The sequence below is a fragment of the Cibotium barometz genome, chromosome 36, assembly GCF_041138505.1.
Source record: "Cibotium barometz isolate CiBa-2024 chromosome 36, ASM4113850v1, whole genome shotgun sequence".
Lineage (NCBI taxonomy): Eukaryota > Viridiplantae > Streptophyta > Polypodiopsida > Cyatheales > Cibotiaceae > Cibotium > Cibotium barometz.
The window spans coordinates 21,068,266-21,212,444 of record NC_141081.1 but is presented as its reverse complement, the minus strand read 5'-3'; the positions used below and the strand labels follow the sequence as shown (position 1 = coordinate 21,212,444).

Genomic DNA, 144,179 nt, shown 5'->3' with positions numbered 1-144,179 from the left:
TTAATATTGCACGCCGGTCACAAGAGGCGTGGACATACTACCCTACAAACCACCTATGCTGTCGTCTCTCCACTGGGTCAGGAAAATATAATTCCTCGAAATGGCTTGCGAGTCTTGCTCGGCTTGTTCGAGTTGAAGCAGAAGAGATGAGATGCTCGAAGGTGAATGCAGTCATATCTTGAGTCTGGGTGAGGTCGGGAATGCCGGATAAGTATGGAACTTCCATCTATAATTTCCAATTCAATTTATAAGTTTTCAATTTTTTTGAAGTTTATTCAACATAATATTAGCAAGCGAAAAACATTAATTCTCAAAATTTTAAGCAATTTCTGCTATTGCTACGTAAATTTTACAACAGTGCTCTGATACCAACTGTGAGATCCCTCTGCCCCCTTCGCGCACGGACTCCCGGTAGCTAACAGCAGAGCGGAAGCAGCCCCCTCATGCGTGGGGTAGGGTTTCTCACTCGAGGCCTCGCCCATGAATGTCCGAGCACGAGACTAGGCTGGTGGTCACTCCGAAAACCGAAACTGGGAAAATTTTCCATGCTCAGAAAGCGGGGACGATTCCACCTTTTTGAATTTTCTTAAAATGAATTTTTCTAACGTGATCAATTCTAAGCTATCCTTCACCTGAATAAACCAGATAGAAGGAAACTACCACTGATATAATTTGATCATTTGAGTAAATTCAACGCTTTTTTCCTGATCAAGATCAGGCAAAAACACAGCCGTTGATCCACTCATTTGAGAAATTTATCAGGGAATTGACTAGCTACTCGAATCCTAGCGTAATCCTAAGATTTTTCAGTTTGATTATTAAAACTCTACTGATTCCAGCCTAACCCCATCCGGCCCATGGGTTAGCCACCACCCTACCACTGGAATCGGTGGAACCAAACAAGTACTCACCCACCCATAATTGAAATGCATTTCTTAACTTTAGCTTTAGAAAACAGATACGCACACACTCCTCTTTAAAACTTTAATATAAAAATAATCCATTGACAAAACAGATATGATCACAGATTTCATAATTTAAAATTTCCATTCAATCCCTTGCTCGCAAAAAGAGTACCACTCTGGATTCTCCATTGGGACCAGCTGGTCAGCAAAAACGAGATCCAGTAAACAGATTACAATAATCACTTCGTCAACATACATATATATCTTCCTCGACATACGTATGGGTGTCCTAAGCACCGCGAGCCCGTGCATTGCCTGGTCAGAACCCTCTAACAGGATCCTCCTTAGGTATCCTGGCACTTCACTCAGGGATCGCTTCGTCAACCCTCGCCCATCGTACCGGAAGCGCACCATTTTTCACCATACCCAGGCTGGTCAAGACCTGGGCAGGTTTTTGCCGCGTGAGCTATCCCTTAAACACTCCCCACCAGCTGTAACCGAACTTCCCTTAGATAAACATATATACCAAATGCTCCCTCTAGCATTCTGGCATAAGACAGTCTTTTAAGAAAACAAGCTTTCTATGCAAGTTTTCAGTTTAGATTTTTTTTTTGAAAACCATGAATAATCTTAAATCCGTATCCCAATACTTCTAGATCCAGGTCTGAATTCCAAACAAAATTCCTCGAATTCTGTTAACTTGATCCTCAGATCAAATTCAAAAGTCTTAACTTAGTTTCAGATTCGGTGGGAGATTTGAGTACATTTTTTTTGATCTGGGCACATCGTCATTGATTGAAATTGACAAAGGAATTAGGTCTTGGTCAATAGTCTGAATCAGAGTTTGGGTCTGGAAAGGTTCCTCCTAAACTATCTTTCTCGAAAGGTACTATTTCACTTTCTCTTTTTATAAATTTTGTTCAACGAATATTTACTTACAGATTTCCTAAAACATGAATTTCTTATGAGGAATAAAATAATCATTTATCTCGATCTCCGACTTTGATAGTTTAATTGAACTTTCTCATTACCATCTTAGTGAATATGAAACGGTAGCATTTCTTCTCACATATTATCTACTTATTCATTTTTCTAATTTTTGTGAAAATTAAATAGAGGATTAAGGAGAATCCTTATTTAATTATAAAGATTCTATATGCATCTTATTATGCATAAAATCCAATTCTGATGAAAGTCACACTTTTATCATCATAAAAATCCAATTCTGATGAAAGTCACACTTTTATCATCATAAAAATCATTTATGTTGAAAATCACTCTTTTATCATGAAATAATTTCTTTTATGCATATGTTTATGCATAAAAATCATTTATGATGAAAATCACACTTTTAATATAAAAAATATATCTTTTATGCATAAAAATCAATAATGATAAAAGTAACACTTTTATAATAAAAAAATAATCTTTTATGCATGAAAATCAAATATGATAAAAGTAACACTTTTATAATAAAAATAAATTTCTTTTATGCATCCTCTTATGCATAAAAAACAATAATGATAAAAGTAACACTTTTATAAAAAATAATCTTTTATGCATACTTTTATGCATGAAAATCAAATATGATAAAAGTAACACTTTTATAATAAAAATAAATTTCTTTTATGCACAAAAATCCATTTTGATAAAAGTAACACTTTCATAATAAAAGAAAATTATTCCTTTATGCATAAAAATCTATTTTGATGAAAGTAACACTTTCATAATAAAAGAAAATTATTCCTTTATGCATAAAAATCTATTTTGATGAAAGTAACACTTTCATAGTAAAAGAAAATTATTCCTTTATGCATAAAAATCTATTTTGATGAAAGTAACACTTTCATATAGTAAAAGAAAATTATTCCTTTATGCATAAAAATCTATTTTGATGAAAGTAACACTTTCATAGTAAAAGAAAATTATTCCTTTATGCATAAAAATCTATTTTGCTGAAAGTAACACTTTCATAGTAAAAGAAAATTATTCTTTTATGCATAAAAATCTATTTTGATGAAAGTAACACTTTCATAATAAAACGATTATTCTTTTATGCATTAAAAAAAAATCAATATGCACCTTCTTCTATGCATGAAAATGACACTTTTAGAGTATAGAATTGATAGGGAATACTCTTTTAGCATAAAAAAAGATAATACTTATTTCAAAAAAAATTGCCATAACCTCCTTTGTATGGCTGACCATTTTTCAAATTTTTTTACTTAATTTGTCTTAAAAATTAACTCTAATTGATTTAAAGTAATCTAGACTAATCAAAATTCACTTATAAAAGAGAAAACATTATAAAAAGTTTCAATTATCACTTAACTAGGATAAAGAAGGGTTGATTCTAAGAAGAGAGAGGGGAAAAGCCTTTCGATCAAGGCATAGTGTCCATTCAAACAATCATAAAAATTAGGAAAGCATAAAAATCAATAAGAAAAATACAAGATCTCTACTTACATAATTTCTTGGAGATTTCCTTTGGCTTGATGGTTTGAGGGTTCTACTCTTGTTTGTAACAAGAGTGACCACCAATCTTTGGAAGAGGAAAATGTCAAAAACTAGTGAATTATTAATAAATTCACAGTTCTTGGCTTGGGAGGAGTAGAGTAACAGTGCATAAACACTGTTATTTTTCAACAAAGAGGGAGGCTTCTATTTATAGGAAAAATTGAGCTCCTAACCAAACAAACTGATTCTAGAATTTTCCAAATCATTTTGGTCAATTTTTGACCATTTTTAGGTCAGTTGAGCTAACTTTTTGGAACTAGACTTGAATTAGGAGAGAGGAGAGATGAAATATCTCAATTTTTTAAGATTTAAAACTCAATTGCAAATGTGAAGTAGGTGCCTCATTCATGAGGAGGGAATCCCCATTGTGAGGTGTCAAAAATCCATTTTTTTAGCTTTTCCTTTGGTCCTTAGTCCACTCTTCATCTTATGTGAGTATTTACTCATTTTTAGAGGTGATTTTCTTTATTTCTTCTATTTATCTTCTTCATACATTTGGATGAATTTGATTGGTCCTTCAAAACCTTAATTTGATTGGTCCTTCATACATTTGGATGAATTTGATTGGCCCTTCAAAACCTTAATTCGAAATTTTTCAAAAATCTAGACCCCTAGGATTAGGCCTCTTAAATAAATTATACTTAATTTCTAATGCACCTTCTAAAAATATTTTTGAACTTTTGTTTCGGGGAAACTTATTTTAATAAGAAGAGATATTTTTCTATCCAAAAATATTCAAAATCTGAATATTCTCTCTCTAGAATATTTTCTCTCTCTAGACAGGTAGAAACAAGATCTTTTATATTTCTGAAGAGAGAATTGATTACAGGGGAAGATGCTGGACATCTTGAGAGGATGGGGGGAATCTTACACCTGAGTATCTTGGTTAATTTGGGAAAAAGGAACTTAACAAGAACTTTCGTATTGATAGGATCATGGATCCAGGTCGTTGTGGTAGGAATGTTAACCCCCAACTCGATGAGGAAGAGCTCGACCCGGATGTTCGTAAAACTCTTCATAGATCACAGCCTGGACCTTTCAAGGGTGAAAGGGAAAACTTGGGTGAGGATGTGGAGAAGTGGATCAAAGCAATGGAAGAATACTTCGATGTCACTGGGTACAACGAGAAAAGTAAAATGGCTCTTGCAAGGCTAAAGATAGTAGAAACAGCCAGAGTGGCATGGAGAAACCACTGCGAGACAAACCGTCTAGATCGGAACACCCAGGTAATCATGTATAAGGTCATGAATATGAGCTATAACTATGTTTGGGCACTCATGGTGGTGTTAAGTGATTGTGAATATCTATGGCTTGGTTGTTGTTAGATATTTATGGTAGTACTATAGTGAGACCATGTACTGATGCCATGGGCGCTTTTGTCCTTGGGTTTTTTCCCATGGTCATGTAGGTGTGAATGAACACCTTAGGGTTAGCTAGTTTATAAGAAACCACATTAATTCTTTAGGGTTGTTGTTCATTTTATTCTTTCACTTTGTGTTCTTCTCATTAAGCCTTGTGTGTGTATGAGTTAGCTCTATTGTGAGCTAATAGTGGTATTAAAGCTTCCATATTGAAGTTTTCTTTAATGTGAGACCCCTTCCCTCTCCGCGCGGCCTTCTCCGGGGCGCTCGCAATGGAAGTAGCAACCTCTCATGCGCAGGGTAGGGATTCCCACTCGGGACCTCGCCCACGGATGTCCGGACAAGAGACTAATTCGTCGGCTCCTCCTGAAACTGAGACCGGAAAAACTTCTCTCACCCAAAAAGCACAGGCGATTCCTTCAGGAAAATTTTCTAACAAGAATCTTACCTAACGCGTCAAGGCCTTAACTACCCTTTCTATTCTGACCGAACCCATAGGTCACGTGGCCAGATCAAGGAAGGGACTTGCACTTGGTTCATAGAAATCATCGCTTTTTTCCCCTTAAGTGAGGCACAGTTCGTTGATTCTTTTCCATAGAACAAGAATCTTCTTGGGACTTATTCTAACTAACATAGCTTGAACGTATCTAACTGTATCGTAGGAATCCACCGATCCAGCCTAACCCCAACTGGCCCATGGGTTAGCCAACCGCCCAACCACTAAATTGGTGGGATCCCTTTTTATAAAAATTTGGTTGTGTTTTGTCCCAGATACCAAGGAAAAGAGTTCCCAGGCCCCCTAGCCGGCACTCAAGCAAAATAGAAAATAGACACACCACTTACACACCCAATATGAAACTGTCTTTTTTCACAGATTCAGCTATCTTTAAAACAGAATTGGAATGAAACCATAATGTTTTCAGCTGTCTTTAAAACAGAATTGGAATGAAACCATAATGTTTTCATCATAATCCTCAAAGTTCTAGTCCAATGTTTTACAATCAAAATGTCATCCGGACTCTCCATTGAAGACCACCTAGTCAACCAACGAGATTCAATTTCAAGTTCCAGTTCACATAGTTAATTCCTTGCCACTCCATCCATATCTTCCTCAACATACACATGGGTGTCCTAGCAGCCGCGAGCCCGTGCATCGCCTGGTCAGAACCCTCTAGGATCCTCCTTAGGTGTCCTAGCACTTCACTCTCAGGGACCGCTTCATCAGCCTTCGCCCATTGTACCTGAAGCACACCATTTTAACCATACCGAGGCTGGTCAAGACCTTGGCAGGCTTTGTCGGGGAGATGTCCTCCTTCGATGACTCCCTAGTTGTTGTATAACTCTCCTTAGATTAAACCATAAGCCAAATGCTTTCTCTAGCATTATGGCGTAAGACAGTCCTTTTTCAGAAATAGAGTTTCTATATGCAAGTAAGAATTTTCCCTTGAGTTCTATTCCACAAGACCCTTTTTCTCAATATCCAGACTCTCTTAATGAAAATCACAATTCTAGTATCTTGGTAACCCACCCATCAATTACAATGAATTTTTGACTTATTTCTCGATGTTTCTGGTCTAAGGAAAACTTCTCTAAATCACCAGTAATCCATTCTTCGTACTAAAGAAATGGGAATGTTCAAGGTTTTGCTTAATTTCTGATTCGAGAGATAGTTGCTTAATTTCTGATTCGAGAGATAGGTAAGCATCTTACTGGCCCACCATTCTCACGTGGTCTTGTCTAACCATAAATTACTCGGATTTAATCCTAGCTTTGATTCCTAAGGATTTTTCTTCTATTTATCTGATAAATTAACTGGGATTTCCAATCGTAGGGTAAAATCCAAAATTATTAAAATTTATTCTTTCCTAGCCACAATAGAATTATAAATAGTTCTATTCAAGAATAATGGAATTTTATAAAGATAACTCTTTTTCCAATAATCCATTTGTGAATATGCATACATCATTTTATTGATTTATTCGCATAGAAATATCTTAAAATATTATTTTCTCCATTTTGATCCTCAACATTAATATACCATGATTTTCTACATAAAATTATGGTGAAGCCTTCTCTTTTAACATTGAATTTAATTTATGCATTTTCTAATTAAAGTACGATAAAAATTTCTCTTTTAAATAAATAAAATACCCATGTTTTGAAATATGCCAAGAATTCCTCTTTTAATATTTAAATTATTTGTGTCTAGAATATCGTAGGAATTCCTCTTTTGCATCTTTTTTTTGCATGAAAAAATAAATATAACAAAAATTTCTCTTTTCTCTATTTAAACAATTATGCATAAATACTATAAAAGTATTTTCCATAAATATGACAAAAATCATTCTTTTAGCATAAAAATATATATGCCTAGAATATGATGGGAATTCCTCTTTTCTCTACTTAAACAAATATGCATAAATACTATAAAAATATTTTTTGTAAATATAACAAAAATCATTCTTTTAGCATAAAAATGTTTATGCCTAGAATACGATGGGAATTCCTCTTTGTATATTAACAAAATTATGCATAAAAGTAAATTTATTTTTTAAAAACTTTACCATAGTTTTGCTGTATTTTTTTAGAATTCTAAAAAATTTTACTTTTAAATAAATACCCATAATTATGAAATGTGATAGGAACTCCTCTTTTAAACTAAAATTTTATTATGCATACATAGCATAATTATAAACATAATTATATTTAAATCTTTTGATTATTCTTAAAGTATCCATTCATTATTACTATATGAAAATACATACAAAATATTAGCATAACTCTCTTTCAATCTTAAAATGAATTAATATGATTTTTCTTAATCATAAATAAGCTTAAAATAATTAATCATCATTTTTAACTAGATTAAAATCATAAAAATATTTATTCTTCTTCTCTAGCTTATCAAGCCTAGAGTTTTGATTAAGATAATGAGATTATCATTAAGATCCATCCTTCTAAAGGATCTAACCATAAAGATGATTAATCTTTCAAAAGGAGAGATTTACTAAAAAAATATTACAATTAAGCATAAAAGAATAGCATTAAACCATTTAAAAATTATGAATCATTAAAAATCTTGATTTCAAGAAAAAACCATTGAATAAAAAGCTTCCCAAGCATTAGAGAGGTTGGGAAGAAGATCACCATTGAGAAAGATAGAAAAACACCAAGGATTAAGGCTTACCCTTGTTTTTTGGCTTGATTCTTTTAAAAAGAAGTGAAGCCCACAAAGAAAGCTGCCACCAAGATGGGGAAGGTAATCTCCAAGAGAAGATGGAGAATTGTGAAGCTCCAAAGCTTCCCAAAGTAGAGGCAAAATAGAGGGATAATAAAATTACACTAAAATGAAGATAATACTGGCATGTAAATACACAAAGATGAAAATACAAAGGAATGAGGGTCAATTTAAAGATGAGGGAGGCCACTAACCAAGTCCAACCGGGATCTAGAGGCTTCCAGCTTCAGTTTGATCCATTTTGGATAAATTTTGGACAAGTTTGGCTCACTTTTTGATCCGTTTGAAGGAGGAGAGAGGAGAGATAAAATATCCTAATTTTTTTGAATTAAAAACACAAGGTAATGATGAAAAAAAGGTGCCTCCTTCATGAGCCCTCTCCCTCCTTACTGAGGTGTCAAAATTTGATTTTTTTACTAATAAACCTTAATTTTTAACTAATAAACCCAGTACTTGGTCAACTCTTCATCTTATGTGAGCATTTACTCATTTTTGGAGTATTTTCTTTTATTCTTTGTATTTTTGTTATCCTAACACTTGGATTAATCTTGTTGGCCCTTTAGAATCTTATTTGGACCTTAGTAAGTTTTTTTTTTGAAAATGTGGATCCTTAGGCTAAGGTCTTTAATACACATATTCAATTAATGTCTAATGCACATTGAAAAATTCTTTTTGAACTTCTGTTTTAGGGGAATTCATCTTAGATATTAGGAGAAACTTTGTATCTAAAAATATCTCAAAATTGAATTATCTCTCTCTAGAATATTTTCTCTCTCTAGGCCAAAAACAAGGAAAAACAATGTTTTCTTGGCATTCTGAAATAGGGGATGATTACAGGGGACTAAGAGGAGCACTTATACTAATTTTAGGGCTAAGGAGGAACCTTACATTTAATTTTAGGGAATCTTTTATTTTTTTTTATTTTGACTTTGAAGCCTCCACAAGTTTGGAGCTCTATATTGGAGCTCTATAACAAAAACTATAAAACCCCTTTTCTCCATTTAGAGCTAACAAGGAGAAAGAAAGAGGTAGCTCTACATGAGCCAATAGTAACTATGTAATAAAATGAAAACTTCTCCATTAAAGATATTTTCAACGTCTCCCTTTCTTAGGTTCAACATCAGCCAGTTATTATGGCCAGCAACAACAATGATTTGTTTGGTATTTTAAAAGAAGACAAGTTAGATGGGTTAAATTACTCTCTCTAGAGTTTCATGGTTAGAAATATCCTTATCGCCAAGGGTTTTTGGGGTCTTGTCAGTGTGATGACCCCCGCCTTGGCATAATCGCTCTCCTACCACTCCTCAATGGGTTCAGGGTCAATAAACCCAAGCACATTCCCCTCAAATTACTGCTAATCAAAGAAGATGGGATTATAATGATTCACAACCTTTGGCTTTAACGGGTTTGCATGTCAAAAGGCCAATTGTTTTGCACATTCATTCTTGTAAAACATCTAAACTTTCTTGGGACACCTTGAGACCATGTATCAGGCTAAAAATGATGCAAGTTTCTTTTCTCAAAAAGCAGCTTAATAATTAAAAAATGCAGGAGAAGGGGTCTATGAATGAACCAAGTTGCAGGACTTAAGAGAACAACTTTTCAACATTGATGAGATTATTTCTGATAAAGAAATGGTTAACATCACCCTTAACTATTTGCATGAATCTTAAAAATTATGCTCGAGTTTCTTTTCTCAAAAGGTAGCTTGATAATGAAAAAATGTAGGAGAAGGGGTCTATGAATGAAAACTTAACCACTTAAGAGAGTAACTTCTCAACATTGATGAGATCATTCTTGATAAAGAAATGGTTAATATCACCATTAAATATTTACATGAATCTTACCTTGGTTTCAATATTTCCCTCCCACTTTCTCTAGCCCCTCTCACCTACTAGGAGCTTGTTAGTTTATTATTTGTAGGAGGAGCAGTCTAGAAAGAATACATCTATTAGTTATAGCAGTGATCAGGCTCTTGACACCAAGGATAAAGGCAAGAGGTTCCTGGTAGAAAAATAATTCAAATAACTTTTTTGAGGCTAAGGATAATTTCGAGAAGCCAAAGAAAGTTACTTTCCAGTATTGCGAGAAGCCCAACCATTCTCTTAAACAATGCTATAGATTGTAGGCTAAAAAAAAGAAGAAAAAGGAATCTAACAAAGGTTCTACTAGTTTTGCCCCAGATAACTAGTGTGCCAAGAAAGAGGAATTTGCAAAATGTTATCCTTGAAGACTTCTCACTTATAGCTTTCATCCTGACTAGGATTCATGTCTTAGTACATTTGCTTCAGGCAATTGGTATCTTGATAGTAGTGCTTCCAAGCACATTACTTCTCAAAGAAGTTTGGTCAATAATATGGAACCTATGCAGGATGGTCACACTCTTATATGTGTCAACAATGGCTCCTATCCAGCCAAAAGTATTGGTGAGATTTACCTTACTACTGCTAGTGGTGAGGATCTTTGTCTTCAAAAAGTACTTTTTGTTCTAGGTATAAAGAGGAATCTACTTTCAGTGCCCACACTGGTAAGGGGGAGTCTAATATTTAATTTGCAGACGATAAATACATTATCCGTGATAGAGAACATGATAAACAAATTATGCTTACTAGAACTCTCAGCCATGGATTATATAAACTGGACATGTATGACAAGTATGATGATGCTTCTCTAGAAGACAGTCTTCAAATGTGATGAAAGACACCTAGTTGTGGCGTGCTAGCTTTGGACATATATCGATTGGTGGATTAATGCTAGGTCTGGCCATACATCAATTGGTGGATTAATTCTTTCACAAAAACATGAGATGTTAGAGGATGCACCTCAACTTGATCCCCCACCCAGATATGTTTGTGAAGGATGTATCCTTGGCAAGCTCTCTTGCTTCCTACTCATCGACACCTCGACCGTGTAAAGATGCGAGGATACGACTAATACGTAAGACCTAGTTCTATCCCGTAGGGGGATCGTGGTCTTCTAAATGACTCATAGCTAGATCCAAGCTCTCTTATTCCTTTGATTTATTATGTCGATGATCTAGAATTCGGCCTTCTAGTCTCTATAGACTGGGTAATCCTTTACGGGACCATATACCTCGTCGTTGGTAGCTCACCCAGGACTCAAGCCGGAATGTCACCCTCTCAAGCTCCATCGCCTTGATCCTCCCCCTCCTTAGAGAGATGTCTACATACTAGGGTGGGCTTATTCACCTCACTACCATGGGCTCGCAAAACTAGGCAACATTCATAATACTCACCTAAACCGACGAGTTTCATCTTCCCAATGGTAGGAGGGATACCTTGGGCTAATAACTCCGGGCCGCCTTGCTAACATCGTCGCCCGGCTACAAAAGCACAAGAACATGGTTAGCATCAAGACAGAGAGAAGATGTACCTGTACTTTAACTTAATCAAGATAACAACACAATTGCTTAACTAAACCAAAGGATATGAGAATCTACATCATCCTCTCAAGGAAGCAAAAAATTCACAATAATTTTGGTATTTTCAAAGCAAGGGAAAGTAGCACCTTCTTTCTTAATGCTAACATTAAAGGTCAATTAAGAAACCTATTTTTAAATGCGTATTAAGGTAACCTGGCCCATTGGTTCCTTGAGGGACCCCCAAGGGGAGAGTTGGGGTCGCATCCACCAGGGCATTCCCTCTAGGGTCGTCGTTATGCACGCTTCCCACGAGGTGATATTTTGATGTCTTTGAGGAGGAGCCATTCTTTCTACCTTGTCGTAGCCCACGTTGTCTTCTTGAACTCAATGCTTTAGTTGGATCGTGATTTAGAGTTCGTTTGGTCACCTTATGCATAAAACTCTCACGTGGGAACCACCTCTAAGAGCCAAAGTGTGATTACTTAAGTCACCAGGCAAATTGGGGGGGAGGGGGGAGGAGGGAGGGAAGGTGTCCTTAAGCTAGAATTTGAGGGCAAAAAGGTTGGACTTAGAGGGAGAGGGGCTATAGAGGGCTGTCAGATATAGGCTACCGGGTACGAGTTGTAGAGGACTGTCGGGTACGGGTTGTAGAGGGTTGTCAGGTACAAGCTGCTGGGTGTAGCCTCCGCTCAGAGCATCGGTATGGGATTTCGGGTATGGGTAGCATAGGGTGTTAAGGTATTGGCCATGGAATACTGGGGGGGTTTATATAGGGGGTGGTACGGGTACGAGTGCAGGGAAAGGAAGAGCAAAGCAAGGTGCAAAGGACAGTGTACGATGAAAGTACACCGATCTATGGCTGTATGAGTCTAAGGAAAGGGGGTGGTGTCTAAAAGGGGGTATGCATGTACCTTCTAAGCCACTGGTCACATGGGTGTCCACGTGGTGGCTAGTGGGGACCATACGCTAGGGTAGCCGGCCTTTGGTCGCCTTTGGTCCTGCCGTGCGCACCCATTTGTATGGGTGTCCTAGTATGTGTACATGTCTTTTTGGGGTGGGGACACCAGCCTTGATATGCGTGCCGGCGCGTCCAGTGGCTACAAAAATGTTTTTTGATGAAATTGTTCGGAGTGTCCGTTCATCAACTAGACACCCGGACATGCATTTATTAAGGTCAGAAATATACCGTACTTTACCTAAAAATTTACATAGAGGCTTATTACAGTGTCTGTATTAAGTGCTATAAAATCCTATATTAGGGTCAAATCATGCACAGATTCTAAATTTGGACTCAAATTTTTAAGATTCCAAGTGGAAAATAGCTCAATTATTAAAATTGATATTCTTTGACACTATAAAAAGACCATAAATTCATCTATTAAATGGACATATATTATTATTGAAGATGGGCATGTTACATCCTTCCCCCCTTAAAGAAATCGAGATGTCCTCATCTCATCATGAATTTGCGGTAATCTCTTAAGAGTGTAGCTTCATCTTCACAAGTTGAATCATCTTCAAGATAGTCTTTCCATTGCACTAGATGTTCTATAAGAGTTCAATTATAGAGTTGCCTTTCTCTAGAATCTATGATCCTACTAGGCTGCAACTCAAGGACTCCTTGAGTTGGGATTACAACTTGCTCATCAATCATCAAGAATATGATCTAGACTGGGTACATAAGGCTTTAACAAGCTTACATGAAATACATTATGGACCTTAATATGGGCTGGGAGCTATAGCTTATAGGCACTTTTTCTTAGACACTTGATGACTATATAGGGTCCACAATATCTTGGGTTGAGCTTCTTATATTTCCTAAGTGACAGAAAGCTACGCTTGGGTTGCACCTATAGAAGAACTTTGTCTCCTTCCTTGAAGATCCTTTCAGACCTCCTTGTGTCGGCATAATGCTTTTGCCGATCTTGAGCAACTTTAATATCTTTCTCGATAGCCTTGGTCTATTCTTCCATCTCCTCAAGCATTTTTTTGGATGCCTCAACTCTTAAGGTTGGATCAGAGAAATTTAGAGGAGATAAACATTCATGTTCATCGAGTGCTTTAAATGGTGACATCCCTATGCTCTGGTGATAAGATGTATTATAGGCAAATTCTACTAGAGGAAGGTATTGAATCCATCTTCTTGGCTCCCGGGCCGAATGTCTTCAATAACTTGGTTGACTCTCTCAATCTAGCCATCGGTCTCTGGATGATAAGCTATACTAAAGCAAAGTTGAGTACCCAATCCCTAAAATAAGGACTTCCAGAACATTGAAGTGAAGTCAGAGTCTCGGTCACTAACTTTCCTCTTTAGTAGACCATGAAGCTTGAAGACCTCCTTGATGAATAATAAGGCAACATCAGAAGCTTTGAAGGTTTTCTTTGCTGGTATGTTATGAGCTACTTTTGGTAAGCAAGTCCACCACCACAAAAATGGAATCATATCCTCCTTGTACAATGGGGAGACTTGTGACAAAATCCATACTAATGCATTCCCACTTCACTTGGGGGATATCCAAGGGTTAAAGTTTCCCAAGCATCTTGAATCTTTCAGCTTTGATCCTTTGACATGAGACACGTTGCTCTCAAGTATCAAAGGATATCATTTTTCAAGCCTGCCCAATGATAGCTCCTCCTTACAGCATTCAAGCTCTTTGCATAGATTGGGTGCCCTATAGTGGGGCTATCATGAGCTTCGTAGAGGATTAACTCCTTTAGGGAAGGATCCTTAGGAATACATAGCCTTTGATTGAAGTAGAGGCACCCATCATGGTGGAGTAACCCTTGATTAGATTTTTCTCCTTTTTTGAGGTTCCTCCTCCTTCGACTAGGTTCACCATCCTTTGGTAATCAAGATAATGAAATGACACTTCTTTTACCTTGACCACAATGGGATCATTTAGCATTGAAATTGTACTCAAGGAAGATTTGCGGGGGCGCGGCTAACTACGTCTGCTACCACATTATCCTTCCTAGGGCGGAATTTGATGTCGAAATCATATTCTTGTAGGATTTCAATCCATCTTCTCTGCCTCATGTTGAGGTTAAGCTGCTGGGTGAAGATCCACTTCAGACTCTTGTGGTCAGTTTTACAAGCTAGAACTTGCGCTCCAGGATATAATGTCTCCATAACTTGAGGCAATGAACAACAACTAAGAGTTCCAAATCATAGGTGGCATAATTAGCTTCATATTGTTTCATCTAAGCCACCAATCTTCCTTCTTGGCCTAAGACACCACCAAGTGCTAGACTATTGGCATCAGTGAAATCATGAAATTTCAGGACTGGTGCTGAGGTAATGATGGCTTTGAGTTGATCAAAGTTGTCTTGATGGATTGGAAACCACACTATTTTGCAATCCTTCTTAAGAAGATCTGTCAAGGGTGCAGCTACCAGGAAGTAATATTTGATGAAAATCTTGTACCATCCTGTGAAAGATTCACGTTACGTGAATCTTTCCCAGGCAAAAAGGAATCTTCTAGGTATCTATCTTGTCCTTCTCCGAACCCTATCGTGTTATATATCAATGGATAGCTTTTGATGACGAGTAGAATCTAAATATGTGAGGTCCGACAAATTTGGAGTTCGTTTGCAAAAATTTTATCCGGTGCCCCTTTTTGGAGGGAATATTCCGGTCAAACGTCCTTACAGGGCCCCAAAATGACCTCAAAAATTTCCTAATGATAATTTCACAAGAATTTTGCTATTTTCAAAGCAAGAAAAAGTAGCACCTTCTTTCTTACTTAATTAAAGGTCAATTAAAAAATCTATTTTTAAATGATTATTAAGCTAACCTGGCCATTGGTTCCTTGTGGGACCCCCAAGGGGAGAGTTGGGGCCGCATCTGGGGCATTCCCTCTAGGGTTGTTCGTTATGCATGCTTCTCGAGGTGGTATTTTGGCAATGGGGGGGGCAGTTTAGGACACCCTCTCCACAACACAAGGGTGGGATGTTGAAAAAAAATTTGCACAGCCTACTTCGAGATGGGCTGAAAAGGGCTAGCTAGGAGAGGGGCTATAGAGGGCTGTCAGGTACGAGCTACCGAGTACAGCCTCCACTCAGAGCATCGGTACAGGCTTTCAGGTACGTGTAGCATAGGGTGTCAAGGTATTGCCCATGGGGGATGGGGGTTTATATAGGGGGTGATACGGGTACAGGTGCAAGGAAAGGGAGAGCAAAGTGGGGTGCAAAGAACGGTGTACGATAAAAGTACACTGGTTTGTGGTTGTATGAGTTTGGGAAAAGGGGTGGTGTCTGTACGTGGGCCAAAGGTGGGGTATGCATGTACCTTTTCGGGCCACTGGTCGCATGGGTGTCCACGTGGCGACTAGTGGAGACCATACCCTAGTATGTGTATGGATCTTTTTGGAGCGGGGACCTGTTTTTTGGGGCGTTGGCCTTGATATGCGTGTCGACGTATCTGGCGACTGTAAAAAAAATTTTTTTGACGAAATTATCCAAGGTGTTTCCCTGGTCGTAGGGGTGTAGTCCATTTGTCAAGTGGACACCTGGACATGCATTTATTAAGGTCGGAAGTTTATTATTGTACTTTAACTAAAAATTTACATGAAGTCTTATTTCGATGTCCATTTTTGAATGTTATAAAATCCAATATTAGGGTAAAATCACGCACAGATTCCAAATTTGGACTCAAAATTTTAAGATTCCAAGTAGAAATAGCTCAATTATTGAAATTGATAATTTTTTACACTATAAAAAGACCACAAACTCATATATTAAATGGATATATATTATTATTGAAGATTGGCATGTTACAAGCCTTTGCAAGCTCTCCCACCAATCTTTCCCAAAGAATGGAGGTAAAGCAAACCACAAGTTATAGCTCATACATAGTGATGTGTGCGGTCCAATGTGGACTCCGTATTTGGGAGGGACTATTTACTTTGTGACCTTCATTAATTACAATAAATTTGGCTGTTCTTACCCCGTGAAAGAAAAATCAGAGGTATTTTCTCATTTTTTAAGAATTTCTTGCTTTGGTTAAGAATAAAGCTGGTTGAAAAGTCCAAACCCTTCATACCGGTATAGAGGGGAGAATGTTTGTCTAATGCTTTAGTTGAGAATAAAACTAGTTGAGAAGTCCAAACCCTACATACTGATAGAGAGGGGGGAATATTTGTCTAATGGTTTCAAAGACTTTTGGGCACAAAAAGGCATTAAGCATCAATGCATATCTCCTTATACACTATAGCAAACCTAAGGTTGAACACATGTAGGTTTTTTGGTTTTTTTGTTTTTTGGCATATGCTTATGTGCCAGTACAAAGTAGGACTAACCTTGATGATAATGCACTGAAATGCATTTTTATTAGCTATAGTTTAGAAAAACCAAAGGCTATCGCCTCTACAATCCTCCTAGCAAAAAAATCATTGTCAATAGTAGGGATGTTCTCTTTGCTAAGGATTATGTCTATCCTATCATCATGGAATCCAATAGACATACCTATGCCAATTCCCTAGAAATTTTTGATGGTTTGTTGTGCCCCAATGCCAATGTCGGGGTTGATACTTAGGATATTTTGCCCTGATCCTAGTTTTTTGCAAATATACCTATGCCAACTCCTCGAACATGTTTGATAGTTTGTTGCTAATGTTAGTGTCTCTTGATACTCACCTAATTTTACCTACTGATCCTCATTTGTTACAAACATACCTATGCCAATTCTTTGGACATGTTTGATGGTTTGTTGCCCAATGCTGCTAGTGTCTACAGATACTTAGCAATTTTTTCATACTGATCCTCATTTATTCACAAGGAGTGAATGCTCAAGAAACTGATGCACTAACTTTTGATTAACTGGAAGACGTAGTAAATTTTGAAAGATTAGCAATCAATGAGTTTAAGATTATGCCTAAATGGGTTAGATGCACCTTGTAGGATAGAAAATTGTATGCTGTAGAGTGGAACCAGATCCAATGCTAAAACCATCTATTATTACTAAGTTTTCATTTCTTAGTTCTCTACATGTGATGTAGATAAACCTGAGTCTTTTTTGGAGAGGCTCATATGAGTCAACTAGCTGAATTTGCCCAACCTGGTCACAAGAACACAAGGTATGCAAGCTTAAGAAAGATTTATACAGTTTGAAAGAAGCCCCAGGGCTTGGTACCAAAAGATTCATGCATATTTGACAAGATAAGGATTTCAAAATAGTCCTACATAAAGCACTTTATATGTTAAAAAGGACAAGCCCAATTTACTTGTTATCATTCTCTATGTTGATGACATGTTGTTGATAGGAAACTAATGAACATCTGATTACAACTTTCAAGGTTGACCTTGCCTCAAATTTTATGGAAATGAAAACCCTATATGCCATGTGTGAAATTGTGATTAGACCATAGGGGATAATTTAGTTACTTTCCTGATGGATTTCTCCATTTTATTCATCACTAGTGTCTTGCACACTATCACCCCCCAAAAAACACAACAAATAACTCACAAATGAACAACTTTTAACATATGCAACTTCCTAAAATTGTGAGTTTCTTCAAAACTTTGATGATGGCAGAACCTCTTAATGGTAGAAGCTACTCTATTGTGGTCCTCAATCCGTTGTTGGTAATGCATGGAGAAGAGGCTATGTGGGTACTTCTTCCCTTAACTCTACATCATCCTTGCTCACTCATGCCAATGAGAAAAAAAGAAGATGCACTCTATCATGGAAGGAAGCATGCAATTAATCCCTCTCTCAACTCATACACTACCATACTAGCAAGAGATGAATACAAGAGAATGCAAGAGAGAAGAGTAATCTCAAGTTTGCATAATGGGGTTGTGTCTTTTCTCATTACTAAAAATGCATTATATATACATGACCAATTTTCCACATGTGGCCATAGACTACGTATCTGGGTGCCCATAATCGTTATTGATACTTCTGACTTGATAGTGCTTTGGGCTCATGGATTTAACAATTAAAGACCGAATTCTCATTATCATTTTGACATCAAGCACTTAGCATCATAAAAATTACAAATGAAAGATCTTATAAAGGTGTGCCTCTGCACATTAAAAAAATTTAAGGGACCAAATGTGATTTTGATGGACATGTTAGTTAAGTGGTTAACACCATTACATATAAATGAATTGCATTCTTCAAGATCTTTTAGCATACTTATTTTTCTATGGGTAATAATCAATGTTTTAAAAAATGGTGGGATCATATATTTTGATGTCACCTTTTTTAAGAATGGGCACATAAGCCTAGAAGAGTCAAAATTTAGTTCAACTTTCTAAAAACTGCCTTATGTAGCTTCCAATGGATCTACTTGGGGTTAAGGTTACAATCCAAGTTAAAGAATTATTTTTGTAAACATTGCTTAAACTTTTAATTCATAGATACATCAAGGGCCTCATAAGAAAAATGCCAATATATGGGAAATATTACAACATATAACTGTAAAAATATTATATAAATGAACATTGGAATTAATCTTGTACTGATTATCTTATTCAAGAGAGTATGTGAAACTTTTTAAAATAGTTAGATTTGTCTTTTCCAAATATTCTGAACTACATAGATTTAAGTTTTCTTTGCCTTATTATTATATGTTGTTTATCTTGCATGCTAAGAGGAGCAATGTTTTTGAAAAGTGAAATATTTATTTAGTTGTATTAATGACTGTTTAAACTAAAGTTTGCAGTACAATACTATAGATATAGATATAGATAGGAGGAAATGCACGGGTAGTGTATTGTGCATAATATAAAACTAGCTAACAATACTTTATATGCATCCCAAAAAGTTGGTACCACCAAGTTTGATACTTGTATCTGGCCCTTTAAACTTTTTGACTTATTTTAACATTTATTGACAACATAAACAACATGCATATGCAAACCAACACATTAGACTGTACTAGAGGTTAAAATATAAATTTTCTCCACTAGGCATAATTTAAGTTTGAAGAATACTTTTTTGGCATTAGTGTGAAAGCATAGATATCTATTGGGGCTAGATGCCATAAGAAATGTGACAAAGAATGCAAAGAATTAGAGTGATGTGTGGAGAGCTAGAACTACAAGGAGAATGCTAGTGGATTGTGTTGTAGATTCACTTTTGTAATGTTGTTAAGAGTCATGGGATGGGTGTATCAAAAGCAAAGGACGTAGAGTTTGAAAATAAGATCCAAGGGTTCAGAAAATGGCCTTAGAGAGCATTCTAGGAGAAAAAGGAATACTTGGGAAAAGAAGTGTAGGAGAAAAGGGAGCCTTATATAAGAGAAGATACTCACTGGGGCCACAAGGGAGGGGATTAGGTTATGGCTTGCAAAGTGAAAAGATAGATAGAGATGGGTGTGGATGCTTGGATGTGAAATGGAAAGCAAAGGAAAGTAGAGTGGGAGGCAAGCTTGATTTTAGACGGACTGCCTTGCTCATCAAACATCAAAATTTTTAACAAAAGACATATAAAACATCATTTTAGAGTGTTTTTTGATGTTTGTTATTTAAAATTCTTTGCATGTCACAACCGTTTAAAATAGGAGGATAATGGTTGGAGTGGTTAAGGGGGCGTCCTTTCTCCTCCTGGACGCGGGTTTGCCACCCACAAATTTAGAGCCTACAAATGCACCTACAAAAGAAGGAGCCATCAAATGGAGAGCATGCAACCATATATCCGTAAAATGTGGAGGGTGAGAGAGTGTGTGTGTGTGTGTTGTTTCCCCTTCACAAAAAAGAGAGGGGCAAAATGTGGAGGGTAAGAAAGTGTGTGTGTTGCTCCTTTGAGAGAACAGAGAGGCAAAAACAAGTGAAACACAAGTCAAAAAATCAAGCCTAGTGGGAGATGTGAAATTGAGGTGGCCTCAAAACACAAGTCAAAAAATCACGTAGAGTAGGAGATGTGGAACTTAGGTGGGAGGCCAAAAAGTACCTAGCCTAGATGTGAAGGGCAAAGGTTTGGGCTAGTTGGTCCTTCTCAAAGCAATGATGGGAAGTTACAAAAAGGAACATGAGGCCATATTCATGAGGCTTTAGTGATGTTATAGTATTCTAGAAGAAGGAAGGGTTTAATTAAAAAACAAGAGGTGAGGTTTATTTACTTGAATAGAATTATACTTGTGTGTTTATTTGAGGTGGTGGTGTAAATGAGCCCTCTTTTTCACAGGGGCTCTGAAGCCTCTCCTGCTACCTAGTCCTTTCCTTCAACCCCCACCCATTTACCTCTCAAAAAGCCAGTAAAAGTCGAAGATTCAAGGAATTCGGTGGGGGAGAGAGAGAGAGAGAGAACATTTGTGGTAACATTAGGAGTGGGTGAGCTTTCATATCCTGCTTCTGCTTGTCTAGCCATGCTCTGAGACTTGAGTAGAGTAGTAATGGCCAACGACAAGAAGTCTGAAGGTGGAAAAGCTCCTGCAAAAGTAGAGGTAATGTGTTTGCTTGAAAGCTCCCCCTTGATCGTCCTCTTGCCCTTTGTGTGGTTCTCCTGGGTACCCATATCTTGTTTGCAGCTCTCAATCTCAGCATTTATCATCTGCTATTGTAACGCCCCACACCCCTCTCTTTGCTTGCCTTTTCCTGCTCTTTTTTGGTTCAAGTTTTGGCCCTCCTGTGTTTTATTTGCTTAAGAGCTTCTCCTTTGTTTTCCAGACCATCAATCTCAAAGTGTTCATACATTGTGAGGGGTGCAAGAAGAAGGTGAAAAAGATTTTGAACAGTGTTGAAGGTATGCAGTGGATTTTGATGCTTTTTTGGGCAGTGGGTTTATGAAGGGTTATGTATGATCAGCACAGAAGTGGTTGAGTTCTCAATTTCGGGCTCTCTTTTTGAAGGAGTATGATCAAAACAGCATAATGGGTTCCAGTTTTTGAAGTGTTTTTGCAGGACTCACTACATTGAGTTCTTGGTTTTTATACCCCTTAATCCCTCAATTTTTTCTGAAGGGATCATGAAACACCACAGTGGGTTCCAGGTTTTGGTTTTATGAGTGAAACACTTAGTGGGTTTGCAAGGGATATGCAGGTTAGGGTTTAGATAGCTATACAATTGAAAAACTCAAATAGGTTCTAGGGTTTGATATTTTAAGCTGATTGTTTCCAGTGCTGGGGCTCATTATTAAGTTCTATGTTTTAGGTTTTTGCAAAGGATATGAAGGAATCACTTGATTGTGTTCTTGATGTCTAGGGCTTAATGAAATGGGTTCTAGATTTTAAGTTTAATGTTTGGGTTTTTCTAAGGGGCTTCAAAGTCTAGGGTTTGATATATTTAGCTTGTGTTTTTAAGGTCTAAGGTTTTTCCCTTCTTGTTCAGGTGTGCACACAGTGGATGTAGATGGAAGCCTTGGGAAGGTGACTGTGACAGGGACAGTGGATGCCAAGGTGCTGATAAAGAAGCTAGAGAAGGCAGGAAAGGTAGCAGAGGTGCTGCCAAGTGGTGGCAAAGGGAAAGAACAACAAAAGGATCAACAGAAGGGGGAGAACAAAGAGGCCAAAGAAGAGAAATCAGGCGGGGGAGAAGGTGGTAAGAAAGGCAAAGGAGGAGGAGGTGGTGGTGGCGGTGGCGGTGGCGGTGGCGGCGGCGGCGGCGGCAGTGGTGGTGGTGATGGGGATGGGGATAAGAAAGGCAAAGGCAACAGTGGTGGTGGTGGTGGTGGCGGTGGCGGTGGCGGCGGCGACGGCGGCAGCAATAACAAGGGCAATAACAGTGGTGGCGGCGATGCAAACAATGGTGAAAGTGGGAAAAAGAAGAAAGGTGGAGGTGGAGACAGTAGCAATGGTGCTGATGGGCTTGATGAAGCTGGGCCTAGCAAGAACACAGCCAACAAGAACATTGCCCCTATCATGATTGAAACTGGCTACTCTTCCATAGAGTCTGCAGATTATGCCACCCATATGTTTAGTGATGAGAATGCCAACAATTGCCACATCATGTAGATGGGCCTTTGTTCAACTTTGCTGTTTGGTACCAGGACCTTAGCTTGATTAATCAACTAGTTATTATCAATGGCTGCCCACATTAATTAGCTAGGGTTTGCTACAATTTTTTGTAACCCAATTACTTAGTAGTATTAGTAGTGAGGCTATGTGGTTTGCCCAAGCACTAGTACATGTGACATGATCTTCATGGAGATGAAATAAAGTTGCCCTATGATACATAGCAACTGGAAGAGATCAGGAGGGTTTCTTGTTCATTGTAAACAAATCATATAGAGGAGTAATTACATTTATGAGAAGTATCTGGACCATGTATGCCTTGGTTGAAGAGGAATTTTGATGCAAACAATGCTAAGTGAGCTATTTAAGTGAAGTTTTATTGAGGATTATGGATAACTGTGCAGTTACATTATAGATTAGGGGATCTATTCAAGTACTAGATATGTTGTGGTTTTTAAGTAGTATGGTAGTGATTAACAATGTTGATTAAGGTGATAGTAGTGGTAATGTGTGTAGCTGAGCCATGTGATTGTGAGGTCTGTAAATTGTTAAGGTGAAAGTACTGGTAATATGTATCAAATCTAGCTGACCCATGTGAATGGATGAAGCTTTTTGCTATCCTTTCAGTACTCTTGCAACTGTTTGAACAAAGTTGAAGTGATGCTGAAGTGTAGTGATGTTTGAAGCTTGAGAGAGTAACTAAAATGAAGTGATGGGGAGGTTTAGTTCCTCAGGTATAAAAGGCACGGTGCTGCATTTAAGAAGCCAAGAGCATGGCATCGACGGCACGAAAGTCGGGCGTGCGAAACGAAACACAAGCAACCGTCCGATTTCCATGGGGTGAACTCGGGTGGTAGGGGTTGGGTTATAAGCAAGTCACATGCCCATGGACTTGCGAAACGTGTGTAGCGTTGCGGTAGAGCAGTCGCGCGGCTACATAGGGGCATGGGTTCGAAGGTGTGAACTCGGGCATGTCCGAATAAACTCGGGCCTATTTAAATCTCGGGTATTGAAAATGCCTCGAGATGGACTTCCGCGCCGTCGATACCATGTTCTTGGCTTGTTAAATGCACCGTGCCTTTTATAGTAGAGGGGTACAATTGCAAGTGTGGGGGGCTTTGAAGGATTTCTAGAAGCTATCAAAGTAGGTCATTTTGATACTTGCTGGGTCTTAAATAAGGTGGTATATTATATTATTTGTCAATTATTGTAAATGCAGCTGGTTAGCTTTATTATATAATAATTGGTTGATTTTTTTGAGTTATAAAACCGGCCTATAATAGGCATGTCGGAAATAGATATAAAGATTTTGTTATTTTGTCATTGCGTGTGTGGAGTTCTTTTGTCCATCGCAAGGCACGGCAGTCATGGGTACACACGTGCAAGCTGCTTGTTGGCACGGTAGTCATGGGTACGCACGTGCAAGCTGCTTGCTGGTCTTTCTGACTAGCGTCTCGTCCGCCCACCAGCTGTAGCACACACTTCTAGGGCACCCGGACCTCTTATAACACTCCTCATTGGTTGGAGGTTTCTTGCCCCAGGTAAAAAATGGCTGCCTTTTTACTTTTTAAAAAAATTTTATGGACACAAGGTTAGTTGCTTTTTGTTGGCGTTAGGGTTGTTTTTATTATTTTGGCAGTAAAATACTTGCAAATTCTTAAAAATCCTATAAACTTTTACATTAAATATTAAAAAACTTGTTATATTTCACCAAATCCGTCAATTTTGAAGGGCAAGGGTGCCTGTCAAAACTCAACCTTGGTGGCATCCAATTTAGCAAAAGTGAGTACAAGAGTTTGGATTTTGTGTAACGAAGAGAGTGCCCGCCATTCTTAACTGTACACTCATTGGCTATTCAAAGAGTGAAGAATGGACTTGCAATCTCTCTTAGTGAAGGAGGGCCTTAATCATAGGTTAGCCTTCCTGTATTGAAATTTAGGCCCCTTGTTATCCCCAAGAAATTAATGTTTATCTTTATAGATCAAGATGTAAATTACACCCAAACTACATGCATAATCGCTTGCTTGTGTGAACAAACAAGGCTTCAAGCATGCATAATCATTTTCTTGAGATAATGTGGAAAAATGAGAGCTTTGAGCATGCATAGACACTGCCATAGGAAAATCTGAACAAGCCAATGGGCTCTAGCTTGAGTGGTAACACCTTTATGCTTAATTTTTCAGGAGCGTCGTGCACGTTTTTGGGTATTTTGGACGTAAATAACCTACAACAATAATTCTCGGCCATCAAAAATTACATATAAACGGTGAAAAACTTGCAAGTTCCTGTCAAATTTGAATGCCTTACTTGCCAAAATGGATCTAGTGTTGAAACTTTGGCACATGTAACATATAATTCATCTCTCAAAGGAAAAAGAAAAAGGAAAAAGAAAAAGGGAAATCAATCTCTCACAAAAAAGGAGGAGGAAAATCGCTAAAGAGAATAGATGGTAATAAGGCCAAGATTACACACAATTCCTTAATTATTCGAAAACCATATGTAAGTTTATGCTTGTGCAACATCCTTGGAAAATAAAACTTTTTTTTTTCAACAAATCAAAAGAAAGATAATGCTTGAGAGTAATTTAGTACGAAAAGAATCGAGATTATAAAGGCATGCTTTTTTATTCCAATTTCAAATAACGGTGTGCTATTTGAGCATCGACTAGAAAATGAAGTAGTTTGCATGGCAATTTTAATGTGACAAGGATTAAAGTTTAATCTTAAGTTTATCCTTGAAAAATGGAAGTGCAAATTATGTACCTTCTAAGTATGATTGAAATCATTGCATTAATAGCTAGACTTGAAATGATGACAAGTACATCAGCTCTCAGATTGATATAAACTAAGAAAATGTATCAATAACGCATCTCCTTTTACTACTTAGCATGCATTCAATATATATATGAGTGTGATCATGTGATTTAACATTCACATCAATAACTACGCTCCCTCATCATCCAAAATTCCAATAGGATCATCTCTAATTACTCATTTGCATTTTCTCTCAATTTGGCATTTATTAAAGGCAACCAACTTATAAGTTATGCTTAGATCAAAATTTGGGCTTTCTTTTCTTATCTATATATATATTATATAAAGGAAGAGTTTCACAAAGCTACCACATGGCAAGAATTTGGAGGTTTGGGAAGAGGACGAGAAGGTTCGAGGAGGTCATGCGACCCCATGACTTTAATTACATTAATATGTTCTCCATTCCATGACATCGATATTTCATAAAGTTAAATCACATCTAGAGAGCAACAACCTTGGGGTGCATTGTTGGCTTGAGGTATACATTGATTTAAAATTAAGTTACATGATATAATGAGCACATGAATTGTGTTCTCTTCATAGTGTGATATATAGTTGATGAAAAGTAACTCATTCAAAGGTTGATGAAGTCTAGTTCTATGCAAAGGTCTAAAGTTCATTATACAAATAAAATAGAGTTAAATTTATAAATGTGGTTCTACTAGTTTTCATGCTGGCTCACACTATGGAAGAGGCCAACCACTCAATCGCCTCACCACTCATCTTTATTGTACGAAGAAAATGGAGTTAACGTCATCTATATGGTTATACTAGTTGCCCATGATGGCTCACATCATGGAAGAGGCCAACCACTGAATAACCTCCCCACCCCTTCCTATTCCACTCTGCCCAATCAAGCATCTCATATAGATGCATTATCTTTAATGTGCACATGAGGCCAACACATGGAATATGGGACCAAGGACCATGAGAAGTCTCATCATGAGTTGAAAAAAATAAAAGAAAGCCTAGAGGTCTAAGGGCTTCTAAGAGCAAGATGTATCCCATGAGGTTGAAGGTTTACTAACTTTGACACCTCTCTGATAAGGGCTTACCCCTTGTGAAGCACCTGCTATCATGGTGCTGCCCTCACCTTCTTGAGTTTTTCTCCTCTTTGTTTGAGTTGCTGTAAATATGTTGCTATGAGATCCAAATCATGGTACTCTTTGAACCAAAAAGGACATAATGAGTTGGCTCTCATATTAGAATTAATGTATCCACGGCATGGTACTCTTTGGAATCCTAGTGTTATGAACCAAAATGGTCATAATGAGTTATGAACATAATGAGTTGGCTCTCATATTAGAATTAATGTATCCACGGCATGGTACTCTTTGGAATCCTAGTGTTATGAACCAAAATGGTCATAATGAGTTGGCTTTATTATAGAAATAGGGGTTCTTTGTAATAAAAATAGGGTTCGTTGTAAGAATACACAATAGCAGACGTTGGATTAGCATAATACAAAGCACTGAATTGTAGAAAGAAGTGGAGAGTAAACAATATTAATGCTTGCAAACTTGATTATAAATTGGTTACTACCCGTGTGCTTTGGGTAGTAATCTTGATTACAAACTGATACTACCTGTGTGCTTTGGGTAGTAATCTTGATTACAAACTGATACTACCCATGTGCTTCAGGTAAGGAACTTTGATGGCGATCTAGACAGATTATGGACGAAGGATGTCTTGCGTACAATAGTGCTTACACAAATGAACTAAATGATAAACTAAGGCCCAAACTAGTATATATATAGTACTTAGGGTCGACATGGACGTAGATTGAACATGTCGTTTGACTCGGCTTGACCAACCAACCACATCATCCAACTAGAACCATATTACACTACAACACATCCCCGTAGGAATCACAACAGCTCCCATGACTGTGTGAGATTGTCTCGACCCTTAAACAGGTCCCATTACACGCGAGAATAGTGTATCATTGGTTTTTGTGTCCAACACTCACTAATGTGGCCACATAGCCTGCATAAGTATGCATCCTACTTGTTGGTAGAGTGCCAAGTCTACATAAGTCATCTCCTCTTAACCATCTAGGCACACTTGGTCCACCATCCAATGTCCAAACTAGGAACTGCCAAGGGTGCCTAGTTGTTCACCCCACAACGACTACTCCTCTTACAAAATAGAGCACATATGTCACTTGTAGCAAAAATAACAAGAGGGTGGAGCATTGAGCTAATGCTCCAACACACCCCCTCAATGTCCACCCTTTGGTGAACTAGCTCTTTGGTCCAATGCTAAGTCAATGAAGACGGTGCTCTAGCAAATCTCTCCCACTCCTAGGATCCTTCTTAACTAGACTACTTCACATGAAGCAAAGCATAGTGTCTTGTACTCAGCCTCCATAGAAGAAAGTGCCATTGTAGGAGGTTGCTTCTTGCTGATCTAGGATGTAATTCAAGACCTAATAAGAAAACAGTAACCAAAAATAGATTTCCTGCTATCACAATCTCCTACCCAATGTGAGTCACAAAATCCAAACAAGGAATTCTCTGATTTGTAAGTGATGCCATACCCAATGGTACCTTTGATGTATTGCAACACTTGCATCCATGCCTTTCAGTGGTTCTCTCATGATTAATTTGAGAACCTACTAAGGATAAAGGTGATGTTAGGCCATGCATTGCACAGAAAGATTAAACTCCGTACTCATTCATATCCACAAGTGGAGAATCATATTCCACAGATAGCTTCACATCAACCTTCTTGGGAGTAACCATTGACTTGCACTCAGCCATGCCAAATGCCCTTAGAACTTCTCATGCTTACTTTTGTTGAGAAATGAAGATTCCATCTCTCTTGCCATACCTCAATCCCCAAATAGAAATACGTAAGCCTATGGTCTATCATATCAAACTATCAACTCAACATCTCCTATGTCTCTTAGATATTCTATTCATGGTTCCCTGTCATGATGAGTTCATCCACAAATAAGACAATGATCATATACCTACCTTACTCAGACAAAATATATAAGTTTGCATCTGATAGGATTTTAGAAAGACCAATACTTACAAAGAAAGCATCTATCTGTGCATAAGTAGGCATGAGTAGGCATGAGTGGCCTACTTGCATAAGAAGTTAGAGTCTGGCAATATGAATAAGGGAGATTTAATGGATGAGTTCCTCACAAGGAGTAAAGACCTTAGGGAGCATCTTGTATGTATTTATGACGCCTATCTAGATAGTTCATTGGTGTCTACTATTCTCACAGCTTTACCTAATTCATACCAAGATTTTGCATCCACACTTTGACTCATGATGAAGGGTAACCCCAATGCCCTTACTTTTGATAAGTTGGTTGGAGTGATCTTAGAAGAAGACAAATCTGAGTAAAATTGAACAAGTATGTATCTGGGAGATCATGCATTTTCTACGAAACACAAGAAGTAAAGGCAAATTCTTTTCTCAAGGTGGCTATAAGCCAAAGGTAAAATCAGCATAATCTTCTAACAAAGGATGCTAAGAAGGGGCTCGGGGTGATAAACCTAAGAAGAAAGGAAAATGGAACTATTGCAGAAGCCACTGTGTTATATCAATGAATTCTTTTCTCAAGGTGGCTATAAGCCAAAGGTAAAATCAGCATAATCTTCTAACAAAGGATGCTAAGAAGGGGCCCGGGGTGATAAACCTAAGAAGAAAGGAAAATGGAACTATTGCAGAAGCCACTGTGTTATATCAATGAATTTCGAGAAAGGATGCATCACCAACAAGTGAGTCAGTAGACTATGCACATGATGATTGACATTCATCGTGTACTATAGTTATGATCCTTCTGTCCATGATGTATGCATGTTAGTGGGTGATAGATCATCATGTCTGGTATTTTCATAGTAGTGCTAGCAAGCACATTATTTCTCAGTGTGATTTACTTTCCTCCCTTGAGTCACAATCATGTATAAACAACTCCTCATATCCAGTGAAAGGAGTTGGTAAGATTGTGCTCCCTATTGCAAATGGTGGGAAAATCACTCTCTCAAAAGTTATATATATTCCAGGAATTAAAAATAACTTGTTATCACTCTCTACCATTGATAGGGCAGGTCTAGTGGTCAGACTTGTTGATGACAGGTATATAATTCATGACTAGAGTGATGGAGACATCACTGTGGTATTCGATACTCTAAGCCATCAGCTTTATAGGTTGGACATGTATGAGAGATTAGCACATAATGCTTGTGTAGTACTCTCATACATGTTGTACATGACATGCTGTACATGATATGAGTGATACTACGGAGCTATGCCATGTTTGCTTTGGTCACTTAAATATCAATGAATTTAGAGACAGCATAGGGAAGGGGAAAAAGAACGAGCATGGCTTTGGAACTGATGCATCACCAAGTGCTGAAAAGAAGGAGTCAGTAGACTATGCACATGATGGTGATTGGCATTCATCATGTACTATAGTTATGATCCTTATGTCCATGATGTATGCATGTTAGTGTGGTGATAGATCATCATGTCTGGTATTTTGATAGTAGTGATAGCAAGCACATTATTTCTTAGTGTGATTTACTTTCCTCCCTTGAGTCACAATCACGTGTAAACAACTCCTCATATCTAGTGAAAGGAGTTGAAGGTTGTGCTCATTGCTGCAAATGGTGGGAAAATCACTCTCTCAAAAGTTATATATATTCTAGGAATTAAAAATAACTTGCTATCACTCTCTACCATTTATAGGGCAGGCCTAGTGGTTAGACTTGTTGATGATAGGTATACAATTCATGACTATAGTGATGGAGACATCATTGTGGTATTCGATACTCTAAGCCATAGGCTTTATAGGTTGCACATGTATGAGAGATTAGCACATAATGCTTGTGTAGTACTGCCATACGGGCTATACATGCTATGAGTGATATGCTATGAGTGATGCGGAGCTATGGCATGTTTGCTTTGTTCACTTAAATTTTAGTAATTTGTTGTACCTGAGGAAAACCAAAGACCGCCAAGTGGTTGAAACCTAGCGAGAGAGAAAACCGAGCAACTCCCATTGAAAATGTAATTTTTGAACCAAGTAACTATTTTTGTACATGTGCCTTTAATAACCCTAAAAATATAAAATTGAATGATAATAAACTAATATTATATTAATAGTTTAATACTTTATAATTTAGTTTCAAATAATATATACTTTTTTAAATAAAAAACATGTGAGCTTGTGCAAGAAAGTAGCAGTATTCAAGCTATGTAATCTACTCACTAAACATGTCTTAATTTGCTTAAACATTTATTATAATGGTTCAACTTAATTCTTAGTATTCCATCTTTCAACAATGAAATAAATGATAAACCATAGTAACAACACATACACAGTGGGATCACTTCTACCAAATTTGCTCAAACATTTATTACAATGGTTCAACTTAATTCTTAGTATTCCCTCTTTCAACAATTAAATAGATGATAAACCATAGTAACAACACATACACAGTGGGATCACTTCTAGCCATAATAGCATTGGTCCTTTTTAGTACACATGTATTTCCTACAAAAGTAGCTCCCCAAATTAAAGTATCTCGATAGCAGATATCAATAGTTACAAAAAACGAAGCTACCACACATGTTAATGATAATAAAATTACTGCACCACCCAGCATGGAACTTGTAATTTTTTTCCTAACCCACCATAGTATGGTTCCTCCTACCACTCAAAGCCTGGAATAACTCAACTTTTGTTAGAGTTGCTTGGTGCATAAACTCATGTACCTTGTCACTCAAACCTAGGACCACAATGAACATAAAATAAATGTGCTTGCATGGCATATAGACTCCCTTTTTGGATGCTCTCTGACTGAAATCCAGACATGAGCATTGTAACAAAGTATGTTAATCCCTTCTCCAATGATCCTACAGTGCGTAATTGAAAGATGTGCACCTCATTGGGTTTCACAATATTCTCCCTAACAACCTCACCTTGCAATTCTTTAGATCTCTGAATCCTTTCTTGAAAATATTTGTTAAGTTTTGATTGCCATCTTACCAATTTTCCATCCCTTCTTATTACATGTCATTCATGGCTAGGTGTTGTTGTGTTACAAGCTCTCTGGCTTCGTGGCTCAAATGAACCTACGCTTGCATTACTCAAGACAAATCCGAAAGCCAAAAAGGTTGTGTGCTCTTCCTTTTTTATGGAGGTCCCTTCTGCAATCTTCCATGCTCCAAGTGCATCACCAAGAATACCAAGTATTGATCGATCATCAATATTCCAAGTGTGCGAGACAATGGTATTATAGAACCAAACAAATTGTTCACAAATCCCATTTGGGTGCTCCTCCTGCCTCTAAGGCATGGAGCTGGCACACCTTTTGTGGCACCCTTTCCTAACTAATTTATCAAAGTTCCATAACATGATCTTGTTAATGATATGAAACCAAAGCATGTCACCACACTGTGTGGTTCTATTCTCCTCATAGCCCAATTCACTACATGCACCTTGTACTCACGATAAATCACATTGTCATCATCTACCCTCGATTTTTTTTCTCATCTCTGTTATTTATCTGTGTAGTGGCTGCTACCTACTCTGACCTATGACTCTCATTGTCTAGAATAACACATGGATTCCCTGGACCTCTTTTTGTCTCACACTTCTCTGTTCTGTTGATGGCCCATTCATTTCACGTGATTGTATACCTACCCAATAACTATATGTGTCAAGTTAACTATATTCTTCTTCATTGTTTTTGTTGATTCTCGTGCAAGAATTCTCTCTCAAAGTTTGTCCAAGCTTGATGAAGCTAGGCCATCAAGCCATCTGATTTCCATGGGGTGAACTCGGGTGGTAAGGGCTGGGTTATAAGCAAGTTGTGTGCCCATGGACCTGTGAAATGTGTGTAGCGTGCGGTAGAGCATTCGTGTGGCTACACGGTGCTGGGTTAAACTCAGGCACCAGGTTGAAACCCGTTGTTGTTGAGTTTACTCAGGCACGCCCAAGTAAACTCGGACCTCTTTTAATCTCGGGCGTTAAAAATGTCTCAGGATGCATGCTTGACTTCCGCGCCATCGATGCCATGCTCTTAGCTTCTTAAATGCACCGTGCCTTTTATAGTCGAGGGTACAATTGCAACTATGTGGCGGCTTTGAAGGATTTCTAGAAGCTATCAAAGTGGGTCCTTTTGATACTTACTGGGCCTTCACTCTTAAATAAGGTGGTATATTTTGTCAATTATTGTAAATACAGTTGGTTGAAGTATTATATAATTGGTTGATTTATTTTAGTTATAAAACCGGCCTATAGTAGGGATTTTGGAAATAGATTTAAAGAGTTTTGGTTATTTTGATTGGTTGAAAAATATGTTCTTTTTGAGCATTGTGTGTGTGCAATTGTTCTTTTGTTTAGGCACGGTTGTCATGGGTACACACGTGCAAGTTGCTTGTTGGCATGGTAGTCATGGGTACACACGTGCAAGCTACTTTTTTGCACGGTAGTCATGGGTACACACGTCCAAGCTACTTGTTGGCACGGTAGTCATGGGTACATACGCACAAGCTACTTGCTGGCACGGTAGTCATGGGTACATACGCGCAAGCTACTTGCTAGTCTTTCTGACTAGCGTCTCGTGTGCACACCCCTGTTTTTTAATTTATGCACACAAGGTGGCATCCATAGTTGCTTTTTGAGAGGTCTTATGCCCAGTTTAAGAATTATGGCCATAAAATACTTGCAAATTCTTAAAATGCCCATAAACAATTATACTAAAATATGAAAAAACTTGCTATATTTCACCAAACCCATCAAAATTTTGAAGGGCAAGGGTGCCCGTCAAAAATCAAGCTTGGTGGCATCCAACTTAGCAAGTGAGTACAATAGTTTGGATTGTGTGTAACAGAGAGAGTGTCCGCCATTCTTAATTGTACATTCATTGGCTATTCAAAGAGTGAAGGATGGACATGCAGTCTCTCTCAGTGAAGGCCCTAATCATAGGTTGGCGTTCGTATATTAAAATCTAGGCCCCTTGATATCCCCAATAAATTAATGTTTATCTTCACAGCTCAAGATATAAATTACACCCAAACTACATACATAATCACTGCTTGTGTGGAAAAACAAGGCTTCAAGCATGCATAATCATTTTCTTGTGTGATAATGTAGAAAATGAGTGCTTTGAGCATGCATAGACATTGCCATAAGAAGATGTGAACAAGCCAATGGGATCTAGCTTGAGTGGTAACGCCTTTATGCTTAATTTTGAGGGTCATCATGCACGTTTTTGGGTATTTTGGACATCAATAACCTACCTATAAATGGTGAAAAACTTGGTTGCTGTCAAATTTGAATGCCTTGCTTGCCAAAAATGGATCTAGTGTTGAAACTTTGGCACATGTAACATATAATTCATCTATCAAAGAAAAAAGAAAAAGGAAAATCAATCTCTCACAAAAAAGGAGGAGAAAATAGCTAAAGAGAATAGAGGGTAATAAGGCTAAGATTACACACAATTCCTTAATTATTCCAAAACCATATGTAAGTTGATGCATGTGTAACAATGTTTATGGAAAATAAAACCTTTGTTTCTCAACAAATCAAAAGAAAGATAATGCTTGGGGGTAATTTAGTATGAAAGAAACGAGATCATAAAGAAATGCTTTTTTATTCCAACTTTAAATAACGGTGTGTTATTTGAGCATCGACTGTAGAAAATGAAGTAGTTTGTATGGCAATTTTAATGTGAAAAGGATTAAGGTTTAATCCTAAGTTTATCCTAGAAAATGAAAGTGTAAATTATGTACCTTCTAAGTATTATATGCTACAGTAAACTAATCAAAATAGCTTACTAGTAGTGGATACTAAATGTCCCTCTTTGCTTAATTGCTAAAATGATATTTAATGAAATATTTAACGCATTTACCTCACTACTATACTTGATCAAGTTTGGTGATTCAATATTAATGATAACTTGGTATAATCGTTAGCTTTCCTACTTTGATTTCAGCTTCTATTTATTCAACATTATTTTGGATTTACATTCATGTAATAGTGTTGGATACTTTTATGTGCTAGCCTATTAGCCTATGATATATTAAAATAATCAAAATAGATTACTAGTGCGCAGATAGTTTATGCCCCTCTTTGCTTAATTGGTAAAATGACATTTAATACCAGGTTTAATGCTTTTATTTCATTATTACACATGATCAGTCTACATAGACTTTCTAAAGGATGAACCCTTAATTTAACCCTAATTTACATGAAATGTTATATTTATAATTAATATTTGGTTATTGTGCTCCCTATTTTGTGCTTTGAAATTGGATTTACTACAAGATTTACTTTCTATGTGCTCCTTATTTTATGGTTTAAAATTGGCATTTCTATTAGGATCACCCATTTATGTGTGACCTCAATAATAAGAGGGGATGGTGTAGATAGGTATGTTGCCAACTTCACACTAATGTTCTTACTTTTTGTGTTTTTAGATGGTGGTTATGGCTCCTCACATAAATTTGGTGATTCAATAGCAATGATAACTTGGTGTAATCCTTAGCTTTCCTAGTTTGATTTCAGCTTTTATTTATTCAAGATTATTTTGGCTTTACATTCTTGCATTGAGTGTGGTTTCTCAGCTAGTGAATATTGACTCACTTGATTTTATCTTTTGATAATTCACATTATGTGATTTCACAATGTGAATTGTTGCTATTCTCTATCAGCTCATTTTTATTAATGAAAATATAGAGTTTGTTGTTGCTAGATTGTGAGCCAAATTTGTGGTCAACCCATGCCTCAAATTGATACAAAATGGCTTGTGCACACCATTGGTGCACCCACAAAGAAAATTCCATTAGAGTGTTTCCATTGCCAAGAAGAACCCAATCGAGTGTTCCTATAAAGAACTCTCTCGAAGAATTCACCATGACACCATCATGCCATTGTTATGGAGTATATCACTTCTACAATAATTATCCCTTTATGAATTACCTTCTCCATGATTAATGATTGATCCCCCTAATGCCACACATAAATTGGCAATAATGCACGGGTACCCTAAAGCTTGAAATCAAGGAGGTGACAATCCTCCTATGTGATGAAGAAGAGGCACCATCTCAAACTCTCACCACAAACTCGTTCACATCCATCTTCAACATCCACAATCCTACCACAAAAAGATGAAGCTTCCCATGAACTGAGCCAAGCCTCACCACAAAAAGCTTGAGCCTCATCACTACCCAGCTTCATACCACCACCCACACAACCAATGGTGGGTGTTCACAAGAACATACTCATTGCTCAAGGTTAGTGAATGGCTACACTAAATCAGGAATCCACAAAAGCCAAGAAGTCATCAAGGAAAGGTAAGAACCATTATAAATCAATCATTCATGGTTCTAGATTCATTGCTACAAGCATAAGGTACTTTGAGGGTAATACTCCCATATGGCTAGTGTTCCCATAAAGGCTACGCAAGCCTAAACTCAAGAAACTTCAAGCTTAAAGAAGTCAACATCATTCGTCCCTTCTAACCACTTATAGGTCAACATGGTTTCACATGCCCAACCTACTCTGCCATCTTACCCACTTGAACAGGCACTTATCTTTTGTAAGATAGTGCTAGAATAAATAAGGCTACCTTACCTTGTTCTTAATGTCAAATAGGGAAAGTCGAAGGACTTCGCATACATGCGTGCTTAAGAGTAGTAATAGAGGCCATACCATTTTTAAGTTTGGTCAGCCTAGTGTGAAAACTTCACTTGTATATAAGTCATTTTTGACAATAAGTAATACACAATCACTTGTGAGATCTCCTCTCTTCCCTCTTCTCTCTTGCATGTAGACAATCTGTAAGATAAGTCATCCACCCAAACCAAGAGATAGGAGACATATCAAATAAAGCATCAATGGATAAGGGTGCCCAACAAGCATAGCTAGAGTCCTAGTCAAGGACATGAGCATGGAAGAGTTGGCAGAAATTAACTTAACCTCTGGGCATCTTTTAGGATGCAAACATTTAGACCTTCGGCCTAAGCTTTCACCACACATTCATGGTGATGGATTTACAGAGACAAGGAAAAATCTCGCTAATAGGCACATGCCTAGTAGCGAAAAGCTCGCTACTAGGCAAGGGAAAATCTTGCTACTATTGGCTAGTAATGACACTTCTTGGTATGAATTTATAGAGAAAAGAGAAAAGCTTGCTACTAGGCACATGCCTATTGGCTAGCAATGACACTTCTTGGCATGAATAAATCACCCCTCTAGATTGATGGTTTATTAGTTCAAGTGAATTATGATTATTCATGCATTAGAACATGTAGATCATTAGGATCCCACCACTGATCATTAGGATCCCACCACTCCCCTCTGAATCCAATTTGCCACTTATTGGAAGACAGTTATCAAAATCGAGTGTTGCACTAATCACTTCAATCTTTTATCTACTATAAAAATTAGTCCCATACACCATCCTTCCTCATTAGATTTAAAGGATTCCGATCCTTCTTCACTACTTGTAGCGGCATTGTTAGCGGCATTGTCATTACCACTCAGGTGATTGACACTCTATTGGGACAATCCTTCAAAGCATGTTCGAGTCCACACTTGGAACATGTGCCTTTGTATATGGACATTGGGGTTTGGCATTGGATTTGGGGATAGAGTCAGAATACTTGGTGCAATACCTCTGAGGACACTCGGCAACATGGTGCGGGCCTTTGCAATGGAAACATTGAAGAGGTGGCCTGCATGACATGTTATTGAAGTCTCTTGCCCTTTGTTGCACCATAGCTTCGAACAAGGAGGCATAGTTAATAACTAGGGATTACTCTGGATATCCATATGAATCAGAATGTTCATATGATTCGTAGCTCTCTTGTTTTGGACTCTCAGAGTATGCTGGCAAAGTCATCGAATATTGTTCCCTTCTAGGAGGAACCAGTTGGGGGATAGTAATACGGAGGTACTATGGCATTGGTGACGGTCTGTAGATACCTCTCAGGATAGTAATACAAAGGTACTATGGCATTGGTGACGGTCTGTATATACCTCTCAGGATAGGGTTCTGATATAAATGGGTATTGGATTATGCACCAGTTGAGAAGCATTTGGTATGAACAGTAGGGCTAGTGGTTGCTCTTTGGCAGTGGAAGCGTATGTTGTGGTGACGGGTTTCCTTGGTACTTGAAAAGAGAATAGAGGGGAACATAGGAGACACACTAAACCATTCTTGCTCTCATTTCATCACAACACACACCAAGTAGAGAAGCTCCATAGCTTTCCTTCATTGCACTCTACAAAACACAACACCTTTCCTAATGATAAGTTCACACTGAAATAAACCTAAAGCTAATGTCCACACACTTAGCCAACTAGACACAGTCATTATTATCCATGCACACACTACTAGACTAGTGTCCACACGCTATCGCTATCCTCCACTTTTCGATGATTTTGCATTCCCCCTCAAGCTGACCATATCCATCTCATGCACTCCAAGCCTGTCTTTGAATACTCAAACTTATCTTTACCAAGTGGTTTGGTAAAGATAGCTGCAACCTGTCTTCACATATGTCAACTCTATCTGTCTATCCAACACTTTCTCCCTGATGAAATGATAGTGGACCTCTATGTGTTTAGTCCTCGCATGATAAACGGGATTGCTTTCCAACTGTATGCTGCTCATGTTGATAAACCGGATTGGTTTCCAACTGTATGCTGCTCATGTTGTCACAATATATGACAACTTGCCCATAACATTGTTGTCCCAAATCTTCAAGTAGCTTTTTTAGCCATACCACCTTACATGCAGCCGTAGTTGCACCTATATACACTGCCTCTGTGCTAGATAAAGCAACTGTGGGTTGTTTTTTGCTACTCCAACTTACCACTGCACTTCCCAATGTGAAAGGATAGCCACTAGATATTCTGTAATAAGAATTGCCTGTCCAATCTACGTCTATATATCCACGAACATCTATAGCTTGACCATACTCATAAAAGAGTTCATAATGTACTTTAGGTTTCACATATCTCAAGATTCTTCTAACTGCATCCAAATGTGGTTTCCTTGGGCTTTGCATAAACTGACACACAAGCCCAGCTACATACCATAAATCCAATCTAGTGATAGTCTTGTATATCAAACTACCAACCATCTTTCTATACATTGTTACATCCTCAATCTCTTCACCATAATCAGCCCTTAGCTTTACATTTTGCTCCAATGGTGTGCTCATTGGCTTACAACCTGCCATACCGTATTTTGCTAGCATATTCAATGCATACTACCTTTAAACCAACCAAATGTCTTTCTTTGTTTTTACCACTTCAATGCCAAGAAAGTATCTCAATCCTCCCAAGTCTTTCATGTCAAATTCACCACACAATGAAACTTTCACATCAACAATATCCTTGCTTGAATCACTTATCTCACAATCAAGTCATCTACATAGATGACAATCACCACAATGTTATTTGTTGTCTTCTTTGCATATAGTGATGAATCTGATGTTCCCACATGAAAACCAATGCTTATGAGATACCTGCTTATCTTGTCTGTCCAAGCACGTGGTTCTTGCTTTAGCCCATACAAAGCCTTCTTGAACTTACATGTGTGGAATATTTGAACTGCACATAACCTTCTGGTTGCTCCATGAACACCTCTTCTTGCAATTCACCATTCACAAATGCATTCTTTACATCCATTTGATGCATTTCCCACCATTTGATGCAGCCAATGCAATCACAAATCTCATTGTTCCCATCTTATCAAACGAGGCTAAATCATAATCCAAACCATGTGTATGTGTATATCCCTTTGCGAGGACCAGGCTTACTTTGCCTTTCTATTGATCCATCCAACTTAGATTTCACTTTATATACCCAATGACATTCTTTCAATTTGGTAATGCAACCAAATCCCATGTATCATTGTGTACCAAGGCATTCATTTCTTCGTCCATTGCTTTCTCCCATACATGATTTCCAATAGCTTCTCCAAAACATGATGGTTCTGCATGCTCCACCATTAATGTCATGTATGCATAATACACTGTATACCCATCATATGTCAATCTCTCCACTGGATATCTTATCCTTTGTAACCTTCTCAAAACCTATGGATCACTTCGTACACCCTGCACTCTAGCATGTGGAGGAACATATCTCTCTTGCCTTACACCTAGAGTACATAAGGTTGGGATGCCAAGTTCTTCATCTAGAAATTTTGAGCTAGATAACTCATAACGTATTATTCCTTAAACCTTTTTTTTTCCTTTGTCAACAACACTTCCACTTGTTCTCACACTACCATGTCTCAACCTTCCAGACCATGGACTTACATTATCACTTCCACTAGATGTTTCATCTGGCCTAGACAATGAAGTAGAACTCTCTTTTGGCAATTTCCCATGCACACCTACATCTATGTCATCAACATCATCTTTGTTTTTATACCAACTTGCCAACTTGTCAAACACCACATCTCTAGAAATAAGCACTTGTTTAGTTTTTGGATTGTAAAATTTATAAGCTTTTATGTCTTGCATAACCAATGAATATGCACTTCTCAGTATTTGGATCTAACTTTCATCTCTTCTGTATTTGGATCTAACTTCCAGCTCTTCTCATCTAGCATATGTACATAAGTAGTACATCCAAAAACCTTGAGATACCCAATGTTTGGCCTAAAACCTGTCATCCTTATCTCAAGAGTACTCTCATATATGACAGTTGTAGGTGTCTTATTCAAGATGTACACCACTGTAGCATATGGTTCTGCCCAATAATACAAAGGCATACTCTTCTCACTCATAATACTCTTGCCACTTCAACTATCACTCCATTCTTTCTCTTAGCAATCCCATTTTGATGAGGAGTATACATGCATGTAAGCTGTTGTCTAATACCACCGCCTCTCAAGAATGCATCAAATGCATATAAGATGTACTCACCACCACCATTTGTCCTCAAACATTTAATCCAATGACCATATAACTTTTCCACAAGTGCTTTGAGCTTACCCAATACTTCACTCTTCTCTTTAAAAAAGTAAATCCATGTCATCCTATTGAAATCATCAATAAATATGATGTAATACATGCTCCCATTTATCGATTGGATTTGAGTAGGACCCCAAATGTCACTATGCACAACTTCAAGTGGTCTTCTACTCATTTAACTATCCTTGGTAAATGGCAACCTTGCTTGTTTCTCAAATTGACATGCATCACAAACATGTGTATTCCCATCATATTTGAATTTAGGTAAACCACCAACAATGCCCTTTGCTTACATAGATTTCATCTTCTGTATGTTTACATGGCCAATATTTTTGTGCCAAATATCAATATCTAGCACTATCCCATGACTATGAGAAAACATGGCTGACTTCAATTTTGGAATGCTTGCATCTAGCTTGACACATATCCCTTCCTTTTGACCTTTGGCAATCAATTTGCAGCCATACTTTAAGTCCTCAACAAAAGAAACATGTTCATTAAATCTCACCTATAATCCTTGTTCCACTATTTATCCAACAGATGCCAAACTCTAGATGGCACATACAACACCTCAAACATAATTTTCATTCTGCCATTATGCATCCTCAACAATACACTCACTACCAGAGTGTTATCACCTATAGCAACATAAACTTGAGTTTGTGTAGGCATTATGTTATCAAACCACTCTCCATGACATGTCATACGGTTTGATGCACCTCAATCCATATACCATGTTTTATCACTCTCTTTTGCAAGACGTCATAGTGCCCATCACATACTTCATGGCAAATAAATTATCTGTATGTCCATTTCTAGATGATGCATAATTACCATGTTTCACTCTACCACCATGAACATCATTTTAATTTTTGTAGTAATCTCTAGCCATATGTCCAAGTTTACAACAATAATGATACTCAATGCCATGCATATTCTACTGTTGTGGTTGCTAACGATCTCTACCACGAGATCCAAACCTCCCTCTTCTAGTAGGACGATAAAAACCTCTACCACCACGTGCATCAAATGATGGCTATGAATCATGTTGTTGTGGTGGCCTATCATGCCAACCATGTCCACCTGTACGTCCTCTCGAACTAGATCTCCCCCTGCCTCTAGTACCTCTATAAGTGTAGAATATCTCGTCCCTTGCATGCCCACTGGTACTAGATGAATACCTAAACCAAGTTTCATCATATGAATACCTAAACCAAGTTTCATCTCCTCCTCCACAATAAGCAAAGAGACCAACTCATCAAAATCTCGAGATTCTCCACCTCTAACCTTGATAGAGGTTTCAAATGCCTTGTAATATTTTTCCAAACCATTCAATGTAATGGCAACCAAATCATCATCTTCCATAGGGACACCAATAGATGCAACATCCTTTCATCTCATACAGATAGTCATTGATGTTCCTATTGTTTCGAGTCACACTATGCATCTTTTGCTCTTTAACTTCATCTTTTTTGGTTGAGTAGTTGTATCATACAACTTCACTAATGTATCCCATGCATCCTTGGGATTATCTGTGTCCTCAATATGGCATAATATCCTATCTGCCACACAAATCGAGAAATAATTATGAACTTTGAATTCCCTCTCTGTCCATTTCCTGTGTTGTAAGTTGGGCGGGTGTTGTGTACACAGGTGGAACCCTTGGCTCCGTCTCCTCACCTGTCACCAAATTCCAAAGTCCTTTGCCTTTCAGAAAGTTCATCGTGCGATACTTCCAAATCCGGAAGTTGTTTCTATCAAGCTTTTTCCCAACAATCTTGTTTGGACCATTACTTATCTTGTTATGCACAATGTTCACTGAGTACAGCAACCAATCAACTCAAACATTCATACATACATGTGCTTGATCACCAATGCTGTCCACACATTCCATAATTTTTATTGCGATAGAATCCGGGACTCAAAACCATTGTTTACATAAGCTGAAAATCACTTGGCACCACTCTCACAAATTCTAAGAAACACATCCAAAACAGTCCTCCAGTTTTTGAAACACTCCAATGTACTCACACGAGCTCAATCTTAATGCTTTACATCCATTTGTTCACATACATTCACTATCCAATACAAACATTCCAATATAGCTTGCAATGTCACACAATATTAAGCTCTATAATGTACTAAATCTTTGAAAAATGATCCAATCAAGCATATACCTTGTACCTTTACATCCATACATGCTCCATATCGCATATAAGCATTATCCAAACACCAAGTGTCAATTACATGGCAAACATAGCTCTTTGTTTTGGTCGGAACTTATAAACAATCAAATATCGGCATTAATTTGCTTCCAATTCATTCAAATCGCATCTAAATCTGAGGCTCAAGCATTCATTGGCTTCATATCAAGTTGCTTTAGCTATGTATAAGCTCAAATGCACTAATTTCAACCAAATGAGTGAGTAACTAGATGATTAAGTGCCTCTATTTTGCTAATCACAATTAATAGCCCTATTAATCTTTCTTAATCCAACTTGTTTTTGCTTAGTGTGCATCCTAGCAGCTCCAAAGTCATCATTCACGTGTAGTACAAGGTTGGGATACTCAATTATGAGCTATTGTGATCATGTATGGCTTCATTTAATATCATTTATGGTATAGGGAAGCAAGTTTGATTTTTTTGTGTTGTTTTTCTAACTATCTAATGATTGTTTGCTTTGCTTGAGGTACCGAGTGTGTGTGCTAATGATTATACATCATCTGATCTCTCTAAAGATCACTTTGCTCAAGTGAATCCACCTCAAATGCATCATTTGGTTGTTCCTTGCTTCAATGACCAAATACATGCTCAAGAGAGCTCACATAGGAAAACCATAATGTTGATTTGCATTTGAATGCATCTTTTGCAACCTCTTCCACTTGCCAATACATCCCTAATGGCATATACTTGCCAATACATCCCTAATGGCATATACATCAAAACATTTCCAGATGTGCTAATACATGTACTATCTTTCTTCACAGCTTCTATGAAAAGCTTACAAAAACCTGTTTTTCGCTTGTTTTGGGCAACCCACTCTTTGCTCAAACTTTGTCAAATCACTTGCAATCCACTCAAGGGTGTTTAGCTATTCTTACCCGATAGGCCAAGCTCTTAGATTTGTTGATTTGGTGTGCTTCACAACTTCTTCTTTACTCCACAACTCTAATGGAAAGTTGCAAAAACTAGAATTTTCTCTCTTTCTTACTCAAGAAACCCTAATGAGAGCTACCCAGGCTCTGATACCATGAAAAGATAATAGAGAACACATGAGACACACCTAAACCATTTTGCTCTCATTTCATCAACCCACACCAAGCACAGAATGTTCATAGCTTTCCTTCATTACACTCTACAAAACACACCACTTTTCCTAATGATAAGTTCACACAGAAATAAACCTAAATCTAATGTCTACATACTTGGCCAGTTGGACACAACCATTATTATCCACACACACACACATTGCTAAACTGGTGTCAACACGCTACCATTGTCCTCCACTTCCCGATGAGCTTGCATTCTCAACTGTACCTACAATGGGTTGTATCGTTGTTCCCATGGTGCTAGCAATGAGCACAATAATCTTGTTGTCTAGGCCTCAGCATCAAACACTCCATACTTGTATGATTTCGGTGGCAAATTACACGACACTTCTTGGCAAGAATAAACCACTCTAGTTCAAGTGGATTATGGCTATTCATGCATTAGAACATGTGGATCATTATGATCTACCACTCACCTCGGAATCTAATTTTCCTCGTATTGAAACGTAGTCACTAAAATCAAGTGTTGCACTATTCACTTCAATCTTTTATCAAGCTATTACTAAAAAAAAGTAGTCACATCCACCATCTTGCTCGGTAGATTTAAAGGCTTTCGATCCTTCTTCACTACTTGTAGCAACATTGTCGTTGAGTTAGATCAATAGATGAAAGAATTTACAAGTCCTCGAAGGAGTTAGCTCTTAGTTAGGAGTGAGGGTGACAATTCGCTTGGGTACAACTCTTCCCAATGATGTCAAGTTCAATAATACGACCCAATTGTAGCATTGTGTAGCAATTCATAAGAAGAAGTTGATCTATTGGAGGTGTAAAATTATTCACAACGTAGCAAAATGAGTGAGTGCAGCCCCCATGGCAAGGTTCCATCGAACCATCTCTAAATGCTTCAAGGTCAAATGGTTTTGTAAAAGGCATTACTACTTAGTGTAATCTTAGTGAAATCACCTCAATTCTATGGGGCATCCCATTGATATAGGAAGGTTGGAAATATAGCCTAATGGCAAGCTGAAAATTGAGACGTGCTTTTGAGTGCACTGTATCAAGGCAAATAAAAATAAAAAAGAAAATAAAATGGGCAATGTGGTTTGTGTATTGAGATTACTAGAAGTAAATCGTTCATGCACAAGTGTGCGTGAGCTCTTTTTCAATTAAACAGCACAAAATTCCCCAATTCTTAGTGATTCCACTTTTTTAAATGCACCAAGGGCTCATTTGAACTGTCTTACGGCTATCAAGCTTCTACCTAGAGTGTCAAATAATTGTCTTTAACCATGATGCAATTAGAGAAGTAAAAGATGGGTCTGTCTTAAGGCTATCAAAGCTTTTACCTAGAGCATCAAATAATTGTCTTTAACCATGATGCAAGTAGAGAAACCATTTTGTAGTAAAAGATGGGTGTTTTGGCAATTATCTCTGCCACCAGTACATGTGTATTTGAACTGGCAAACCTTTTCTACACATGAATGCTATATGTAGCATATCAAGCTTATTACAAAAGAGAGTTACAAGTCGATGAAGAAGTGTACGGCGACCTACTCTCAGAACAAGTAAAATGCCTCTATCTACAAGAGGTGCAGACATAAAAATTGGGCCTAAGAGGAGAAAAAGAGGCCCCAAAAAAAAAAAAAAAACCATTTAGGAAGGCAATTGGACAACGGACATTTTTCATGTGCCTTTGGGGAAGCCAGTCAACCCTTGGCCTTCTCTCCTGGGAAGAAGAATGGACCACTCAGCAATCAGGTCCTCAGCTGATTTGCGACTGTCATCAGATAGCAACATGTTCTTATGAAATGTGTTCATCAATAATGAAAAACAATGTCAGCCTGAGCTCACAGTCACAACGCCTTGGATTGGAACCTTGCAAGCCTACATTCATACGTACGGATGGTCGTAGATTTTCAAAGACCAATTTCTTGTTTGGAAGAGCTTTCTCTAAGGTGACTGTCTCACGTGTACTGGAGTGTTCATAGATTGAAGCACGCACTCTAACCACAAGAAGGTAGAGCAGTACTCAAAACTGTGTGACCTCTGTATGTAATACACAGCAGGGCCTTACATTAGAGTGTACAATGCCCACTAAAACATAACTGAGCCTTAAAGAAAGTGGGGGGATAAAAATGGCACCTTGCTAGTCTCTCAAAAATAGCTGGGCAAAGATAACATCCAGTGAGTTTATGCAGCTGTGCCTGCTCCAGAGCATACCAGCTGAATGATTTTGTTAAGATTGGGGAGTGTGTGGCGAGGCCCAACACTCTCTGCTCCCAAGTAATTTAGCACCTGTTCAAGGTCCTATCATGGAGCCAAATGATTCATATTAGAATATAAAGCACTACTTTAAGCGATATAAATTACAGTACACATGTTAAAAGTAAGACTATCTGCAGTACACCATGAGGTAGAGATGGCATAAATTGTCAAGCAGTCTAGAATCTGATACCATTGGCAAAGCTAGTCCACAGGGATGGCTAACCAATCACCATCTAAATGATTCCATACCATAAAACATGCATTAAGAACTAATGACTACTCCATGGATTAAGACCCTATGGTTCCAGTCTCCATGCAGGAGGATGCTTAATCCAACACAATGGTAGTGAACGCTTTGCCATCTCCCCTTCAGACCTTCAGCATTGTCAATTGGCACCTTACCTCTTCTTGTTCCTAGCCGAGGTTATGCTATTTGTTTATCTTTCTGGTGCTGCAAAACAAATGTCTACAAAAATGAACATCAAGAACACCAATTCACTGCTGGACTTGGGGTTTGCTGATGATGAAAGGCTTATCTGGAAGGACATAAGTCTAAGGAATGCCAGGAGCTGTGGAATTGAGGTTCGCTGATGATAAAATGCTTGTCTGAAGAGACACAGATCAACAGAAATACCAATCCAGAGCCCCACAGAGCTGGACTTGGGGTTTGCTGACAAAAAAGGCTTATCTGGAGGGCGGAGAACCTCCAAGCTTTGCAGAGTATTAGAGACCTACTGCTTCAGGTTAAACCATAGGAGCCACCCAAGGAAATAGGTCTCCAATGAATCTGCAGAGCTTCTACGTCAGTTTTGGACACAAACGAAGTCTCAAAAAGTTTCTTTTTAGAAATTTCATTTATTAAATCATTAAAACCTCTTTATATCAACTCACATCGCCAAAAAGGGACCCTTAATGTTACGTCCAAATGTCAGGACCTGGAGGGTCACACGTGGACTAATGGTGCTAGCAGGATGAGGTCTAGATTGGCTAAGAGATTATAGTTTGTTGAGTATTTCAGAGCTCATATGTGTGTCCATCTTCTATATGTACCTGTGTTTGTGTACAAGCTTGTATTCGTGTGTGAGCTGCCCCCAAAAGGGCTATGTATATGTATGTGTATGTGACCTTGTTCATGTGTAAGTGTGTGTGAACGCCTGCCTAGGTGTGAACACGCCCTTATATCTGGATAAGATAAGTGTATGCCATGTCGCATTAGTGTATTGCAATGTGTAATTTGATTGAGTCAAAAGATAAGGTTCTAAACCTACAAAAGCATGTACTTGATTAATACAATACATCATTTTAAGTTGTGCAATATCATCTTTCTAGAGCATTGTTACTCTCTCTCTCTCTCTCTCTCTCTCTCTCTCTCTCTCTCCACATATGGCACACATGCACGATCCATGTACGAAGTAGCAAATCAGCCCCCCATCCCACCACCATCACATCCACATCCCACCACCATCACATCCACATCCCACCTTCTTCACACCCGCAATGGTAGCCCAAGCCATCCGGACACTCAAACAGTAGATGACAAGACCATGAGGGCCACTTGGCAGAGCACATCTCCCATGCGGGGGAGACTCTGGCACCCCTCCTAGCCCATATGTTCACCCGGGCTCTTTCAGAAGGCTTCCCACCCACTTGCACAGCCCATATCATCACACCCATCCATAAAGTCGGAGAACTTGTGGACCCCAACAATTACAAGACTATTATGATTGGCCACGCACTGGCAAAACGGGTCCATACTTGAGATGGAGATTAGCACACTCGCAAAGAGACATGGGCATAGAGCATCAGGGTAGGTAGGCTTCCATAGGTCATTCTCCACTTTGGATCACATCTTCACCCTCCGAGCCATCATAGAAGATGCCACCATCTGGTCCATCTCCATTTCTGGAGCCACTTCTATGGGACTATCACTCCATAGAGTGGCTAGATTTGTGCCATGTTCACATGGGGCCAGGCCAGTGCCCCATGTGAAAGGGCCAGTCTTTTGGTGTCACATGGATGGGAGCCAGATTCTGCCACCCATGTGTGACCACAGTACAGCATCACATGGACGGGAACTAGTTTTGTGCCACCCGTGTGTGACCTGCTTCGTGCTATATGGACGGGAGCCTGTTGGTGCCACCCGTGTATGGCCACGATGGCGTCTTACCTATGGCATTGTCACTCCATAGGAAGAATAGGACATATATTCATATTTCTGTTGCGCTAGTTTTTGTGCCCGACATGAACTTTTTTTACAACTCTCATGAAAGGGAGATTTCGTCCATTACATGTGCACATGCATTTATGATTGCATGCATAAACTTGTTTTCGCATGATTTGTTTGCGTGTGTTTGACTGTTTTGCAATGCCAATACACTGGACGGAGATGCCCCCAGTGTACCCAAGGTTGTTACGAGGCGCGCAACTAAAGGATAGAGGCGTTCGAGGCGTACGGAAGTGGGTTCGAGGCGTGTACAGAACTTGTTTTTTTTTTGGCCTTTTTTCGTTGTTTTCGCCGAGTCACATGTTGTGCACACTTTTCGCAAATCCGCCAACTCGCCATTTATGCCCGTTTGGGAATCGGGATAGTGGCCGTTTATGCCCGTTTGGGAAACGTGGCAGCCTGGGCCCTGGGCGTCAACGAACTGCCCGTTTGGGTACTGCGCCCGGCTGGCCTCTCTCTCTCTTGTGCAAGCGACACTGGGCAGGCCCCAAGGGCTGGGCTATTTGATACAGCCTGAGCTGCCACAGGCCAGCAGAAGCATCCAGTGAGCTCACAATCTCTCTCTCGAGTCTCCCCCTCTCGAATCACACTCTCTCACTCTCTCCCCCTCAAGGCAGCCTCTCTCTCTCTCTCTCTCTCTCACACACACACACACACACACACAAACACATTCTCACCCTCAAGGCAGCCTCTCTCTCTCTCTCTCTCTCTCTCTCTCTCACACACACACACACACACACAAACACATTCTCACCCTCTCACTCTCTCTAAGTCTCTAACACACACCCTATCTCTTCCTCCCTCAAGGCTCTCTCTTACACACACACACACTCTCTCTCTCTCTCCCCCTCTCTCACACACACCCTCTCTCTTCCTCCCTCAAGGCCTCTCTCTCTCTCTCTCTCTCTCTCTCTCTCTCCCGCTCTCACACACACTCTCTCTCTTCCTCCCTCAAGGCCTCTCTCTAGAGTCTAGACACACACACACACACTCTCTCTCTCTCTCTCTCTCTCCCTCTCTCATACACACACACATTCTCTCCCTCATAATCCATCATGCCTAAGCCGGCCAATCCCGCATGGGATCGTTTCACCATAGTGCTTGGACCCTCCACCGCCAGTTCAGAAGGGAAGCGTTGGAAATGCTGGTATTGCGGCTTCGAAGAGAATAGCACCATCACCCAAGTGCTTCGTCACATGGCAAAGTTGGGAGGAGGTGGATTCTCCGGATGTCAATCCATTCCACAAGCCATTGCCGATGAGGTGATTAGCAAGAACTCTCATTTGCAAGCGGATAACACAAGGTCAAGCCCACCTCTGCGACAACAAGAGCTCGAGGAAGAGAGACTCATGCCCTCTTCAGCATCCGGAAGCGCGAGTGTCAATATTGGGGAAGGATCGGGGTCAAGCTCCCAATCAAAGCAACCACGACATCCCTCTGATGATGCCGGTGCTAGAGGGCTTGTACAACCCACTTTAACACGTAGGCCTATGTAAAAGAGCGGCAACGAGTGGCAAAGATTGAGATTGCACGCACCATCATTGAGTGCAATCTCTCTTTTCATGTCCTTCAAACCCCGCAATGGAAGAGGATGGTCAAGGCCATTGCTGCCGTCGGTCCATGCGATGGATGGACGGGAGTGAGCTACGCCGACATGAGGACGAAGAAGCTCACCGAGGAGAAGGAGAGGATTGGTAGATCACTTGAGCCTATTCGTTTGGGATGGGTCAAGTATGGATGTAGCATCCTCTCCGATGGATGGAGTGATCAGAAGAGAAGCATCATCAACATCCTCGTGTCTTGCCCTCTTGGCACGTATTTCCTACGAGCGGTGGATGCCGGGAAAGCCGGTAGAAAGACAAGTGGGAGTTTCATGTTCCAACACATCCGCCAAGCAATCATCGAGGTAAATTATTCATTGTACATACTATAAGTCTACATGTTTATGTAACATAGTACATATCACATAGATGATAGTACTAATTACATGAGCACTTTGGGCTGTAGGTTGGCCATGCAAAGGTGGTGCAAGTCATCACCGACAATGCATCCAATTGCCGTGCAATGGGTCACATGGTGGAGGAGGAGTTCCCAACAATTGTTTGGACTCCATGCACATCCCATTGCATTGACTTGCTCATGGAAGATATTGGCAAGTTGGCTTGGGTCAAGGACATTTTGGCCCAAGCAACCACCATGGTGACCTCCTTCACTAAGAAGGTGAAACCCTTGGCCATCTTCCGTGTTCATTTGCGATTGGAGCTCGTGAAGCCCTCCAAAACAAGGTTTGCCTACATGTGGATTGTTTTGGAGAGACTACATGCCGTTCGTAGTGAGCTTCAACGCACAATGGTGTCCCAAGAGTGGGAAGAATGGGATGATCATCTAAGCAACGAGGCTTATGCGGTGCAACACAAGTGCTTGGATCCTTCGTTTTGGGATGATGCACGGGCCGTCGTAGTTGTGATGACTCCATTGTACTGAGTACTTCGCATGTCGGCCATGGAGGGATCCACTTTGGGCCTTCTCACACATTTCATGAGAAATGCAATTGAGGAGCTTCAAGCTTGCACGACACTTGATGCAAGAAGGTTAGTAAGTTATTCCGCCCTCATGTACTCTTGTGTACATAGTACTTGTAAGTTTGATTTTAAATTTTTCTATGTATAATGTGGCATATGCTTTAATAGACTTGATGAGATCAAGACCATTGTGAGAGGAGGTGGCAATGGATGTGTAGGCCTATTCATGGTATGGACGCATTCCTCCATCCTCTCTACAAAACAAGGAAACTCTTCTCGGATCAAGAGATCCAGTCCAATACAGACGTCTATATGCGTCGTGTGCTTGATCAAGATGGACGAGGAGCTCATTGCCTACAACAACTTGACCGGGCAATCGTACACTCGTCCTACTTCTAGAAGAAGAGAGGTGATGGTGAAGCCACTCTCATGGTGGGAGACGTATGGCTATTCCACCACATCTCTACAAGCTTTTGCCATGAGGATCCTTGCCCAGGTGACGGTCATTTGCCATTGCCTCTTCTAATTCTATTTACTCATATTATTAAAATTTGAATTTTTTATTTTTGCTCTTAGGATTGCTCTGCGGGTGCATGCGAGAGGAATTGGAGTGCATACTCCCTCGTGTACACGAAGATTAGGAACAAGCTTAGCACATCCCAGTTAGAGCGCCTCGTATATTGCCGCGCTAACTTGCGAATGGTGCGAAATCTTCAAGAGCTTCACATCCGAAGCAAGTAGGCATCTCGATTATCTAATAATCAAAATTATAATTTTAATGCTTTCTATTTAGTCTCGACTATCTTGTAACCTAGAAGTTACAACTTACATGTTATTATTCTGTCAACTTCAATGTAGGTAAATCCCGATAACATCCAACTCACTGCAGAGAAGCTTAGGAGCATTCAACCAAGGCAAGAGACACCGGAAGATGCCATCTATGCTAAGCTCCATAGAGAGCTACAGGAGATAGATATGTGCGTCACCCGTACTCGAGGTCATGAGCGCCTTGCTGCTAGTGGTTCTCATTCCACCACCACGAGCAGAGGAGGCATTAGTGTAGTGAGTCGAGGCTGCCAGATTATACGGGGAGGAGCTCGACCACCCATCCAAACATATCGGCGACGGGGCTCTACTAGCTCTTCTACTTATGCTACAAATGAGGATGCATCACTTGGTCAAGATGGAGCCCTTGAGGATGTAGATGCTCGGAGCCCCGAGTATGATGATGATGGCAATCTCATCTCCTATTGCAAGTACTGTACCTGCCTGCAACTATATCCTGCTGCAAGTACTATACCTGCCTACAACTATATCTTGCTGCAAGTATTGTACCTGCTTGCAAACTGTACCAGCCTATACCAAATATGTACCTTCTGTGTACTAGATTGTACCACTTGTTGTACCTGATTGTACCTTGCTGTACCTAAACTGTACCAAGCATGTACTTGTACCAAGACCTGTACTTATTGTACTAGGGAGACCTGACTGCATGGTGATAGGAATGCATCTCCATTGACTCCTACTACAAGCTATACCAGGTGCCTTGTATTTCTTATTTGTGTACAATTAAAATTTGCTAAATTAAGTTCAAAGATTTCTTCAAGTTTTGTGCAAAGCAAAAACAAAGCATGTTTATGCTCTATGTACTCTCCTCTTGGAAGAGGAATCCATCCTAGTTTCTCGGGGGTAATTGAAAGTTTCATCGTCTATTGGACCTGATCAGGCACTCTCGACAGTGCAGAAGAAAGTTCAGAGTCGGTGTTACAAGTGTGGGAAGAAAGGCCACTTGTCAAAGGATTGTCAATCAAAGGACAAAGGCAAAGCCAAGGACAAGGGCAAGTCTTCCAAGAAGGGCAAAGACAAGTCACATGACACTGACACTGACTCGTCTAGTGACAACCCCAGCTCTCCCAAGGCCTTACAGTCTTGGAGAGAACATGATTGGTTTCCTGCTCTGATCCTAAGGGCATCCCCCGCGTGCTGTCTTCCAGAAACGGCTTGTGGGCGGGTGAGGGAGCTTTCAAAAGCTCTCTTATATTAAATCTGGAGCATGGGACCCGTGTGTCCGGGTTCCAAGTATAAAGACAAGCAAGCTCACTTGATGGTCCAGATGAGTTCCAGGATCAACCAAGTTTCCTTCATGGTTCGGATGAGTTCCAGAACTATTGGTTAGCAGAGACTATGGACAGGATGTGTTCCATGTTCATTTGTTCGAAGTTATTGGATGTGATGTGTTCACAGTTCTACTTTGAGTTTGGAGCCAAGCAGATTTTCTTTTGCTCTTTACAGTGGCATTATGTTTTCTGAAGACAACAAGCTGACATGTGCATTTTCCGAGGTGTACTCAGTACTGGCCATGCTGAGGTGTCCATGGTCGCACCTTCATCATCAGTTTTTCTTCTTACTTTTTTGCACACTTCAAGATGCAGCGGGAGTTTTAAAATATTGCATCTTTTCTAGTGTCGTGGAGCTGTTGGCCTGTTTTCCTACAGCCGGCTGCTTCCTTACTAGTATATAAGAGTTGCTCCCTTATTCATTCCAACATATCATTTCTGCCCTATTTGCTCCCTTATTCATTCCAACATATCATTTCTGCCCTATTTGCTGGCTATTGTACTCTATAACCTCAAGCTAATAAAGCTCAGTTCTTGCTTGCAATCTCTCTCTCTCTCTCTCTCTCTCTCTCTCTCTCTCTCTCTCTCTCTCATGTTCATTGCTTCCGCTTGTGCACATTCTTTCACACACTTCATTAAAGATTGGGCGGATAGGTTATAAGTGAGTTTGGGCACTTACAAGATGGCGACCAGTCAAACTCTCATAAATTAGGCACTCTTCTGAGTGAAAGAGTGTGGACAGCTTATTGGACACCCTCTCCACTTATGGGAGAGGTGTGCCTCTGGCTGAGGTGGCCCAATGGCCACCCATTTTACTTATGAAAAGGCTTATCCTCTCCCTCCCTTCAAGGGAAAGAGGCACCTACTTTATGAGGAGATAAGGGAAGGCAATTTTCAGCATAACCAATCCGTACAAATACTTTTTGTCATGGTTTATTGCTTCTCGAACTCTTGTAACAGCCAACAAATGAGTGCTACACTACTGTCCAGCCCTTGGGAGTCCTTTCAGCTGCTATCTCTTGGATATGTACCAGCAGAAAATGCTTTGGAGCATTTCTATCACCAACAATTTGATCAAAAGCTGATTTCTTCTCTCAAAATCAGAAAGTTCAGCAGTACGAGCGTGTAAACACATGAAACACATGACACATGGCATACAATTATCTTATCCATATAAGAGGGTGTTCACACCTAAGTAGCTGTTCACACTCATAAATGAACACACAAGACACATACATACACACCAAGGTAGTACGATATGTTCGATACGTACGATATGGTACGAGGTTAGTGCATGGTATAGTTCGCTAACTAAGGTTAAGTACAAAAAATACGTTAAGTATTTTTTAATATTAATATTATGTGCATGATATGCTTGATTAATAAATAAAAGCATTAACAATACATATCTTTTACTAAACAAGTAACTAGCGCCCACATTTTAGCACTTCAAAGTCCATCTAGATTCCAAACAATTTAATGAACTTGACATTATGCGATGTTCATAGCAAAAGTGCATTACAAATGTCAAAAACCTAGGTTACATGGAAACTGAGTAGCAACTATAGAGTAAAAAATAGACATGTCACATAGCTAAATAAGGTCAATCCATAACCATGGATACAATGTACATGCCTACTGAGCGCAAGCACACTATACAAAGCCAATAGAAGAAACAAAAGACACAGGAAAAAAAACCTCTCCTAAAGAGAGCAAAAAGTGTCCCGGTCAACCTATGGTGAAAAAGCATGCTGATCACTCTTCAGGATCTACACCTGACCATGAGGATGAATTAGATGGCACATCTCCATCAATGAGCACATTCCCATCCGAATCATACTCACGCTCTATGATGGATGATATGCCTCTAGAAAGGTCATCATGATCTATAGAGCTGCCTGTGCAGTAAGAGAGTGCTCACGCAAGAGAGAAGGGATGAGGTTGGAGGCGAATAGAAGAGAGAGCAAGAGAGAGAGAAAGGGGTTGAAGCCTGAGCAATAAGAGAGCTTTAGGGAGAGAAGGATAAGATGAGAAGATGAGAGAGGGGCTCGTGGAGAGAAGGGTGAGAGGCTGCTGAGCACATAGAAGGTAGGCAGCACACAAGTAGTAGAACTGTGAAAGCAGCGCACAACCATGTACCCAACGAGGCTACGAGCATTCCAAGAAAAAAAATCCCCAACTTTGAGGATTTCTTGAAAAAAGCCCCAATTTTGGGATTTCTTGGCCGTTGCCCAAATCCCACACATCTAAAGCTAATCACCACCACATTTTTGGCTTTCTTTTTTAAGCTAAGAATTTCAAAATGTGCAGAATGAGTCATCATGTTCAAAACATTCAGAATGTTCAGAACGTTAAAAACGTGACGTCCAATTTCATGGTGAGATACGCGCGACCTGTAAACCACCATTAAGACAAAGTCATAAGTCCAAGGAGGAAGGCAAGATGACAGAGTGTCCACCCCGTCATCAAGTTTAGCAAGAGGGGATGTCACATGCACAGCAATGGACATGGCATAATCTCATCTTATCTATAGTAAATCCCTATTTAGGATAGCATTTAGGGTAGGATTAAGGCTTAGCATAGGCATTTGTGGGCATGAGGACCTGGCCGACTAGCTTCCATGTCATACAGCATTTTTCAATGTATTATTTGTCCATAGTCTAACCAACCAGCACTGCTACAAGCCGACCAGGACATTTAAGACATTTTCATATATTTGTTTGTCCAAAGACTGGCCAACAGCAGCTAATATGGCCGACTTGCAGCCCATGAACCTATATAAGCATAAGACGTCATTTGCATTAGATCATAACCTTTTGAAGAAGCATTGAAGTTGGTAGAAAGCATGTAGAAGGCTAGAGGTCACCCTATTGGGTAGACCAAGGACCTGGCAGATGTCCAGACATTTATGTCACCTTTTTGTACCATAATACAAAGAAAACTCTACACCAACACTCTCTATCTTCTCTCCTCTGTCTTAATCACTTTCTTTGATCAGCATCTTGTGCTTAATCAGGCTTAGGGCTGTGGATTACACAACAGTAAAGCTTCCGCGCATGCAACAACTTCAGCAGCCACCCTAGCTAGTATAAGTTCTTAATATTTCAGACCAAGTACTTACTTTGTTTAGTAGGAACACGGCATAGGCTGATCTAGTGGAATCTTGGCCTTCAGAAAAGAGAGGGAACTCTGTAACAGCTTTGCGATTGCCTCCAAGATTTGACCCTGTTCCATTTGCTCCTGCTTCACTTGAGTTAGCCTCCACCGCTGGTGCGTAGTCTTGTATATAAGAGCGTGATGCCCCTAAACGAAGAGGATAGCGCAAGGACACATCCAAGCAGGTGGCCAGCAATGATAAAGCCTGGGAAATGCCACCCAGCAACATGTTAAATGCATATCAAAAAGTCTAGTTTCAAAAGACATTAAGAAAGGGATATTGCTTTTATGTTACTCACTGGAAAGCCCAGGCAGCTTCTAACTGAGACAAGCAACTGCACTCACATGCGCAACATAGCCAAGTGCTGTTGCAGAAGCCTCATGATCACTGGTTTCATTATAGAGACCAGACTTCATGTTGAGAGGAGCCACAGCATGCAAGCCTCCGATAGTCATAGGAAGAGTGTCCATCTTATCCACAGGCTGGCTTTCTTTATTTGACAAATCTGGCACGTAAAGCATTTAAAGAAACTTGAAATAGTGAACTATGTGACTCTAGAACGATCTATTAAAATCAAGATGTTTATCATTTGGAAAGGATTTTAATGAAGCACAAGGTGTGCCTGCATGTCTGCATGCACAAGTGTGCGTGTACATCCAACAAAATAGAGCTTTAAGGTGGTATCAAATCTTAACAAACCAGTATGTATGTGTGCATGCATGCATCACACATGCATGGGATTTATGGACCTAACATGAGATTTTGTTCTCACCACCCACACATTGAGAAACTATGTTTGCCGAATGCTTTTGCTGTGGAGCCCTAGATGCAGGACAAGGAACAATACGGTATAAAGCTCCAATTTGAGAGACCATCAGCCGCCGTCTTGCACTTAGCATGTTCCGTAGGTGTGAAAGCCTGCCTTGTCCTCCTCCACCTTCCAATATTCTACATGCATCCTGTAAAGAGAATAAAAGATCAATATATCATGGCTTGCAATCCCTGGGTCGAAGATATTTCTTTGTTTCTAGACAAACCAGGTATTTGCTCTACTGAAAAACATCTTTGCAAGTGCAGACGTTACAATTGCATGTGATAAATACAAGAGAGGGAGTATTCTCTCTCTCTCTCTCTCTCTCTCTCTCTCTCTCTCTCTCTCTCTCTCTTATCACAAGGCTGTATGATGATGATGGTCCCATTTTGTATCATATGGCTCGGATTTGACATTCCCAGCTCATAGCTATAGTCTTTGATTTCTTTTGTACCATGATGAGATTATATGCACACTATTGTATCACTTTTGGTCTCATAGACCCACAGGGTCTTTTGAAGATGTTTAATATAACTCTCTCTCTCTCTCCCTCTCTCTCTCTCTCTCTCTCTCTCTCTCTCTCTCTCTCAAAAGAAAAGGGTAAAATGAGGTGCAATTATTGTGGCAGGAACAATCACTTGGCGAAGGATTCCTACTTCAAAAAGAAAGCACAAACTCAAGCAAACTTTGCAGATGAAGAAGGGAAACGTGAGAAGGCCTCCAGCTCGACAGCAGAGGCTAAGGACCACAAGGCCACCCCCACTTCCTACCTTGTGTAAAACATCACCCAAGCTAAGATAGTGGCGATCTATGTTTTTAACAAAAGGTTAAATCCATATGTGCTAGAGGAATGGATATCACTTGAGAGGGAGATTGTTGGGAAAAATCAAGTGACACCCATCATGGGGGGGGCCAATTAAATGTCCATGGTGTAAAGCCCAAAACCTTAGAATTGAAAGTCTTGTAATAATGAGCCCATAAAGAGTGCACCTTAGAGTAAATCCAAGCAATGTAAAAGCCAATAAGATATAGTAATCCACACCTACTGCAAGTGGACAAGAGCCTTGAATACTCGCCACCAATGTTAACTTGGAGCACATGGAATGGGTCTCTACATCCACAAATCAAGGGGAGCACTTTTAGCACCTAATCACTAACCTAAACATGCTCAGCATGATCTAATCCTTGTACCCACAAGCCTATTAAGAGGCATGAACCTAATGTGAAATAAGACGTGTTCCATTATCATCGTCTTGCTCTCATTATGCTTTGTGATTAAGTTCTTAATCAGATCTTATTAGTCATCATCTTTATGCTAATCCATGGCTCATCCATGATTAATTCTTATCACCCCCATCAACATGCATTTTTCGAAGCCTTGAGCCCTCGTTGATAAAAGGCAACTTCACTTAGTGTGTGTGGGTGAGTATACACGCTTCATATGGAGAGAGAGAGAGAGAGAGAGAGAGAGTAGGCATGACAAAATTGATTTCATCTTGTGAGTCAAGAAACATTAAGCCTGAACGTGTCAAAGCCAAGATCATGACACCAAAACTACCCCATAATTATCTCAAAGCTAAGAGCTTGGGATACTCAAAATTTTTAAGTAAAAAATCTTCACTTGTAATAAACATACCTCGGGGGGGCCCAACTTCATCCTCTAGTGCTGTGTCATGTGCAAGATTATCTTTTGATGTTTTTCAGGATGTATTTGTTCTTGATATTTGTGTGAGAGATGTATTGGAATATGCTTATGTTGTGATGGATGCTGAATGTATGCTGTGTTTTGGCAATTAGTTTTTGTATCCATGCGCCCATCTGTGACATTGGTATCAGAGCTTTGGTTTCTTTCTTTGCTTGAGAAAGGGCTATTTTTGGGCATATAGAAATTTGGCTAAGCATACAGAACAGATAGCATGAGCACTCACACTGAGCCTCTTGAGTAGGGGAGGGCATATGCAGAAGGATCTTTTGGAACTTTTCGTTCTCCATTTGAGCAGGGTAGGGCATATGCAGAAGGGATTGTTGGTACCGTACAAACAGATCCTATTGATGTAAGGTCTGAGTTAGAGGCTCGTAGGCGTCAAGTTAGACGCTATCATGATGAGACAACAGAATGGTGGTCTTTGAGAAAAGATCCTCATGTGCAAAAGATTTTAAGTACAAAGAGGAAAATTTCACCAGATGATGCAGCCTTTGAGGCTATGGTAGCAGAGATGGGATGCAAAGATCCTCGTGAATTGGCCATCTCTTACTTGAAAGGAAGAAAGGATGTATCCGAAGACTTCAGTGGAAGAAGGGCTTCTTGCCTGGAAGCGCATGCAGATTCAGGTGATTTGGAAGAGGCTATATCTTATTCACATCATGTTGTTTCATGCCAAGAGCGTGCCTGACATGTTGATTCTACTTGATCTATGAGTACCACTCAGGGTAGTGGAAAAAGGGCTCGAGATGAATCCCCTAACTCTAAAACTGATGTGTGGCATATCTCATTCAAAGAAGAGAGCTAAAGAGTTCAAGTCAGGGGATAAGGACATTAAATTTGAAAATTTCTTTGGAAAGATGGAAATTACCAAAGCTCTTGCTTTTTTTCGGCAAATTGAAATTGCTTTTTGCAACGAAGACTTCTTGCAAAAGTCTAAATTGAGGCATCTGGGTATGCATCTAAAAGACATAGCTAGTGATTGGTGGATGGCCAAACTTTTGGATCATAGTGCTTTTCGCACTTGGGTTGAATTTAAAATTCACTTTTATGCTCAATTCCTACCGCCAAACTTCGCTAAAAAGAATGGGATTAGCTAAAGCAAGAAGATGGGGAGTCAGTGCAGGCTTACATTGCCAAATTTTGGAAGGTGTTGCTGAAAGTTACCCCTTTCATGACACTTTTTGATGAAGAGAAGAAAAGAAAGTTTGAGTCTGGTTTGCATCTGGTCATTCAAGAAAGTCTTGAGGTGTATCCGAATCATAGTTGCTAGGCGTTTCATGAAACGTGTTTCAGAAACGTTTCATTCATTTTCCAGAAGTTTCAAAAACGTTTCATACAAAAAGGGGGGGTACAGGCCTCAAAATCTCAGTTCCTCTCAGCAGGACCCGAACTGCAATCCTGTGAGAGGACTCGAATGGCGAGGCGTTTCTGCCATTAAAATACAGAAACTTTGTAAGTACAGGGTACTAAAGTCTAATTATAATCATCATTGATCAATGTATTATGTAAATAACAGACTTGTCTTCTAGAGTTGTACTCACCAAGTGAGGGCTACTGATCCCATACTTCTCCCACCATGAGACTAGCTGAAGCTGTCTCTCTCGCATGCACGTAGTCTGTCTACCAAATGCGTGGTTGGCATTCTGATACACTAGCCGCTCATCCTCCAAGCGTCTCATGAGCTCCACGTCTCCTCCTGTCCATTTTTGAATGTAATCTTGCCATCCATCTTCCAACTCTTCATTAATATACTGGGCCTCACTACGCCAGAGAGGGCCAACCGCATGGATTGGTCTATGGAACCAATCCCACTGGTCATTCCAAACCCGTCGAATGTCCTCAATCCTGAAAATTAGCCATGAATGATCAAAGCTATTAGCTTACTCCTATAGGGTACGATAGATCATAGTATGATATAACTTACAAGTTACAACAAGAAGGCAACTAGTTGGAAGTTCAATACCTCTCCTCTGTCAAGAGAGTGCATCGGTTAAGAGCCTCTCCAAGGTTGCATCCAAACGCAATTTGGATAGGATCCAAAAGTTTGAAACATTCCAAACGTTCACTAACGTTTCCAAACGTTAGTGAACGTGGGAGTTTGATTAATGTAGGTGAAAAATTAATGGAGCTTTCCAGATCGGCATGGTGCTAGTACAGTGGACTATGTTATGGCTCAGCCCAGTCTCATTCCCTCTTTTCAGGATTTTATGGTAGGCACTAGGCCGGTTGGTGAAACCGGCCTTCAGAGAGCAAAGGGCGGTGGAACAAACACTCGCACATAAAACACTTCAATGCCATTGAGGACCTCGAAAAGGAAAACAAACAGGGGGAGCTAGAGTGCTCCTGCAAACAGTACACGGACACCGATTGGCCCCAAATCGCAGTGGCGCCCCTTGCGGTATTTCTTTAATTGATTATAAGAGCTTTGATTACAATATAAGGCTGGGAACTCAGCCGACACAGTAGAACTCATGAAGCCTGCAAAGGAACCTGCATCTGGCTTCTTGTCCACTCGGCATCCACGAACAAATCCAGCCATTGTTCACATCGAAAGACTCTCACACATTGAGTCTGCATACAGAAGCTTTCTCCCATGATCAAGGCTGCCACAACCATCCATAGCCTCTCACACTATGAACAGCATCACACCCTGACACATCCAGTGCTTCTGCATCACAACACAGACTCCCAAACTATCTCTCATAAGAGAACTCGTATCACAGCACAGCATAACATACAGTTGACACACCTGTACCAACCCTCTCTACTTTCCAAGGACTGAAAGTTCCATCAGTTGAACGCCATCAACATGATGTCTATGTTCATGAAAAACCAGCCCCTGTCCACCTTTATGTCAAGAGAAGCCAGCCCCTTTCCACTCAGGAGAAGAGCACACACTATCTGTCCCGCACCGCCTGCATCTGCTCGTTTGCCAAGGGAAAGAGAGAGAACATGACATGCTGACACCCATACTTGCAGTGGCTATTCAGTCCACCTGCAGCCAGTCCAGCAGCCACCTAACACTTTCCCTTCTGCAACCATCAAGAGCCTGCAGAGCCTACGGTCCTTGAGAAAAAGAACAGCCCACGTGTGCTCATCTATCCAGCAGCCGTCTCTGTGCACAGGAGAAAACCAGCGCATGTTCAGTCCAGTCCTCCGCTCTTGCACCAAGAAAAAGATAGAAAAGCGCCTGCAGCCATGCGCTTTATCTCCTATCAAAAGGTGCCCTGAAAACTGCCCAACCAACACACGGTCCAGCCCTCCTGTATGTTGCGCCTGTAGTCCAGCCCACTTGTTGGCAAGGAAAAGAGAGAGAGAGCACGCCCAGCTCTGTGCGCCTGCTGTCCTGCAGCCGCCTGTAGCCTCTGTATCCCCTGCCCCCCCCTTCACACGAGCATGAGAGAGAGTGTTCAACGTGCAGTTCTGTGCGCCCAGCCAAGCAGCCTGCTTTCCAACGAAAAAGCCAGCCCATGTATCTTCAAGCGACCAGCCCTCCTCAGCGAAAAAGCACACACTCAACAAGAGATAGGCGCCTCTTTTCTGCCCGCCAGCCCCTCTTCTTCAGAAAAGCACACACGTGACCCCAAAATAGCATAAGGGCCACGTTTTTCTTTAATGAAGGGCTTTATAATGATTTTTAAAGGTTTTTGAAACCTTTTAAGTTAAAAAAAATTTGCCCCCTTCACACTTGGGGTTGTCCACACATGGGCTTACTTTTTGACTCCAACCTAATGCCATTCACACTGTCCACCATGTCCCCGTGCACACCTGCATATTGTCCAGAGAAAAACACAGGGTCGTGACATACCCCCCTCTTGAAAAATGGCAAGCGTCCTCGATTGCACTCAATGGCACAGTAAAACATCTTATGAGCAAAGACACCCCATATGACAAAAACAATGGCCTTCCAATGCATCTGGGTGATAAAATAATCATCCTGCACAATAAGCCACACTGTCCTCTTGCTTGTTCCTTCAGACACTACAGCAAAAGTCTAAAACCAAATGGAAACACGTTAACTGTGTTAGCCAAAAACAAAACCATGCATCATTCTACATATGACACACATATGCATGACACATATATGCATTCGCAAACAATATGCTCCTCAAAATGCTCTACCTACTCCAAAGTAACAGTCTAAGGGCTGCTCGCAAGCCTTACGCCCATGGGCATCCCGCAGGACCCATGACTGATGGTAAAACATGAGCATATGAAAGCAGTCAATGCATCCAAACACTACATCTACCAAGTACTTTCCCACATATGTCTCATGGCCATCCCGCAGGAGTCACACCCAATGGTGCATCCATGAACATAATAAAGCACTTAATGTATCTACATGCAGCACATGACACAATGCAGAGTATTTCCCAATGTATTCTCAATGATACCAGGATCCAATGGCACCAGAATACAAAAATACCTCTACCTCAAAAAGTGTATGCATACATGCACAAATAGAGTTCGATCCATATTTCCATGAACCAAACCAACTCTAGGACTGCTCGCAAGACTTATGTCCTCCATAGAGTTATCCATAGTTGCAGTTATACTTCAAGGTGCGGCCGACTGTGAACCATACCCAACCATCATCTCATGTGTCTAGAACACAAGATCATAGAAGTCCCAAAAGCAGATGTACTGTCAGCCTCAGTACCTTCGGGTGAATACAAAGATGTCACCAAGCGACTCCTAGATAACAAATGAGCCTGTCTGTAACAACAAGGGAGCGGAGGTGATACCCCCCTCTTGAGCATCAAGCAATGCTCCAGACCCATGCTCTGCTGAACCTGAATGAGCCGTAACAAGAGTCGACTCCAACTCATAGGCATCAAGATAAAGCTGCAACTCCTGAGGTGAATCTGCTAAGTCACCCTCCTCCATCCACTTCGCATCCATCAGTGAACCTCCTCCATCCACTTCGTATCCATCAGTGAACAGCTCTTGAACTTCACGGGATAGCGACGGGAAACCTTACCCTGTGCCAGTATATGCTCAGGAATAAGAACCTCGTCAAGTTCCTCCACTTCCATCTGAGCCTCATCTGATACATCCTCAGGCACCCAAAACCTGCTTGCACTCCACCCAAGTGATAAGCACAAGTCCTCGATGAAGCATAGTAGATCACCATTAACATAGAAAGAAACTATCTTCCGAACCCATGAAGCCTCTATGAAGATACCACCGGTGACAAACTGTCGAAAGCCATAGTCTTCAACGCATCTCCTGCACCATAATACTTCAACTGCTTCTTGTTCCTGGCCGACTACTTCTTGTCCTTGGTGTCTTTTCTCCTGAGCTTCATCTTCAGCTCTTGCTCTTCACCTCATATAGGCAAAGACACACAATCCTGCACTGTGTCCTGCACTTCCTTTTCACTTTCCTCATGTTGAAGCTTTTGATGTGACTCTCATGAGACAACCACGAGCTCGCCCCCTTAGGAAAGTCGACGATGTGTCCCGACCAAAGCAACCACGGACTCGCCTCCTTGAGAAAGTCGACGATGTGTCCCGGCAACGGAACCTTGAAACCGGCCTTCAGAGAGCAAAGGGCGGTGGAACAAACACTCGCACATAAAACACTTCAACGCCATCGAGGACCTCGAAAAGGAAAACAAACAGGGGGAGCTAGAGTGCTCCTGCAAACAGTACACGGACACCAATTGGCCCCAAATCGCAGTGGCGCCCCTTGCGGTATTTCTTTAATTGATTATAAGAGCTTTGATTACAATATAAGACTGGGAACTCAGCCGACACAGTAGAACTCATGAAGCCTGCAAAGGAACCTGCATCTGGCTTCTTGTCCACTCGGCATCCACGAACAAATCCAGCCATTGTTCACATCGAAAGACTCTCACACATTGAGTCTGCATACAGAAGCTTTCTCCCATGATCAAGGCTGCCACAACCATCCATAGTCTCTCACACTATGAACAGCATCACACCCTGACACATCCAGTGCTTCTGCATCACAACACAGACTCCCAAACTGTCTCTCATAAGAGAACTCGTATCACAGCACAGCATAACATACAGTTGACACACCTGTACCAACCCTCTCTACTTTCCAAGGATACTATCCATCTCTGTCATGGATCTCCTGTCCCCTGTCCAATCAGTAGCAAGGTTGTACCAAGCATGTGTCCACTCCTGTACCCTCTGCCTGCATGTGACCTATCTCCTGGAGAAACCCAAAAACATGTTTCCTCGAGAAACCTACGACCTGTTTCCACATGAAACCCTTAGGCCTGTTTCCCTTTGAAACTTCTGGCAACATAGAGATGCCCATAACTGTAGGTCCCACTGTTCCTTTCTAGCAGGAAGAAAACAATCTGCTCCATGAGCACGCAGCCATGCGAGCTTGCATCACTTCCATGCCAAGAAACATAACCAAATGACCTGTACTTGCAGCCAAAAACCCAAGCACATAGCTGAATTTGCAGCCAAACAAAAACAGCCCATAGACTGTCCCAAAACAGTCCCGAACCCAAAGCAAAGAGAAGCTGAAAGTTCCATCAGTTGAACGCCATCAACATGATGTCTATGTTCATGAAAAACCAGCCCCTGTCCACCTTTATGTCAAGAGAAGCCAGCCCCTTTCCACTCAGGAGAAGAGCACACACTGTCTGTCCCGCACCGCCTGCATCTGCTCATTTGCCAAGGGAAAGAGAGAGAACATGACATGCTGACACCCATACTTGCAGTGGCTATTCAATCCACCTGCAGCCAGTCCAGCAGCCACCTAACACTTTCCCTTTTGCAACCATCAAGAGCCTGCAGAGCCTACGGTCCTTGAGAAAAAGAACCAACCCACGTGTGCTCATCTATCCAGCAGCCGTCTCTGTGCACAGGAGAAAACCAGCGCATGTTCAGTCCAGTCCTCCGCTCTTGCACCAAGAAAAAGATAGAAAAGCGCCTGCAGCCATGCGCTTTATCTCCTATCAAAAGGTGCCCTGAAAACTGCCCAACCAACACACAGTCCAGCCCTCCTGTATGCTGCGCCTGTAGTCCAGCCCACCTGTTGGCAAGGAAAAGAGAGAGAGAGTACGCCCAGCTCTGTGCGCCTGCTGTCCTGCAGCCGCCTGTAGCCTCTGTATCTCCTGCCCCCCCCTTCACACGAGCATGAGAGAGAGTGTTCAGCGTGCAGTTCTGTGCGCCCAGCCAAGCAGCCTGCTTTCCAACGAAAAAGCCAGCCCATGTATCTTCAGGCGACCAGCCCTCCTCAGCGAAAAAGCACACACTCAACAAGAGATAGGCGCCTCTTTTCTGCCCGCCAGCCCCTCTTCTTCAGAAAAGCACACACGTGGCCCCAAAATAGCATAAGGGCCACGTTTTTCTTTAATGAAGGGCTTTATAATGATTTTTAAAGGTTTTTGAAACCTTTTAAGTTAAAATCTTTTTGCCCCCTTCACACTTGGGGTTGTCCACACATGGGCTTACTTTTTGACTCCAACCTAATGCCATTCACACTGTCCACCATGTCCCCGTGCACACCTCCATATTGTCCAGAGAAAAACACAGGGTCGTGACAGTTGGAGTAGCAGTGGATCATGCTATCTTGTCCTTCAGCCCAGTCTCATTCCCTCTTTTCAGGATTTTATGGTAGGCACTAGGCCAGTTGGAGTAGCAGTGGATCATGGTATCTTGTCCTTCACTCTCACATTTCAGTTCAGCACCGCTCCATTGGCTCAGGTCTCCACACACACTCGTTATACCTTTACGAGGGAGACTGACACCGTGTACACGGATGAGATATACAGACGCTTATGTGCCGAGGAGCTGGGACGCCCATTAGATGAGCTCACTCAGATATTGATAGAGACGCTTCATGCTTCAGCATCAGAGGCATATCCCCATAGTCAGCCTACACGGAGACGATCTGGGAACATGCCCCAGAACAGCTGGTATGATGAGGAGTGCAGAGAGATGAGGATCAGATTACAGAGAGAGGTGCTCATGGGTGTTACCACTCACAGACAGTCACGGATTACCTTCCGGCGCCTAGTGCGACGGAAGAAGAGGGCTTATCTTGCTCAGTTAGAGAGGGATTTGTATCAATTATTTATGAGTCAGAACTCAAGCGAGGCATGGAGACTATTCCATGAGCATTCACCATCACCAGCCATTCACCTCCACCGAGATTTGGGGTGAGTATGCAGCATCCCTGTACACAGCACCAGGACAGCCGCCCCTGCCAGACCCATCGGAGCCATGCCCAGAGACATGTGCTTTCTTTACTGCTGAGATGGTAAGGAAAGCTATTGACAGGATGAGGACTGGGAGAGCATATGATCATGATGGTTTGGTAGCACAGCACTTTATTCATGCCAGGGATATGCTTGCAGAGCTTATTGCTATGATGTTTAACCAAGCCATGTGTGAGGGTTTTCCTGAGACTTGGAATATGTCCACGATTGTGCCCATCTTCAAGTCAGGGGATCCCATGCTTCCTGGGAATTATCGTACCATCATGATTGGTCACACATTGGCTAGATTATATGCATCTATTCTTGAGCAGGAGTTGAGTAGATGGGCAGAGAGAGAGAGAGGGCATACACGCATCAGGACAGGCAGGGTTCAGGGGAGGTTTCTCCACTCTTGACCATATCTTGACACTCAGAGCTATTATTGAGGAGGGCAGATTATATGGTAGGAGGATTTATCGTTGCTTTGTGGATTTCCGCAAAGCTTTTGACACAATACCGAGAGCCAAACTGGTGCGCAGACTACAGGAGATGGGAGTGCCCAGAGAACTGATTTGGGGAATCATGGCTTTTGTCACCAATTGGCCGACCTTTTGGTCCATCTCCAGTTTTTGTGTCTCGTTCACTTGAGGCCAGGACGGTGTCTCATGTGAAGAGGCCAGTATTTTTGCTTGACATGGACGGGAGCCAGACTGGTGCCACCCGTGTGTTAGCAGGAAGGTGTCGTATGGACGGGAGCCAGACTGGTGCCACCCGTGTATGACCTGGATTGTGTTCTATCCATGGGATTGTCACGCCATGGAAGAGCCAGTATTCGTGCCGTGTGTTGCCTACGGGACTCACTCCATAGGGAGGCTCGTGCTTGGAACTGTGTCTTACCTATGGGACTGTCACTCCTGAAGACAAACAGGGTTAGGGTTAGGGTTTACACAGGTTCAAACAAGCGTGGAAAACCAGGAGGAGGAGTGAACACGACTGCTGTATATCTCAATGATAGAAAAAATCAAGTACAAGCCACATGATAGTGACCCCTAAAGGATAAGTGTTCACATGTCCGGCCATAAATGTGCCGGGTGGACCAAAACACTTATAAACTGCATATAAGTGAAACTGAACTAAACTGGGGGAAAAAACCTCCACTAACTGAAGTAAAAAGTGCCCCAGTAACCTACTGATGATCACTAGCACTCCTCTGGGTGCATACACAGCATAAAACCCAACAAACCCCCCTGGAGTGATATGTGATCACTGTACATCATCCACCAAAAGGAAACAAATTCAAAGCATTGCGGAATGCTTCAAATTTCGGACGTGGTAATGCCTTGGTGAAGATGTCTGCCACATTCTGATCTGTAGGACAGTAGATCAGACTGATCTCTCCTGCCTGGAGTCTTTCCCGAACAAAATGATAGTGAATCTCAATGTGTTTCGTGCGAGCATGAAACACAGGATTCCTGGCCACAGCAATGGCACTCTGACTATCAGTATAGATAGGTGTAGGCTCCTCCACTGAAATATCCATATCAGTCATAAGACGACGCAGCCAAACACACTCAACAGTAGAAGTGTAGGCTGCTCTGTACTCTGCCTCACAAGACGAAGTGGCCACTGTGGTCTGTTTCTTGCTTAGCCAAGAAATGCATGAAGCGCCAAGGAAGAAACAATTCCCACTAGTGGAATGTCTGGTATCAAAATCACCAGCCCAATCTGAATCACTGTAAGCATGTAACTGCATGTCACCCCCCTCAGGATAAAGCAAACCAAGAGACGAGGTACCCTGCAAATAACGGAATACACGCTTCACAGCTTGCCAATGTGACAACCGTGGGCTGTGCATGAATCTGCTCAACTGAGAGACTGCATACTGAATATCTGGCCTTGTATTACACAAGTAAATGAGGCACCCAACAGCCTGAGCATATGTAGTGGCATCAAAGGAAACACTGTCATCTTGTAGTGACAGTTTCATCCCAGGCTCCATAGGAGTACTAATAGGCTTGCAATCCTGAAATTTAAACTTCTCCAGAAGTTTAGCAACATAACGTGATTGCAACAACCCAATGCCTCTGTTATCCTGCACAAACTGTATGCCCAAATAGTAATGTACAAGGCCCAAGTCAGACATGTCAAATGTCTGTTGCAGTATCTCCTTAAAAGCTGCAATTTTGTCATCATTTGATCCCATGAGCAAGAGATCATCCACATAAAGACTGATGACCAGCAGATCTGTCTCTTCTTTCTTCACATACAAAGTGGTCTCTGATGGACTGTTCACAAATCCCTGAGTGAGTAGAAAAGCATCTATTTTTGCATACCAAGCTCGTGGAGCTTGTTTCAAACCATACAAGGCCTTTTTCAGCCGGCATACTTTCCCCTCATGACCATGTTCTGCAAATCCCATGGGCTGAAATACATAAACTTCCTCCTCGAGGTCCCCATGTAGGAATGCAGTCTTTATGTCCAACTGGTGAACAACCCAACCACGATGTGCAGCCAATGCAATGACACACCTAAGTGTCGACATACGGGATGTAGGAGCAAATGTCTCCTCATAATCAATGCCCTTCTTCTGTGCATAGCCCTTTGCAACTAAACGGGCTTTGTACCTGTCAATGGATCCATCTGCATGTCTTTTCAACTTATAGACCCATTTAGTACCAATGGCTTTCTTGCCTTTGGGCAGATCAACCAAATCCCATGTTTGATTCTTTTTAATAGAATCAATCTCATCCTGCATGGCTTTGTTCCAATGCACATTATCTCGTGCATCCACAAATGAATCAGGCTCATCATCATCCTGTAAACTGGCTGCCATGACCAGATTCAAATCCATGATGTGTGCATGCTCATTGGTCCTTGTCTCCCTACGAGTACGACCAGCAAGAGGACCCTCTAAATGGCTGTCCTGTAATGTCCTCAAATACCATCTAGGTATATGTCTGACCTGTGGTGCCTGCTGTCCCATATTTGGTTCAGCTTCTGGCTCATTTGGCTGCTGAATTTCTGCACCACCTACATCATTTGCTGGCTGTCCAGTACCCTCGTGAGTTGGATCACCAACTGTGGAATGAAACTCCATGGGTAGTAGACCTTCAAACACATCATTTTCAGCCTGATTTGCCTCATAACCAGCCATGGATATTTCTGATTTTTCATCAAAAATCACATCCCGACTGATGAATATCTTCCTGGATAGTGGGTCATATAACCTGTAGCCCTTGCTCTCACGGCTATACCCAACAAAAATGCATTTTGTGGCTTTATCATCAAGCTTCCTCCTCAACTCTTTGGGTATGTGTGCATATGCAAGGCACCCAAAGATACGAAAATGCGATACAGAAGGCTTGCGGCCATGCCAAGCCTCAAAAGGAGTAATAGAAACCAATGCCTTTGTGGGACATCGATTCAAAATATGACAAGCACACATTACTCCTTCCACCCAAAAGATATGTGGTAGTCTTTTTGCCTTTAGCATACATCTGGCCATCTCCATGAGTGACCGATTTTTCCTTTCTACAACCCCATTCTGCTGAGGAGTGTAAGGAGTAGTATACTGATGTTTTATACCTCTACTCCCAAGAAAGGAATTCAGCACATGTGACATATATTCCCCCCCTCCGTCAGAACGGAGAGTCTTCACCTTGCATCCTGACTCTGTCTCAGCAAGTGCTACAAAGGCCAAAAATGCATCATATACCTGTGATTTCTGTGTCAAAGGATAGACCCAGCATATACGAGAGAAGTCATCAATAAATGTTGCAAAATAAAAGCAACCACCTAATGACTTCGTCTGCATGGGACCACAAAGATCACTGTGTATAAGTTGCAACTTTGCAGTTGCTCTTAGAGCCTGATCACGTGGGAAGGAAAACCTGTGCATTTTTCCCAAAATACATCCTTCACAAATGTGATCTGGAGGCTTCTCCATGAGAGGTAGATCTGTAAACATATTATGTCGCTGCATAAGCATAAGACTACCAAAATTTACATGCCCCATGCGAGCATGCCATAGCTCCGCATCAACCATAGCTAGAGTAAGAGTGAATGCATGATAAGCAGACTGATCCACTGGCTGAAATGCATCCAACTCATAAAGTCCATGACATAATGTACCAGTAAGCATCAAGGTCAAGGCATTTGCTTTGTCTCTGACCATGCATTTATCATCATCAAAGTGGACTTGCATTCCACAATGTGCTAAAAAAGAAATGGACAACAAATTCTTCTTTATCCCTGGTACATATAAGGCATCTGTAAGGCGGAGAATGGAGCCATCAATGGCTGTAAGCTGAATCTCCCCAATGCCACACACTGGATATGAAGCATTGTTGGCACACTGAACAGTTTTGCCAACAGGGGCAGGGCCAACATGACTAAACAAATCCCTGCGAGATGTGATATGCTTTGAGGCACCACTATCAAAATACCAAGTACATGCATGCTCTGTCAAACTGAGTGCCTGTGAAGACCAAGAGGCATCATAGCTGCATGTAAAAAAACAGTAATCCCTGTCCTCAACAAAAGAAGCAGTCTCTGGAGGAGCTTTAGGAGCATCATTAATAGACATCCCAGCTTCCTTTGCCTTCTCTTTGGCAATCCTCTTCCTACATTCCGTGATGTAGTGACCTGGCTTCTTACAGTAATGACATTTGCCCTTCTTCTTGGGCTGTCCATCACCTTTCTTGGTATCCTGTGAAGAACCACCATCACCTGAGTTTTGATTTGCACTCTTTGGCTGAGATTTCCCTTTCCCCTTTTGACCTGTAGTAAATGCTTGTTCAGCATTTGTGTTCATATTCATATTCTTCCTCATTTGCTCCTCTTGTAGTAAGAGAGCAACAAGTTCCTGATACTTGAGGGGTTCAACAGCATTCCTCATGCTGAGGTTCAAAGAGGTATGGAAAGCCAAGTAAGATCTTGGCAAAGAGTGCAAGATGGTGGACACAAGCTGTGTCTCAGGAATAATCTCATCCACATTGATGAGTTGCTCTCTCAAATCCTGCAGCTTGTTTAAGTGGCTAGACATATCATCTCCTTCATTCATCTTTTGATTTTCCAGTTCTCTTTTCAAAAATGAGATCCTAGCCTCATTACGAGCAGCATACATCTGCTCCAAAGTCACCCATGCATTCTGTGAAGAGCCAGATGAACGAATATGAGGTATAATGGACCTCTGAACTGACAATGCAATGAGTGACAAAGCTTGTGCATCCCTGGCATCCCATGTCTTTTGAGCATTTGTTCTCTGAACAGGCAATGGCTGTCCTGGAGCCTGTACCTGTTGTCCTCGTCCACGAGCACCCCCTTGGGGAGGAGTCTCTGGAGCCAATGGACCTGGACGTGGTTCATCACCACTAACAAAATCCCAAAGACCTTTTGCCACAAGCACATTTTTCAGCATAAAACTCCACAAGGAGTAGTTCGTGCCATCCAATTTGTCTTCCTTAGACAAATATGTGAATACATCACTTTGCTGTTGATTTGCCATTATGCTTTACGCACAATGTTGTACCTGTTTACCAAAAAACCCAATAGCAAAAACCCTGATAACAACTGTACTCCACTGAATACAGTTCACCCAAATCTGCCTGCACTCTCAATCCTCTGAATGTGCAGCTCAATGCACCAATGACTGAGTAGAGCAGCAAATGGCGTACACAATGCCAAAATGCCCCAAAAATGCCCAAATTTGCTGCACCCAAACTGTGCAAAAATCTGTATATTTTCTTGCTAGAAAATCTGCCTGTTGTGCCTGTATATTTTCACAGAGAAAATTAAAGTGCCCAATATTCAGAACTTGCAATGCTTACCAGCTGAGATTTCAACAGGTACAAGTTGAATGTAGTGTGCAGATACGTGGACTGTTGTACTGTGCAGGTACTCGTAGCAAGTACAGTCGACTGTATGCAGGTACAGTACGAGAGCAGTCCTCTGTAAGCAGGCAGGTACAGTACGGGTACTGAGGCGACCACAGTACTGTGCAGGTACAGTCGGCGCTGAAGGCGTATGGCTGCGCAGGTGACAGTCGACGCTGTCTGGGGCTGCAGGCGGCGTCTTACAGGTGGCGCACAGGTACACGTACAGTCGGCGCTGTCTGGGGCTGCAGGCGGCGTGTTACAGGTGGCGCACAGGTACACGGACTGAAGGCGGCGTTCACAATAGTTGTAGGCGACGACTGACTGAAGCAGTACCCGACTGAAGACGACCATGTTTCTGAAGGCGACGCACTGCTGCAGGCGGCGTTGTCTGAGCTTACTGTACGGGCAGGTACGTTTGTACGGGCAGCAGCAATACAGAGCTTCAATGCTCTGCTGAAGGCGGCGCAGGCTGTGTACGTATGATGTACGGGCAGATGCAGCAACAAGTGTACGGGTAGTGCTAAGCAGAGCTTCAATTGCTCTGATACCAATTGAAGACAAACAGGGTTAGGGTTAGGGTTTACACAGGTTCAAACAAGCGTGGAAAACCAGGAGGAGGAGTGAACACGACTGCTGTATATCTCAATGATAGAAAAAATCAAGTACAAGCCACATGATAGTGACCCCTAAAGGATAAGTGTTCACATGTCCGGCCATAAATGTGCCGGGTGGACCAAAACACTTATAAACTGCATATAAGTGAAACTGAACTAAACTGGGGGAAAAAACCTCCACTAACTGAAGTAAAAAGTGCCCCAGTAACCTACTGATGATCACTAGCACTCCTCTGGGTGCATACACAGCATAAAACCCAACAACTCCATAGGAAGACCAGGATTTATGTTTTACGTCGTGCCATTTTTGTGCCCGACAGATATTTTGTACTTGTTCCATGAACGGGAGATATGTCCATGATACTGTTTGCACATGCACTCATGTTTTGCATGTTTGAAACTGTTTTCGAATGACTTGTATTTTTGTGTTTGCCTGTTTGACGTGTTACTTACTAAGCGGGGATGCCTGCCAGTGAGTCGTGAAGTTTGCTCTGTCTTCTGACGAGTTTTGTTGCATGTGAACAGGTGGTAAGTGCATTAAACATGTTGGTTTAATAACTTTATTCTTTAACCTTTCATTTTATAAGGTTATATGTTCACATTCACTTAAAAGTGGGCATCCACTTAGGAGCCAAGGTGGGGGAGCCACACTTAATTTGTGTGTGTGTGGGGGTGGGTACCCACACCACCTTGGAGCTGGCGGCCCACATGCAAACATGGGAGCCAGCCAGCTCTAATTGTTTACTCCCCTCCAACACCCATAAAAAAAGGCGACCAGCAAAACCGGTGAACGTTTCCACCATCTATCATCCGGCCACCATCTCTTGCGCATGTTCTCCCAGGCGGCTGCTGAACTAGCTACGCTTCTGCTCCCAGGCGGCTGCTGAATTGCCTATGCGCTTCATCCCTAGGCGGCTGTGTGTGTGCGCCTCCAGACAGGCAGCCAAACAGGCTGCGTTGCCCACCACAGCAAGCGGCTGTGTGTGTGTGAGCCTCCAGACAGGCAGCCAAACAGGCTGCGCTGCCCACCACAGCAGGCGGCTGTGTGTGTGTGCCTCTAGACAGGCAGCCAAACAGGCTGCGCTGCCCACCACAGCAGGCAGCTGTGTATTCATTCTCCAGCTGTTGTGCTCCTACAGCTAGGCGGCCGGCGGCTATGCTCTGCAAACAGGCGGCTACTTCTCCATCTCCAGTGGGCTGTTCAATCTATCCATAGGCGGCTACTACGCCTCTTCCTTCCCCACAAGAAGGTGGCTGTGTTCCACACAGCGGGTGGCTAATCTCCTTTGTCGGCGGTTGTGCCTCCTTTACATAGGCGGCATCTCCTTCCTTTAGGAGGCTATACTTTTCCTCAGGCAACTACTCCTCTCGACATGCTGCTATACCTTGGTGTCCCTCTCAAGTAGCTGCACACAGACACCATGAGTATTGGTCTTCCATTTGCAAGCTACAAGTAAGTGAATTTCAGATTTAAGTAAAGAACTTTGTGATAAATCTGATAAGGAATTCTCTCTACGGCAACACCTGTTCGGTGCCCGGGTAGTCCAAGCTCTTGGAGAACCACGGTCCAAAGGTGCTGAGATCGGGAGAGCCAGGCGTTAGTACGGGAGTGCCTGTTTGTGCATGGTCCTAGAACACCAGTGGGGCGCTCCCCGCGGAGTCCAGTGAAGGCACAGGACCGTAGAGACTGGACCACTCAAGTGGTCGCTCTACTTCGAACGTTGACTTCGAGCCTGTTGTTTGGTACTGTATTCATTTGTTCATGGACATCATCTGGTTCTTGGAACCCATGGAGCATTGTATTTGTTAAATACTCCCAATAATATATTATATATTGAGGGGGGGGTCGGCCCGTTCCGGCCCCAGTGCTGGTGTCCATTTATCTCATTCCATTTCATTTCAATTTCAAGTTGTTATTAAGTTGTCCATTTTCAAATTGTGATATTAAGTTGTGCTATTACGCATGTGGGTGTCCAACGGAGTCTATTCCCACTTGACGGGATCGGTTTCATTGGTATCAGAGCACGGTTGTTTCCCTCTTCCTGGTGGGGAAACGAACCTGTGTATTGGACACCCCGCTTCTAGCACACTTAACACAATGGACAGCCAAGGCAACCCTTTGGAAGTGCCTAATTCGAGGGGTCCATCTAGTGCCTCTTGTGGTTCTGATGCTCTACGAGGAAGGCACAAGCCCCTTGAAAGGGTTAATGATAGTGATTCAAAGGGACAACTGTCTCGAGGAAAGACAGTCATGCTAGAAGAAGAGCCTGATGCAATGACGGCTGAATTGGAGCATATGAGAAAGCTTTTGCAGGCACAAGAGCAAGAGTTAAAATTTTTGCATGAAGCTCCCTATGTGCAAAGTGCCATTGAAGCAAGGAAAGCCGATGCAATGGTAGATGTAACTTTCAAGTCCATGGCACGGGAAGTGGGCAAGAAGCCAAGGGAGTTGGCACTTGTCTACCTCCTCCGCAAAGGTGACATCAAAGAGGGGGACGATGGAGAGCTGAAAATCAGAAATCCACCTCGCTTGAAGCATGGAGATCCCGCATCTCAAAGGTTGAGGTCTTTTATGCAAAAGGAAGAGGTGACAGTCACCTCTCGTTATGCATCTTCTCCACAAGGCACAAAGCCTGACAGGTATATGTATGCTAGTGCTCATGGAGGGCATGAAAGTCACATGCATTCAAGACATGTATCCCATGGTAGGGGTGACAGGTCTCCCACTAGAAAAAATTTGCCTTCTGAGTTGTCTCATGGAGAGACATTGCCTTCTGCAGGAAAGTCACATGCATCTGATTCTCAAGTTCGTGGAGCACATGCCACTGTGCCTCATGAAACTTCTATGAAGGCCCATGGAGCCCATGTAGATAGGGCTGCCCCGTTGGATAAGGGGAAAAGAAAAAGAGAAGACCATGAGCCTCATGCCAGAAAGCTCAACGAATTTAAAGCAGGTGACAAATCTGTTAAGTTTGATGTTTTTCATGGAGAGCATGATGCTTCCAAAGTGTTAGCATTTGTGGCACAATTTGACATTGCTTTTAGCGATGAGGACTTCACTGAGAAGTCAAAAGTACGCCATGCTAGCATGTTTTTGAAAGGGACCGCTGCTCATTGGTGGATCACTGAAAAGATCACCAAGGACCCCATTTGCACCTGGAAGGAATTTAAGGATAGATTCTATGCTCAGTTTTTGCCACCAAATGCGGAGCAAACTCTCACCCAAAAGTGGGACAGACTTGAGCAAAGAGATAATGAAAGGGTGCAACAGTATGTTAACAAGTTTTGGAAAGTGTTGCTGGAAGTAACTCCTTTTATGCAAATCATTGAGGATGAAAGAAAGAGGAAGTTTCGCTCTGGACTGCAACCAGCATATCGTTCGGGCATTGAATTGCACCCGAAACATACTTTGCAACAGCTCACAGCTTCTGCTCTTGCTACGGAGCAATTGGTGCTCAAAATTAAGCAGGATCAAGGCGGTTCAAAGGGGAAAGACAAGGCTGTCCCAAATCTGCAAAAAGGTGGACAGCCACCTAAAAAGAACTTCCGGGAGACCCACAAGGGAGGTAGAGCTGAAAATACCTCATCTAAAGATCCAGGCCCAAAGAAGAACAAATTTGGCTTAACCCCGGAGCAAAGGGAGCAATATGCCAAGGAGGGAAAATGTTTTTCTCGTAGTAGCAAAGACCACATGTTTAGACAATGCCCTGACCGCAAACCTAAGCACAAGGACAAGCAGACCAAGGCTAATGTACATGTAGTTCCTGATGTGCAAGAAAATACAAGTCATGATGCAAAAGAGCGGATGGTATGCAAGGCTTGGGGACAAATCAAGGATCAGCCCGCCTTATTCATGTTTGATGACTGTGCAACTGATAACTTCATCTCTATGCAAATGGCAGCTGCCTTGGGTATTGAGTTTGAGAACATGGGACCTCAGATTGAAGCCGAAGCTGCATTTGTTGGTAAAGAGGTGCAGGTTACCCCATTGATAGAGAAGTTGCGCATACATATCCAGGGCTACCTTGATAATGAACATTTCCTAGTTGCACCACTAAATGGATGTGATGTATTGTTGGACAAGCCGTGGCATCATAGGCTTGAGCCCCGCAAAGAGTACAAGACCAATATGATTTCTTTTATGCATAAAGGCCGCATGCATTTCATTGATGCTGGCAAAGAAGGGGATTCCATCCCACTTGTATCACACATCCAAATTAATAAAGCAATCAAAAAGGGTCTTTCTGCGTACTTGGTTTTTGTTCGTGATAGCCTTGTGCCAAATCATCAAAATGTGGATGCTATGACTAATGATAGGCTGAATTTTCTTCATGCATTCAACGACTGTTTTGTTGATGCATTGCCAGGTGAATTACCTCCCCAAAGGCCCGAAGATCATCGCATAGATCTTGTGCCAAGTAATTCTCCCCCTAACAAACCCGCATACCGAGTGAGTGCTGCACAACAAGAAGAGATCATGAAGCAGGTAAATGAGCTTTTAGAGAAAGGTTTGGTTCAACCTAGTTCCTCACCTTATTGCTCTCCTGTGCTTCTTGTTCAAAAGAAGGACGGATCATTCCGCATGTGTGTGGACTATAGAGCTTTAAACAAGCTTACCATCAAGAACAGATTCCCAATTCCATGTATTGATGACATTTTGGATAAGCTTGATGGTTCAGCTTGTTTTAGCAGACTTGATTTGAAAAGTGGTTATCACCAAATACGAGTGGTGCCACAAGATGTCCATAAAACTGCATTCAGGACAGCCTTTGGACTATATGAATTTTTGGTAATGCCTTTTGGTCTCACCAATGCTCCTGCCACGTTTAATCGAATGATGGATAGGATATTCCGACCCCATCGCAAATTCACAGGTGTATTCTTTGATGATATCTTGGTTTTCTCCAAGAATGAGCAGGAACACAGAACTCATTTGGTCACAGTGTTCGAAGAGTTGCGGAAGCATAAACTTTTCATTAATGCCAAGAAAAGTGAGTTTTTCCTTTCAGAGATACATTATCTAGGTCATATTGTATCCAAAGATGGAGTAATAATGAATCCTGCAAAGATAGAGACCATTCGGAATTGGCCCGAATTGCAAAACGTACATCAAGTACGTAGTTTTCTGGGATTATGTTCGTATTATAGGCGTTTCATAAGGCACTTTGCTATGATAGCCACCCCTCTACATGATCTCACAAAGAAGAAAACCACTTTCAAATGGACTTCAAAAGAATAGGATGCTTTCTTGCAACTCAAGCATGCTATCATATGTGGTTCAGTTTTGATTGTTCCTGACTTGCACAAGTCATTCGTAGTTGAATGTGATGCTTGTGGTGATTGTATAGGAGCTGTCCTAAATCAAGAAGGGCATGCAGTTGCATACGAGAGCCGTCGTTTGCATGATGCTGAGCTTCATATGGATATCTATGAGAAAGAACTCTTGGCTGTAATTCATGCCTTAAAGATATGGAAACATTATCTTCTTGGGGCTGAATTTGTAGTCAAGACAGATCATCAAAGCTTGAGATATTTTCTATCTCAAACAAAGCTTTCGGAGAAGCAAATGAGAATGGCAAACTTTCTTTCCATGTTTCATTTTAAGATTGTGCATACTCCAGGAAAGAAAAATGTGGTGACCGATGCATTATCCAGGAGGCCTTATGTAGCTGCAGTCTCAGTGGCCTCTCATGGCGACTTATCTGCTATGCGAGATTTTGTATCATTTGGATGCTGATTTTTGCCATATATGGACTGATTTGATGGCTGGTCATTCACATGACTCTTATGTTATCAACGAGGGTTATCTTATGAAGGATAATTGCCTATGTGTGGTAAAGGATTTGCGTCCAAAGGTTATGGAGGAATGTCACGCTCCACCTTATGCTGGTCATAGAGGTATCATGCCTACTACACGCATGATTCAGAGATATTTCTTTTGGCCAAGCATGCGTAAAGACATTGAGGCTTATGTACGTGCATGTATTACTTGCCAAAAGGTGAAATTTGACAGGCAAAAACCTCCAGGTTTGCTTCAGCCATTGCCTATTCCCTCGCAACCTTGGGAAAGTATTACTATGGATTTTATTATGGATTTGCCTAGATCCCAGCATGGGAATGATGCTATTTGGACCATTGTGGACAGGTTTAGCAAGCAAGCTCATTTCTTGCCCGTCAAGAAAACCATTAAAGTTGATCATATGGTAAAGTTTTTTCTTGCTAATATTTTCAAACATCATGGTATGCCTAAATCCATTGTTGGGGATAGAGATCCCAGGACTACCAGCCTCTTTTGGAGGGCTTTATTTGATAATATGGATACTAAACTTGAATTTTCATCAGCTTATCATCCCCAAACGGATGGCCAAAGTGAAGCTGCAAATTCAGCCGTGTTGGATTTATTGAAGTGTTATGTGGCAGATCAAAAGACTGCATGGGAGAAGTATCTTCCACTTGTTGAGTTTGCCTACAACAATACGATCCATGCCTCCACGGAAAAGGCTCCGTTTGAGATTATTTATGGCAGAGTGGTATTGCCACCCATCCTTCGTACAAAGGATGAGATTTTTGCAGCTGATGAATATGTTCGTGACTTGGATGTAGCCTTTAGGTGCGGACAGCCATTGCAAGGTCACAAGATGAGCATAAAATGGCTGCTAACAAGCATAGAAGAGACATGCAAGTCAAAGAAGGTGATTGGGTTTTGCTGAAATTTGAGAAAGCCACGCTTCGGAAGAGGCCAGGATGAGAAGGATCATATCCTAAGCTTTCTCCTCGCTATTATGGACCCTTCAAGGTGATTCAAAAGATCAATGAAGTGTCATACAAGCTTGCTTTACCTAGTCACTGGAAGATTCACAGTGCATTCCATGTGAGTCTATTTCGGAAATATGTGGGGCCAGATCCTAACGAGCCTGTCATAGAAGATCCACCAGAGATTGATGAGCTTGAGGAGATCCTCCAACCAGAACAGATTGTTTTTTACAAGGAGCGAAAGCTACCTGCAGGGAAGCTTTCCAGGAGATACCTTGTGAAGTTTAAAAATTATTTGCCTATTGATGCAAAATGGGTAAATGAGGACTATTTTGTTGACTACCTACAGTTGTTGCAGGCATATCTTGAGGCTTTTCAGTTGAGGACAACTCTTTAGAAGCCCGGGGGGATGTCACCAATTGGCCGACCTTTTGGTCCATCTCCAGTTTTTTTGTCTCCTTCACTTGAGGCCAGGCCGGTGTCTCATGTGAAGAGGCCAGTATTTTTGCTTGACATGGACGGGAGCCCAGACTGGTGCCACCCGTGAATGACCTGGACTGTGTTCTATCCATGGGATTGTCACGCCATGGAAGAGCCAGTATTCGTGCCGTGTCTTGCCTATGGGACCGTCACTCCATAGGGAGGCTCGTGCCTGCAACTATGTCTTACCTATGGGACTGTCACTCCATAGGAAGACCAGGATTTATGTTTTACGTCGTGCCATTTTTTTGCCCAACAGATATTTTGTACTTGTTCCATGAACGGGAGATATGTCCATGATACTGTTTGCACATGCACTCATGTTTTGCATGTTTGAAACTGTTTTCGCATGACTTGTATTTTTGTGTTTGCCTGTTTGACGTGTTACTTACTGAGCGGGGACGCTTGCCCGTGAGTCGTGAAGTTTGCTCTGTCTTCTGACGAGTTTTGTTGCATGTGAACAGGTGGTAAGTGTATTGCACATGTTGGTTTAATAACTTTATTCTTTAACCTTTCATTTTATAAGGTTATATGTTCACATTCACTTAAAAGTGGGCACCCACTTAGGGGCCAAGGTGGGGGAGCCACACTTAACTTGTGTGTGTGTGGGAGTGGGTACCCACACCACCTTGGAGCTGGCCGCCCACATGCAAACATGGGAGCCAGCCAGCTCTAATTGTTTACTCCCCTCCAACACCCATAAAAAAAGGCGACCACCCTTCGTGGAGGAGCAACCGGCGAACATTTCCACCATCGACCATCTCTTGCGCATGTTCTCCCAGGCGGCTGAACTGGCTACGCTTCTGCTCTCAGGCGGCTCCTGAACTGCCTATGCAGGCGGCTGTGTGTGTGCGCCTCCAGACAGGCAGCCAAACAGGCTGCGCTGCCCACCACAGCAGGCGGCTGTGTATTCATTCTCCAGCTGTTGTGCTCCTATAGCTAGGCAGCCGACGGCTATGCTCTGCAAACAGGCGGCTACTTCTCCATCTCCAGTGGGCTGTTCAATCTATCCATAGGCGGCTACTACGCCTCTTCCTTCCCCACAAGAAGGTGGCTGTGTTCTACACAGTGGGTGGCTAATCTCCTTTGTAGGCGGTTGTGCCTCCGTTACATACGCGGCATCTCCTTCCTTCAGGAGGCTATACTTTTTCCCAGGCAACTACTCCTCTCGACATGCTGCTATACCTTGGTGTCCCTCTCAAGTAGCTGCACACAGACACCATGAGTATTGGTCTTCCATCTACAAGCTACAAGTAAGTGAATTTCAGATTTAAGTAAAGAACTTTGTGATAAATCTGATAAGGAATTCTCTCTACGGCAACACCCGTTCGGTGCCCGGGTAGTCCAAGCTCTTGGAGAACCACGGTCCAAAGGTGCTGAGATCGGGAAAGCTAGGCATTAGTACGGGAGCGCCTGTTTGTGCGTGGTCCTTGAACACCAGTGGGGCACTCTCCGCGGAGTTTAGTGAAGGCATAGGACCGTAGAGACTGGACCACTCAAGTGGTCGCTCTACTTCGAACGTCGACTTCGAGCCTTTTGTTTGGTACTGTATTCATTTGTACATGGACATCATCTGGTTCTTGGAACCCATGGAGCATTGTATTTGTTAAATACTCCCAATAATATATTATATATTGAGGGGGGGGTCGGCCCGTTCCGGCCCAGTGCTGGTGTCCATTTATCTCATTCCATTTCATTTCAATTTCAAGTTGTTATTAAGTTGTCCATTTTCAAATTGTGATATTAAGTTGTGCTATTACGCGTGTGGGTGTCCAACGGAGTCTATTCCCACTTGACGGGATCGGTTTCAGCTTTATACACGACAGTTGTGGGGCAGGTACGTACTACTCAGGGTATACCTGGGATGGTTCACTCCACTATTGGGGTGAAACAAGGCTGCCCCCTTTCTCCCACCTTATTTGGGATGTATGTGGATGAGGTTTCGGACTAAGTAGAGCGGGCTAGCAGGGACATGGATTCCACTGTTATTGTATGCTGATGATATTGTGCTGATCTCAGATTCTCCAGAGGGGATGCAACGTCATTTGGATGCATTGCACACGTTTGCACACGATAGTGGATTGTCTGTTAACCTTGGTAAAACCAAGGTGATGATGTTTAACACCACAGCACAGTGGGTTAGGAGGTCAGTACCCACCTTTACATATGGTCAGGAGACAGTGGAGTATACAGATGCATATACTTACCTTGGTGTGGTTTTTAGTTGAGGAGAGCAGCGGAGACCAGATTGACCAGGGCTTATGCAGCATTGGGGAGACTAGAGAGGATGTGTTCGCAAGTTCAGTTTCAAGAACGTCGAACAAAGCTTTGGCTCTTTGACACTTTGGTCACTTCAGCCATGCTGTATGGAGTGGAGATATGGGGACCCTCAGTGGATCACCACAGCCAAGCTGGTAGCATTGATGGATGGAGATGTATGGAGTGTTAGAAGTCATCTCCTGTCTAGTTTTATACACCAGGGCCTTTGTTGTGGGTGTGCCCGCCCTTATGAGGTGTTTTCCCATTTTTCCCCACTCTCCGCATTTTTCCCCTATTTTTCCCCATTTTTCTGAGGCTTGGGAGGGCTGCCAGAGGGTGCCAAGAGCAGTACAGTGCTAGCCGACTGGATGTTTATCAGTCGTGGGCACTCTTGCTGCTGGCCGACTGGTTTTGATCAGTTTTGGGCACCAGATTGCTGGCCGACTGCATTTATGCAGTCGTGGACCTTTTTATCAGTCGTGGGCTTTTTCTTATGCTGGCCGACTGCCCTCTAGGGGAGTATATATAGGTCCTCAGCCCCCATACCTCATTTGTATCATTATTCGGGATCTTCTTGTGTATATCAGAGCAGAGTTACACGCCTACATCTCTCTCTCTCTTGTGCTGTTTTTCTGCCTGCGTTTTTGCTTTTGCTCTTGTGTTCCCAGATCTGGTCATCATCTCCGCTGCATATTCTGACATGGTATCAGAGCCTAGGCTCTAGATAGGTCTTGGGATTTGTGTGAGCAAGAGGGGGCTGTTTTGTGGCTGATTGGTGGACTGTTTTGGACTGTTCGGGAAGAGGAGAAGCAAGAGGAAGGCGGGCTGATTTGCTGGACAGCCACTTGCAGGTATCAGTTCTTCTTTGTTCCCACCCACCCACCCACCCACCTACCCTTTTCAGAGTACATCCCCGCTATGGCAGATCTGTTTGAGATGGCCGAGAGACATGTGAAGATCCCGACTCTCCCCACGTTCCCGGTGGACCGTCAGTTGGACGGGAGCAACTACGGCATATGGAAGGTGATGATGGAATCCGTTTTGGAGTCCTACGATCTCGCCGATTTCGTCGTTGTTGGTGTTCCACGGCCGGAAGTAGAGGAAGGGGAGTTACCGTCAACCCGAAAGGACCGGGAGGCCCAGACGCAGATGTGGGATCGCATCAACGCCAGGGTCCGTTCGTTTATTTTCCTCAACTGCACACCGCAGGTAATCAATCATGTCAAGCACATCACGCTGGCCAGAGGTATATGGCAGCATTTGGCCTCACTTTATAACAGGGTATCGCCCATGAAGAGGATTTCCTTGGAAGTACAGATGCGGGTTATGAGCCCTGCAAAGTCGGCGACGATGCGGGAGCATATTAACAAGCTGCAGGCTCTTCAGCAGGAAGTTCTCCAGGCCGGGAAGGAGATATCGTCAGAGGACATGGCCATAACGTTGCTGTCACATTTGCCCTCTTCGTACTCAGCATTTTACTCCTCTTTGATTACCAGTGGCAGGCTCAGCACCATCACGTGGGAGGAGCTTGTGCCCATGGTCCTGGACCAGGAGGAACGATTCACGAACCCTCCTCAGGGTGGAGGTTCGGAGGCCTTTACTGGCCAACGGTCGAAAGGCCGTAACTCGGGCAAAGGGAAGGCTTCATCGGAGAAGTCTTCTGAGAAGAAGTCCGACGCTGACCGCGAGAAGCTGAAGGCAGAGAGGACCTGTAATGATTGTGGCGAGAAAGGCCACTACTGGAGGCAGTGTCCCAAGCGGAAGACCGAGAAGGGTGAAGACTCCTCAGCAATCACAAAGACTCCGGCTTTTGTGCACCTGGAGGTGATGGACACCGATGTTTCATTTTCTTCAGGCAGGGAGGAGATTGGAGGACTCTCCGCAACGGATACTCGGGAGTGGATTCTCGATAGTGGTGCTTCCAGGCACATGACTCCTTCCCGTTCCGGTTTACAGGATCTCTGCAGGCTTTCTGGTCATATTCTTACTGGGGATACATCCACTATCCCAGTTCACAGTGAGGGCAGGATGGAGATAGTTCCCGATGGCAGAGGGGGGAAGCATTCCTCGCAGGTGTTGTATGTTCCGGCACTTGGTTTTCATCTGTTGTCAGTGCATCAGGTTTGCAAGACTGGCGTACGGGTGGAGTTTGATGAGCATTTTGTTGCTCTCCGGGACAAAGCAACAGGCCAAGTGGTTTGGGAAGGTGGAGTGGAGAATGGAGTCTACAGGCTTTCAGCACTCTCTCTCCCAGGTCCTCAAGATTGTGATGAGTGGCAGTGTGGTAATAGCTACTCAGGTGTGGATACGCTGCAGATGCGGGCTTTCCGAGACCAGATGGTGGATAGCTTGCCAGTAGATAGCAGCAGTTGGCAGGAACTTTCCAGTACTGAGGTTGGTAGTTCTTGTGTTCGTGAGTTAGAGGAAGCTGAACAGGTCACTTATGCTCTGATGTCTCGTCGTGTTCGGGACATAGAACTTCCAGTAGTTGAGGATGTTCTTTCCACGGGGACCTTTCGGAAAGCCAGGCAGGTGACAGGTGCTTACTTGCAGAAGGAGGTGGTTTCTCCAGGCTTTGTGGTTCCGGATTCAGAGGGGGTTGTTGACAGGTTTCATCAGGTTTCTAGGACTTGCTTGTGCACCGTAACTGGTGTTGATCCTTGTGAGCAGTGTGATGTCTCTGTGACTCAGAAGCTGTATGGTTCATTGATCTGGTTGATGGACACCGGATTGGACGGGAGCTTCCTGATGAGGCAGTTGAGCTCTTGGTTGCAGATGTCTCTTTGTGAGGCAGGATTGCGTTACCTGTGGTTTCTGCGGCATGCGAAGGATCATGGACTCTTGTACACAGGAGGGGGATTGTTGGATGGAGTTCGACTCCACGGTTGGAGTGACTCGGTTTGGGGAGGCGATCCGGACACGAGGAGATCTACTTATGCCCCAGGAGCAGTTTTACGGAGCAGGAGGAGGTTACATTGCAGGTTTGGGCTTCCACTGGAGGAACCCATGGTCATCCAGAGGCACTTTGTTCGTGAACAGATCGTTGCTGATGACATCTTGCTGGAGTTCTGTTCGACGGAGGACAGTACGGTGGACCTCTTCACGAAGTCGCTCTCTCAGGACTTGCTCAGGCGGCACCCCAGCTCCCAGTGGTTGGTTACACAGCCAGGAGCTGAGAGGGGGTGTTAGAAGTCATCTCCTGTCTAGTTTTATACACCAGGGCCTTTGTTGTGGGTGTGCCCGCCCTTATGAGGTGTTTTCCCATTTTTCCCCACTCTCCGCATTTTTCCCCTATTTTTTCCCATTTTTCTGAGGCTTGGGAGGGCTGCCAGAGGGTGCCAAGAGCAGTACAGTGCTAGCCGACTGGATGTTTATCAGTCGTGGGCACTCTTGCTGCTGGCCGACTGGTTTTGATCAGTTTTGGGCACCAGATTGCTGGCCGACTGCATTTATGCAGTCGTGGACCTTTTTATCAGTCGTGGGCTTTTTCTTATGCTGGCCGACTGCCCTCTAGGGGAGTATATATAGGTCCTCAGCCCCCATACCTCATTTGTATCATTATTCGGGATCTTCTTGTGTATATCAGAGCAGAGTTACACGCCTACATCTCTCTCTCTCTTATGCTGTTTTTCTGCCTGCGTTTTTGCTTTTGCTCTTGTGTTCCCAGATCTGGTCATCATCTCCGCTGCATATTCTGACATGGAGAGGTCCTTGGTTTCTATGATTTCCCGGATGATTAGGGCCAAGGCCTCCGTACCACATGATATTATCCGTGCAGAGATGGCTGCCCCCCATTGGTAGTAGAGGCACTCACTCGATCAGTCTCCTTTATACATAGCACTTGGGCTCTCCCTAGAGACAGATATGCCCGCTTAGCCCTGGAGTCTTCACGACAGTTGGCATCACAGGGAGACGGATCATGTTGGTATGCAATGATGACAGCTTGGTTCCAACTGCATGGCTTTAGTATGGACATGCTACCTCCATTTCAGTACTCCCTGGATGCACCCTCCCTCGCTCTCACACGGGCAGAGATTACCAGACTTATCAGGCAGGACTTAACTCAGCTGGACACTAGGAGGACATGGATACAGCCGGCACACGAGCTTGGTACGAAGATGGCTTTCTATAGAGATCATCTTCTCTAGCTCACACGGAGGATGGGTTTTGGGATTAGACCGAGCTACATGGATACTCATCTTTCTCATGGGGTACGGTGTGCTATTGGTCAGATGCGCACATCCTCACACCAGCTAGAGATTGAGACTGGCAGATTCAAAGGAGTACCAGCTGAGGCCAAGATTTGTCAGTTGTGCCAGATGGAGCCAGAGACAGAGTTACATTACATATGTCACTGTCCAGTATATTATGAGATACGAGGCCGTTTTCACTGCCTGTTCAGAGAGGGTTTCGGACCACTTTCCAGAGTCATGAGATACCAGGATCAGAGATGCCTCGGATTATACTTGCTGGAGCTGGCTGCTGCGTAGACATAGAGAGGGTCTCTTGAGAGGGAGAGGATCAGAGAGGGAGAGACACCTACACAGGCAGATTACAGACTCCTTTCGATTAGAGATTGAGCAGTCAGGCCAGCAGGCATTGCAGCTAGCCCCAGAGTATAGCCCCACCAGAGGTACACTAATTGATCGGGCTATAGAGCTGGGGCGGTCCAGGTGCCCCAAGATGAGAGGCCCATCCCGACACCGGCGGAGACTACAACAGAGGATCAGGACCATACTAGCACGGCATGGGAGACGTCTAGTCAGAGTACTCACCATGGAGGACATTGAGGATATCCGCCATCGACCGATGAGAGACATCTTTGGATAGTGATGTATATGATGCTTACCTTTGTTGCTGGAGTTTTCCTTCCCAGATGTTATCCATTAGGAGCTCCTAGTACCTTACTTTTCCTCATAGTTATTGTTTCAGTTTCAATTAGTTGTTTAGTTGTTTAGTTGTTTTAGCTTTTCTTACACAGACATTGTATCAGATCCACCAATTGTTGTAACCTTTTTGGTCTCATAGGTCATTTTGGCCTTTTGAGGACGTTAATATATCATATCATTTCATTTCATTTCATTTTCTCTCTCTCTAAGGTCACTATTGGCACGGAACATTGCCAAGACCTTGGGCCTCTTGGTAACAAACTTCACCAACTACGCACAGTGTCAAAGATGTCAGCAATCCACCTAATCTTGGCAAGATCTTCAATGAGCAAGTCTAAGCTATGGGATGCACATGGAGTCCATACAATCTGCGGGAACTCATCCTCTAGCATCCGTCCCATAGAGACACGGTTGCTACCGTTATCAGTGTGACCACCTGCACTATGTTTTGTGGGCCTATCTCCATGATAGCCTCGCGGAGGTGTGACCATATAAATGCACCTGTCACCAATGTCCCAAGCATAGATGCATCAATGGCACGCAAAAACATAGTGCCCTTGCAAGAGGACACCAAAATATTGTACACGTTCCTCTTGCGTATATCTGACCACCCGTCACATAACAATGTGCAACCATACTTGCTCCAAGTGGCTTTTAATGGCTCCATCTCGACCTTCATTGCTTGTTGCTCTCTTTTGAGCTCTTTAGTGCGCAAGGTCTCATAGAAGGGTCCCTCCCACTCACATCCAATGCGGCTGATTGCCCTCATGGCCTTTTTCCATCGTGGTGTGCGCACAATGTGAAAAGACAAAGCACACTGGATGAAAAGCCTAGTGAGTTCCCTAGTTGCATCTTTAATTGCCTGCTTTTGTATGCTTGCTTGAATGCTTGCTCTCTTTATAGAGGCTTTGGGTGCTGCGGGCAAAGGGGTTTGTGTTGCCGTGGGAGTGGAACTACCAGCACCCCCAAATCTTGCTTGGCTCTGTGCATCTTCCTCTGAACCCAACCATGTTCTCTTTGATGCCTCACATGTATCCTCACTAGCCCCAATATCCTCAAGCACAGGCCCATAATCGTGTCCTACCAGTTGCTGTCTTTTCCATTCTTGTAGCTCGGCTTTGATGTTTGCAAGCACAAGTTTGCATGCACCAATGCCTTCCTCGGTTAAACCTGTGAAATGGGCCTTAACACGGATTATGGACCCTCCTGAGCAAACCACACAAAAATTGCATTTCCACTTTTGTGTGCCTGAACCACCATATTTAGATATAGGAGTGACATGGGCCCACATGGCATCTTAGTGTGAGGCATCTTGACAAAAGCAGGGCTGGATTGGCACCCTAGTATGAAAACCCCCAAATTTCAAAATTTGTGTGTTTTTTACAAAATCGAAGAAAAAAAGCACAAATCAGCACAACCAACCTGAGAGTTGGCGGGCACAGAACCTCGGAAGTGTGGGAGAAGCTGGTAGGAGCTAATTTATGCAAGGCAATTATCTTTTGGTGTTTGTCATGATATATTTGTTCTTGATATTGGTGAGAAATGTATTGGAATATGCTTATGTTGTGATGGATGCTGAATGTATGCTGTGTTTTGGCAATTAGTTTTTGTATCCACGTGCTTGCCTATGACAACTAAGGACTCCCTTCTAGCCAGTGGTATCAACCTTGCTTGCAAGATGATGGCGGCTCAGTTCAGAAAAAAAAACAGCAAGGCTGAATGGAAGAAAATGCAGGTTTGATGGTGGGGCAGCAGAGAAAATGCAGAAACCCTAAAAAGTGCAAAACCCTAAAAATGCCGAAAGGTAGAGATGCATGATGGCTGCAGGTCAACAATAAACGCAGATGTGGTTCAGCCTAGCTCTGATATCTTATTGGCATCTAGGATCACACACATGCAGCATGGAGGATGAAAGATATCCATGATAGGTGTGTAGGACTGAAGAGAGATGAGATGGAAGCTGAAGCCATGACAATGATGCACAGGGAGAGAGAGGGGGGCAGAAAGAAGAAATAAAGTTGTATTAACGTCTTTAAAAGGCCAAAATGACCTATGAGACCAAAAGGTTATTTCATGTCCATGAAATACATCATCATGGGTACTAAAAATAAAAATCAAAGCAAGTAATAAGAGCTGCAATGTCAGATTTGATCCCAAAACAAAAAGTGTTCAACTCTCATATCACCGTAAAATATCCCTGTGTAGGACGCTGCAACATGGCACTCAACGTAGTAAAGCTCGGCCGGCGGGAGAAAGTCCTGTGGTGGGGAGATGATGGCTCTGATCCTCGTGTAGTGACGTAGGCACAATGGAGAGAGAGGGAACACAATGGAGAGAGATTGCACAACACAATGGTGAATGAATTATGATAATACTTCCACCATGTACGTTGCTTTTATAGGCATCAAGCCTCATCTTTTGACCTAGATCTTAATAAGGGCTGTTCACACCCTAAGAGGGTATTCACAACAATGGACACACAGCTAGACTCCGAAATACCCAACAACCTTTTATAACTGAGAAAGAGACCTTGATCACAAGTGAAGGTGATAACTCACACTTGAACTAAAACCTACCCTCCTCATCCAACAGAGTATTCTCTTGTATGAGATGCGGGTGCACGGGAGACTAAACCCTACCGTTAGCACCAGATTTATCCAAATCAGTGAAATACAGGAAAGAAAATAGGCCCTACCAACCCAAGGCAAAGCAGTCACCAACTACTCTCTTGACCACCTTAGTGCTAGTACGTGATCACACCCTCTAGCTTAGAGCTGTCTACACAGTTGTTCAAACAGCCAGCTATGTTTCAAGCTTCCTCCTAGCCACCCAAAGGTTCAACCAGATCATATATGAGTTCACCAAGCTTGCCCATAGCGACATCCTTTCTGTCTTCATGACTGAATACAGCATGCTTGCTGTCCAAACAGTCCCGGACAGCCCTCTAGTCAATTTGTATAGCAACTTGTGAACAGTGTAGCTACCAGGCAAATCCTGTATCTCTTCCGGCCAGTGAAACTCTTGATAACCAACCCTATATTGTGCGGGAAACGATTCAGCCAACTTCTAGAGAGGAGGAGAAAGTGTCCACCAGCTCTGTCACAAAGACCATGCTTGTTAAGCCTCTAAGCCATGCTTGTTGAGCATCTGAGCCGTTTGAGACACACTCACTCACCTTTGAGCCATGTCTTGTTTCTTTGCTAGCGTTGGAGTACAGGGACTATTGAAGGCTATCCAGACATTACCTCCACTCCACGGGAGATTTTGTTGGGTATTTCGGAGTCTAGTAGTGTGTCCATTGGTGTGAACAGCCCCTTAGGGTGTGAACAATCCTTATTAAGATCTAGGTCAAAAGATGAGGCTTGATACCTATAAAAGCAATGTACATGGTGGAAGTATTATCATAATTCATTCATCATTGACAATTGTGTTGTGCAATCTCTATCCATTGTGCTCTCTCTCTTTTTTTTTCGTGAAATGGTGTTTTATATTATATGTAAAAAATGTACATCAGCCACATGGCTCACACAGAACCTATGGCCCCAAAAAAAACCCCACAAAAGATCCTCTAAAGGATCATGACCATGCAAACCTATACACTAATAAGAAAGCCTCCTAGCCAAATAAGCATCCTAGATAAAAGCATCAAAGATGAGCCAGCCGAGCCGCCGTAGACCATAACGAAATAACATCTGCATCCAGTAGCTGAGCTGAGAGAAGAGAAGAAAACCGCCAAAGCAGCAAACCGCGGATACATAGAATGTGCCCATGTATTCCAGACAAGGAATCAAAGATGAACCCATTCCGTGTAGTCCAAATATGCCAAAGTCCTGTCCATCTAAGGAAATGGAATATCACAAGGTGACTGTCTGAAGTAATGACTTGAGGACAAATCCCAAATATCCACTGATGAGCCGAAACAATAGACCTCTCTACTGCCTCCCAAACGCGAGAGACAAAAGACCAAATCTGACAGGCCACTGGACAACTCATGAACAGATGCATAACTGTTTCAATGCATGTCATGCAGAAGAAGCAAGAGGCCAATGTAATTTTACGACGGCTGAGCTGATCCCGTGTAGGTAACCCTCCCACCAACATCCTCCAAATGAAAACCTTACCTTGGTAAGGGAGTTTAGACTGCCAACCACGCATAAGAGTTTTCTGCCACCATGATTTAGACTTGTGCAATCCCCACACCTTATTGGCCTTGGCTGAAACCCAATCTTTCTCTGATACGAGCTTATGCTAGACCTGGTTAGCTGAAAGTGATATCAAGTCAACGGATTTACATAGTGCCCAATCAAGCCAAGGCTGATTTGCAGATGGCCGAGGCAATGGAGTAAAAGGCTCAACTGCATGCATGATGTCAACCCATAGTGGCTGAAATGTCCAAGGAACCTTAAAGTGCTGCCGAATACGACGAAACGAATATGGCCTGTCACGACCAGGTATCACAGCATCTCGCATTCTAAACAAGCCTAACCTGACCATGTGGTTGAGTCGTATGCGTGAAGCATCTCTGTCTGGCCAAACAATGACACGCGACCCCACAAATGTTTCGAACTGCAAAGAGTTCAAAAGTAGTCTTTCATGACCAGGATCCCATCGAGCCAATAGTAGAACTTCATGCCAAGAATTGAGAATATGCGATAAAATGTGAGATGAGCGAATACGGACAGGATGAGCCGCATTCACAATGTCCCACCATGAAGCCTACACACGTGTCCGTCCATGTGACAATCCCTCCAACTCAATCAAGTCACGAGCCATGAATACCCAAGGCTGCTCCTGCAAACACATATCCTGAAAAAGCGCCCACCTACGCGCCACCATATGCAAGCGGACATCCAGTAAAGCAACCCCACCCATTCTTTTGGGCGTCGTAATGTGATTCCAAGCTATCCATGTTTGACCCATAATATTTCCTTGCCTCTTCCACAGCATAAACCGAATGGGAGCAACCAAACAGAGAAGAGATTTGTGCGTCCAAGGTAGCAAAGGCAAAAAATAGGAAATCATGCTAAGCATAATAACCTGAGCTACCTTAACCCTCACGTGCATAGGCCACCCTTGAGCTTTCCAATACACAAATTTATCCAAGATCCGAGCAGAAATCCAAGCAAGAAGTGCTTGGGGATCCACATCCACACCCACCGGATACCCAAGATGACGAACAATGTCTCCTGTATGCACCACACGGCCTTGCCACCCTAATGCCTCAAGATCAAATTCCGTGCATACAATGAGGGCTGATTTTGTTGAATTTATTTTCAGCCCAGAAGCCAATGCAAAATTATTCCAAGCTTCCATTGCTCGATCTATATTGGCTTTTTCGGCCCTGAGAAACATAAAAGTGTCATCCGCAAGGGCTTGAGCAACCAATTGCTTGCCATGAGGGAGATGCAAACCAACCACTTCACCATGCGATGCCATAGCATCTAGGCGAGAACATAGGATGAGTGGCAATGGCAAAGAAAAGAGGGCTAAGAGGATAGTCCTGCCGGAGAGAACGGGTGAGAGAAATACCATCCGAAAGTCCTCCATTGAGCATAATAGAGCCAGAGCCAAGTAAATGCACCAAATTAGCCATTTTGGGACCAAAGCCCATGGCTGTCATTAACTGAGAAAGGAAAGACCAACTGACATGATCAAAAGCTTTTTCAAGATTCAGCTGCACCATCACAATCTCTTGCTTCTTTGCCTTGGCATAATCCACTCCAATTTGAACATTAAGAATATTATGCAAAATATTCCTGCCATGCACAAATCCATATTGATATGGATGAATAAGAGTAGGAAGCACCTTCTGCAAGCGATTGACAAAAATCTTTGTAAAGATTTTATACATAATACCCATAAGTGAGATCAGGCGCCATTGAGCCAAAGAAGTAGGCGAAGGGACTTTGGGCAACAAACGAAGTATGCCCAACTTCCAATCGGCAGGCATATATCCCTCATCCCAAACCCTTTGACAAATAAGCGTCAAAGGCTCTGCAAGCTGATCAGCATATTTTCGGAAAAACTCATTTGTCAAACCATCCCAACCAGGGCTCTTTCCCATGGGAAGTTTGGAGAGAACAGCTTCCACTTCCCCTTGGGTAACAGGAGCATCAAGCTGAACCGCCACATCAGGGTCAACTTGATATCGTACTTCAGCAAACAATGACTCCCTTGCAACCAGGACAGCCGGCGAGACATCCTCTCGAGGGGCAAGCAAATCTTCATAAAACCTGATGCAATGCTGAATAACCTCAGAAGGTTGAGTAACAAGGTTGCCTTGGGCATCCATCAGCCTAACAATATTCTCACACATATGTTTTTGATGCAACTTATCATAGAAGCGATGAGATTGACAGTTAGCATCCCGCAAAGCATCAAGACGTGCAAGTAGTTTAAAGCGAACATATTGTGCTTCCTGCACCCTAGATAGCTCCTTTTTCAGCCATTCTATGGCATCCACAACTTCAGCATCCATAGAGTCAGTAAACATGAACGCCTGCAAGCCCTTTAAAAGCGACTCTCAAGAAGAGCCACATGCTATTTTTGTATAGAGGCATTAGCAAGACCATAATGCCGCGCTAATTTCCGAGTGTTGGTAAGGAACACTGGCCAAGCATGATAATCAGCCATGGACACTCTTGTGAAGAAATGTCGTATCAACTGACGCATATAAACATCAAAAACTTCATGCTCCAAAAAAGTGTGATTTAAGCGCAAAGGCAAGCGTCCCAACAAGCCTTTATATGCATCCACAAGATGATAGACCATTTCAAACACAAGCGGCCAATGATCCGACAAAACCTGTTGTTGCTGATCAACCATCATAGTAAGAACCTCTGGCAAAAAGAGATCTTGATGTAAAATATACATCCTATCCAATCTAGCATAAGTGTCCCGAAACTGTTGTGAGACATAAGTGTAACCCCTTTCATCTGGATGCAACCAAGACCACATGTCTTGTTTTAGCGAGCTTGCTACAAAAGCTTCCCACGCCATTCTCTCCAGGCCATCCATTACAGAATGAGGCGACGTGGCTTGCTCCCTAGAGACACACATATTAAAGTCTCCCATCACAAAGCCAGGATGAGAGATTGAAAGAGCACACAAGTCATTCCACAGCAAACGGCGTGCACGAGCATTATTTGGAGCATACACCCCTAACAACCATAAAGGCGTATCATCCCAAACAATCTGTATCACTAGAAATCTTCCATGAACATCTTGAATCACAAGAGAAGGCTGAAACTGCGAACGAACAGCAAACATAACACTTGACTGCGAAGCAGGATGTCCACTGTAGAAAACATGAAACCCCTTATATACATAGGCTTTGCCAGCCAACTTATGCTGCTTATGTTCAACTGCACACAAAACATCCCAACCATGACAAAAAGTTGTACGCCAAAGCCTGAACTGCTTTTGGCGCGAAGAAACACCCTTTACATTCCATTGTACAATTTTCATAAGCCTTCCCAGAAAAGGAATCAACAAGGCCATGTACTAGGCCCAGGACAATCTACCAAATCACGAACCTTTTGAAGCATTGCATTTTTAGACATGGTATTTGTGATCTCAGATCGCCCTCGGAGTTCCCGAGCACGTGCCGAAGGGTAATGACCATCCCATGGCGAGATGACCTCACCCTTCGAACCAAACACAAGAGGCAATTGTTGTTGTGCTTCTTTTGTTAGGCGATTTCTAATAGGACAGCGTTCTACTCTATCCACCCCAAGAGCCCCTGTACCCTGAGAAAGTTGGCCTCCCGGCCTCTCAATCCTGGTCTGTTGCTGGGCACCTGAACCCAAAGGGCGACGAGCATATGTATGTAAGGGCCCGTGATGAGTACGCAAAGGCCCCCGCCAAACAGCATCTAAGAAATCCCCCCGCGGGGCAACAAATCGTGTCTTTTTACCACGTACTTCCACCCATGGCTGCTCAACCTCATTCTGAACATCCACATGTACATCCATGTGCTGGGCATCATGTAAAGGAGCATCATGCTCATCTTCCACGGGCAACTGCCCATCAACGATATCCTTGGTAGCAACAACTTGTTCTTTCTTAGGACATTCGGAGACAAAGTGGCCCATCTCACCACATTTGAAACAGTGGCCAGCAAATGTATCCCACCTCAATTCATACATTAAAGGTTGCAGCCCAGCCATATTGACACGCAAATGTGTCGGCCTAGTTCTCCCAGTATCCCACAACATGCATAGACGATTTCGGTTTCTAGATGTCATTCGAGGCACCACCAAGACATCACCAATACCTCGCATGAGACCTTGTAAAACACGCCAAAACATTGGTGGGAATTGTTTCACTTCAACCCAAACTGGGCAAGCCTGGTGCAACATATCTTGGTACTCTGCCATAGGCTTCCACGGAACCACATGAACCAACTGCCCATCCAAAAAGAGTGGCACCTGCTCCAAGACTGCCCTACGGGCTTCCGAAGTGCGAAAAAGTATTTCATAAAAGCCTCTCGGACCATCATAAATCTCCTCAAGTGCCTCAGGCGACACCAAGCGGCCCAACCATGCTCTAAGACGAGGCAACAACGGAATACGCCCAGTAAAGAAGAGCAGAGGATTGCTGTTGACGAGCGCACGACTGCTGCACGACTTCGCCTACGAGCTCCGCCTCTCCCCCTCCCGCTGTTTCTCGCCGTCGCGCCCCCCTCTCCCCCCCCCGCCAGTCCCCCGCATTCTCCTCCGTCCTCTCCCCCGCCTCCTTCATTGCGCCCTTCCTCGCCTTTTCTCCCCCGCCTTCTGCCTCGCATCCTCCCCCGCCAGCGCTCCCCCGCCTCCTTCCTCGTTACCTCCCCCGCCTTCTTTCCCCCCCGCCTTATCCTCCTCCGCCTCCTTCCTCGCTGCCTCTCCCCCCCATCCCCCCCCCCCCCCCCCCCCCCGCTTGCTTCCTTCCCCCGACTTCTCTTCCCCCGCCTCTCTACCCCCCTCGCCTTCGTCTCCTCCGCCTCTCTTCTCTCCCCCGCCACCTCTCCCCCCTCCGCGTTTTTTGTTTTTTGTCTTTTTTGTTTTTTGTTTTTTTTTTTTTTCCTTCCTCCGCCTTCTCCCTCTCCTCCCCTTCCGTCTCGCCCCTCCCCCCTCCACTAGCTCCCTCCCGCCTCAACTCCCCCCTCCCCCCCCCCCCCCCCCCCCCGCCCCGCCCCCGCTATCCTGTAGCCCTCCGCCTCTCCTTTTCCTCGCAGGGCTGTGTCCCTCCCGTTGGTGACCCCGGTTTCTGGCCTTTTCCCTCTGGAGGACTCCATGGAAGCCGCTCCGACTACCCCTGCCGATTCCGGTCTCCGTCTGGAGTTCACAGCTGAAGATCTTCAGTTGTTTGTTTCCACAGTATCCGCTCTTGAGGCCTCCTCCTTGGTCTGCAAGATAGTGGGTAGCCGTCCGATGCGGAGAGAGCTTCGCGACCTTCTGCAAGGCAGCCTTGTTGGCGTGCCCGCCAAGATCGTCAGCGTAGATTTTTTGGGACGTGGCTACTACCAGGTGGATTTCGAGTCCCCCCAGGCAGCTCAGATGGTGCTGGCTCGGAGCCCCATTGCCCTCCGCTCATCCCGGGCGTTCCTGGCGCGATGGACTCATGGTTTCGACCCCGCTTCTGACCCGCTAGCAGGCGCGACAGGTTTCCCCGTCACTATCTGCTTTCCTGGACTCCGTAGGGAGTACTTGCCCCTCTTGTCATCCATTGGCAAGGCGTTCGGACAGGTGGTGGAGACGCCTCAGACAGCGGCTTCAGTGATTGCTCGGGCAGCAGGACTCCCGGCCATTCATGTTGTGGTTCCGTCACCGGAGTCCCTCCCGAAGACGATCCTCCTCCCTTGTCTTTCTGGAGGACATCTGATACAGCGCGTGGAGTATTCGGGCCTCCCCGGCCAGTGTTACACATGTCGGGAGATGGGCCATCTCGCACGCGCCTGTCCCCGCAAGGGGGTTCATCCTTCACAATATGCCGCCTCTGGACCCCCTGCAGGAGACCTGAGTGGTGGCCATCCACCTCAGAGACCGGACATCCCTGGCTCGCCACAGCAGGCGCCATCATCTGACGAGCAGGCCCCGGCGGAGGATGCCGCGCAGACCCCGGAGGCTGGCGGATGGCAGGAGGTTCGCCGGCGGAAACACCCGGCCCGCAGGGACCGTCGCAGACGCCAGCAGGCAGCACAGGCTGGCGGACAGGCGACTCCGGCTGGCGCACAGGCACCTACCCGCACTTATGCTCCAGTCAGGGATAGGCGGCTAGCAGGTCCCACCCTGATGGACGAGGATTCAGACTCAGTGCCCGTTGAGGCCGCTGGTGGAGCCTCCCACGTGGAGACCCCGCTCTCGCCTCCCCCCGCGGGGGGCCCCGCCCCCTCCTTGGAGCAGATTCCTGAGGATCCCGGGCCGCACTCTGTGACCCCCGGCTCCCCTTCCCCTCACCCGGAGAGCACTCCTTCCACCCCCCTCTCTCCCCCCCCAGCCCCCCCCCTCCCGCCTCCCCCGGCGGCCCCCCCTGACACCTATCCTCTGGCAGATGCCTCTCCATCCTCTCCTCGCTCCCCCCCCTCCTCGCCGCGAGCCCCCATCCCTCCCTCGGCCTCTCCCGGATACTTCGCCAGACCACCCACTGCCCCGGGGCAGCGCAGCTGGGTAGGCCAGAGTTCAGTCCAGCGGCTGTTCCACCGCCACTCCGGGCCGGTGGAGATGGCGATCCTAGCTTCACCCGCCACAGAGTTCTCTCCAGCCTCCCCTGGGGGGCCCCCGCGAGTGATGGGGCTTCCAGTGGATTACGGTTTTTTCAGGTGCCTCCAGCTAGATGCTGGCCCGTTCGAGACACTGGTCGCGCCCTTGCGAGTTTGCGTGGTGTGCCATCCCTCTCGTTCTCCTTCAGTGTGGTGAGCAGCATGGTGGCTTTCTCCTTTCCTCTCAGTGTTGCCCCAGACACAGCATGGGATTGCAACTCTGTAGAGGAAGTTTTGCGTGATCAGATACTGGAGTTTTCTCACCACTTCAGCGACTTGGGGCTCACGGACCTACTGCAGACCCGATTACACTCAGCCCGCATGAGCTTGTTTGGTATAGGAGATTGGCGGGCGGATCCGGTCCACACCTCAGTTGAGGCGGTGCTACTGATTCTCCTCCATGCCGCCCCGAGGGTGCAGCCGACCTTTAGATACATATATGCAGAGGATTGGTCTCACGCCTATGCCCTGGACAGGGCGAAGGCGGAGTGGGGCTGGACACAGAGACAAGTCACCCTCTTTTTGGAGAGACTCCGCACCCGAACAGACAGTGACTATTCTCCCTCCAAGCCGGCGCCCAAGACTCACAGAGTGGAGGGCAGATCATCCGGGCCGGCTGAGAGGGGTGAGCCAGTGGCGGCTGCTTCACTTGCCATAGCTCATCCATGAGGATCCTCTCATGGAACATCCAGGGTCTCGGTGGACATCGCTGCTACATTGGTCGGGGCAGACTTCGCCAGGAGATCCAGAGGGCTCTCGTTGGAGGACCCATAGATATCCTTTTCATCCAGGAGCACCACCTTTCTGCCGGACGTACCCGCACCTGCGGGAAGATCTTGCCAGGCAGGAGTCACACTTTTTGGTCACCGGCATATGGCTCCCAGGGGAACCAGGGTGGAGTATGCATCTCAGTCAGCGAGCAGCTTCTATCCGAGGTTGTGGACTCTGGCACTCTGGTCCAGGGTCGAGCGCAGTGGATCATCCTTCGGGTTGGGGAAGACCGCATTGGTTTCCTCAACTTCTACGCCCCTAATGGGGCGACTGGGAGAGCCGAGTTCTGGAGCACCATTAGGCAGTCCCTCCCCTTGGCAGACCACTGGTGCCTAGGAGGGGATTGCAACATGCTGGAGGATGCAGAGGACAGGATGGGGGGCAGCCAGGAGACCATTCATGGGCCGGAGCTCGCTGCCTGGGAGGAACTAGTGCTGCAGGTGAGAGGCCAGGATCCGTGGACTCTCCCGGAGTTTGGCAGGTTGCACGGGAGTCTATCTTTTTCGCGCTCGGATAGACGGGCCACAGGAGTTAACCTTTCCCGCATCGACAGGTTTTACATTGATGAGTGGGCTTGTGATAGAGGTGGCACTGTGGGCATTCTTGCAGGCTCCTCGTTTTCAAACCACTTTCCAGTTCTTCTCCAAATCGAGGACTCTACGAGAGGAGAGCGGGGCCAGAGCGTCCGGATTCCAGATTGTCTCATAGAGGAGCCCGAGATTGCGATCAGAGTTGAGCAGGTCTGGCAGGAGCTGCAGTTCAGGAGAGGAACGGCAACCAACGATCTTGCCAGTGGCTTGCAGGAGATCAGTCGGATGCTCAGACAGGCTGCCTTGGACCGTCTGGAGGCCTTCAGAGAGCAGGAGAGGAGCCTACGGAGGAGTCTAGCGTCCCTCCAGAGACTCCAGGAGAGGGATCCTACGAGCCCTTGGATCTCAGAGCAGATGGAGTCAGCTCGCACTGAGATCAGATCCATCGAGGAGAGGAGGGTGGAGTTCCGATTCCATGCTCGGGCTTCTTTTTGGACACAAGCTGGAGACAGAGTGACTCGAGATTTCTTTGAGGCGACAAGGCCTCGCTTCAGACGAGAGGGTCTCAAGCGTCTTCGGCAGGCTGATGGCCAGGTTGTGGTGGATCCCCCCATGGTTCGGGCGATAGCCACAGATTTTTACAGGGATCTTCTCTCTCCTGAGCCAGCAGATGACAGGGTGAGAGAGGCTCGGGAGGCAGTCTGGAGCTTCACGAGACCGGTTGTGCCGGCCCATTTGCAGCACTCCCTTCTCTCCCCCTTCTCCGATACGGAACTGGAGGAGGCTCTTCAGGCATTACCTCGGGGCAAATGCCCAGGAGAGGACGGTCTCTCAGTGGCTTTCTTCCAGAGGTATTGGGGCCTATTACATAGGGGCTTCAGATTGGCATTCCAGGAGATTATGGAGTCGGGAGTCATGCCGGACAGCATGGCAGAGGGGTTGATTCACTTGATCCCCAAAGAGGGAGGAGACAGACTGGAGATTAGACAGTGGAGACCGATCACCTTGCTAGGCACGGCCTACAAGGTCCTAGCGAAGGCGATCAGCAGGCGGCTTCAGCCTCACCTTCCGGACATCATCCACTCCACGCAGACAGGCTTCATCCAGGATAGGAGCATTCTGGATAACATTTTCTCTTTCTGGGAGGCTACGGCTTTGGCTAGATTTCGGCAGGAGGATCTGGCAGTGCTCCTTCTCGACTTCGAGAAGGCATATGATCGGGTGGACTGGGCCTTCTTGGAAGGCACTATGGAGAGGATGGGCTTCCCCCCTCAGTGGATCCGTGGGGTCTCTGCACTCTACACATCGGCTCATAGCCAGGTGCTGATACAGGGCGTGCGCGGAGAGAGGTTCCAGCTCTCGCGCTCGGTGCGGCACGGGTGCCCCTTGGCGCCCTTTCTTTTTCTTTTTGTGGCGGAGGCCATGAGCACTTTTTTGACGGCACAGGATACAGGTTTGCGGGGCCTCCAGCTTCCCATCCGCACCTCGGAGGAGCTCCTAGACTCGGAGTTTGCGGATGACACTGCTGTCTATCTTCAGGGAGGTGAGGAGAACCTCCGCCGCTTCGCCTCAGCCATGGACAGGTTTTGCAGAGCTTCGGGTGCTTTGATCAACTGGCACAAGTCGTGTGGGTTGTGGGTCAGTTCTGTGCCCCCCCCGACTTGGAGGCCAGTTGATGGTTTTCAGTGGCTGCCCCCCGGCACTACAGTGCGTTATTTGGGATGCTACGTGGGCATTGACATATCTCCAGAGCAGCAGATAGCCCCCCTTCTTCTGAGCATTCGGAAGAAGCTTCTGTATTGGAGTACCGCTCGTTTATCTCTGGCTAGCCGAGTAGTTGTGGCCAACCAAGTTCTGCTTGCTACCATGTGGTACATCACTTCTTGCTGGGCCTTCTCGCGGGCGTGCATTGGCCAAGTGCAGAGGCTCATCAGGAACTTTCTTTGGTCCGGTGGTGACAGGCGGCCCGCCAGGGCCAAGGTGGCATGGGCTGTGATCACTCAGCCGAGGGAGAGAGGCGGCCTGGGCATTGTTGATCCTATTTGCCAAAGCCGAGCTTTGCTTGGCAAGTTGGTAGTTCGTGGCCTCCTGCCAGGCGCGCTGAGCCGTGGAAGGAGTTTCTTGTTTCCAAGATGCTCAGCCACACTCCTTCTCTTAGCGGCCCCTGGACCCCCATCATCAAGTGGATCTTTACAGAGCAGCGATCCAGAGGAGTAGGCCTTGGCTTTGAGGAGCGTTTTGCAGCTAGCCTTCTGAGGGCCTGGGCGCATCTGAGGCCGTCACTCTTCCAGACTCCCCCGGGCACCGATGAGGAGCGCCTGAGGCAGCCATTGATCTGGAACCCCTTGATTCGACTTCACAGCGGCCATATGGTTGGATCGCGGCCTCACGTGTCGTGGGGCCCGTTGAGCTTCGGCCCAGCCCAGTCCCTAGACGACTGGATATGTTTTCAGCAGCTGCCTCTAGAGGCTCAGGAGACAAGACTCAGTGGGATGAGGGGCAGAGAGTCGATGAGACAGGACATTGAGGCAGCCATCCCCCGGGAGTGGCGGACCCCAGTACAGGACCCTCCACCTCCACAGTGGATGGGTGTCTTTACTCAGCATGAGATCCTTCTAGCGGTCTGCGGCACAGCGGAGAGAGTCGCCCAACTCACTTTCGAGGTGGGAGAGGGTGGCCAGCTTCAGAGGACACGACTGGATTTGGATGGGCTCCAGGGTTGTATTCTTCAGAGGGTGCGGGTGGTCGGCTTTCATCAGAGACAGTGGCATGTAGACCCCTCACCGGCCTCGATAGGGGAGGACTGTTCTTGGAGATTATGGGCTTGGGACAGCAGGCCTCTTATTCGCCTTCAGTGGGATCCAGGTGAGTGGTTTTGGCGAGATCCCTACTCGGCCCCCACCAGCCCAGGCATCCCCTTTTTTCAGTACACAGCGAGGCTGGGGCGGCGGATTCAGAGGCACAGGATAGCGAGCACCCCAGCGGCGGCCGAGCATTGGCGGCGACAGGGGCTCTCCCCTGCCTTTCTTAGGGACTTCTGGCAGCGCCTTTGGGCCAGCTTCCGGCCCCGGAAGGTGACACTTTTTCTCTGGCTCACAGCGCATAGAGGACTGGCTGTGGGGGCTTGGCTAGCTTTTGGCAGACACCCAGCGTCCTGCCCTCGGTGCGGCCATGCACAGGAGTCGCAGCAGCACTGCTTATGGGATTGCCCACAGGCACAGCAGGTCTGGCAGCGCGCTCTCAGGATGGTTTTTGCAGGCTCACCAGGTGAGATGCTGGTGACGTGGGGTGCGGTGGCTTGGGCCACGGACAGCGGCCCGGCCCTTGGATATGAGGACGTCCCTGGCAGTGCGACCATCCAGGTCTCTGACAGGGCGATGGCGGTGGTTCCGACGCCAGACTTCTCTTCGGCAGCCCCTCAGGAGGGGGTCGGGCACAGATGGGAGATGATCAGCAGCATGACGGCTTGGCACATATGGAGAGCCCGATGCAGGGAGGCCATTGACCGCCAGGCGACTCCACCGGCGGAGGTCATACAGGCCCTCTGGGTGGACATCATTCACACCTTGAGAGGACACTGGGGGAAACTCCAGGGCGACTCGGACCGCATGAGAGGGTGCCGCAAGGCTTTCCTCCGCACGTGGCAGCCTGGCCCTTTCCTCACCGCGAGGGGCGAGGATGTCACTTGGCACTATAGGCCTCCAGTTTGGCTTTTCTCACCTCCCACATGTACTATTAGGTAGCCCCCCCCAGAGAGCGGCCAGCCACGGGGGTGGAGCTCAGGTGTTCACTGTGTTTTATCCCTCCTTGCGAGGTGAGCTTTGTAGCCTTATGGCGTTTTCTCATTAACTAATAGAAGGATCGTTTTTCAAAAAAAAAAAAAAAAAAAGATAGCAGCACGATCATGAAAATCTGCTAGCTGTTGTAGCAACAAAGGAGTCTCCATGCATACATCAGCCACACCACCATTATCTACTGCAGCCATTTGCACGCTATTTGCCTTCACATATTCTTGCAGAAGCTCAGCAGTGATCTGCAGCAAATGTGCAAACTCCGGAGAAGGTACCTGAGAACTTTCTTCTGCATTCTCTCCAACATTCACCGGAGTGTAGCTTGCATCAACATCAAGCCTTTGACGTTTTTGTTGCTCCGAGGCATCTGAAGCATAACCCACATCCTTCTCGATCATCTCCTCAATAAGATCCATGTTAAGGCTATTGGCAACCATGCCACCAACAGCAGCAGCCGGGTCATCCAAATCCATGTACAAAAGCAAAGAAAACCCATTCTCTCAAACCCTAATTCAGCACCTTTATTGTTTGCACACAGACCCTCTCTCTCTCTCTCTCTCTCTCTCTCTCTCTCTCTCTCTCTCTCTCTCACACACACACACACTCAGAAGGGGATGTACAGAGAAGAGAAAGGAAAGGCAAAAATCAAAGGGTTGCAAGAAGTAGACGTGCAAAACAGAAGTCGCAGGTCTGAAGAAGAAAATGTGCAGGTCGAAAGAAGCAACTCGCAATATGTACAGGTCTCAGGCGCAGGCGAGGAGATCGCAGGTGAGCAGAATCGAGCAGGTCGCACGCAAGCAGTGTCGGGCAGGTCGCAAGCAAGCAGTCGAGCAGAGCAGTCGAGCAAGTCGCAGGCAGGCGGCTCAAGATTCTCTCTCTCTCTCGCAATATGTACAGGTCTCATGCGCAGGCGAGCAGTCGAGGAGATCGCAGGTGAGCAGAATCGAGCAAGTCGCATGCAAGCAGTGTCCGGTCATAGCATCGTGCTCTCTCTCTCTCTCTCTCTCTCTCTCTCTCTCTCTCTCTCTCTCTCTCTCTCTCTCTCTCTCTCTCTCTCTCTCTCTCTCTCTCTCTCTCTCTCTCTCTCTCTCTGCGCGTAGCCGCCCTCTCTGTTCGCTACTGCCGCCCACTAGCCCTTCCGCCTCGCTGGCGCTATGCTAGCCCGCCTGCCTGTCCGCTAGGCTTTGTTTTTCCCACCCACCCTTGCTCAAGCCCCCAAGGCAGCAACATAACTCTCTCTCTCTCTCTCCTCCTTGCCTATGGGAAGGGCTGCAGAGTAATCTCGAGGAATGGCCCCGAGTCTCCAAGAGAAACTCGAGGCCCTCGAGACGGCAATGAAGGAACTAATCAAGGAGAACAAGAAGACATGCGATTCCAACCTCAATGAGGTGGAGAACAAACTACACCGGCACATCATGGCCCTCGAAGCACGGGTCACGGACCTTGAACAAGAGAACACAGCACTCAAGGAGGAGGTGAGTGCATTGAAAGTGGAACTGGTAGCCGTCAAGAACACTGAGAAGGAAGAAGGGGAGATCAATGACAACACTCTCACGGCCATCAAAGAAGAGATCTCCAAGGAGATCACAAAGGACATGGAGGGAAAAGTCAAAGCCAAGCAATCAGGATGGGTTGAGGTGGTGAAGAAGAACATCCGTAAAGAAGTGAGGGAGGAGACTCAAAGGGAAGAACATCAAATCATTCACACCACCATTGAGGAGGAGAAGATGAGGCATGCCCGCCGCCTCAACATTCGAGTCACAGGTATAGCCGAGACACCCAACTCCACTCCCGAGAAAGATGAACAGCTTCTATGCATGAAGCTAGGCTACAGGGAAGAGGACCCTCTCCCCTTCACCAAAGCATGGAGAGTCGGGAAAGACTCAACACGCAAACGAGCCCTCATCCTACAGTTTGCAGGAGAGATGGAGAGGGTCACCTTCATGAGGAAGAGGGTCATACTACGAGGCTTAGAGGGAGCTCCTATTTTCTTGGATGATGATCTCACGAGGATGCAGCTAGAGCATAGGAGAGCTTGCATGCCACGAGTCTTACACGCAAGGAGAGAAGGCAAGAAGGCCTTCTATCGAGATGGTCGAGTCATCATTGATGGCCGGCCCATGGATTAGCGGTTTGGGGCCTGTGGGACGCAGACCAGGCCACTGACAGAGATACACATGGCAGTATGGAACTGTAATGGTTCACTATGGGTGCAACCGGGACGACTGGAGCATGTTATGGTGGGAAGAGACATCATACTTCTGACAGAAACACATCAGAGCCCACAGAGAGGGCTACCTCACGTAGAGGGATTCCAGTGGGAGTCACCATACAGGAGGACCACACGCCAAGGTACCTCGAGAAGGTCAGGGGAGAGTAGCAGTTCTATTCAGACGGGAGCTACAGGGGAGAATGAGAGTGGTAGCACAGAATCCAGAGGCCAGATACATGTGGATCAGCTTACAGCTCTCACAGGACAAGGTTATATACATAGCCCTATGTTACTTTCCTCCATCAGGATCATCCTATGTCATTACAGAGGACATGCCACAGGAAGAGGAGACAGGAGCCTCGCCATACACTTGTCTGTCAGAGGAGATTATGCATTATTCTACACTAGGGGAAGTATTTCTTACGGGTGACTTCAATGCCCACACACAGTGCAGACAGTGTGAGGTGTATGACTATGATGACATGGAGATCCTCCACCCTGTGGATCCAGAGGAGATAGGGGCTAGTCGGGCATCAGAGGACACTGAACCAAACAGAGGACATTATGGGGACCACTTACTAGAGTTGGGAGCCAGGCATCATCTCGTTATTTATAACGGGATGCTACAGTGGCTGGGATCAGGAGGGCTGACATGCTTCCCACATGGGGGTCATACACGGACCATACATAGGTGCATTGTTTGTGTGAACCAATTATAGGACTATGATTTCTTGGCTATGTCCACAGACATTTGCTTGTAGAAAATGGGGCTTTGCATGTATACCAACTATTCTTCATTAGCAATGAGGGTCTCTTGTAAGTACTCACGCTAGCATGAGGGAGCTGCCTTACGCAGAAGCTGGGGAAAAAAGGAACTAGGAAGATCTGGTTGGGTCTACTATAGCAAGGCAGCTATAGAGACGCAACGACGGTGCTTACTATAGCAAGGAAGCTATAGAAGCAATGGACCTACTATAGCAAGGTGGCTATAGAGATCAAGAATTGAGTCAAATCTACTATAGCAAACTAGTTGATTGTGGCACTCACTATCGCAAGACAACTATAGAAGTGGGTGTTGTGATTGAATCTCCTATAGGAAGGCAGCTATAGAGATGTTGATTATGGTGCTTACTATAGCAAGGTAAGGCAACTATGGAGGACTTGGATGCATGAAGCCTACTATGGCAAGGCAGCCATATAGGATATGGAACTCGGGGAGGGGAAGGCCTGAGTTCAAATCCCCGCTGGCCCCATTGGTATCGTGGCTGCTTTGCGAGCGCCACAAGCTGTAACACCTTCGAACAGGACAACAAAATCTTGTGACTACAGAAAGATTTACTTATGGAATATATATATATATATATATATATATATAGGGGGGGAGAGAGAGAGAGAGAGAGAGAGAGAGACGCACGCGCACACGCGCACACACACACACACACACACATGTATGATTAAAACATGATCACCTAAGTAAACAGCTCTACTCCCACCTTACCAGCAGCCTCCAAACAAACTGGAGCATGGCTAACAAGTTCCCAACCCTTGTATTCATTGAGGCATTGCTTCAGCTCTGCCTCTGCTTCTTCTCAATGCCAACATTGGTTTTCTTCAGCTTTTTTCGAAGTGGCTCTTCGTTGTCTTGTTCCACTTACAACTGGCACTCCTGTTCAGTTGTTATCCATGGTGTGAAAGAGTTAAGCAATGGTGGTTCAACACCCACCACTATTCAAACGTGGCAGCCTGCCTCCAGATGACCATCATCAAATCAGAGTGTACCCATTTTTGGCTGGAAACAAGCGTTTGGTAGTTCGAAGTTTCATATTGTTCCTATAAGGACAAGTCGAAGGGTTTGGAGGATCCAGTTGCCAAATCTACCTCCAGCTCTTTTTCCTTCATGGTTTGCTTTCTGAATCCAAAGATGAATTATGTCCAACACCATGGAAGACTTTGAAACTTGAAGATTTGTCTCATCTTCCAAGAGTGGAAGAACCAATGGCTGTCGTTGCAGATGCTCGGAACCTGTTTAAAGTAACTGGAACAGTGGAGATTGAGGAGCTACTTGAAGTAGCAACAGATTTCCTACACAAGCTGTTCTTATCACCCATAGCAGGAGTGGTCCTTGTTCCTGATTGAAAAGGAACCTGATTGAAGTTTAGATGACAATGTCAGTGCATTCCATATAAGGAGGAATGGATGTCACAAGCATCACCCCTCATATGCATGTGCCATGACTACTAGCAATGTAGATTAGGTGAGAGACAAAGTCCTGACCTGTGATCTCTAATCTAAAGGGAGAGAGGGTCAATGAAAGATAGGAATGCAGTAGGGTAGATTAGGTGCATGCATGTGATGGGAGAGATCAGTGCCCGGAGGCACAAAGACCTATAAGAATGCAGGCTGAGAACAGGGTGGACATCAATCACAGACATAGGGAGGAAATGCACTGGGACTATTCCCAGCCCATGTGCAGCCCAGATTAAGCCCAGGCCACAAACCTCATGGCTGCACATATTTCTAGCCTCTGCTGCTGGGCAACAGGCCGACCTAACCCATCAAAGATAGCAACCAGCTGCCACAGGGGTTTCTCCCGCCACTAATTCAACTTCCAATGGAGGAATTGTGTCTGTAGATAAATGTTGCATGAAGAAAACTAAAATGCATATGGAACTTAACAGTTTCAGAAAAAATACCTGTAAGCGACTATGTGCTGCTACCAGAGATTTAGCCACAATCAAAAGGGATCGGGCAGAAGAAAGTAGCTTGTCTTTCGCTATAGCTACATCCTCGGATTTCTCTTGCAAAGACACTTTGGCATTCTCTAGACTCAAATCCCTAAACTTGAGTTCCTTGTTTATGGCTTCCAATTCATCGATCCGATTCAATGACAGCTTGCGGACCTATGCACAAATCAAGGCATCCATTCACATTACTAGAAGCCAAGAAAACAATCTTAAAACACCAGATTAGAGCAAACGAATAATCATCATGCATCGGCAGCTAATGTCCATAAATAATCAGCACCATCAGCTACTCTCCATAAATAACAGCATCAAAAAAAAAACAGGAACCAAATCCATTATTGCTAGAGATATTAACCTTAATAAACAGATGATGTATATGATTAACAACAACAAAAAAAACGCTAATGAGGGATCGTTACCACGATCTTCACCATGAATTATTCCTCATTAGAGACAAATATACCCTAATTAAACAGCTAATGTCATGATCAACAAAGAAATTAACAGCTGATATCCATGGTGAGTCACATTTGATCTCCATGTTCGTGATTAACGCTTTCCATAATCAACATTTTGATTAACAGCAGCTAATGATTAGCCGCATCAGAAGCCCTAATCAGAGATGTTTACCTGCAAGGCAGACTCGAGCTTTTGGACGAGGGCATCACGTTGGGCACGCAATTGCGAGGCAACAGAGGTTGCACCGCAGAGGTCTGCGAGGGAGTTCTGCAAATTCTCCCAAGGGATGACTTTAAGGCCAGGTGGGTCTTCTGAGATGGGGACAAGGATTCCTTCTTCTTCATTTCCTGAGATGGGGACAAGGATTCCTTCTTCTTCATTTCCTGCGTCGCCCAATGGCAAGTGATGCTGCTGTGTTTGCTTTAAATCGCCCATAGGGAAACCCCGAGAAACAAATCGAAGCTCAGGAGTGGCCCATTCATAGCTTTTCTTCCTTCATACTCTTGTTGGTGCTGGGAATTGTTTTTTTGTGCTTTTTCCTCCTTGGTTGGTTGGTTGTTTTGTCTGGCTTCCCTCCCTCGACCTAATGGCAGATATGGCCTATGAGCCAGACCCACCTACCTACTTACTAGTCCATGGTGGCTTGTGCTCGCTTGCTTGTGACCTCCTTTTCGCCCTCCACCTCGCATGTTTTTGTTTTTCAAGCCGAGGTCAGAAGCGAGCAAGCTCGTTTCGAAGACTCGAACAGAGAAATGCTTTTGTCATTAGCTTCTTTCCACCTAGTATGATGCATTACCTTTAATGCAGGCTTGTGCTCTCTTTCTTGTGACCTCCTTTTAGATGATGCATTACCTATAATGCGTTATGTATGTTAATGCGTTATGTATGTGAATAAGGCCAAATAATGTGTAAATGTGTGTAACACACCTCACACCTGTGAACAAACCTCAAACGTGTGACCCCGCCTCAAACAATGCTCAAAACCTATGGATAACTTGTAAAGTCAAATGCCCACTAATCTTGATCTTGAAAAGTTATCAATTCTCTATTGCCAAGGTACCTTTTAGTGAATGAGAGGAGGGAACATGCGGGGGAGATCCTGCCTTTGGGGGAAAGGGAGATCTCCCCTTTTTCTAGGGATTTTCCCTTTTTCCACTCAGTGTTGTGTAAAGCACCTAAGGATCTATAAACTTTTTGAGATTTGAAGAGTTATAATATTGATGCAAAATAAGGCACCTAAACATCTAAATTCATTGGCCACTTTGATAAGGTTTATGATTATCAAAATTAAAGCATATAAAATCTACTTTTATCTTCCATTTTTGGCATAGGGCACCAAAACATCTAAATTTATTGTTACATGTACATATTCTATCATATTTTTTATGAATTAATAATCGTACAAAAATATGTTTAATTTAATTTATGCAGGATTCAGCTCAATGGAATGTGCAAGTGAGCACAAGATTAATATATGTGCAAATGTGCACAAAGTTATTTTATGTAACAAGGCCCATTAGCAATTATATTTGGGCAAAGGTTTTTATATGTACAAAACCTTAGGGAATTTGATATGATTAAAAATATGTAAAGCAATACCCCAAAAGTGGAAAAAGGAAACCCAATTTTGTACACTCATCTATTCTTAGCTCCTTGGGCTATTTTTATGAATAAAATTCTCTAAATACTCATGTGGTGGAAGTGGAGCTACACAGCGTGGGGGGGAGATTGCACCCAATCTTGTATTGATGGTGATGTTATTTTATTTCCCTTTCTTTGTGTTATGCTATGTTATTTGATTTTCATTGAATTTAATTTCTATGCATAAAAAGATGCATAATGAATTTTTTTTAAAAGTGTTATTTTTATTGAATTTAATTTTTATGCATAGAAAGATGCATAAAATATATTTATGAGTTTTTAATTATTTCTTCGAGAAGTACAAAAGGGTCCCGGACAGTGAGTGGTCGTGATAGTGAGTGGTATCAGAGCTTTGGTTTAATCTTCTTGAAGGCAGTCATGACAGACTTGTGGACAAAGAGGTGAAAGAGACAAAGGAACAGGTGATTGTGATTTTGGTAAAATTTTTATTTAATTTGAAAAAGATCACGTTTATGGATTTATGTTTATGTATGGTTGAAAGAAGGCTTGTTTTTTAACCATTGGATAACCAATCTCGACGATCAATCTATTGCCCAAAGGGTAAAGTTAGGTGGAAAACCCTTGGTGGGTTTTCCAAAACCACCTTCCTCAACACTAATCCTCTTCATAATCTATCCGTATGGATTGAATCAACAAGGATGAGCATGGAGAGCCATAGCCAGATTGTTATACCGCCGTAACAATAGGAAATCCATCATGGAGGGATGAGAATTGTGCAGAGATTTTCTTTTCTTTTTAAAATTGCTTTTTGGCTTTTCTTTTCCTCAGTTCAGTGCTGGGTGCAAATCTCTTTACCAAAGCTTGTGAGTAAGCTAGAAATTATATATATATATATATATATTTTTATTTATTTCTCTCCACCCATTCTCCTTCAAGGGCAGCGGGCAGCGCTTTGCCTTCACTGGCGGGGGCCGGCAGCGCACAAAACTTAAAATTCCTCCTTCTCTACAAAACACGTGCTGCGCAGATTTGCAGCATAGAGGCACCTTAATTAAGTGTTAATTAATGCTTAATGTTTAATTTTATATATATATATATATATATATATATATATATATATATATATATATACTTCATCACACGCTATTGGCCGGATTTCTAGAGAGCCTTAACTTAGGCTTCACACGCTATTAGTCAGATTTTTGGAGAGCCTTAACTTAAGCTTTAATTAAAGCTTAATGCTATCTATATATATATATATATATATATAAGGCCACATGTCCCTTTTGTATTCAAAGCCTTAAATATAAGGCTTTAGTTGAAGCCTAGGACATATATATATATATATGTGTGTGTGTGTTTACATTCTTTAAAAATGCCTTATCGGCTGGCCATCTCTAGCCATCTGCACAGCAGCAAGCTGTGAAGAAGGCCTTAATAGAAAGCTTTATATATATATATATATATATATATATATATATATATATATATATATATATATATATATATATAGCTTTAAAATTAATCTTGTAATAAAAGCTATGCTAAAGCTTTTAGCTTTATAAAGAAAGAGGAGATTAGAGCTTAGAGCTTATTTTAAACCTTATGAAAGACTTTAGTTAAAGCTATAACAAGCTTTAATTTTTTTGGAAGCTTTTAAGAGGGAGATCCTTATGCTTAAACAAGCCTTGATTAAGGTTAAATTATTATAAGATTAAAAATTTATAACTTAGAAGTATATGTACAAGAGGCCCATACCGCTCAAGCACAAGCTTCAAGTGGATTCAACACCACGGATTACAAGGAAACACAACTTTGAGCAAAACTCAAGATCTTCAAAGCATTATCCAAGGCTCAACATCAAAACTTAACAATGTCTCATACTTTTGTTGGACTTACTTTTTGCAAATTAAATCAAGGCTTTCTACTAACTTCCGACTTCTTGTCGATTCATTTTCTTTTAATTGATATTTTGCAGTCCAACACAAGTAAGTTCCTCTATTTTCCATAATTAAAATATCACATATACTTGTGATATTTGTGACCTTTTAATAATGTATTTTGTAGCAAAGTTATTCGACACTTACAAGTAAGTTGCTATCTTTCATAACTTAGTAAATAATTCTTCTAATATTTCTAAGTAAGTTTTATATTTCAGACGGTGACTCAAACACCTTCCAAGTAAGTTTCTCATCCCTATTCTTAAAATAATGATCATGATTAAATAATTATGTATAGAATTTCAATTCATAATACTCTAAGTTCTATTTCTTATAAAGTTGTAATTTAAAATAACCCTAGTTACGTTTGAAAGAATAATTATATTTCAATCTATTCGCATTGTTTCTCATCTTTATCAATGTAGAACATCATTGCAATCGGATATATATATAATTATATTTCAATCTATTTACATTGTTTCTTATCTTTATCAATGTAGAACATCATTGCAATCGGATATATATATAAAAGGTACGACTCTCTTACGCTTCAATTTCATGTTTATTATTTAAGTCAATTTCAACTACAGATGTAAATTAATCTTTCATCATCTAGACTCGTTCACTTAATCAAGATGGTTAGAATCATTATTACTAGTCATTCGTGATTTATCAATTTTATCCATTCTTCATTTATAATCTCACATTCCCTCAAACAACCTTTCCAACTCAAGGTTAGTATTTTCCTATCCTTATATCCATAACCAATTTAACTTTTATTTTTATGATGATAAGTTTCTCACAAGATTCTAATTAATAACTACCCTATCCATATAGAAGTAATAACGATTCACATCTCTTTCGAGTGTTCATATTGTTTTTTGATATATTATTTCTATGACACCAACAATGGAGGTATAACGAGATTGGACACATCGCATCAAATTGTCCACGGAAGTCAAAGTTTATTTCATTAGGACTCAATCTGATCGATGAAGATGAAGAAGAAGAATACCACCACAACTACTCATTTCATTAGGACTCAATCTGATCAATGAAGATGAAGAAGAAGAATACCACCACGACTACTCAGACTCTTGAGGTAACATATTTATTGCATTTTTATTATTTAACACTTTTTGGTAAACTCAAGGAGAGTTTTTATGCATCAAAAGTAGAACTTCTTGAAGGAACTGGCCCTTCCATCTTGAATTATACTTTATGATTTTTTCACTATGTATTAATCTTGTGGTATAAGACACAAGATTAATCCTGTGTGAAGGATTCTGATGTATACTTATCTCTACATCTGTGTGGGATAATTTCTGGTGGTATGGGACACTAGAATTTATTACACATAGAAGTCCTTGATATAATGTATTTTGTTAGGGAGCACACTTGAATTTATATAGAATATGACAATTGATCTCCTTTGTTCGCATAAGCTAACAAGCATGTGAGGTCAGTTGTTTATCCAAGTAGGAGGGATGTTACATAATGTCCACCCTTTAGTTGTACGGGGACGCCCGGACACTAGTGTGCCATCCTAGTGAATTGGTATCGTGGGTGACTCCAAATTAAATACTGATTACCTAGTGGTATTGGCATATCTTGAGAGCATGCTTGAAGGGTGTATGTTGTTAAAGTGTAACAAGTAGTGCCATGCTTGGCAACTGTACTGTGGTCAAGTGAAACAAGTGGACAAAGCTTGACAAGTGCGCACGGTCAAAGTGAAACAAGTGGTTTATGCAACTGATGTTCCATGCTCATTGAAGTGTAACAAGTGGCAACTCACACTATGTTAGATGATGTGTACATAATGATACTCTCATCATAGTGAAACAAGTGGTGAATATATGATATGTTTGTGCCTATCAATGTATCATATTAGGATTAATTATACACTCAGTAATTAATGGGATATGTTTACAGAAATAGGTGATGAGCAATGTGTGTGTGTGTCACACATAAGGGATCTTGTCTATATCATATTATTATTTTTATTATTATTTGTGATTTGATGATGGTGCGAGGATCACCAATTTATGTGTCACACGAGATTTTTGTTGTTGTAGCATTTTCTTTTACACAACTAAGGACAGTTGCTTCCTCAAATGGGAGGACTGTTGCAGGTATATATTTTATCATATTTTGGATGAATTAATATTATACAAAAATATGTTTATTTAATTTGTGCAGGATTCAGCTTAATGGAATGTGCAAGTGAGCACAAGATTAATATATGTGCAAATGTGCACAAAGTTATTTTATGTAACAAGGCCCATTTGCAATTATATTTGGGCAAAGGTTTTTATATGTACAAACTTTCGAGATTTTGATATGATTAAAAGTATGTAAAGCAATACCCCAAAAGTGGGAAAAGCAAGCCCAATTTTGTACGCTCATCTATTCTTAGCTCTTTGGGCTATTTTTATGAATAAAATTCTCTAAATACTCATGTCGTGGAAGTGGAGTTACACATCATGGGGGGGGGGGGGGGAGATTGCACCCAATCTTGTCTTGATGGTGATGTTATTTTATGTCCCTTTCTTTGTGTTATGCTATGTTATTTGATTTCAATTTAATTCAAGCCTTTGTTTTATTTTTTGATATATTTTATGAGTTTTTAATTATCTCTTCAAGAAGTACAAAAGCGTCCCGTGACAATGGTATTAGAGCTTTGGTTTAATTTAATCTTCTTGAAGGCGGTCAAAGACTTGTGGACAAAGAGGTGATAGGGACAAGGAACAGGTGATTGTGATTTTGGTAAATTTTTAATTTAATTTGAAGAAGAACACGTTTATGGATTTATGTTTATGTATGGTTGAAAGAAGGCTTGTTTTTTAACCATTGGATAACCAGTCTCCATCAATCTATTGCCCAAAGGGTAAAGCTAGGTGGAAAACCATTAGTTGGTTTTTCAAAACCACAAAACCACCTTCCTCAACACTAATCCTCTTCATAATCTGTCTGTACTACGGATTAAATTAACAAGGAGAGGAGTATGGAGAGCCATAGCCAGATTGTTAAACCACCGCAACAATAGGACATCCATCATGGAGGGATGAGAATTGTGCAGAGATTTTCTTTTCAAAATTACTTTTTGGCTTTTCTTTTCCTCAATTCAACGTTGGGCACAAATCTCTTTACCAAAGCTTGTAAGTAAGCTACAAATTATATATATATATATATATATATCCATCCATTCTCCTTCGCAGCGGGCAGTGCTTCTCCTTCACTGATGACTGGCAACACACAAAACTGAAAATTTCTCCTTCTCTAATCAAAGTGTGCATGCCATGCTGCGCGTTGCGTAAATTTGCAACATAGAGGCGCCTTAATTATGTGTTAATTAATGCTTAATGTTTAATTATATATATATACATATATATATGCTTCATCACACGCTATTGGTCGGATTTTTGGAGAGCCTTAACTTAGGCTTTAATTAAAGCTTAATGCTATATATATATATATATATATATATATATATATATATATATATATATATATATATATATAAGGCCAAATGTCCCTTTTGTATTCAAAGCCTTAAATATAAGGCTTTAGTTGAAGCCTAGGAGAGAGATATATATGTGTGTGTGCTTATATTCTTTAAAAATGCCTTATCGGCTGGCCATCTCTAGCCATCTGCAGAGTAGCAAGCTGTGAAGAAGGCCTTAATAAAAAGCTTTAGAGATATATATATATAGCTTTAAAATTAAGCTTGTAATAAAAGCTATGCTAAAGCTTTTAGCTTTATAAAGAAAGAGGAGATTAGAGCACATAGCTTATTTTAAAGCTTATGAAAAACTTTGGTTAAAGCTATAACAAGCTTTTAAAAAAAAAATTTGGATGTTTTTAAGAGGGAGATTCTTATGATTAAACAAGCCTTGATTAAGGTTAAATTATTATAAGATTAAAAATTTATAACTTAGAAGTATATGTACAAGAGGCCCATACCGCTCAAGCACAAGCTTCAAGCGGATTCAACACCACGGATTACAAGGAAACACAACTTTGAGAAAACTCAAGATCTTCAAAGCATTATCCAAGACTCAACATCAAAACTTAACAATGTCTCATACTTTTGTTGAGACTTACTTTTTACATATTAAATCAAGGCTTTCCACTAACTTTCGACTTCTTGTCGATTCCTTTTCTTTTAACTGATATTTTGCAGTCCAACACAAGTAAGTTCCTCTATTTTCCATAGTTAAAATATCGCATATACTTGCAATATTTGTGATCTTTTAATGATGTATTTTGTAGCAAAGTTATTCGTCGACACTTACAAGTAAGTTGCTATCTTTCATAACTTAGTAAATAATTCTTCTAATATTTCTAAGTAAGTTTTATCTTTCAGACCATGACTCAAACACCTTCCAAGTAAGTTTCTCATCCCTATTCTTACAATAATGATCATGCTTGAATAATTATGCATAGAATTTCAATTCATAATACTCTAAGTTCTATTTCTTATAAAGTTCTAATTTAAAATAATCCTAGCTACGTTTGAAAGAATAATTATATTTCAATTCATTCGCATTGTTTCTCATCTTTATCAATGTAGAACATCATTGCAATTGGATATATATATATATATATATATATATATATATATATATATATATATATATATATATATATATATATATATAAAAGGTACGATTCTCTTCCGCTTTAATTTCATGTTTATTATTTAAGTCAATTTCAACTACAGATGTAAATTAATCTTTCATCATCTAGACTCGTTCACTTAATCAAGATGGTTAGAATCATTACTAGTCATCGTGATTTATCAATTTTATCCATTCTTCATTTATAATCTCACATCCCCTCAAACAACCTTTCTAACTCAAGGTTAGTATTTTCCTATCCTTATATCCATAACCAATTTAACTTTTATTTTTATGATGATAAGTTTCTCATAAGATTCTAATTAATAACTTTATATATACCCTATCCATAGAAGTAATAACAATTCACATCTCTTTCGAGTGTTCATATTGTTTTTTGATAGATTATTTGTATGACACCAACGATGGAGTGTAACTAGATTGGACACATCGCAAGTCAAATTTTATTTCATTAGGACTCAATCTGATCGATGAAGAAGAAGAATACCACCACAACTACTCAGACTCTTGAGGTAACATATTTATTGCACTTTTATTATTTAACACTTTTTGGTAAACTCAAGGAGAGTTTTTATGCATCAAAAGTAGAACTTCTTGAAGGAACTGGCCCTTCCATCTTAAATTATACTTTATGATTTTTTCACTATGTATTAATCTTGTGGTATAAGACACAAGATTAATCCTGTGTGAAGGATTCTGATGTATACTTATCTCTACATCTGTGTGGGATAATTTCTGGTGGTATGGGACACTAGAATTTATTACACATAGAAGTCCTTGATATAATGTATTTTGTTAGGGAGCACACTTGAATTTATATAGAATATGACAATTGATTTCCTTTGCTCGCATAAGCAAACAAGCATGTGAGGTCAGTTGTTTATCCAAGCAGGAGGGATGTTACATAATGTCCACCCTTTAGTTGTACGGGGACGCCCGGACACTAGTGTGCCATCCTAGTGAATTGGTATCGTGGGTGACTCCAAATTAAATACTGATTACCTAGTGGTATTGGCATATCTTGAGAGCATGCTTGAAGGGTGTATGTTGTTAAAGTGTAACAAGTAGTGCCATGCTTGACAACTGTACTGTGGTCATGTGAAACAAGTGGACTATGCTTGACAACTGCACTGTGGTCAAGTGAAACAAGTGGACTATGCTTGACAACTGCACACGGTCGAAGTGAAACAAGTGGTTTATGCAACTGATGTTCCATGCTCATTGAAATGTAACAAGTGGCAACTCACACTATGTTAGATGATGTGTACATAATGATACTCTCATCATAGTGAAACAAGTGGTGAATATATGATATGTTTGTGCCTATCAATGTATCATATTATGATTAGCAATGTGTGTGTGTGTCACACATAAGGGATCTTGTCTATATCATATTATTATTTTTATTATTATTTGTGATTTGATGATGGTGCGAGGATCACCAATTTAGTTGTCGCACGAGATTTTTGTTGTTGTAGCATTTTCTTTTACACAACTGAGGATAGTTGCTTCCTCAAATGGGAGGACTGTTTTATAGGTATATATTTTATCATATTTTGGAGGAATTAATAATTGTATAAAAATTTGTTTAATTTAATTTGTGCAGGATTCAGCTCAATGGAATGTGTAAGTGAGCACAAGATTAATATATGTGCGAATGTGCACAAAGTTATTTTATGTAACAAGGCCCATTATTTGGGCAAAGGTTTTGATATGATTAGAAATATATAAAACAATACCCCAAAAGTGGGAAAAGCAAGCCCAATTTTGTACACTTATCTATTCTTAGCACCTTGGGCTATTTTTATGAATAAAATTCTCTAAATACTCATGTCGTGGTGGAAGTGGAGCTACATAGCATGGGGGGGGATTGCACCCAATCTTGTCTTGATGGTGATGTTATTTTATTTCCTTTCTTTGTATAATGCTAGGTCATTTGATTTCAATTTGATTCAAGTCTTTGTTTTAATTTTTGATATATTTTATAAGTTTTTAATTATTTCTTCAAGAAGTATAAAAGGGTCTCATGACATTTGTTTGGCCATGTTGATAAAGTTTATGATTATCAAATTTTTAGGCATGAAATTTACTTTTATTTTGGGAATTTATCAAGCATCCTCTCTCTCTCTCTCTCTTGCACTCAATTGGGATGGAGTGCACACATCCTTTACATGGAGGATAGACATATCACCATGAAACCTTGAGCAATTAGCTTCAAGAGAAGATTACATATTCCAAAAGTTGATAAATGAAATATGTCCATGGGCTTATATACTTGGGCCCCTTTCCACGCTACACTTATTAATGTCCTTTTGCACTTTTGACCACAGCCTTTGACCCATACCATTATATATATGCCATTAGTAACTATATTACAAACCATCCCTTTCCATTGGTTTTGTCCTCAAAACCTCATCCTTGAAACCATGAAAATTTAGCTCATGAAATGGAATGTAACTCCAATAACCATGTTTTCTCTTGGGATGTTTATAAATTTTGAACTATGAATCTCTTGGTAGACTTATCAGAATGAAATCTAAATATTTCTTCAGTTATTTAATTTGACCCAATCTTAATCTTGAATCTATGGTTTGCTAGCTCTTTACAATCTAGAATGATAAAATAATGCAAAAACAAATGTGAACTGTTTTGTAAAAAGAAGTGAATACATACCTCCACCGTTTAATAGTGTATTGACGATACTCTATTGCTTGAGATATTTGCCAAATCGGCTGTGGATGTAGATAAGACGTTCTTCTTTTTCGTCGGATATCCTTTAGCATAATGTCCTTTTTGATGAAATCTGTAACAGTAATAACGACACATTTCTTAGACTTTTTGTTATTAATGGGATTATAGGTGCTTATTTTCTTGAATTAATTAACTTTTCTTATTTCTTTTCTATTGCTCTTGCTCAATTGTTTTAAAAGTTTCTTCAGAAATTTCTCTCAAAGTTCTTGTTCTTTATATAAGGACTCGCGAAGAGAGTCAATTTGTTCTTGGATTGTGGGACGTTGTGATAAACCATCCATAGTTGAAACTGAAGAAATAACAAATATTTTTTATAAGAAGAGTGTTAGAAAATAAATCTCCTTTGTGTTGTTGTGTCATTGAAATATTTTGGCAAAAATAATTTAATACTCAAAAAATATATGAGTCTATATACTTCCTATGAGTACGATGTATAAACTTTGTTAACAATTAAATGTTTATCAAAAAAGAGAAAAACAACATCTAGATTTTATTTTAAAGTTTTAATTGCAATGGTTTAAAAAAAACTATTCAAATAAAACCAGACATCATAAAATAAAATGTAAACTGATTGTTGATATCAAGGTAGGAGAATCTTACTTTAAATTGATGAGTTACTTTTGCTATAAAAATGAAATTTAAAAATGTAAACAATAGCAAATTCAATAGTTAAATTTATAATCCTCTAATGATACAAATGTGATTAGATACAAATACTTTCTCAGGTGGTAACTTAGATTTAAGATAGTAGAAACGAGTAAGAAATTATTCATTAGATATTATTGGGTCGCCTTTTACGTTGTACCCCCGAATGATGCTCCATGGTTTGACAAAAGTGGATGTTAGGAGAGTAAAAACTCTAGTGTTACTGATAGGTATCATAACAAAGCATTCCTCCTGATCGCATGTCCAAATTTTTCACCATTCATCGTCTTATTTACTATTAAAATTTTCCAATAGTTGTTGAGGTATCATAACAAAGCATTCCTCCTGATCGCATGTCCAAAATTTTCACCATTCATCGTCTTATTTACTATTAAAATTTTCCAATAGTTGTTGAGGTATCAAGGTGAAAATACATCTTTTGAGACAACATTTCAAGCACGACAAACCGATGTTATGTCTTTTGCCAATACAAATGGGTTTGGTGTTGCAGGAGGGTTGTGATCCTCAATGCACAAATTCAATAAAATAATGGACAAATCTCACCCTACCTCTCTTAAAACACCATAGCTTATTGAGAAATAAACTTGCATGAACATGAAACAAGAGAAGATGCATGACACACACATTGGGTACAATCTCCCCCCACTTGCTTGATGGCTCACGCTTTCAAGTAAGTGTATTCAGATATATTATTTTGTGAGCCAAAAATGACTTTTACACTCCACTTTAGGCCTTGCCCTTCCTAAAACTTTAGGAAAGTGTCATGCATGAAGTAATGTGAACCGTCTTTGGGCCTTGGCTTTAGCAAAGTGTCAAGCATTGAATTACTATGGGCCATCTACTAAGGATAAACAAACCATTTGAATCTAAAACAAATGTGCATAATAAATATGTGTGCCACCATTTTATGTACAAGATAATGACGGCTAGTAAGCCACTACATAAAATGTCGCACAAATATAATGTTGCCAACAATATAATATTGCCATGAACATAGTAATGCCAAAATGTGCATCCAATATGCACACCAAAAATGTGTAACCATCATCATGCCGCCCGCACTAGCCCTGTGCCACCACTAGTCTCTGCTATAAAAAACGCATGCACAAGATTATATTCCCAGTGACTATCTACCTAACATGGTGTGACTAGTATCCGATAAGTCACTGACCATGTAACAAATAATAAAAAATAAATATCCATGAAAAATATACCACAAAAATATTTCAATAATTTTCATAATCCATAACGTGCCCCAAGGTTAGCAACTGACCTCAGTTGGTCATGAAGCTAGGAAGATGCCAGAATTGGTGAGTCTTCTTCCTCTAAGTACTCATGTTGCCTCACTCGGCCAATCTACACGAAATCATGTTGCCTCAATCAGCGAGTCTACATATAAAGAGTGTGCTACCTCAATCGGCACACATATAAAGAGTGTACTACCTCAATCTCGATGAGTCTATACACACAAACGGATATATGTACACTGCCTCAATAGGCAAGTCTATGTACATAGCAGGAATCAAGGCGACTATGAATGGTAGTAGGCAGTAATCAGGTCATGGCAGGTGGACAACGATCATTCAGGTATTCAGTGTGTTTCCTCAGTAGAGTGATTGTTGTATTTAATCAAGTATCAATGATAAATAATACCTGTACGAGTGGTTGTCTGGTCATGGTCAAGGATAGATTTTGGGAATAAAATTTCTAAGTCTTCTTCTAAAAGAGGTGGGTCATCTAGAACACAATAAAGTGGAAGAGCTCCCTTAAATGGGTGTAGCAAACTAATATGGAAGGAGTTGTGTATACACCAGTGAGGTGGGATGTCCTATCTAAAAGCATTGTCATTGATTTTCTTGAGAATCTTGAAAGGCCCATAAAAACGTGGAGCGAGTTTAAGCTTGGGGTGCTTTTCAATGCTCTTAAGTCTACGTTTTTTGATTCTTAACCAAACGATGTCATTCTCTTGAAATTGCATAGGTCTTCGCTTCTTGTTCACTTATTTTATATATGTTTCTTGAGCTTTTTGAATAGATTCAGTCACTTTAGCCAAAATCTAGGTATGGTCACATGCAAAATGGTCTGTGCCAGCTGGAACTTCTGTTCCGATTCTATAAGTCGAAGTAGGTAACTTTTTACCATAGACAACTTCGAAAGGTGCCTTTCCTATGGGCAGAGTGGGTGGTATTGCTATAAGCAAATTTCAAAATGTGCAAATGCTCATCCCAATTAGAAGGTTTATCAATGGTATAGGCCCTCAAAAGGTCCATGATAGTGCTAGTAGTAGCTTCCATATGGCCATTACTTTCTGGGTGGAAAGCAGAACTAAAGTCCGTCTCCTAGAGCCTAAATTTGAAAACAAAGGTATCCAAAAATGATTGCAAAAGTGAGTCTCTATCAGAAACAATTAGTCTAGGAAAACAATGATGAGTGAAAATAGTTTTAATAAATATCTTTGTAGCAGCAAGCAGTCAATGTCTTCTTGCATGCCACAAAGTATGCTTGTTCGCTAAACCTATCTACTATGGTCCCAAACCATGTCATTATGCGAGGAAGTAGTAGGTAATCCCGTAATGAAATCCATGGAAATTTCTTCCCATGGACCATTCATCGGAATTGGCAAAGGCATCAATAGTCCATATGGTTTTCCATGATAGTGCTTAACACGTTGACAAACAATGCAATCAGAGACATATTTTGCAATATCATTTTTCATGTTAGGCCACAAAAAAAGTTTTTCACATGATGTCAAAGTAGAAATTATGCCATGATGCCCAATATAAGGTGGTTCAAACATTTCTTGCAAAACAATATGCCTAAATGGTACAGTAATGCATAATCTTTTCTCAAACCATCAGCATATGAATAACTATTGAGACGCAAAAAGTTATTATAAACAAGTGCATTTCAATCATTTGAAAAATCAACATCATGGGCATAACTATCATGCATACCATCAAAAGATTCAATATGGATAACAAAAATGTTATTAATTGATGGTGTACGGCTCAAAGCATCTGAAACAACATTAGCACGACCGGGTTGGATCATGGGGTGAAAACTTTGAATCAAGGAAGCCCATTTGATATGACATCGGAGATCAAGGGCTAACTAAGTAGGTGTCTAATGCTTTGTTGGTCAGTATTAATCAAGAATTATGAACCCACGAGGTGGAATGGTGTCATCATCAACCTCATAAGCTTCTTCTTTGATGTAGTGGACTTGCAAGCCTTCTTCAAGACCATCCTTATACTTTTGTTGCAAAGTGTCATTATGTACATCTTCTAGCATGTGAAGATGTAATAATGTTTGCCAAAAATGCTCAGTGTATTGTGACACATTGTCACGATCATTCTAAGAGAATTTTTGCTCCATGCATGGCATGCCTGCAAATGAAACTAAGGTGGAAGAAAAGACTCTTTGACTTTATCTTGGAACTCAAGCCAAGTGGTTGGCTTGTAAGTAGCATTGTGGAGTACATTCCACAATAGCATTGTGGAATACATTCCACCATAGAGATGCTTTATCAACCATGTGATTAGTGACACATTTAATTTTGTCTCTTTTGGAGAAGTTTTCATTAGCAAAGTAATCATCAAATTTTATTAACCATGAAAGAACAATGCAGCCATCCTTTCTACCATCAAATTTTATAAAAGTGAAAGAACGGCGACTTATCTTTGATTCCTTGCATGTGCTTTGGGCTTCAAAAACTGCTTTGAAAATCTTGGTGAGATCATCTTCTGGAGAATCATTGGTCCGTGCATGCTTTTCATGCTCCAATAAGGATTCCATGTGCATGTCGCGTTACTCTTATTAGAGTTGAACTTGGATCAAAGAAAGTCTTTGATCGGTGTGTGAGCTAAGGAAGTGGAGACTTGGTGAAGCCATGAGCATTGTCCATATGCAAATCATCACTTGAAGAAGAATTCATTTTGAATTTGGAAAATTGGTTACCTTGTTTGCACAATACAAATCATGATTGGGTTGACAAACGAGACATTGAGTGTTGAATGTGGGAAGAGGATCACCTTGTTTTGAATAGATCAAGGACGAGAGGTAATACTTCCATGACCAATCTGCTTCAATTTGTTGCTTTTGCACCGCAAAATAAAGATTTGAAGGCGTTGTTGATGAATTAAGAGGGTAGATCTAGATAAAATATTGAGAAGACAAGTGCACTATGGAACCTTGTGGCTTGAGAGAGAGAGAGAGAGAGAGAGAGAGAGAGAGAGAGAGAGAGGAAAGTTGAACGCCCCCCCTCTTGCACGCTGTACACCACAAAAAGCAAAAAGGAGATAATGCACAAAGTGAGGCTACAAGGGTTGAACCAAAAAGATCTTAATCTAATTGATTATTGCCATTTTGCAATATGGCTCTCATATAGTTATATAGGAAACCACGTGAGCTTTTAGGCCTTGTTGGCATATTCTCCTTCACATGCTTAAAGTATCCTTCCAAGCCACAAGCTCAATGTTTGTCACTTACATTTACATGTAGTAACATCATATTTCCAACACCCCCTCTCAATGCCTACATGGCGAATGGAGAGTATTGGATATTCTCCTTCACATGCTTAAAGTATCCTTCCAAGCCACAAGCTCAATGTTTACAACCGTCACTTACATTTACATGTAGTAACGTCATATTTCCAACACCTCCTCTCAATGCCTACATGGTGGCGAATGGAGAGCATTGGATAATTATTACACTGAGTATATGGATAAGACTTTATACTAGGCTTTTACAAGGATAGCTTTAAAAACAAAATGGAAATGGAGGTATAGAAAAAACCACACTTCAATCCACCTTTATGAGTTTGCCACCACACCTTGTCTCATGACATACTTGCCATGCATGCTTTGATGGAGTTTAGTATGTATGCTCCTCTAGTTGTATAGAGGACCATGTGACCAGCATATGAAAGCTTGTAAACCACACATACTCTTCGATGCTCCATGGTTTTCATGCATCCTAAACATCAATGTCTTTGCCTTATTACATACAAAGATAGGTACATGACTTCATAGGAATAGGAAGGTCTTACCAACGTCATCAATAATGACATGGCAGTGTCTAATCCTTCACAAGAGAGATGTCATGTGTAGGAGGATACAATGCTAAAACCATGTGCTAGAGAGTGATTTTTAGACATAGTCACTAATGTGGATAAATACTAGACTTAATGCATGGTAGAGGAAATACAAGGCAGGAGTTTGTAGTGCCCCGAGACTGATAAACAAAAAGACAATGGAGTACTCCACTAATGACCAAAACCAACATACCAAAATGACCACATATATACCTTTGAATGGTTGTGGCCAAATGCTTAAAGTATCCTTCCAAGCTACAAGCTCAATGACTGTCACTTACATTTACATGTAGTAACATCATATTTCCAATAGTACATGTAGCAACATCATATTTCCAATAGATTTGAGAGTGAAATTATTGATGGAGAGGTTGGCATTCACACAAGCAAATTGCTTATGAAGCTTGCAGATCACTTTGCATGTGAAATAACAATCTTTTTTTAAATTGCTATATAGAATAAAATAGGGGTATAGTAGCTCAAAATGATGGGGTTGATGAGGTAAAGACGAGGAAATTTATAGATGTGAATTTGGAGGTATGATGTGGATTTTAGAAGTAAAATAGTATAATTTGGGGAGAAATTTTGAGGGGAGGCAGGTTTATGAAAAAGTGGGAGGGTGAATGTGGAGAGGGGCGAATGAAAAAGACAAATCCCATAAGCCAAAACACAAGGAGTAGGAAGACGGGTATATATAGTGTGTTGGTTTCATTTGCACATGTATCCAAGAGGTGAAAGAGAACAGAGAGAGCTTGTGAGCTTTACTCACTTGCTTGGGTGCCATGCTAGGATGTACTTGCAATCGTTAGCTGTGCTTGATTTTGCAGGTTGGGCTGGCACACACCACGTTCGTGCAACGTATGCTTCTTTGGGTAGAAGGTGGCATGCTTCTCGAGTACTTGTTTTTTTTGCCTTGACGACTCTGGTACCACCTATTACAGGAGGGTTATAGTCCTCATGCACAAATTCAATAAAATAATGGACAAAGCTCACCCTACCTCTCTCAAAACACCGATTATAAAGTCGCATGAACATGAAAGAAGAGAAGATGCACGACACACACATTGGGTACAATCTCCCCCCCACTTGCTTGATGGCTCAAGCTTTCAAGCAAGTTAGATATAAGATTACCTAGGACTGGTCGTTGTTTGCAGTGCTTCTAAATGTGGGCATGCTGGCTCTGGTACCACTGTTGTTGTAGAAGGGTTGTGGTCCTCATGCACAAATTCAATAAAATAATAGACAAAGCTCACCCTACCTCTCTCAAAACACCATAGCTTATTGAGAAATAAACTTGCATGAACATGAAACAAGAGAAGATGCATGGCACACACATTGGGTACACTTGCTTGATGGCTCACGCTTTCAAGCAAGTGTATTTAGATATATTATTTTGAAAGCCAAAAATGACTTTTACACTTAACTTTAGGCCTTGCTCCTCCTAAAACTGTAGGAAAGTGTCATGCATGATGTAATGTGAACCATCTTTGGGCCTTGACTTTAGCAAAGTGTCATGCATGAATTAATATGGGTCATATACTAAGGGTAAACAAACCATTTGAATAAAATATGCCCCTATAACAAATGTGCATAATAAATATGTGTGCCGCCATTTTATGTACAAGATAATGACCACCACCAAGCCACTACATAAAATGTCGCATAACTATAATGTTGCCAAAAATATAATATTCCCATGAACATAGTGATGCCAAAATGTGCATCCAGTATGCACGCCAAAAATGTGTAGCCATCATCATGCCGCCCGCACTAGCCTTGCTGATTTGCTATCAAAAACACATGCACAAGATTATATCCCCAGTGACTATCTACCTAACATGGTGTGACCAATACCTTGTGGTAAGTCACCCCACTGACCATGCGGTAAATAATCAAAAATAGATATTCATGAAAAATGTACCACCAAAATATTTCAATAATTTTCATAATCCATAACATTTGGTCATGATAACAAGGAGTACAATCCACTGTCATCATCAAGGTTTAATGGAGGAGATGCTTATCAAGGGCCTTCATCGTCGTTGGGTAATCAAGACAAAGGCTAACAGGTGTCTTTTAATTTCTCACATATGGATGGCTCTTTGAATATGAGATGAGGGATACATTTACATTGGAATTCCACAACAACAAGGTCATTGGTGCTTGGAATGATTTAGAACAAAGAAGAGTGAGTGTAAAGGAGTACTCACCCTAGCTTGTAAAGATGAGACGATGGATGCAATAACAAGGTCATTGATGCTTGGAATGATTTGGAACAAAGAAGGTTGAGTGTAATGGATTACTCACACGAGTTTCCAAAGCTTGCTTTACATGTAAAAGGTGTGAGTGAGAAGTACCAAAACAAATGATCAAGTACATCAAGGGTTTGAAGTCTAGCATTGGTGTGGATGTAAATGCTCAAAGGCCTTTATCTCTCAAAGAAGCTATGATGTTGGTCGAGATATATGAGAAGAAATATACTCACAATATTGGCAATACAAAGGTCCTCAAAAGGGTGATCCAACTCCTAGCTCTTATGTGAAGGTTCTAAATGGTTATGCATTGGGATCTTCTATTCCAAGATACCTTAGGTTTATGGGAGAGATACAAAGTCAAATTCTAGATTTGGGAATGCCTCTTCCAAGGGCCCAAGTGGGAATGGGAAGCCTTCAAGTGGTGTGACAAAGAGTAATGTGATCAAGGAGGATCGCATAAACGAGCTTAAGAGCAAAGGACTATGTTTCAAGTGTGGAGAGAAATGGAGCAAAGGACTATGTTTCAAGTGTGGAGAGAAATGGAGCAAGGATCACTATAAAGCATGTAAGGTAGAGAAGTTATCCCTAAAGAAAGGGACCAATTTGGTGTTGTAAGGTAATTTTTATCCTTTTTAGTATTGTAAGTGCCATGTACAATAACTTTATTTGCTTAGAAAGTATCATTTCTAATGATTTCCTAAATGTTTTTTTTCTCACCACACTTGAACGGAAAAGACATGAATGGAAATATTTCACCACACAAGACAAAAGCATTGGGTGCAATCCCCCCCCTTCGAAGTGTGTGGATCCTTCTCTCACACACGGTATTTGTGCCATATTCATCTTTATATTTTTAGCCCTTGGAGCCAATAATACCACATTTTCCACTTTTGGGATTTTGCTTTACATATAAATAACCTTGTCTAAAGTTTCTAAAGTTACATAACAAAACCTTTGCCCAATAAATACAAATGGGCCTATACACACAATTACTCATGCACATACGCACATTAAAATAACCTTGTGCACATACACACATAAAATAATCTTGTGCACATATGCACATAAAATCTAGTCACATGATAGGCTACAAATGATCAATAAAATTTGATGCAAAAATATCATGATTAGCACATGATCTTCGTCTTCATACCACCGCTCACTCCACCATCCATACGACACCTCAATTGGTACTCTCGTACAATACGACACCTAAATCGGTACCCTCGCATATCTCACTATCTATACTCATATAAATAATTCACGTTAGTTAAACAATTAATTGAACACATCAATCAATCCCAATACTGTTATGAGAAATAGGCAAACATAATATCAAATCACATGTATTTGGAATGGCACACATGGGCATCCCTGATATAAAATAAGAAATATAATTCTTAATAACTCAAGAGTGATACTTATAACATTCTCTCTTGCCTAGGTTGCAATTGTCCTCAGTTGCGTAAATCCATGAGAGGATGGCTTCATGATTGGTGTGGAAAACTTGATCAACACATAATGTAGATATGCAACAATCCTTCAAATGAACATATGTGAAATGAGTCTGAGTGTCCCATACCACAAAGGTACATTCCACATACACATATAATATGGTAAAAGATAGAAGATATAAATGTGTATGGTGTCTCTACATGAAATGAATATGACGTCCCATACCACTAGATTGACTCCACATATCACTCCTTTATAATAGAAGTTTGAGACAAAGTGGCTAGTTCCCTCTCAAACATAAATTCCAACATAATTTTTTTAATCTTAAGATTTTTAAAAAAATCTAAATTCTTAGTTATGATTTCATGAATGAATATTTAAAGTGTGAAAAGTATTTAGAGTATGTATACTAAAGTCTATAAGACTTGTGAAATGAAAGGTGAGTAAGATGTTAATGAAGTTGTTATTTATAAATAATGAAGTTATTTTCAAAATCTTATTCTAAAAGTTGATGGTCTTGAGGAAAATTTAAGTTATTTACTTGAATTCAAAAAACTTGCACCTCTAGTCCAACATAAGCCTTCAAATGGGACACATGAAATAAATCATGTATCTTGGTAGTTGATGGAAGCAATAGTTGGTATGCAACCTCACCAACTCTCCTCAGAACTTTGTAAGGACCTTGGTGTTGCCCTTGAGAGGACCATATCTTAATTTAGGGATTCTTAGAAATGTATAATCCCTTTCTTTGAACTCTAATGGTCTTCTATGATAGTGCTTCATCCTTTCTTCTGACCTCTTAATTTTGGCCTTGCATTGTTGAGGTATTGCTTGCATCCTTTCCACCTCTTCCTTTGAATTTGGATTAATATCCACTTACTTGATTACCACCATTGGTATATTCATCTTATACCCATACAATAACTCAAATGGTGACATGCCAATACTTACATGATGAGTACTATTATAAGCTAAATTGGCAAGAGGCAACCAATCATCCCAAGCATGTTGTGTCCCATGGCAATACTTACATGATGAGTACTCTTATAAGCTAATTTGGCAAGAGGCAACCAATCATCCCAAGCATGTTGTGTCTCATGGCAATAGTGTCCCAAATAAGACTCCACCCACTTATTCACCCTTTTCATTTAACCATAGGTCTTAGGATGACAAGAAATAATAGGATTCAATTTGGTTCCCATGGTCTCAAGTAAAGTTCTCCAAAATGAACTCATGAACTTGACATCACGGCGGTCACTAACAATTTGCTCTGGCATTCCATGAAATTTGAACACATACTCCACAAATTGCTTTTGCCACCATAGATGCTATGTACTTGACCTTTGTGGGGATGAAATGTGTCACATTTGTTAATCTATCCATAACTAATCCCTTATTTATATAAGGAAGTCCTATGATAAAGTCCATAGTAGTGTGTGTCCACTTTCTGAAGAAAACCCCAGGCTTATGTGTTTGTTGAGTTGACAAGGCATGCACTTTGATGCATATGCATGTATGTCCTTCCACATCCTTTTCCAATAAAAGCTCTTCCTTATCTTGTCATAGGTCTTAAAAAGACCCAAATGCCTTGCAAATAGGGGATGAATCCATTTCTTCCATCACCTTTTGATTGTATCCGGACATAGGCACAAGATAGACTCTTTCTTTTATAGTATAAGAGACCATTTTGAAGCTTAAAATGAAAAAAATTCTCATGAGAATCATGCTATAATTTCTGTAATATTTGTGACACTTCCTCATCCAAGATATACTCCTCTCTTGAATGTCCATGATCTAATATTTATGCACTTCGGAGATGGCCCACAAAGAGAATACCCACGTTTTAGATAAAGCATTGACAAAACCACATTCTCTTTGCCCTTTGTATATGTAATCTCAAAATCATAGTTTTGCAAGGTGGCCAACCACCACCTTTGCTTAGGAGTCAAATTTGTTTGAGAGAGAAAATACCTCAACACATGATGATCACTTCACACTCAAAAGTGACTCCCATAAAGATAGTGGTGCCATTAATTAATACCATGCAAAATAGCAACCATCTCTTGGCCATACACATGCATTTGCATCTCCTTCTCACTCAACTTGTGGCTCTCATAAGCAATCACACCATGATCTTGGTACAAAACTGTCCCAATTTCTTTTCCACATGCATCGCCCCTCACTGTGAATGGCTTAGTGAAATTCAGGTAAACCAAAATAGTGGTGGCTAATGTGAGCATCTTTTTGATCTCTTCGATGAGTGGGGTTGTAATTTCTACATACCTCTTCATGAATCTTCTATAAAAAGATGATAAACCCAAAAAATCCCCCTAGTTGAGTTGTATTTGTATGGGTAGGCCACTTTCTTACACACCCAAACTTCTTAGGATCCACTTTGATACCTTCTTTACTCACAATGTGACCAAGATAATCCACTTCTTGAGCCATAAAAGTACATTTTCTCTTCTTTCCATACAAGTGGTTGTTCTTCAATACCTCAAGCACTTCTAACAGGCATCAAATGGTCATCCTCTCCTTTGCTATATATGAGGATATCATCAAAGAACACCAACACAAACTTGAAGAGAAGGGGTTGTAGTATTTAGTTCATCAAAGCTTGGAAAGTAGCAAGGATGTTCCACAACCCAAATGGAATAGCCCTCTTTTCGTTCTAAACATTGCTTTGAAGTCATCACCCTCCATTCTAATTTGATGATGGTACCCAAAAACCTCAAATCAATCTTAGAGAAGTACTTGGCATCCTTGAGTTCATCAAGAAAATCATCCACACGAGGTATGGAAAACCTATTCTTAATGGTGACCTTTGGTTCCACCAGCATCCCATATCCAAGAGTTCCTTGACTTGCCTTGTTACCTCATTTTTTTCCACCTTAAAGAGCCTATATGGAGGCTTCTTGACTTCCTTTTCTCCATTGTGTAAAAGATTCACATTAAATTTAAGTGTGTAAAGTGTCACACTTAAATTTAGGGTACCTTTAATCAAATAAAAATCAATTAACCCTTTGACTATGCAACCAAGTAGGGGGTATTATAAATGTTGGTTAAACTTATTTCTGTGATCATGGATTTGGTCATGCTCTTCCATAGGCAAAAAAAGAAGACTCCCAACAATGAGAATGGGTGGGGAAGATCTCCCCTTCTTCTAGGCTTTTTTCCCATTTTCCACTCAACTTGTGGATTTGTTCATGCTCTTCCATGGGCGAAAAAAGAAGACTCCCAAAAATGAGAATGGGTAGGAGAGATCTCCCCTTCTTCTAGGCTTTTTCCCCTTTTTCCACTCAACGTGTAAAACACCTAAGGACTTATAAAATTTTTGAGATTCAAAGAGTTATAATACTGATCCAAAATAAGGCACCAGAATGTCCAAATTCATTAGCAATGTTGATAAGGTTTATGCTTATTATTTTTTTAAAGCACGAAATCTTTCATTTTTTATATATGGCACCAAAGCATATGTTGATAAGGTTTATGTGTTGCCATATATATAGGCAGTGATGTGTGTGAACACACTTAGGACCGTCGGGGCACTTTTTCCCTCTTTAGGAGGTTTTTCCCTCGGCTTGTATATACGCCCATCATTCTAGGGCTAACTTATCTTTGTACAACGACACAATCTAATACACTTTGTGTTGTGTGCATTCTTGCTTCTTCTTCTCCAAGCTTTGTGTGCTTTCCTGCAACCCTAATTCCAACAATTTGTATTAGAGCAGGCATCGACTCCCAGGGCTACACCGCTAGCACCCTCTGACTCATGTTCTTCGATTGAGATGAGCTTTCACGAGCGCTTGCAGGTCCCTATACTCTACAAATCAGCCCGTAGGGCTATGCATTCTCAGAAATTGCATCTGAGGTCGTTTCGGGCTCCGTTTTTGCATTACAAGTTCTGTGCAGGTGTTTTCGTCATTTTATGTAGAAATTTTGACAGTGCAGTTTTCTGCAAAACAGGCATACGTATTCTATTATGGACCGTGCTACATAGCACGAGTTATTTTCTGTTTAGCCTTTGCTTCATTACAGGTAGCTTTTGCATCAGTTTCAGTCAGTGGCCATGGCTCATAACAACAATGATGTATTTCGCATGTTGTCTCTGCTGCTGATGAGACAAACTGGATGGAGACAGTAACTACGCACTTTGGGCATACATGATGCAGCATGTTTTGGTTGCAAAAGGAGTGTGGAACATTGTGCAGGGTATGGATGTACGTCCAGGTTCTGTGGATGTAGGATCTGTTGAGGATGTTGCAGGTTCTAGCAGCTCTACTATTGCTGCTATTTTACCCACTGCTGAACAAGCTCGTTTGGGATGGTAAAGATGCGCAGGCTCATGCCTTGCACTTTCTATTAAACGTAACATGACTCCACATATTTGTTTAGCTAAAACAGTAAAACAGGCTTGGGATATTCTAGCTGGTTTGTATGCAGGTCGTTTGGAGGACCTTGCTATGTACAAGTGCATAGTGGATAGCTTGATCTACATGACCATTAGTAGGCCAAACTTGAACTATGCTGTTAGATTTGTGAGTTAGCTTGTATAGGCTTCTACAAAGCCACACTTGGATGTGGCTAGATAGATTCTCAGGTACATAAAGTCCATAGTTTGATTATGGACTTTTCTAATGAGGCTACATGGGTACATAGATGCTTAGGCTGGTAGTTCATAGACAAGAGATCTATCAGTGGATTTATGTTTTCTTTTGGGAGTTCTACTATGAGTTGGAGCAATAAGAAATATCCAATAGTTGCCTTATCAAGTACAAAGGTAGAGTACAAGGGTACTACTATGGCAATTTATGAGGTAGCTTAGTCTCAAAAGCTACTTTGTGATATGAGTGAGCTTGTGGATAGGGCCATAGTCATTTATTGTGACAACATGAGTAGCATACAACTAGCCCAGTAACCCAACTACTATGGCAAACAACTAGCCCAGTAACCCAATATATCATGCTAGGGTGAAGCACATTGAGGTGCATTATCACTTTGTGAGAGGGAGAAGGTTCTAGCAGGTGATGCAAATTTGGTATATATCAGCACAGAGGATCATGTGGTTGACATATTCATGAAGGCACTTGGCATAGAGAATATCTATAGGTTTAGGATCTTACTTGTAGTGCAGTGTGTAGAATTAAACTCAAGGGGAAGTATTGAGATATTGTGCTGTAAACATTGATGACCCACATGCGTGATAGCTTTCGCACCTCATGCCACTAGTATGGTTAGTGAGATTATGGTTGATATGTCACGCATAGTTAGTGAGATTATGGTTGATATGTCACCAATGGATGAGAGGCTATGTGTGACAACCACTTTGGAGTACTAGAGTTATGGCATAGTATTTTTGGGTTCACATTACCACTTTGGAGTACTAGAGTTAGGACATAGTTATAACGCCAACTCACGTAGTCAGGTTCACACTGTGCAACTAACCATTTGTGCAACTAACCATTGTATGCTATAGTACAAGCTCAATCTATTGCATTCTTTGGGAAAAGTTAGAGAGAAAGTTTGTTAAGGATGCATCCTTCATAAACATATCTTGGTGGTGGATCAAGGTGAGGAGTATCTTCTTACATGTCTTGGTGGTGAATCAAGGTGAGGAAGCCTCTAACATCCCATGTTACTGTAAATTTATCAAACTACCAATAGAAGTATGGCCAAAACTAGCATGCCACAACTGGGTATCTTTCATATAACATTAGAAGTATCTGTGTGGTTGCCGCTTGTAGAGTGTATGTGTCTACTTGGCTGTATGCCACAAGCAAGTAGAGTGTATATGCCTACTTGACTGTATGCCATAGTTTACACTCAAATGGAAACCACCAAACAAGTTTCTATAAAGCTATTTGTCTGAGCTATTTGCACATAAGGTGCTCCACACAGTAGTTGAAAACTTCAAGCAAAAATTGAGTGACACTTCCTTAGCTTCACTCTACTAAAAAGTGAAATCTGTAGGAGAGAAACAAGCTATGGAAAGCTTGTAAAGCTGTGTAGCTTGAAAACTAGAGAAATAAGCAATACTAGCTTTGATGGAAGCAAAGCTACAAACACACACTCACTCAATGTTTACAAATTAAAGAGAACACACAGGAGAGAGAGAGAGAGAGAGAGAGAGAGAGAGAGAGAGAGAGAGAGAGAGAGAGAGAGAGAGAGAGAGAGTAGAAGGCTAGTTCATTTGGAGCAATAGCTTAGGCTAGTTCACTTAGAGAAATAGCCTAAGGTATAATGAAGCACAAAAATGAGTAGCAATCCTAAACTAAGGATGATGTTGCTTATATACTAGCTAACCTTAAAGTTCATGTTCACACATGGATGGCCATGGGAAAAAACCGAATGGGACAAAAGTGCCCATGGCATAAGTACATGACCTCATAGAGTAGCACTACCAAATATCTAACAACGATAAGCGAAAACCTTAAAACTATAATAAACAAAAAAAACTAAAAACATGCACATGCACTTGTGTGTACAAAAAAATGAAAACTTGAACCCAAATAAATAAAAAAGATAAAAACTAAAAACACGCACATGCACTTGTGTGTACACATAACACTTACACACACCCACTGATTGCATAAGCACACTCTCTCTCTACACACACACACACACACACACGCGTGCGCGGTAGCATACGTACATATATGTATACACACACATTTTTTCTCTAAAAATGACCCTCTCCCCCTCTCTAAAAAATTACCCACATGAGGTGCTTTAAATTCCCCCCTCCCCCCCCCAAATTTTTGAACACCCCCTCCCTTGGAGAAAATTTCCACACACATAAATATAAAAAATATGATTATGTGTGCCACATGGTAATGCATGCCATATGTGCTATATAGCAGCCCACAGAAAAAATCTTAAAAAAATTAGGGTTATAAGTGCTACATGGCAACGCAACCCATGTAGCATCCTTAACAAAAGAAACCTTAAAAAAATAAATACGGGTTATGTGTGCCACATGGTAATGCATGCCATGTGGCAACCAAAAAAAAAATCTTGAAAAAAAATTAGGGTTACTTGTGTCATGTGGCGGTAACGTAGGCCACATGTGCCATGTGGCACCCTACTGAAAACAAATCTTGGAAATAAATGGGGTTACATGTGCCACATGGAAATCCACAAACAAAATATTGGGAAAAAACATGTGGCATTGTACGCCATGTGTATTGGAAAAAAATAGAAATTTAAGGTTACGTATACCATGTGGTGACACAAGCCACATGTGCAATGTGGCACCAAAAAAACCTTAAAAAATTATTACTTTATTTTTAAAAATATTTGATTTTATAATTTAAAAATATGATGGGAGAGAGGGAGAGAGAGAGAGAGAGAGAGAGAGAGAGAGAGAGAGAGAGAGAGAGAGAGAGAGAGAGAGAGAGAGAGAGAGCATGAAAACCTCCCACGAAAGGAGAACCGAGAAAAGAACCGAACAACGCAAAAGCAAAGCTGGCAAAAGCCCAAGAATGAAGTGGGCTCCCTATGTCCCCAACGTGCAAAATGTTCTTTGAACAAACCAATCGAGAAGAAGAGCCAACAACGTAACCAAAGCTGGTAAAAGCCCAAGAATGAACTAGGCTCTCCATGTCCCCATGGTGCAAAATGTTGCTACAACCATGCTAAAATCAAGCAAGGTAAAGATGCCCCATTAAATGGTATTGTTTGGTAATCTAAAATTTCACCTCAAAGTCACGCAATCTCTATAATGCTTCACTTCTTGCCATCACCATTCTTAAAATGGGCCAAGTAGCCACTAACTTCTCAAAAAGAGGCTCAAGAAGTGCTTAGATTGATTAGGCCATGTTTGGCAAGCCGCCCATAGCTCCCAGTTACCAATGTATATACCAAATTCTTCCATTCTCATGGACAACCTATCTTCATTCATACTCGCTTTATTAGTGAGCCTTGTTACACATCAATATTCACAATTCCCTATCTCAAACCATGTGTAGGAATCAAAGTAAGCAAAATAAAGTGGTGTGTTGGATTTTTCACTAATAGAAGGAGCTTCTACATGGGCATAACTTTTTTCCAATGCCCATGCACGACACTTATAATATATACACATGGGATCTACATCTAGTAGACACATCAATATGCATCGATATCTCAAGACTAGCATTAAGCCTCATCGTTTGACAACCGTTTCTATATTTCTGGATAGGGGGACCATGGCGAGGCCCATGGTATGCGGTATGGCCCATTTCTTGGACCTTTCTCAGATTCACAAACCTACTATAACCTCTTCTTTGGCCACAACACCCATTGATCCACATTCCCTATATCCCCAATGCTCGCTAACACTAAATCCTCGAGCGCCACACAGAGGCCGCCCAGCTCCATTGTAATAGCTATGGGAGAATTTCACTACCATGTATTGACAATCTAACGATCTTGAGTTCCCAAGAAAAGGGACATCGAGTAAAGCTCAAAGAAAGTAGTGAGTTGGAGAAATCTTCAAGTTTAGAGTACACACATGGCACACCTTCTGCCCATTGCCCATGCACATCACTTACATATTTCACGATGGGCATCACAAATATTTTTCACTACACTTGCAACTAACCTCATCAATGCTAACCCTCTAGGTAAACCTCTCGATGGGTGGACCATGATGGGTGCAAGCCTCGCCCATGGTATGGTATGACCCATTGTGCCCGAAGAATCCTTGACCTTGAAAGTACCTCCAAAGTGCTTCAATGCGTGCAACCTCTGTGTCAACTTCAATTCAACACAAGCACAACCTCACCCTGGCCAAAATATTCTCCAAAAAGCAGCCTAATCTCTAAAGCATCATGCTATAAGATTGGGGCATACTATTATATCATGCTAAGAAGATCTAGACCACCATATACCCCCATGCAAATCATTCTATGGTGGTCCTAGAACATATGTTTTGAATCACAAGGTGTGAACTACTATAGACTACCTAATTTTCAAGGGTCCCAACATTTACACAACATCAGGAGGCCTTGTATGAAGAGCTTTTACATCACATATATCTTTCATTCCACCTCAACAAGCTGCCTACCCCACCAGGGCTACACAAAGCTTATCACTATCCCTGGACCTTTTGCACCTTTCCACCCCAACATCAAATTCACCCACTGACTTGGGTGATGCACGCATAACATTAAGAAGGGGGTTTGTTAACCACTCTGTAGGTTAACATGGTTTCACTTGCTGCCTTGATTTATTGCAGGGTGCTTTACCATCTTACTTGTGCACTTATCTTTTATAAGAAGAAGCTAGAACATAAAAAGTGGCCTTTCCTTGAGCTTAATTCCATCTAAGGACTTTGTGTAAATACTTGCTTAAGTATAGTAATAGATATTCCATTTTAAAGTTTGGCCAGTCTAATGTGAAAACTAGTCACTTATATATGTGTCATTTTTGACACTAAGCAACAAACAATTAGTCCATTGTAATAGATACTTGTGAGATCTTTTCTTGCAACTTTGGCTAAGGAGAATACTTATAGAGTGAAAAGTATAACATGAAGACTCCACCATATTTATTTAAACATTCATTCAGAGAGAAATATTCAACTAGCAAAAGAAATATAGTTTTTCATGCAAGGACTATGCAAACCAAAGTCCATCATTATTTATTAAGAAAAAAATATTAAATGGGGACGTTACTTTGTTGGGTGACATCAACCTACACTACTACTCTGCTCATGATCAAGTTGCTGATATTTTCACTTAGCCATTTGAGCCAAGATAAGTTTAGAGTCTTCAAGCATCAACTAGGTGTTTAGTCAAAAGTCGTAGACACATTAGGTACCAAAGATCATTTTACATTATGGATCGCTTGTACATAGTACTCTAGTACTTATGAATATGTCTCACAACATCAACCAAATTATCAGTGAGATGAGAAGCTTACAAGAATAACTTCCATGCATGGAAGTTTAAAATGACTAATTTCTTGATGGTGGAAAAAGTTTTTGGGACTATGTTGAAGGAGATAATGAGGAACCTCTAGAATTTCCTAAAGATAATGTTACTCTAGCAGAGATAAAGGCATTCAAAGACTGAAACTAGTGTGTAAGGAAGGTCATATATTGGCTTTCAGTTAGTCTGACAAACACTATGAGGAATATATAGGATGCCAACACCAAGTAGTTGCATGGCAAAACCTGGTAAAGATATTCTAGACACAAAGACAAGGAAGTTGCAGCTAAAACAGGACCTGCATACAATGGAGAAGAAGAAGATGTCCATCAATGAGTATGCATTGAAGATCAAGGGTATTGTTGAATCCCTTGGATCTATTAATGTCTCAATGTGGAAGATGATGAATTAGTGAGTGTTAGTTTGAATGGGCTTGGCAAAGAATACAACCCATTCAAGACCTCTATTACTATAAGAGAGAATGTTTCCAACTTTCCGGATTTGGTGTCTATGTTAATCATGAAAGAGAGGTCTTTGGGTGAAGAATCTTCCTTCCAAAGAAAGAACGCTTTAGAAAAGTCTTCTACTCAAATTCAAGTAGAGGTAGAGGTAAAGTTCACGATTGAGGCCAAGGTGGTGGCCGTTTTGGAAATCAAAATTATGAACAAGAGCAACAACACTCCAATGATTCGCAATAGCAAACACACATAGGTGGAAGAGGCCAGTCTCAAGGGGAGCCAAAGCTGCTAAGGCAGCAATTGGGATTAGGTTTAAAGGATTGCTTTTATTATGGAAAGCCAACACTTTGTGGTAAAATGTTATAAGAAGTAGAATGACATCAAAAGTGATAGATATTATGCATCTTTAAGAAAGCATGCTAAAGATAGATGTGAGCAATGGTTTGCTATACAACACATGTTGAATTTAGTGACTGCTGGCAGATGTATCCACAAATGGTGATGATGTATGGCACGTGGATTCGGGAACTAACCACATGACTTGTCATGCGTGAGTGGTTTAGAGATGTCAAAAATCTAGAAAAACTAGGTTATCTAGAGACGGGGAATGACACAGCTCATCCTATTGCTCACACATGACTTGTCATGCATGAGTGGTTTAAAGATGTCAAAAATATAGAAAAACCACATGACTTATCATGCGTGAGTGGTTTAGAGATGTCAAAAATCTAGAAAAACCAGGTTATCTAGAGACGGGGAATGACACAACTCATCCTATTGCTCACATTGGGAATGTGCCATTAGGTATGTAAGATGGCAAGATGAGGTACTTGGATCATGTACTTCTTATGCCTAATATAACAAAGAATTTGGTTTTTGTTGGTGTATAGATGGTTGAGTAGGGTTTACAGGTACGCTTTAACCTTGAGGGCTGCTATGCTGAGGACTTTTACATAGCAGGGAATTTGATTTTTGTTGAGAAGATGGTTGAGCAAGGTTTGCAGGTATGCTTTAACCTTGAGGGATGCTATGCTAAGGACTTCAACAAAAAATGTTGTTTGGTTGCAAAGGGAAAAAGAGTGGGTAGAATGTTTACTTTGGATGTAAGCATGCTTGAGATGAAAGCTCCTATGTTTGCATAAGGTGTAGGTGTTGTTGGCTGATAAAGATATCTGGCACAAACGTATTGGTCATGTGAATGAGTAGTAATTGAAGTTTATGCAAAAGTAAAAAATTGTTACAGGTTTGCCAAAGTTTAAGTTAGATGGAATGCATAAAGTATGTGAAGCATGTCAATTTGGAAAGCAAACAAAAAATGCATTTCCACATGACAGGAATGTAAGTAAGAGAGAACTTGATGTGGTGCACTCAGATGTATGGGGGCCAACAAAGATGGCATCAATGGGAAGATGTCATTACTATATGTATCTTTCATTGATGAGACTGACTACACAACGAATGTGTGGGTGTATTTTATGAAAGATAAAAGTGAATTTTTTACTCACTTTCATAATTTTAGAATGTTGACTGAAAAGAAAACATGTTTGCAGGTTAAGTGTCTAAGGTCAAATGGAGAAAAAGTACTTGAGAAAACATGGAATTAAAAGAGAATTCACATGCAAGTACACTCCGCAACAAAATAGTGTTGCTGAGAGGAAGAATAGGCACATTGCAAAGGTTGCTCGTCGTGCATTAATGGCTGAGAATAGTATGCCTCACCATTATTGGGCTGAAGCAATTTGCTAATGCAGTTTACATTATGAACAAGACCCCCACAGTAGTAGTGTATGGTGTAACTCCAAAGAAGAAGTATATTGATAGACAACCAATTGTAATTTACATTATGAATAGGACCCCCATAGTAGTAGTGTATGGTGTAACTCCAAAGGAGAAGTATACTGACACAAAACCAAATTTGTCACACTTGAAAGTGTTGGATACATTATGTATGTACATATTCCTGATGAGCTATGTAGTAAGTTGGATAAAATATGTGTGTCCAAAGGATAAGTATACTGATAGAAAACCAACTGCAGTTTACATTATGAATAGGACCCTCATAGTAGTAGTGTATGGTGTAACTCCAAAGGAGAAGTATACTGACACAAAACCAAATGTGACACACTTGAAAGTGTTGGATACATTATGTATGTACATATTCTTGATGAGCTACGTAGTAAGTTGGATCCAAAGAGTTGGATCCAAAGACTAAAATATGTGTGCTCATTGGCTACTCCCTTGAACAAAAGGGGTACATATGTTATAATCCTATCACACATGAGATGAGGGTGAGTAAGGATGCTATCTTTAATGAGATGAGCAATCGGTGCACTGATGTAAAATACTCGACTGGGCTGATGCATAGGAGTAAGTGGTTGTGCAGAATACAAATCAGTAATCACAATCATTAAGAGTGGACCGAGAGAGTCCTCTAGCAGTGGGTCTGTTGATAGACCATGGAGTAGCAAGCTACATCAAAAAATCAGCCTTGTTTTGTAGGTTTAGCAAAGCTCATCATAGAAAGGTAAAGAGAAGGTGGATGAGTTTCTTGGTATGACTGACATTTTAACAAGCTATTCATATGTTGATGGAGAGTTTAGTGGCTTAAGGTAGAGCCTTGAGGAGTTTGGGATTCCAGCTACCTACTAGGACACCTGGTGCAAGGAAGACTAAGGAAGTCACTAGGACACCAAGTATAGATCCAAGACCACACAGGTTGGGTAGGGTTAAAAACCTTGTTTAGAGATTGATGTATGATGTGTGGTTATGTAGCTCACCTTTATGCATACATGGCAAAGGTTGTGTAGGAGGTTGGACCCACATGTTTTGAGGATGCTATTAGGTATGTACATTGGGAGAAAGCCATGGATCAAGAAATGGTTGCATTGGATCCAAATAAGACATGGGAATTGGTGCCTTTACTTGAGGGTAAAAAGGCTATTGAATGTAAGTGGGTCTATAAAGCCAAGCACAACTCAGATGTAAGCATTAGTAGGTACAAAGAGAGATTGGTTGATGGCAACTGTGAGAGTTATTACTATAGTGGATGCATTAAAAGGCTGGGTTTTACATCAAATGGATGTTTAAAATGTGTTCTTGCATGGTGAGTTGCAAGAAGAAGTATACTTGGAACAGCCACCTAGTTATGAGGATTTGAGTTACGTAGATTAAGTGTGTTGGCTACATAAAGCTTTGTATGGCTTGAAGAAAGCATTGAGAGCATGGCATGATAAGATTGCACAATGTCTTGTCACCATTATTAGCTTTCATATGGTAGATGTTGATCATTCACTGTGTATGTACGAAAGAGTGATAAGGGGATTGTGGTCATCACCATCTATGTGGATGACTTGATTGTTGGGGATGACAATGAAGAGGAAGTTGAGAATGCAAAGGGTCTCTTCAAGAAGAAGTTTGACATGAAGGATTTGGGTGAGCTAAGATATTTTCTTGGCATTGAGGTCAAAGACAGTATGCATTGGTCATGTGTCCAAACATGATATGACTAGCGGCAATCCCATTTCTATACCGTTGGATCAGAATGGCAAGCTAAGTGCAAAAACAAGTGAGATTTTAGAGAATGCTACTATGTACATAAAGATAGTGGGCAACTTGATCTACATGATGATGTACATGATGATGATCACCAGGGTAGACATGAACTACACAGTTGGGTTGGACAATGTGCTTATGAAGGTTCCTTAAAAGCTCCATTTAGATAGTGTGAGGTGCACACTATGCTACATGAGGTCCACAGTGGATTATGGCCTCTTCTATGAGGCTAGTATATACACTAATGTATATTGGGCTAGTCTACTAGCGGGTTTATGATTTCCTTTAAGAGTGGTGTTGTTACATGAAGCAACAAGAAGTAGCCAACAATTTCCTTGTCAAGTACAGAATACAAAGTACATAGGTGCTACAATGGCAGCATGTGAGGTAGCTTTGTTATGTAAGCTACTTGGAGATTTTGAGCTGCATGTGGATAGGCATGTTATCATCTATTACGACAACCTTAGTAGCATATAGTTGGCCAGGAACCCGGTGTTTCATGCATGGACCAAACACGTAAAGGTCCATTATCACTTAATTAGAGAGAAGGTCTTTGTAAGAGATGTTGATCTCATGTACATCAGCACATAGGGGTAGGTAGGTGACATTTTCACCAAGGCCTTGGGAGCAGAGAAGCTTCATAGATTTTGTACTAAGCTTGGATTCTTAGAGATGGAGTTGAGCTTGAGGGGGAGTGTTAAGATGTCAAGCTCAACATAAGCTGACACTCATGATGTGCATGGGTGACCATTCCACCTTTACACCTCTAGCGCATTTGGTAGCTGACATGACAATCATTACTAGTGATCCTATAGCTGGACTACACCTACCTAGTCTAACTAAGTTATGGCATACTTATCTTCCCAACTTACCTACTTAGCATGTTCACATTATGGACCGCTTGTACATTGTAATCTAGTACTTATGTTGGTTTTCACTTATCTTTTGTAGACCTTTTTGAGAGCAACAAGGAGAAGAAGATTTCAACCTTCCGTCTTTGTATGTGTCTTCTCCATTGTTTTTTTTTGTGTGTGTGTGTGTGTGTGTGTGTGTGTGTGTGCTTGTAAGAGCTCAAGCTCTCTCTCCTCCACCAATATTTTTAGTCTTTCCATATACGAGGCCATTTTTAGGGGGAGATAATGTAGGGGTGGTGGGTTGATCAAGTCATCCAATAAGTTTAGTCATCACTTTCTTCTTTAGATAATGGTGTTAATCTCGTTAGGTGGCCTATTAAAAGACTCACATATGGGGATGGTTCACTGCTCCTCATTGAAGAGGATTTCAATGATATAGATGACCAGTGTCATCAATGAATGTGTTGATGCTCCCACTAAAAAGAGGAGATACTACATGGTGAAGAGGAACCCCAAAGTGTTGGGCATAATAGGGAATTCAAATAGGACATCA

General features: G+C 41.9%; 2 protein-coding genes across 4 annotated transcripts; one reads left to right on the top strand and one right to left on the bottom strand.

Annotated features, from left to right (window-relative positions):
- Positions 1-20,522: 20,522 nt before the first annotated feature.
- Positions 20,523-22,671, top strand: LOC147617614 (uncharacterized). The gene is made up of 3 exons (XM_086775901.1): positions 20,523-20,792; positions 21,016-21,091; positions 21,676-22,671. Exons 1-3 carry the CDS (start codon positions 20,742-20,744, stop codon positions 22,296-22,298), a joined length of 750 nt encoding a protein of 249 aa, XP_086632027.1. The 5' UTR covers positions 20,523-20,741; the 3' UTR covers positions 22,299-22,671.
- Positions 22,672-44,727: 22,056 nt separating this feature from the next.
- On the bottom strand, positions 44,728-109,263 carry LOC147617613 (vacuolar protein sorting 38-like). 3 transcript variants are annotated; one of them, XM_086775899.1, is made up of 8 exons: positions 108,837-109,263; positions 108,622-108,800; positions 107,941-108,147; positions 56,403-56,589; positions 55,975-56,135; positions 55,595-55,834; positions 45,488-45,652; positions 44,728-45,391 (listed from the first exon to the last, which is right to left on the bottom strand). In XM_086775899.1, exons 1-7 carry the CDS (start codon positions 108,883-108,885, stop codon positions 45,536-45,538), a joined length of 1,140 nt encoding a protein of 379 aa, XP_086632025.1. In that variant the 5' UTR covers positions 108,886-109,263; the 3' UTR covers positions 44,728-45,391; positions 45,488-45,535. The 3 variants fall into 3 exon arrangements, with proteins under 3 accessions (XP_086632025.1, XP_086632024.1, XP_086632023.1); XM_086775898.1 differs by having other exon boundaries at positions 108,622-109,261; XM_086775897.1 differs by having other exon boundaries at positions 44,728-45,652; positions 108,622-109,262.
- Positions 109,264-144,179: the final 34,916 nt, after the last annotated feature.

Excerpts from the sequence above, each read along its gene's own strand:
- LOC147617613 (XM_086775897.1), bottom strand. The coding sequence starts at position 108,885 with ATGGGCGATTTAAAGCAAACACAGCAGCATCACTTGCCATTGGGCGAC. Across the intron at positions 108,148-108,621 it reads AGCTCGAGTCTGCCTTGCAG|GTCCGCAAGCTGTCATTGAA; the intron begins GTAAACATCTCT and ends ATTTGTGCATAG. Across the intron at positions 56,590-107,940 it reads CAGCACATAGTCGCTTACAG|GATGCATGTAGAATATTGGA; the intron begins GTATTTTTTCTG and ends TTCTCTTTACAG.
- LOC147617614 (XM_086775901.1), top strand. The coding sequence starts at position 20,742 with ATGGCCAACGACAAGAAGTCTGAAGGTGGAAAAGCTCCTGCAAAAGTA. Across the intron at positions 20,793-21,015 it reads AAGCTCCTGCAAAAGTAGAG|ACCATCAATCTCAAAGTGTT; the intron begins GTAATGTGTTTG and ends TTTGTTTTCCAG. Across the intron at positions 21,092-21,675 it reads GATTTTGAACAGTGTTGAAG|GTGTGCACACAGTGGATGTA; the intron begins GTATGCAGTGGA and ends CTTCTTGTTCAG.